Below are 137,736 nucleotides of genomic sequence, written 5' to 3' on the forward strand. Positions count from 1 at the left end.
TATACTAACTAAAGTAGCCTACTAGCCTAAGGTCAATCTAGCAAGGTAACCAAAATCAAACCTAGGTTCTTGATCAAGCCAAGTCATCCTGAAGAACATTATCTTATACTAAAGCAAAAATTCGAGGACCAAAAGTAGAAATTGGAAATTTAATCTTATTCACATATTTTACTTGAAAAAGTTTTGGGATAAATGAGAAAAGACTCATTTCCACAAGAAAAGAAGATCAAGTCAAAAAATAAATTTAAAGATAATAATGGAAAATTAGATGCATTTGTACAAAAATGGAGATACAAGAGGGAGCAATTATAGGCACACCTTTAGCACGTACAACTATAGAGCCAAATATGCAACTAACAATATCACCAAACAATACAAAATCATCTCCATAGCCCTATTGCTTCCCATGCACATTTTGATAAAATAATGTTGTCTATTTCAATCTATTGTTGACAAAGCAATTGTCTCTTGCTCCTTGCTTGGCAATACTATGAGCAAGAATTTAAAACCAATTATCGGCTTTGCCTCTTCATGTCCATCTAAGTACATGTTTGATTTTGCTACTACTTGATTGGAGATGCCAAGGGTTTGTCTTCGACTTTTGGCAAATGACTTAGTAGATTCTTAGAAGAAGATGTGGTAGGTTCATAACAAGGTTACCTTTGTCTTCTTAAGATTCCAAGGATGTAAGTTTAATTTTTTTTACTCACTTAGTTCAAGGACCATGGGATGGCAACTTTGAAACTATGGCGATAGAGTGAGGATTGACAATGCTCTAGCTTGAGTGAGACTTTTTAAAAAAAAATTCTTATAGGCTCGTGCCCACTTATGATTAATAATATAAACATATATGATTTGTAAAGTCCCCCCCTTTCGAGATAAAACAAATCCGCCCTTAACTTAGTGACTAGGGAGCAAGCAACTCCTCTTAAAAGCCAGGCAAAGGGGGTGTGAAAGAACTCCCAGAAGTGCCTAAGGAAGGCAATGTGCTCATACTTGTGGAGACCATTGCCAAGTATGGGCCATGTTCATACTCGGGGAGACCATTGCCAAGATATGGGCCCATACGGCCTCATGTGCTGCAAGAACCTCAAACAACTATGGATAGAAGCTCGTAGTCATCTCTAGGATCTCCTCTTGGGTTTGAATGCATTTGATTCTATCCCGTAGTCATCTCTAGCATTTGAGTGCTTACATATGAGAGTCGCTCAAAAGACCCCCAAAAAAAATTACGTGGTAGCATGGGAGAGCTAATTTTGGACACGTGTCAAAGCTGGATGCTAAAAGCGAATCAACGTAAATCAAGACTGAAGAGACGCTAAATTGAATGAAATGCCGAATGAAAAAGCATAGAAGACTCGATGCTGATGATTCATGAAGGGAGCGAAGGCTGCAGCTACAGTGAGTACTCTTGATCTGTTTGCTGATGGCTCTGGGTGCATTCAGCAACCTCGAAGGAAGAATTAACGTTGCCTTTGTTGCTCATCATTATTGATCATTCTTCACGTTCTCAGGAGGACCAATCTGTGTCGCATACCGAATTGTTCCTTTCATGATCTTGCAAGGTTGCAGGTTCCTTTTGAGGGAGCGTCTTTCTAATTCAAACAAGGAATTAACTTTGCTGATGCCTGTGCGTGCATCGAGCAACCTCGAAGGAAGAATTAACGTTTCCTTCTCTTCCCAAGCTGTCGTTCATTATCGATCATTCGTCACGTTCTTAGGACCGGAGGACCAATCTGTGTTGCCTTCTTTCACGATCTTGCAAGCTTGCAGGTTTCTTTTGAGGGAGCGTCTTTCTGATTCAAACCAGGAATCAACTTTGAGATAGCGTGAAAATCGATGTTCAAGGCACACGACGCTCTGCCTGCGACATTCGATCAATCGTTGTTGCATTGCAACGACAATGGAGGCCTGTCTCCTCGAGGTCTTGATCTGCACGCTGCAATTATTTGGTTTCTCGAGCCTCTCACCCGGGTCCTGATCATGACACCACTTTAAAGTGCACTTGCCTGGTTGATAATCGCTCTGTCTCACATTCATCGGCCTACAGACATTCCTCGTGGGGTAAAGAGTGCATGGAGTCGCGTGTCCAACTACTCTCAGTACAGAAATCAACAGTGCTCCTTGGCGACATCTAATCACAGAAAACAAAGGAACCACAAGTTTCATTCGTATGTCTTCTTACGAAGGGATTTTCTAGCAGCCGGAAGGTTGTTGCCCTGGGATCTCGCTGAAAACTTTTATGAAGAAAACCGGACAATGCAGCATCCAATCTGGAAGATTAGAGTTGCGAAACGAAGGGGCTTGAATAGCATTGTAAGGTCCGGATGAGCTGTAATAATCTGCCAAATTTTTTATAAAAAATACGGTTGCGTCGACTTGCAAAAGTTGCACCAGTCGCGTCGCCTGAGAGATTCGAACTCTCGCGGGGAAACCCCATGTACTTAGCAGGCACACGCCTTAACCACTCGGCCAAAGCGACTGAAGATGTCTTGCGCTAACGTCTTTAAATATATATAGCAACAGTATCGTTTCCCTTTTCATAGGCTTCTTCTAATTTTAATTAAGCTTATTGTGTATTTGACCTTTCTAAGATTAAGGCAATGTCTTAATTCAGATTTCACGTCTGTTTCTCAAGACTTAATACAAACACTCACATCCAACCAACTAATGCGCTTTGAATTAAGACAACTATGTACCACATTATGGCATTTTTACTTTCAAATCATTTTGCACTCAAACTTTATTTGTAAGCTACATACAATACAAACTTGTCACAAACAAAATCACCCTTTGAAATCACTTTGTACACCTACTAAGTTTGCTAAAAATATTCATAATTTACACATGCAACAAACTTTATACAAATTAAATTCATCATTTATATTATCAAGTGTATGCATCAAAAATTATTTTGTTCATGTTTAATTTCTTATTATTTCTATTGCACTATATTAAATGTATGGCTCCTCTTCCTAGGCAAAGCATAAAACAATAGTTGGTAATGCGAAGAGTTTGTGCTTGTTTTTACTGAAGTATAGGCCAAATTACTAAAGAAGAAGCTACTAGAGATGGAAGGGCTTCTAAATGGTCAATGAATCTTTAAATAAATGGGAGTCTCTAACATCTCCAAAATCTTTGTAGTGGTGAGCTCCATTTCTATATAGTCACCACATCGAATATTTTGACTGGTTCAATTCATATTTATCTTTCATATATTTCTATATAGTCACCAAATCGAATATTTTGACTAGTTCAATACATATTTATCTTTCATACTTGGTTCTTTAAAAATATCATATGAGGCTATTGATGAATATCATTAACACATCATAGCTTATAAATGTGAAGTAGACTTATAGCTCAATCCATGAGTTTGCATGGCCATGGGCCCCTCAAAGACTTCCTGAAAATGATGCCTCAACTTCAATGTTTCAACTTACTTTCTGAAAAATCCTAACCTATATTAATGCTTATGATTCTTCTTCATAGATTGAGGCACATGACTTATTTCAAATCCTTCTTGGTTGAAAGGTTTAATAATATAGACATCATAGTGAAATGAAAAATTTCATGATCTGTTCAAGCCCACTGTTAATAACACACAATGAGGAGCTCCAAATATCCACTTTTCCCTCGTATGCGAAACTATTCATTACTTTCATAGGAAGTCATGCCGTATGCCCATACCAATTACCAAATTCATGTACCTTAATGCTTTACCATCTCTATTTTCTTCTTATGATCCCATTTCCCCTAGATCTTAAAATTTGGAATTCTCCATGTGGAAGAATTTGGCCAAATCAAATTGTGAAGATGAGCATGGTAGCTTTGTATGTAGCTTTGTATCATACTCTGAGAAAACCGACCTTGATTTGACAAGTTAGAGGCTTCTTTGGGTGGATTCATGATCAACACATGGCAATCCTTTCAATATTACATTTAAAGTAAGAGAAGCTAGCGTAACCTAACAACTCATTGATGGGATGTGGAGATTGGATACATTCCTTATTGGCTTAAATTAAGTTTGTAAGATGTGATCAAGTGTTGTTATCCATGTGAGTTAGGGTTGTTTACATTTGTATGTGGACAATGTTCATTCTTGGTTGTTCATATCCTATCTAGCGTATGTGGATGAGAAAGTAGCACAATTGTTAGTCATCTACATAAGCATAAGGATGAGTAGATCTAAAGCATTTGTACTTAGAAATTATCATCATGAGATTCAATGTGATTTCCTTGATAAGGGTGAACATACTAAGAATATGCCAAGAAATTGAGTATGGTCATATCCTTATCTAGGGTATGTGTATGAGAAAGCACCACAATAATTGAGCACAAGGTTGAGTATAGATCTAAAGCATTGTTCTTACAAATTATAATCATGAGCTTCAATGCAATTTCTTTGATGAGGGTGTAACATACTTAGAATAGGCCAACAAATTTGATATATTTTGAGGATGAGTATATCAATATTGACTACTAGTTATATTGTGTTCCATATGAGTTTTTGAGGGTTCAAGGATATTATGGGGAATAGATCCGCAAACTAGAATAAAAATAGTGATGAGAATCAAAAGGTGTGTCAATGTTTTAATTGAAGGAAAACTCAAATACTAAGATTTTCCTAGGGACCAATCCCATTGGCTTTGAGAAAAATAGTTATTGAGAGGGTAAAGTCTCGAACAAGAGGCGAATTCAAAGTTAGCAACAACAAGTAGCCCATAAGATTCTCTCGTAACTTTTATGAACCATGTGCATGTAAGAAAAGGGTAAATTTGTAAAAGTATGTATGTACCATATACAAGAAGGGGACTTTGGGGGGTGACACTCGATCAAATTCATACATAAATAATATAATAAAACTATATTTTTCTTTTAGGATCACCCCATATAAAAGCTCTTTTTGTCCAAAATTTGCAAGGGACATGTGACGAGTTTCCTATAGCTTAAGTGAATCCTGTCAACAAGGACAAGAGAAAAGAGAATGAGGGAGGTAAAGGTCCAAGGTTGACCAATAATGAAAAATGAAATCTTCCTTTAAAAAAGTATATCTTAGCATAAGTGCCAAACTTGACAATTAATGAAAGAAATGTGCTAATAGAAATGGCATTAGTAATGAAGGAACGAGGGGAAAAAGCATGTGTGCGCATATGTGAAATCTTGTTCTAGCCAAGATTTCTTAGCATCGATGTTTTTAGTGCCATCTCTTGTAGAATCTAAAATGATTTGGCTCAGACATAGGGCATCCTAAACTTTGTTTCCTACCTTGTAAGGTAATGCAAAACACTCCAATAAATGTCTTGATGAACCTCTAATAGAAGCTCATGAACCCACAAATGAATAAACTTCTTGACATTCTTTTGAATGACATCAATCTTGGTTTTCTTAGCTAGAATCTCTTTGTTTGACATGGTGCGCGCTTCAACAATAATCCTAAAAGGACATAGAACAAGAATTTGTATGGAATGAGGTAAAGTTGAGTCTCCTTGCAAATCCCTAGAGGGAGATTTGCTTTTACTGGTGCAACTCTAGGGATTGCATTATTTAGCTCAAGAGGCCAACTTTTTGTGGAATGGGCTAGATGGCATACCAGACACTACAACCAGGGTGGCTTGGGAGGACTTGATCCTTCCCACATAGGAAGGGGTTGTCAATATCATAGACCTAGACTTGTAGTGCTAGGCCTTTGCAAGTTTGTGGTTAGGGGACTTATGCCTAGGCAATAGCCTTATAAGACTTCCTTATTTGATGCATACAGCCTTGTAGCCCTTGTTTAGATGGAGAGTGGGTAGATAGTACTAGATGAATTTTCATTTTATCCCATCTCAGATCTCTTTCCTCTCCTCTTATGGCTCCTTCAAGTTTTTATAGTGGGATCTCGGAGAGTGGGAATGGATTGATGAAGGGCACCAAGAAGTCTCCCCTTCTTTTGTTATAGTATAAGTAATGCTAGGAAGTTTCAAATTAGTTCTAGTGTGGCTGGAGGCCCTCCACAGCCAACCATTGGGACAATTTTCATATTTTTGGAGGAGGCCCTAGAAATCCCTCAAGAATAGAAAAATCACTCTATTCTTTTGGTTGTCTATTTTGAAGGGAATGTGGTGATGCTATGGAGGTCCAAGCTTGGGGCAGGAGACTCTACTTGTCCTCATTGTAGGTTTGCTAAGGAGTTAATTCATCATTGCTTATAGGACTATAGATAGGCAAGGGCGATTTGGAAGGGGAATGCTAGCATCTTTAGTACATTTACTCCTTCCCATTTCTATATGACTTGGGTTTAGTGCTTGGATTTCTCTTTCAGGGCCTCGCCTCGCACCTTCTTTGAGAGGCACAACCCTTCTTGGGCTATCTTAGTTTGACAACTTTTAGTTGAGTATCACTTTCTAAATGACGTTTCCTTCTCCCCCTTCAGTTATGTGCATGCTTCTGTGGATACCTCTTGGGAGATACTAGTGAGTATTGTAGCATGGTATATCTAGAGAGTCGGATTCATAGAGGAAATGGATGGATCTCAAGTCCATCCCTTTCACACCATGTCCACTATTTGGATTGATACCATGCATACTTTGATGGCCAATTGGGTGACCATGCAAGGTTCCTCGTGGGTAGCCTCAGCCCCAGGAGGGAAATTTTTCTTAGGGAATGGAGAGGATCTTCCTTCTTCTCAAAGTCTATAGCAAGAATAAGGTTGATCTTTCTTCCTCTTCCATGGATTCTTTTCACTTTGTACTAAGGTTTGTTGTTTATCCCTTCCAAGTGGCTTTTTTGTCCATGCCATGCATGATGTATTTCCACTCTGAGCTAGCTCTTGTGGCTTTTTTCATACTTGATAGGAGTATTTTTTTGGTTTAAAAAAATGTGATATTTTCTTTGTCTTCTTCCACAATCTTGATGTTGTTGTACCTACTATATCCATCCATGAATAATACATCTGCTGCACCACTTTATCTAGAATGTTGTTGATGAAGGGCATTGGAGAAGAGTCTTTGATGGTTTGTTCATTCAACTTCCTATGACCCACACAAACCCTTATCTTCTTTCCATTCTTTGTAGGCACTTAGACAATCATTTAGTTTGGTTCACCACATAGATGAATCCTGCCCTTTGCATCATGTGACCAATTTTAGCCTTGACCATCATTCAGGTTCATTCTATTTAATCAACTTTGCATCTAGGATCAGATGTTGGTCAATCAAGGTGTGAGGTACACCCTTTGTGTACACACACTTCTAGCATTTCCTCATTTATGTGTATTAGCTTCAGCTCGCCTTCTTGAACCACATTAAATTTTGAGGATCTCCTCTTAGTGATTCAAGAAATTTTGTTGATTCTATTGATGTGATGCATAGGCTCCACTTCCACTTAAACTTTCCTCTTACCTTCTTTATCTTATTGAAACCTTTGGAAATACTAATTTTGGCTCCTCTTAATGCAATAGCATTTGTGTTGCCACTATCATGGCATCAATCGTAGCTATTGGCATAATATTCTTTGTGATCTATATCCATGGCATATGCTTCCTCCATTTCTAAGCATTCTAGCTTGCACTTATTTGTGATTCAAGTTTCACCATCACTATCTACACCTCCTTACCTTCATTGTCAATTGTGAATATATCATTTTTCTAGTCATGCTCCTTTAAACCATGGCCTAGACAACAACCTTGTTCATTGTTTATCTTGACCATGCTAAAGTCACTGTGAAGTAATCCCCATTTACCTTGATGCACAAATCTTTCATCATACCCTTTAGCATCACCAAACTCTAATATACTATAGTGAAATAATGGTCCATATACTAGTCAAACCATTCAATAGCATTATTATCTACAAACATCATGTAAGATATAGCAAGAACTCCCTATCTATATTGCATTGCAACATTTCCATCATTCATAGGAAGATCTGCAAGTGGAATTGGTATTTTCATCATCTTATCTCATGTATGTTATCTTCACTTTCTATCCTGTATTCTTGGTATATTTGCTCATGGAGTTGCTAGCACACTCTGTTGAAATTTGATCCTCATAGAGCATGTTGTTGAACTTGGATCACTCCCTTTCCTTTGTGAATTACGTGGGGTATATCTTCCCAAACCTTCATTCCATGATATACCCATTCCCCCTTACTGGCTTGCTCAAACTTGTTTGATTGCTTTGCAAACATCAAATCTCTCACTCCACTACCACTTGAGAACAACCGGGAATTGATATAAGGCACACTTGTTCTACATTTTTGGGCTAAGGAGGACTTGTAGGAGGCCCTTGATAACTTTTGTGGAATTCCCTATTCCAAATCTGTATTGGCTATAAGGGAGAAGGCAATAGAGGTTTGAACTAATCTCAGAGTGGAGTGGATGTAGGGAGATCAAAATCTTGGACATCAAGATATGTTGATGATGAATCAACGGTTAGGTAGTTGTCAATGTTGATTATGATATCCTCCCCTTTCCTCTTATGGTGTCATAGATGACATTTGGGTATCTCTCTCTCTCTCTCTCTCTCAAACACTTGCTGTTCCAATGGTATTTTGATCTATTCTTTGGCTGATTGCTGATTGTCTACTATTTTGAATGTTCATCCTCTTGAGTGTTAGCCATTTGACTCCATGAATTTACTAGTACAAAGCACTCTAAAATCTCCAAGGCACAAACTATCATTGATTATGGGCAGGTGTTAGAAGATGAAAACCATTTATGAACACATTGAAATCAACTTGGCCTTCCCTGCCCCAATGGCCTACAACTTGGAGTAGCATCTTGCTATGATGGTGGTATGGACTTTGATGGGCCATTGCACAACCTCAACCTAGTACACTACTTGGATTGCTTAATTGATGTATGTGAGGCTTTTTTTTCTTGACCCTGTATGGTGATGAAGCCTATCGGGTCACAATGGAATACATCCTACACTTGCTTTCATTCAAATTCCAATTACAAGTTCAACCATCCTACCTAGGCTATGGGATCCATGTATTTTGTGAGAAAGTAGTCGGGAATTCTATGAGCTGAACTACCAAGGAAGTTCATAGTCGCCCCATTATACATGCAAACAAATTGTCAATGAGGGGATAGAAGGAGCCCCTTTGATGTATTTCCTTCAAAACATCCTGGGTAGCAACTCTCAAATCTATGTGAAGTCGACCTCTAGGTAATGAAAACTTAGTAGTGTGTCAAGATTTGACCCCCTTAGCCGCACCCATTGACTTTCTCCACAAGATAAAGAAATGAATTGGGCAGGAGCTCTCTTGAGGGAAGCCTCACTATGGCAAAAGGAAGTGTGTGGCTTGAGAGTTAATCAAATGAATGTATTTATGCGAGGATATCTCAGTAGAATTTTGGTACAACAACATTGAATCAAAAGAGATGTTCTTCCCTTTGGATTCTTCTTATGGAGAGTTATCAATATCAAGGTGTTGAATCTTCATCACACTGCAAGATGGCACCATCCATGCAAGATCTCCCTACCTTGAGTCTAGGGAACTTTAACTACCTTTCATCTCATTGCAAGAGCAAATGATAAATTTCATAATTAACCATTTGAACCACATGAGGGGCAATTAGAAAAATTTTCAAACCTTGTTCATCCACACCATGCGTCTGTCCACTGTAGATTACACTAGTTGAATTGTTGCATATAATAAGTGAATTTCTTATTCGCCGAGCACCTTCAGTGTTGTAGGCTTAGCCTTCATTGAACATTTATGTTGCAAATGTGTTCTAACTTTCTTGAATTAAAATTCAAAATATCCATGTCAAGTAGCAATAGCCATGGTTGTAGCCCAAGCGGGGCAAGTCTTAGCTCCAGAGGGAACTTTTTCAACAACAACCAAGTCACAAGTAGGAATAGCCATGGTTGTAGTTCAACCAAGGCATCTTAGAAGCTGCCTTTGGAATATTAGGCATAGCAGGGATCGTTGAGTCTCATCTAGGTAGACAATGTGCACACAAGGCTAAGCATGGCCAAGATGTAAAGCATGCAAAGGTTGGTTGAGAAACTCGTGGGAAGAGGACTACCCTATTGGAAAATTTAATGAAATGTGGAGTTGGTTCACTAAATTGCCTTTGGGGTTTTTGTTTTTTTGGGGCAAAATATTTAGTGATTTGAGATTTGTACAATGTCATTTCAGAGACGAAAAATTCTCTCGCATGAGGATATTTGTAAACAACAAAATAGACTCCAACTAGGAGTATCTAATAGGTTCTGAGAGGGCAAAAGTAAGTATCTTTAAATCTTTAAAAAAAGGATGAGCTGAGATGCTTTCAAAGCACTTCTTTTTTTATAGGGAAAGAGCAAGGAATGAAATGATTATGTAGGTATTTGATAATGTCTTTACACCTAGTAGAAGTGTTGTTATGTTCATCCACTTCCATTTGCAGTTGAGCAATTGCATCATTATAATTGAAGATATCCTCATCAAGGTGCCACTTGGCCTGAGAAAGCATTGTAGGAGAATGTTAGTAGAAAATAGACTGTAATCATTAGCTTTGGAAGATTCCTTGCCTAGTAATATCTAAAATATGAAGAAGCATTAGCCTAACAGAGGAAAGCATTGTGAACAGAAGTCTGAATCCGGCCAACCAAATATTCCATATCGCATGTGCTCTAATAATATCCAATTAGAAAATGGCATCCTTAGATCATCTCCTAGTATGATAGGTTTCCAATTAGATGTTCCCCTAAGTGAATCTGAATAAATTCCACACGTTTCTAGCTCTTGGGTAAGTTATGCAAGTGAAAAAAACATCGTGTTTATATTTAAGGCATCATTTGCATTTGCCGTCTCCTTTGCCTATCTGTTTACTCTTGCAATTAGTCCACACAACCTTATGGAGAATAAGACATAAAAGAGTAGCCATTTTTTCAAGAATATTTTTGTTCTATATCAATCAAAATCTTTTTTCCATTGGAATCTATTGTAAAAAATCTTCCATCTGCCATTTAGGATTCTGACTATCTCCTCTATATCACTACTAGGAGTTGGGATTGGGAGGAGATGAGGGAAGCCCACCCAGCTGAACTCTTTGAAATAATTTTGGAAGTGTCCCCCTTTCCATTGAGCTCTTGATTCCACAAAGAAATTTTGTCCATAATTAGGGCCTAGTCCTTAGTTTAAATTCCCTCCTTATTTCAGGCCATGATTTCCACTAGAATTGATCTCTATGCCAAATCTATCCCCAACTTTGTAGACCTTTTTTGAATAAAAGACTAGCCCTCAAGAAATCTGTATCATTAAGGGAGCTACTCACTGAGATCCAAACCTATCTATGAAGGACACTAGTAGGAAAGATAGAAAATAGAGATGGGATAAATGCGATGGTTTGAAACCACCCTTCTCCATGCTAGGTTGGCTTGGAAACCTCTTTATCTATTAAGCTTGCCTTTGAATCTATCAAGAAACCATTCCCATCTTTCTTTCATGCTTACCTGGGAATATTTGGTAGTATGAAGATTACCTTTAGGGATTCTTTTGCATCCTAATTGTATTAAAAAGTGTCTTGATCATCACTTGCTAGAGTTGCATACCCTATCTTAGCATGATTTATAACTGATCTAGAGGCTAGGTAGAAGATATCAAGGCATTCTAAAACCTCTTTTATATCCTGATATTTGTGTCATCAAAAATTTGTTGAATTATCAAATTGCTTACTTGAAGAGAGTTCAATTCTATTAATCTTACCTTTGGACATGGTCTTGAAGGAGCCATCCAAGAACATCAACAACAACAATTGCAAAAAGCAAAGGAGCTAAAGGGCATCCCTACCCGATAAATCTCTTCAAAAATAATGTTTGAGTCAACTCACCATTTACACAAATTTTAGCTGAGGAATTTGTGAGAAGCAACATGAAAAAAGAGAATTTTTTTGGCCGACCCAAATTAAGTAAAGATTGTAGAAGAAACTCCCAATCTAATCTTCTATCATAAGCTTTGTCAAAATCAATTTTGAGGAAGCATATATCATACTGTAGTCTCCTTACCATATTCACACACAACCTTCTCAAATATTAATAACTGCCTCTGAAAGCTGTCTACCCTTTGTAAATACTTTCTTCTCTTTAGGATCTATCTTGTTTTGCATTCTCAAGGCTAAGACCTTAGAAAAAAAGTTATAACTGCAATTTAACATTGGGAAGAATGTCTACTTTTTTGGTTCTTCCCTTTTTTTGGGTATTAACTATTTCCCCAACGATTTAAGTGTTTAGGGAGTTGGTTTAAAGTCAAGATTTCCTACCAAGCTTCAATAATTAGGGCTCAACTGTATCCCCAAAAACTTTGTAGAACTCAACTGGGAGATGATCCTCCCCTAGGGTTTTGCATCAACCATTAAGAAGATTGCTTCCTTGAGTTCTTTAAGAGACAAATCATTGTCTAAATGCATCTTGTCAAAAGTTGATAGCTGTTAGCTTTTGGCTTGTTGGAATTTGCTCCTTGCCCTCATAATCTCTTCATCTTTGTCAGCTGTGGTGCTAAATAATTTTTGGAAATGCTAAAAGATGATGGAGAGGTGTTCCTTAGCAGAAAAAACTAATTTTGAGTCCTCTTTTTTTAAACTTCTTGCATTCTTTTCCTTCTTATGTTCCTTATTATGGGCTTAAATTTTATTTAGTAGATTTGTCTATCTTTCTTGGCAACCATCCTTTAAACTAAACTATGGCATCCCTTAACTTGATTTGTTCTTGAATTTTGATTTCTTTTTTTCCCCTTGGAGTTGAAATTGTGCTTGTAGATCTTTTTGTCTTGCCCTCAGCTCAATCTCTTCCCTCTTTGAGCTTGTCCATTCTTCTTGCTCTAATTTTAGCCTTGTTTCTCCTGGCATTTTTCTAGATTTTTTGAAAGTTCCAAATGGCCTCAAGCCAAGCTTCTGAAACAGATTTAGTAAAAGAAAAAGCTAAGTCACACACTAGTTAATATTTTGTTGAATATCCTGTACTTGAAAAAGCTGAGGATTTGTCTTAAAGTAAGAAGGAATCTTTCTTCCAGATCCAAAATCAAGGAGTGTGAAGAGATTTTTATGGTCTGACAGAGAGAGTGAAGACATCAAGCAACTCCTGTGAGCTAAAGTGTAATCTATTAGGCACCGAGAAACATAAATTCTATCCAATCCTTCTTCCCTCCTCAGCTCTAAGCATTTACATATGCATGGAATGAAGGCTAATCCATTCAAGGAGTTTGTGCAAACGCGCGACTTGTGTGGAAGGTCCTGTCTATTACACCAAGTACAACAGCCTATTGTAATTGTGTCAATCAATTGCAAATCTTCTTTTAATTCATCCCAAATCTATAGTTTTGAGCCTCTAATGGTGGATCCTTTTCCTAGCCATCTATCATCCAAATTTTCAACCATTTTAAAATCTCCTAGTAGAATATTGCTATTCCCCTCAGGCTCCTAGATAGCCCACTGAGCGGATTGCTCCTACTCCATTTGGTTGGGTAGCGGTACAGAGATAGTACGTGAAGATGAAGGGGTGGTAGAGTGGGGGATGGGGGATGATACTTTTTCGATGATGTAAAGAGCATTCAGGAAGCTTGCAGAAGTGGTGTTGCACGTTCGTTGGTTCCTTCTTCAATTGATTGTAGCATTTCCTGAAGCTCAGCATAAACTTGTAGAATCCATCGAGATCTAGAAGTTGTTGTGAGGGAATTGGTGTTTTCATCTTGTGGTTGTAGCGCAGGAACAACAGTAGGTTCTTATGTGTCTATCACCTTTTTAGGGATAGGTTCTTGTGGGTCTACCATGTTTGGTGTTGTTGTTGAAGTAGAAGGAAAGGGTGAAACTGAGGGGGCGCACTTCCGAACCTAGCAGGTTTTGCCTCTCCCTTTGAGCATGGTAGATTCTTGTATTACTACCCTCTTTCTAGCGATTGGTTCTTGTGTAATTGCCATAACTGCTCGTGTTTCACTGATTTTTGTAGCATGATCATGTGAGGGTACTAGGCAGAGTACCATGGTTGTATGTTTGGTGTCTTCGCCTGTGAGCTTTCGTCAGTAGGTTCTTGTGTACCTACCTCTTTTTTTTAGGTAAGTTCTTGTGGCACAAGTGTGGTCCTTGCCATGGATGATGTAGGACATACACACTAGAGACTTGTGCGTTCAGGGTACCAATATGAAGGTGTTGCCTTGGGGTAGAGTCCTTGAGCTTCCAGCAACTTTTTGTATATCCACCGGGAATATTGCAGTCGTTGGCCCTTGATGGCAAGGTCAAAGTTGAGCCATTTGTGGCTCAAAACCCATATGGCCGAATCCGTCACTATGCTCCATGGCTGTGGCTGTTGATAGTGGTCTTTCACTGCTACAAGATGTAACTTGTGTCTTTGCATTTTAATAGGTCTCCAAGCATCCGAATACATTGCAAGTCCAATTTGTGGAGACAATTTGTGCAGTTGGCACTCAAAAGAACTAAACAAGGTAGTACATGAGAAGCACTGGCTGTTTCTTCCTATGGACCATCCGTATCATGTGGATCGATCTTTTGGGGAGCCAGAATTAGCTTTGAGAACTGGTCTTTCTCCGTGGTTTAGCTTGACCCTTTGTAGTTGGAGAATGGGATTGGAGAGGTGGAAATGCATTCTTACTTGGTTTTGGCATGACCTAAGAGGTAGAAGAGGAGACTGTATCCTTCGGGAGCTAGTAAAAGCTCTTGTCTTTGTGTGCTTGCTACAGCTTCGGTAGGTCCATTCTTTTTCGTTGGTATGGCTACAGTTAGATTCAAAGTAGAGGTTGCAATAGATAAGTTGCTGTTGGGACCGTTGGGACCATAGGCTATTTGCTGGACTTCTTTTTTAAAGGGGATGTTGGAATCAAAGTCACTTCATTGATTGTGATGGCGAGGTGTGGCCGTCATCGGTTAGAGGACCCATACATTTTGGCAATTCACCCAGCACCATGTGCCCCCAAGAATGACCTATTCATCCATGGCACCTATTGGCATAACATAAAACCTACTTGCCACGCAATGGTTATTAACAGATAAAAAAATGCAACTTATAATCGACGAGATTTTGCCATTTACTACACGTTCCATAACATGTGTGGGTTCCAGGGTTACTTTAAATGTTAGCAGCTTGGTACACGTTTTGTAGGAGATCAAATTGTGGTTGCAATGAAGGCGTCAACTGAGCATATTTTTTTTCTACACAACTGAAAATTGGCTTGTACCCTTGTAGGGGCAACAATCGGGTCCTCTGTGGTGATTAATCCTTCCATGACGCTTTAAAAATTGATATAAGTCCTAAATTTTTAGCTTTGGCCCAGCATGATTTAACCTCTTGTAATGCTTGTCGTTTCATTCAAGCAACTTCCTTTTTAAGTTCTTGTTCCCGATGGATGGTCTATAACGTCCGCAGTGTTAAGGGGTCGTAGTAGTGCTTAAGCTTACTACCATTAATATAGCCATCCATCTCGGTACCATCAAGGGTTGCAATTTTGCAAGACCCTTGAGGCGTGATCTCTACAATTCGATATGGACTCATACCATAGTATTTCAATTTTTGCTTAGTGTTCCTTATGCTACATAGAAATGCGAGATCACCTTCCTTTAGGTCCTTGTTTCATAGGTTGCAGTCAAGCCTCAAGCTTTTCAAGCTCTATTAATCTCTCAGGGATTGCCTCGTTGGATATTCGCCGCAACTCTGAGGTTTGGCATAATAAATTCCATTGGCATAACTGCCTCTACCCCAAACACTAGGCTAAAGGGTGTACAACTCATAGCAACCTTGTAGGCCATCCAGTATGGCCATAGTGTTGCGGCAGATGCTAAAATTGAAGATCAAATCTTTGACAATGACCTAGCCATTCTTCATGCCCTAATGGCAGTCGAGCTCCCAAAAATTGAACCTCCAAAGTTGAATAACAACAGAAGATCTCGCAAGAAAGCTGCAGGAGGATATCATAGAAAAGCCAAGGCCGAACACTTCAATGAATTTGAACGAGCCCAAGCAAGGATCGTCGAATTGTATCTTGCAAAGACAGCTCCCTAAAAATCAGAACCACCACCTCTTGAATGGTCCGCTGAGGGACTAGAAGGAGTATGTGTAGCAAATGAACCCTTACTTGGGAACACCTTACCAGTGGAAAAGTTACTCCATAGTTCCCAACATAAGAAGTTTCAAAAGTATAAGCCACATGTGCATATGAAGATTTTATTCAAGCTTTTGGCTTAGCCATTTGCTCGAGGGTAATATGGGGTGGATTTCCAATGCACAATGAGGAAGGAACTCATCAATATTCTAATCGTGTCATTTACAAAGTTGTTCCTTAGTCGCTCATAATTTTGAGTGGGAGGCCAAATCGAGATATTACATTTTTGTATAGGAACTTAGCGGTTTCCCTTGCATCTCTTTCCTTGTGGCCCTAGCCTCTGCCCACTTGGTAAAATAGGCCATGGCCACTATAATGTAACGGGCCTAGGTCCCCTTACCAGCTGGACTAATTGGACCTACAAAATCTATCCCCCATTTTTCAAAAGGTTGTATAGTGAGAACTCCGATCAAAGGCATATAGTCCTGGCTAGGAGGTATGGACAATCATTGGCAGGGATCACAACGTTTGACAAACTCGGCTACATCTGCAAAGAGCGTTGGCCACCACAATTCAGCTTGTAATACTTTTCAAGCCTTGAGCTCTTATGCAAAGTGGTCTCCGACAATCTCAGAATGAGCTTCCTCTAGAACTTGTACAAATTCATCATCCCAGATGCATTGATGCATAATGCCATCTTTTCTCATCTGATAGAGTTGTCCAGCTATTAATTGATATGGAGTTGCACCCTTAATCAATTTTCTAGCCCTATATTTGTTGAGCATCTTGTCTTGAGGAAATCCATTGGCCAAGAAGTGTCTGATTTCTTGTGCCCACTCTGGAATCAAGCCAGTCAAGAATAATGGGGCATCTAGAAGATCATCTTTCGCTCTTGTTGCAGGTTCTCTATTGGGAATTCGGGACATATTATCAGCCATGAAGTCTATGTGTCCCTTCCTAACCGCCATTGTGAAATCAAATTCTAGGTGGATGAGCATCCACCCCATGATGCAACCACTCATGCATGGTTTGTTGACTAAGTAAAGGAGAGCTTGATGTTCCACAAAGAAGACAAACTTGTTTGCTAACAAGTAATGCCTAAACTTTTTAACGGCATACACCCAGTCCCTCACGTTCTATTGTGGTATAGTTCATGTTGGCATCATTCAGCTAGCGACTAGCAGAGTATATTGGATAGTCCAAGTTAAACTCACCTTCTATGCCAATACACACCCTATCACGAATTTGGAAGCATCAATGTGGACATGAAAGACAGTCCCAATTGGGTGCTCGCAAAATCGAGGTTGATGCCAAGAATAACTTAAGGGTCTCATCAAATAATTGACACTCTTCTGTTCGATGGAATACGATCAGCAATTTGTACAAGGGGCGGGCAATTTTGGCATAATTGTAAATAAATCAGTGGTAGTAACCCGTATGTCTAGTGAATTGTTGGTGGGGGTAATTCCAGAATAAGTTTGATCTTATTAAAGTCCGCGAAAATTCCATTTTTGGACACTACATGCCCATAGAATAACCCCATGTTTCACCCAAAACTGGCACTTCAAAGAATGGAGAGAGATTCGATAGAGACAACATTTCTCGAATACGAGTCTCAAATACTTGAGATGATCCTCCCATTTGGAATGGACACACAAGTCATCCAAAAAAACCTCTAGAAAATCTCCGAGGTATTCTTTGACCGTTGGTTGAGAGAACTCAACATCTGGTAGCGAAGCATACTAGTGTTCATCTTGATCTTTTTCCATGTCCTTCTCATTACAAGCTTGTAACACATTGATGGGTGCTGATCATTGGGTCGTGTCTGACTTAGCCGTCACAAATAGATTGTCGGTCATGGGGTGGACTTTCCAGGTTTGGAGATCAACCCTTACAATTTGCTCATCCTTGTGCAAATATATCCTATTCAAGGGGCTAGACCTGCGGCATGCATAAAGGGTCTTCTGAGGATAAAATCATAGCAATCTGACCTCCCGTGGAAGTCCATTACCACAAACTAGACTCGATAGGTTTGACCAAATGTCTTGATCTTTATGTCCTTCAAGACTCCCACTAGATGAGCCACAGCGCCATCGGGTAGTTTTATAATTAAGTTGGTGCTCTCCATTTCAGGATTCCCCCATCTTGCCTAGCACTATTTTGTAACAATGCTTACACTCGCTCTGCCATCCATTATTGTCGTGGCCTTCTTATTTTGGCAAAAAATCAAAATAACATCATTCGTGTCATCACTCTTGAAGTATTGACCCTGCTTGTAAAGTAGTATCTTTAGCAAATTTGACTCTTCAAGCGGGGCCGCGGCTTCCTCAAGGGCCACCTCTTTTGGGGCAACCATCTGGCCATTCATCCAATCAAAGAGATCTCTCCAGAGGATGGGATTTCCTCTTAACAGGGCGACTATGGGCATTTTTATCTTTGTGGACAAGAAGGCAACAAGCCCAATGGCCAACCGGTTCTTGGCATTCATAATGTGGTTCTTCAAACCAGTAAAAGGATGCGGGATCCTCGCCTACAGCTTGTTGCCAAGTAGGATCATCATCGAACATTTGACATGTTTTTGACATTCTTGTATGGATCGGTGCCATATATCTCATAATGTATGTGGACTCATCTCATTCATCCATGATTGATGTATGTGAGTCTTAAGAATATCTAATGCCATTTTCCATGGCATAATATCATGGATGTTCTAACCGAGGACATAATGTCTATCTACCACTCTTTTTTGTCTTTAATTGATCCTAACCTAAAATTACCCCAAGGGAATCACCATGAATTGAAATATTTTGAATTGTCTCTTCTAGATGAGATTTGTACTAGCAACGAGTAGAGATGGAGGTAGGCTCTCACCCCCCCCCCCCAAACTTAAGCCTGTGCCTCCAAATCTATTCAAGATCATAAGATTTATGTGACTACTAAAGTGAGACTTGTTAATATGACTCCTGGTCCTCTCATGCAAATTCTTGTTGGATTGCATGACGGCAACGGCTTTGCAAAGGTTCATTTTCGTATCACTGATTGGTTCAAGGAGCTGCATACTCCTGGTGTCTTCCCACCTCTCCCTTCTTAGAAAGATCTAAGCAAGCATGGAGATAAATGAGGAGCTGGGCATAGAACCAAACCTTTCAATGGAGTATAATCAAGGATTCATGAGCCTCTTACTCAGGGACTCTTAAAGAGACTAAGAAAGGACTCTTTTCAAGGTGTCATCTTTGCCCTGCTAGTTCAGTAAACAAGAACATTGGAGAGAATATCTTGGTGCTATAGGAGGTTGCCACCAACAATTAGGTGCTATAGGAGATGAGCAATTAAGCCCAAAACATTTTGGAGAATAGCCTAGCAGACATGGAGAAGTATAACATCCCAGATCCCCCAAGTCTGCAGATGAACTTACAACCCAAAGAATCCAGCAGAGGGGAGACAAAAGATTTTAGCGTGGAGAACTTTCCTATTCAATGCCAGAGGAGGCCAAGAAATATAATCAAAGCAAGGTAAAAGTGAATGGCGCAAAGGCCCCTATTAGATATGCTCAAAGCCCCACCCTCCTGGTAACCACCAGTGGTCCAAGGTGCTCAAGTTGTAAGGCCCCCATATGAGGAGAAGCCATGTGTGAGTCCAAGACACTGGATGCATCCTGACTTGCATGTCAGATGAGGTCTATCAATGAGACCGTTGATGGTAGAAAGATGATTGTGTGGGAGCCCCTTATTCTTGTTGGGGCCTAGGGACTAGCTAGCCCCCCTGGTGGGGGTTTGGGTGTGAATGCTATGCGCATGTACCAGACAAAGAGAGAAACAAGCTACAACCAAGAAGCACCAAATGTATCTTCTTAGGCTATTGTGATGAGAAGAAAGCCTATAAGTTGTATGACCAAGAGGCAAAGAAGATCATAGCAAGGCATGATGTGGTGTTCAGGGAGCAGCCACATGCAGTGGAGGCAGAGAAGAGCTCTTCCACTTTATCATCAAGCGAAGAGGTAATTCACTATGGATCGGTCCTAGGAGCTATAAAGGAGGAGGAAATATTAGATGAAGGTATAAGTCACCAACTTGTTGTTACACCACTGGAAAAGCCATCGCCGCGATGGGTAAGACAGCTCTACGACATGATAACCAGATGCCTATGTCTGTTGAGCAGCATGCAGATGGACCAAGGCGGTCTTAGAGAATCAAGGAGCAAAGGAGGGTTTCTGCTTACATAGTCAATACGGTCTTGATGGCTGAGATTATTGTAGGAGTAAAGGAGCCTGTGAGTTTGGAGGAAGCACTTGCAGATTGAGATTGGAAAAACGCTATGCAAGTAGAATATGATAGCATCATGAAGAATGAAACTTGGGAGCTAGTAGACCGACCACCTAGCAGAAAGGTTATTGGCACCAAGTGGGTTTGGAAGGTAAAGTACAAGGCTGATGGGACTTCAGAAAAGTACAAAGCCAGATTGGTTACACAAGAATTTTCACAAGTTGAAGGGTTTGATTTTCAGGAATCTTTTGCTCCGACTGCATTTGGTATGTCCAAGTGCAAGGAGATAGCTATACCTATGGTGGTAAATGCGAGGTTGTCTAACCACCAGCAGACATCAGGAGGTACAGGAAGTTGGTTGGCAGTCTCATCTATCTGTGCAACATCAGACCAGACATCAGTTTTGCTGTTGGCGTTTTAAGCAAGTTCTCCAATAAGCCTCGAAAGAATCATTGAAATGTAGGGATGTGGGTGCTCATGTATGTGAAGGGCACTCTTGATTATGGGATTACTTATGGTACGAACACTTCCTTGGCTGGTCATTGTGACTCAGATTGGTGGGCTGAAGATGTTGATTCCAAGAAATCAAATTTTAGATATTGTTTCTCTTTAGGTTCAAGTATCTTCTCTTGGATCAGTAAGAAACAACCAATAATGACATTGTCTTCTATCGAGGCTCAGTACAAGGCAACATGTTTTGCTGCTTGTGAAGCAGTGTGGATGAGGAGGATCTTATGGCACATGGGAGTGCAAGAGAATGAGGCAACTGTGCTGAGGTGCGACAATCAAAGTTGCATGATCATTGCTAAAAATCTAGTCTTTCATGCATGCACAAAACATATAGGGATTCAGTATCACTATGTGTGTGATTTGATCGAGGATGAGATAGTGGAATTGGTCTATTGTCCAACAGAGTAAAATGGAGCAGATATCTTTACCAAGGCACTCGGGAAGGATCAGCTTCAAGGTCATCTTCATAGACTCGACATTGAGTTAAGAAGGTAGTTCACCTACTGGTGGACATTGAGAGGGGGTGTTAGATATGCTCAATACCCCACCCTCCTGGTAACCACCAGTGGTCCAAGGTGCTCAAGTTGTAAGGCCCCCATATGAAAAGAAGCCATGTGTGAGCTCGAGACACTGGATGGATCTTGACTTGCATGTCAGATGAGGTCTATCAATAAGACTGTTGAAGGTAGAAAGGTGATTGTGTGGGAGCCCCTTATTCTTGCTGAAAAATATTCCTTGAATATTCCATGGACAACTAGTCGGTTCTAGTGACTAGGTTGACTGGTCGGTTCCACCAACTACATTGATCAGACTACCATCCTCATAGCTATAAAGAGGTGACCTCCCCAATCCATTGTATCAGATCATATCTTCTAGCAGGGATCTTCAGCTAGTAGCTCTTTACCTAGTATCTGTCTAGACTGCCATCTAAGCTCCACTGTGGGAGTGCACGGGTGGACGGAGCCATCATCTGTACTACATCAATATTGAAGGAAAATTTTGTTCATCTCTAGTTTACTTTGTACTCTCTATTCTTTGTTCAGTTTCTATTCCGCTGCGCTGTGTAATTTAATAGCTCCTACTAACCATCTAGGAACACGCCCTTTTCAACCCAGAGAGCCACACCAGTAGACCCAACCAAGAAATTGGAGTTAAATCATAGGAGTTTTCACAAAAACTTTCTCAAGAGAGTCCAAAATCTCAAACTGAGGTAGACTCATATTCTAGAAGTAAAGTTGCTGCTCTTTAGATGTAGATTTGCATGATTAATCTATCCTCTCATGCTCTTATTGGCTTCCTTCCTAGTCATTGACCATCCTTGCTACTTTTCTAAAAAATTGGTTGTGATCCAAATGGGTTAGAAAAGGACTTGTTGCGACTAGTGTTCATTCTCGGAGGAAGGGCTATTATTGTTTCCTTTTTGAAAAGGAGCAAATGGATTTCAAGGCTTTGCATCAAGGTATATCAAATATGAAAAACTAACCTCTTTACTTGGGAGTATTGGTCACATGACTTTAACCTTGACAGAGGCCTAGGTCCACTAGTATTCTTGTTTGGGTTAAGCTTCCTGATTTTCCCATTTCTCTTGTAAATCAAGCTGCAAATCTGTGTAGGAGTCTTGGGGAGGTGGTAGGGGTAGAAAATGAGCAATTTATAAACCCAAGGTAACCCTCAGGTTTGTGTCAAGCTAGATGTTGAAGAGCTACTAGATACACGGATGATTGTCAATAGGAATAGTGGAATTTACAAGGAACAACCTTTAATTTACAAGAACTTATAAAACTCATGTCTCCTATGTGATTTGTTTTCTCACATAGTTAAAGCATGTCCTTTAAAGACAAGCAATCGAAAGCCCCCCAAGGAGCTATCCAAGCTCCTTAAAATACTAGGACTAAGTGGCTTGTGAAATCTAACAAGCCTCAGCTCAAACTGTGAGAGATTTAAAGACGCTTGAAGCAAAGAAATCTATCGACAGTCAAACTGTCAAAGAACATGTACTCAAATCCATTGAATCAAAGAATGCCTTTGAAGCATTGTGTGATCAAGAAACTGAGTATCAGATTCAACATAAAGAGATGGAATATATTGATGTCAAACTTGGCTGGTTGAAAGCCTTTGAGGATGAAATAGACTAGAAGGAGCCAATAGTGAAGTTGATAAATATGAAGAAGAACTCCCTCCCCCTTGGAATGTTGAGAGATTTCTCTACCAAAGGAAAAGCCCAAGACACTATGCAAAATAAAAGAAGATTTTCTCAACTAAAAAACTAGAAATAAAAATGGTAAGCCAGCCAATTTCTTTTTCCTTGCACTCAATGTGTGTGGACTAACTGACCGTAGTAGAGGTGGCTTAGAGCCAGTTCATTTTTCCCTACTTTTTTAGCTTTATAGGAAGTTAAGGCAATAGAATCTATTCTAGAATAGAGATTTAAGATAGTAGACAAAAGAAGAGTGTGGTATAAAACTAGATATGAGAAAGTAAGGGGTCACATCCTGGACACTACCGACATTTAAAAAATTTTCGAGCATACTGTCCAAGTTACTAATTTTTACCTCTCAGGCAAGACTAGCTTGAACGGCTACAAGGATTGGTGATCCACTCGCAATTCAAATGCAATGCCAAAGATTACCGTCTCTACTATCACAATGCCGCAGCTTACCAAGTGCTCCAGGACCCGGAAGTGGTACCCCACATCTGTTCAGTGGGACTGCAGACGGTTGCCGACCGATTCCCCTGCCACCTCAATCTCCACCAAGCAGTAGAATTCGTTGATTGATATAATTAGGCAACACGCACACCACTTGGATCCATGGTGATGGTGATTATCATTCCTATCAGATCAAGGTAGAGACGGTTCAACGCTCCTTCAAATCTGCACGCACGACGAAAAGATTCGCAATCCAATGTTCCTTATGCCAATCATACATCACCTATCTGACGATCCGATCCTGGAAGGTTATGGTGATGCAGACAGAGACATGGGTCTACTTGCGGCTCCCTCGACCAGGTGCACGCTGACAAAACCATCACCAAAGAGAAGAAGGGAAGAACAAATCCAGAAGGCACATGAAGAAGCGGTGCACCACATGAAGAAGCGGTTGCACAAAGGCAACAGACAAAGAGGCCGCCCACACAAACTCAAGGAGGAAGAGGATGCTAAAAAACCCAGGGAGGCAGCCAAAAAACGCCAAGAATTTCTCCATCAGACACCAAGAAGACATCGAATGGCTCTGGGTAGAGGAAGAACAGAAGAAAGCTACAGATATATCTGAGTATCTGCGCCAAGAGCATAGATTAAAAAACAGATCTCACACAGCAGTCACAAGAGCCCAATTCCCCCTCAACTTCCTACATCTACTCTGGGCCAGCCGCCTCTCCAACCCTCGTTCCTTCCCAATGTCTATCAGTAGTAGGCAATGGAGTTCTACACGGGCCAGCGATACGCTTCACAAGAGGGATATAGAAGGCTGTTAAAAGAAGACAACCAAGATGCGAGCAAGGAGATGGCTTTCATGAACTCCATCACGGCCCTAACAGTAGCAACCAAAAACATTCTTCAACGACAGCGGCAAGAGATCTTCCTATGACATAATTTTATTGCACTAAAGACCTACACAAGGCTCCAGCAGATGGAAGTGGCTCTCCAAATGGTAGAGGCTAGTGGACTCCAAGCAGTTGAGGTCGAAAAGAAGTTGGAACTAGAACTGCAGATTACGCAACAAGCCCTGGCAATAGAGCGATCCTGTACAGATACCCTCCAAGCTAATTTTGATTCCTTGCAGATACAGGCCACGCTGGACCAACAACAGCATGCCCGGGTCAGGGAGGAAAAAAGAGCACTGGAACTTCAAGTGCAGCAAGAAGCAAAACTAATTGCCTAGCTAAACGCAGCCACCCAGAAACGAGAGCAACAAATTCTTACATGCGAGGCGGACCTGCATGCAGCTTGAGCATCGACCCCTCCACAACAAGAACCCGGTCTAATCGATTAGAGGTTGTTGGAAGCGTCATCCTGTGCCTCCACACTTATTTTTTGCACATAATAGCCGCCGCTGTTCTTCCACATGATATACTTTTTGACAACACCCTTACATCGCACTACCTCAAAGAGGTTTTTTACCACCCAAGCCCATCCAATCATCGCTATGGCACACTTCCATGAGGACATGGTCTTAGATGTTGACATGGATGTCCTCACACTCTTTTACCACCCCGTTGTATATAACTTCATGGCGTGGACTCGGGTGTTGCAAGACTCTGCGGACTTCACCATGGCTATGCTTCTCCTCGAGCTTGTTAAGCCCTCAGCTTTAGAAGACCAACCCTGCAATCTAGAGATCCTCCGAAGAAGTCTTGAATGGATGCAAGGGTATGGTTGACATGATGCCGAATTTATATTTCATCACCTGTTCAGGGCAACAAGTGAAAGATATCCCCCTACCGGCATCATTGTCATATAATCCAAGCCCTTTAGAACATGATTCAAACTGGCATAAGTCAGTTTGATGATTCAGATGTACCATACCCTATTGAGGTGCAACCCGATGATATGGATGTGGCTTGGAGCCTTTTCTCTTCTGCCACACACCACCACCGCCCTCACATCCCAACATAGCACGTGGCACAGGTCCTAGCTCTACCGTCATGGGGACCAACACAGGCACATGCCCCACATCACAGCACAACACAACGGACACGCAATAGCAGCCTCTCGGACAAGAGGGACCGGAAGACATGGGGACCAAACACTGGTACAACATTCTGAAACCCATTCTCTTCTCCAACGTGGAGGGGCCTTATAAAGAAGAGGCTCAAGAAGTAGTCCCTGACAAGGAAGACCAACAGCTGCCGCAGGCCACCACTCTTGACCACGATACCTGGTAAGATGCCATCACTTCATTCAGAACGATTGAGGATGTGGTAGACACAATAGATAGAAAGGCAAGCTACAAAGTTTCCACCTCACCCAAAAAGACATCATGGACGTGCGAGCTCTCACTGAGCTTATCTAACACAGCTTCGAAAGTGGCGGCGAGAGAACGATTGACATACACGGGGTGGATACAACAGGTCGAACTACAAACAAGTACCCCCCACTGATGCTGATGCTGGTTTATAACCTAAGTGGCTGATCCCATTTTTGAAGCACGCCGCATTTTGGTAGACCTATTGCTGCCTAGGGCTTGAACGGAGAATTGACCCAACCTACATGCCACTACGCCGACGATGGAGCTGGCCCGATTTTGAAAAGATCCTCGAAAGTTGGCTCTTCATTAGCACTGACTGCGCAGATAGAGGAATTTAACAATACATTCGCCTCAGGCCTAGATCATGGAGTGGTGGCAATGATGCATTTTTTTCAAAGGGACCTCCCTACACTCTCTTTGCTAGCCGAAGAGCATCATCAGTGGCAGCTACGTGTCGAAATTGTATTCAACTTGAATGAGGGTCCCTTATTCCTTCAAGTAATGTGACTCTATGTTCGTGTTCACAATCTTCATGGTCATCACATCCAGACCTTCAAAGATATGTTTGAGATACACTTTTGGAAGCCGCTCCATCCATTTTGCCGCATCTCCAATAGGACATGGTACATGATCATGAACAATGCCCTCAAAACCGACATCATGCACAGAACACAATTCCAGGATGGATTGTAAACGGGAAGGGGGGCATGTTAACCACTGCCATGGTTAATAGTTCAGGTACCATGTAAAGTAAGCAGAGATGTAGGAGAGAGCGTGAGGCTTAGAATATGATATCTGAATTGGAGCCGAATGGGCCCAAGTGATTGCAAAATGAGAATGAGAGAGGTACACTGAGAATACAAGGGTTATCCCTCCCTTCAAAAGGTGAAAATGTATATAAGGCCAAAAGTTTGACTTTGGTCTTCATTGTGTACTTACAAGTTTTGGAATAGAAGCTCTCTCTTTCTCTTCATTCTCTTGTATTGAGTCTTCTTGGTTCTACTTGCAAGTTGTCTTGTGATGCCACTCTCCCCATTCCCCATTTCCCCCCTTGCTCTCATCCTCTTCTCCCTTCCCTTCTCCCCTTCCTCATCTCTCTTTCCCCCTCGTGGAATCACTTGCACACGATCCGGTAGACGCTTGGGTGACACAAGCGTGCGGCTTGCGTATACGGAGCTCCCACAAGGAATTGTTCGAGAGTAGTGGCTTCAATGGCATTCCTCCAAGATCCCCATGACAAGTGAGTCACCGCCAGAGACCACATAATTGCAACAACCATAGTCAAAAGATATGTATTTCATGAGTTTGGAGCTAATCCAACCAACATCTATACCCTTTGCAAGGCCTTCTTTTGCTACTCTTAGTACTTTTGCTGTTGTTAGTACTTTCTTTAAGAAGGAGGCAACTTGTTTTGATGCCTACTTCAAGAAGTGGTGCAACTGTTGGGGTGTTAAGGTGTGTCCATCTTTGATGAGGGTATGCATTTGTGTGAAACTCATCCTAGATTCCAATATTTAGCATAATGCACCAATCATTTCATTTCTTGGGCATTCCTCTTATATCCTTTTCGACTCAAGATCACTTTTTAAGGCTATCAAAATAGAAAGTATGATGTACAAACACTACTCAAAGCTCCTTATCACAATTGGAACACTCAACTTTCTCTCTTAATTACCACACAAAATGAAATGCATGCAACAGATGATCGACACTAGAAATGAACCAAAAGACAATTTGTATTAGACAAGATTGGATGGCACACATCTATGGAGTTTACAAGACTCTAAACATGACAACCTAAGGACCCTATTAAAGAGAAGCCCATCGCTCTATATACACATCTATATACACACAGGAGTCGACTCCCATAACAATCTGCCAACTGATCAAACCATCCCATATGGCAAAAAAGGACCGACTCACTACCTTCCCTCCATAAAAGTCGATGCAAACCAATTGGTGAGCCTCCTTCAACCCTTTGTGCCACATTGTCGCTATGCAAGCTCACGTGGTTGTTCATGCAATTGATGAGCCACCTTGTCCATTAGCTCAATCGGGCATTAGAAGAAAGCTCACAGAGAAACAGCCCATGAACAGAAACCAAACAAATCAAAAGTAACACAATCACAACGTGCCAAAACACTTGCTACAAAACCTTATGATGTTCCACTTGCAAAGAACCAGGATGACACAAGGTGAACATGCAAGTCTAGACAGCAAGTACCGGCCACCTCCACAAAGGGCCAGGCCAAGCTAAAAATGTCGATGTAGAACTCTCAAATTGCCCAACTTCAGAATGTCCATATTCATCTACAACTCAACCATGCAAGCCTTTCCTTTCGAAACTTTAAACTGCAAGATTCTTTTCCACAATACTGCCCATCTTTTCCACAATAATCAAACTGAGGCCTTTTTGTCTCCTCTTTGCCCTTCATTTTTCCTTCTTTTTTCTTCGTTGTGTATGCAATCTGACCACCTCTGGTAAGGCCGATTCTATCCTCCTCTTCTCCATGACTCAACAACGAAGTCATCACAATCTAAATTGTCAAAGATATTGTCACTATTCAAAATACATGGGAGGCAAACTAGAGAGTAGGATTCCTTTCACATCATTGTCGTCCACTTTCAACCCCAAGGCACTCAATTGGTTCATTACTGCTTGCGGGTGATTCATTATTGCTTGCTTGTTACTAGCTTTGAATTCTTCATTTCGACCCAAACAAGGCTTCAACCAATCGTCCAATTCCCATCTTAGAAACATCCACGTGATGGAAGTACTTGATTCCCAAGGCACATCCAAGTATTCAAAGGGCTTTTTCATTCTTCCCATGCTTGTATCTTTTGAGATCCTTGATTGTTGCTAGGCATTTTCTCAAAACCAGATACAACTCCCTAGAGGCGCCCTTCTCTATGAAGAAAAATTTGACAAATAGCTACCAGGAAGAATTTCAGCCAATTAACTTCGACACTGGGGGCTCAACAACTATTGGCTTTTCTTCCTTCGACCAACTATCCATGTCTCATAGCAACTCCACAAGCCTCTCAGAAATCCCTACGAGCAAGCTCAAACTTTCAACCTCCAAAACTTAAGTTCATCGACTGCTTTAGAATCGGATGGTTCTAATACCAATGTTAGGTTATTAGAATTTAAAGTGTCATGTGCAAAACACTACTCAGAGCTCTTTATCATAATCAAATCGAACACATAGCTCTCTCTCAACTACCACAAAAAATGAAATGTATACAAGAGATGGTCAACACTGGAAATGAATCAAAACACAACTTGTATTAGACTACACTGGGTGGCACACCTTTACTGAGTTTCTAACCACTCTAAACATGATTCAATCTAATGACCCTACTGACCAGAAGACCGGTCTCAACTACCACACAAAATGAAATGCATGCAAGAGATGGTTGACGCTAGAAATGAATCAAAAGACAGTTTGTATTAGACTAAACTAGGTGGCACACCTCTACTGAGTTTGTGGCCACCTTACAAAACTCTAAACATGACTCAATCTAAGACCGTACTGACCAATTTGTATGTAAGAGATGTTCAACATTGGAAATGAGTCAAAAGATAGTTTGTGTTAAATGAACTCGCTGGAACACCTCTACTGAGTTTGTAGCCACCTTACAAGACTCTAGACATGACTCAATCCAAGGACATACTAACCAGAAGACAAATCACTACTTTACAAGACTTTAAACATGCCTCAACCCAAGGACCCTATCGACCAAAAGACTGGTCAGTCTACATACTACGATACACACAAGTGTTGACTCTCAACAATCAACCAACTAATCAAAACATCACGCAAGTCCAAAAAGGATCGACCTCACAGCCTTCCCTTCATAAAAGCTGCAACCCAATTGTTGAGCCTCATTCAACCCTTTGTGCCACATTGTTGCCATGCAAGCTCATGTGGTTATGCATGCACGCGATGAGCCACCTCGTCCATTAGTTCAATGACCCTTCCAAACCTTAGGACAAGGCCACTCCTCCATTTTACGTAGGACCAAAGCCACCTCATGGGAATTTACCCAACACATTTTCTTATGTGAGGCCTTACTTTGGTGATGGATCAAATGTGAGTGATAAGCTAGTTATGAATAGTGATATTAGGACAAACAAGGTTGCCTCCTTTGCCCAACTCTCTTGTTTGTACATTGGAGATGTAAAGGATTGGAGGAGACAACACAACAATGTAGGGGTCTAATTAATTGGTTATGCTCTTCTTTATTTACCAATTGCACGTGATGGATGCTGTGCTTGGACAACCAAGTGGTTATGGTTATATTAAGTCAATTTTGTGAATCTCAAAACATGCTAGTGAATACTGCTAAAAGATATGTTAGAGAGAGAGAGAGAGAGAGAGAGAGAGAGAGAGAGAGAGAGAGAAGAAGCAACAACAACTTCAACAACAACACAACACAACTACTACTACTTTATAAATCCCAACATAAACAAGGCACCACAAGAACAAAAGACGTGCATATTCTTAGTGAGGCAAGAAACGAATTGGGAATGGAAATTGGAGCTCCCCATCCATGCAGCGAATCAAACCGATATCGGCTGTCCATACTAAATTACACAATGCTCAAAAGGCAACCGTGTGATCCAGCGTCAATATGGGCTCTACTCCACACTAACAAAATTGATTGTGTTAACATATGGAAAGAGGATAAATTTTCAACTCAGAAAATATCCAAGGCTGACATTGTGGAATTAGTCATTGGAGCTTGGAAACTAAATCCACCATCTGCTGGTAGTGCATTGACATGAACAAGGATCTGAGTTACTCTTCTCAGAATGTACATATGTTGGTAGAATTGTTTGGGATTAATCATATGAGAATGAGCTGTAGCACAAAAGACTCACATTCACCTTGAAGCATTTATGATCGTCTTGCTGGAATTATGCATTCATAGATTCGCTCCATACGAGCACTAATGGCAAGTTTGTTGAATACTTGAACTTTTGGCTTTGCCAGGTCAAGGATGTCTCCACGCAAGCTGCCATGGACATGCCAGTTAAAAACCATGGCATTTGGTGAAACGTGTTGCATTCTTCACAATGATTTCACTATTTTTAGGGCCTTTCTGTCTGTCTTTTTTCAGGCACAAGATCAAAATTTACAAAACAATGGAAGAGGAGAGTAATGGCAACAAGCTGCTGCATTGACTTTCTCATAGTGTTATCATTCCTACAATACTAACACTGAATTGACTTGTAAATGCTGGAAATACTAGCATCGAACGACTTGTAAAATTAAACATCTTCTCTCAAGATAAGGATCTGTAAGCTATACTTCACATTATACCTTGACCATTCACCAGAGGCTACCGCATGACGTTCTACTGCTTTATAGAACTGGTCCAGGAGGTAGATCATCATGCCATAGTGCCATAGCACCTCCCCTTCCTTCATAAAAAAGCAACCATGGTCAGAATCACCCTCTTAAGAAAAGGAAATACTGAATTTAGACAGAAACCAGTCCTGATGCCTTACTTTTCCCTCATCAATCAAGATTTGGTATGCCATGATGGTCTTTTCAACCTCTGCCAGCAGCATTCGCCTATGCAAATGAGAAGCTCTACCTCTGCCCTCAGCCCCTTTACTCTGTGTCATTCAGAAAGAAAACAAAGCAAAAGTTCCACAACGATCCAATGAACAGGCACCAAGATTCCAGGAAACAAAACTCTGCTCACAATCAATTATCAGGGCACAAATATTTTATGAAAAAAGACAAGATCCTCACCTGCAACAAAGAGACCCTAAGAAGCCACCCAAGAATCACAGCAAAAAGAAAAGCTGGCAATGCAGCTAGGACTGCAAAGTTGATCTCATTTGCACGAAGGATTTGGTTTAGCTCCAGCATAGCCCTGTGACATATATAGAAAAGATTCACAGCCATTGCTCTGGTAAAATTTCACTATTTTGTTAAAAAGCTAACTACTGCCATGGATACTGTTCCACTCTTCAACGGTTTTGAATGGTACATTTCCTCTTCTTAATCTAGATAGTACAATAGAAAACCCAAGAAACTCAGTGTGTTTGGCTGTGTAGCCGATGCATACACACCTAATCGATTGAGAAGCAAGCTAGATGAAAAAGGCACTAAAATACATTTTGTTGGCTACAACAATGAGAGCAAGGCCTAGCGGCTCTACAATCCTTAGACAAGAAGGATTTTCATCTGTGCAAATGCGATATTTGCAGAAAACTCAGATCGGTCATGGACAGCTGTATACAGGCACTTCGGATGTGTTTGAAGGGTTGATACTACTGGCAGTTGAAGGCGCTTCAGAGCAGTACCAGGTCAGGAACATAACGTATGCAGACTTTAAAAGGCACTCTATGGCCTGAAACAAGCCCCACGGGCTTGGTATGAGACAATTTATACAAATTTTGACTAATCAGGTTCTTTAAATAGTCCAACTGAGAGTACCTTTATGTCAAGAAAGATAAAACAGACTTGCTGATTATCATCATCCTGTATGTGGATGATATGCTTCTCATTGGCACAAATGAAGAGAAAACTGCAAAATACATTCAGGGACTGTTGCAAAGGTTCAATTTTCAGGACTGCAAGCCTATTTCAACTCCTATGGAGCCAGGGTTGAGGCTGTCCATGCATGATGCTGGTGAACCTTTTGATGCTGTTGTGTACCGTCAGGCTGTTGGATGCCTTATTTATCTCTGCAATTTCCATCCAGATATTCAGCTCAATGTATCCCAGTTGAGCAAGTATATGCACAGCCCAAAGAAACAGCATTGGTGTGCTGTAAAGCGTGTTTTCAGATATTTGCAGGGTACTCAAGTCTCTTGGAATGTTCTATGCCAGGGGGGTGACTCTAAACTTGCATGCTTTCAGTGATCCAGATTGGGCTGGTGATTATGACACTAGACATTCCACCAGTGGAAATCGTTTCTTTTTTGGCAATTCATGCATTTCATGGGAAGGCTCAGTAACTCCTTAGAGAGGCCTAGGAAGTGAAGAATGGGTGGATTCCATATCATCTAGTATGAAACCGTGGTAACATGGAATGAAGAAAACCAAGAGTGAACCAAGATAAATTGGGTTGTGTTTTGACAAATGTCTATGTAGTATTCGGAAAAATAAGCTGGAAGAGGAACACCCCTCTAACGAATAGTAGACTCCGGAATGTGACCATCCTCCAAATTGAGACTCGGTTGGATCCTGTGGGGGTGAGAATGACAATACATCTCACCACTTCTATATGCTGCAAATCTTGGACAGCTCTCAACCCTTATTGTTTGTCTCAGGGGAACAGGAAATCCAAATGGCTGAGGGAGTCAAGGCCACTACCATGTGAGCACCTCTAGCTTAACCACATGGTCACCTTCAGAACTATTTGTCCCCTTGTCAGACAATAAGAAACGGCAACCCACTTGCTCGGGAAGAAGAAAAGAAGGAAACAATTTTAAAGAGAAAGCAAGGATCAAGCCTAGCTGAACAGTCCAATCACTGCTAAAAAGCTTGATTCAGAGAAGCCTCGAGGGTCCAAAAGTAATTAGAAGAGGTTCAAAACGGCCCCCCAGGGGGTTTATGGGAGCGGGGAGGGGGGGCGGCGGGGGCAGGGGGATTTCCGAAGCATATTAGAAAGAAAGACCAATGGGTCTCTGAGACTGTGAAAAACCTGGGGAGCTACTAAACGAGCATCCACACCAATGCAGAAATGCAAAAAATGCAAAATAGTAGCACTAAGTACAACATAGTCATGTCAGTGGTCGACTACATATCAATCTCACCATCATCATCATCATCATCATAAGGACATCAAGGTGGGCGAGGCGGCATGAACGCGGCAATAGGGTGCTGTTGGCCGCTCACAAGTGTGGCCCTGTGACGTCTCCTGGTCATAACTCTGCATCTAGCAAGGGCTACAGTAAACCCTGTCAGCTGGGCTCCAACTCTGAACAGGGACGAGATATCCCCAAGTGTAATCTGTGCGTCAACCCTCTGTCTGAGCTGTCGAGTCGCTGGCTCTGGGTCACGATCATGTCGAGGTCTCGCCCTGTGGTGGGGGTCCCTGTGGTCTGGCAGGAAGAACTCCGTGATGGAGCTCTATGAGGGGTCTATCAAGGGAGAGGTCTGCTCATGTCACCGTGATCGAAGTAGCCTCTCGCGGTGCCTGACTGCCTCATCAATGAAAGCCGCCACCCATCTCTAGTCTGAATAGGAGAGAGAACGAGACAAAACCCCAGTGCTATCCCTGAAGAGGTAGTAGAAGCGCCCTCGAACCTCATAGTAAACAGGGCACCTGAAGATGAAATGCTCCTCTGTCTCAACCTTTTGTGTGTCACACAATGTGCATATGCGCCTCGCCCTGGGTAGGCCCTCTGCTCTGCCGCTCTCGATACAAAGTCTATGTGAAGAGACCCGAAACTGCCCAATAGAGATCCTTAGTGAGTGGGGTAAGTGGATCTACCTGTATCCTGGTGGGTCAATGAACCCCTTCTCTGTAATATGCAAGCAGTGATCCCTGTAGAAGTTGAGCTTCATTGGAAGCTTGCTCGGTCCCACCCAGGTACAGAATGTGTGTAGCTATAAGAGATCCTCACGAATGACCTGGTTGACCTCATGTGGCCGGAGGGGAGAAAACGGAGCGTCCATACTGTACTGGAAGGGAGGGAGTCTATCCATGTGGAGCCCTAGTCACACAAACTCTCTCTCTGTGCGTGCATATCAGCACCTCTGGTCCCCTCCTACTGAGAGAGTCATAGAAGAGGACAATGCTAACCATGGCAGTCTCCTGCATCCAGAAGTACAGCTCGAGATGTGTTGAAGATCATAACCTTGGTTTTACCCAGGTTGACCTTCAAGTCATGGGACTCACAAAAGCACTGTAGTGCATCAAGGTGTCTCTGGAGCCCCTCTGTGGAGGACCACAAACATCATCTACGTACAGCAAAATCCGAATCAACGTGCCAGCAAGAGAACATCCACCCCCCCTGTGTCTGCATCACTGTCTCGAGCTCGTCTATGTAGAGGCCAAACAGGGTAGGTGATAAAGGATACCCTTGTTTGACCCCAATAGTACTCATGATCTCGTCTGTCCACCCAGATCCTGCCCGGACTTTGCCTGTCACTCTCTCGTAAAGTGCCATGACAGCCCAAATGATCTCCTAGTCATAACCCAAATCCTGTAGGCGCCGGACGAGGTGGGCTCTCGAAACCATATCAAATGCCTTGCGAAAGTCCACAAACCGTCTGCTTTCGTGCCCTCATCTCCTTGATGATGCATCTGAGTGTGAGAATGTGATCCATGGTTCCATGATCATGCCGGAACCCAACCTGTCCCACTGCTCGTCCTCTACACTCCGCAAATCGGCTGACCTCGGAATCAAGCACTGATGCATAAATCTTGGACATGACATGTACAATCATAATGAGCATGTAATTCTCCGGGCTCATGGGATCCCCTGCCTTGTGTATGGGCGAAATAGTGTTAATGGTCCGAGTGCATGGAAAACCCAAACAGACAGCCTCATTAGAAAGCTTTGCTAAGATCGGGGCTACGAGGTTAATCCATATGCAATGAACTCAATGCATAGTCCCTCGTGATTCTTCGCTCGGCCATTATGAAGTTTCATCACAGCATCCTTCACCCCCTCCTTAGTGAAGACGATAGAGGAAGTGGGGCGTGGTAAATGTGAGAGGTCAGGGACTGGCTGATCAGGGATCTCATATAGTGTGCCTGCGTAATTATACCAGACCTAAGTATTAGTGAGTGGTGAGGGCGACCGTCCCTCAAGAACTCTACGCCAAAAGTCCTTAGAGTTGTTACTAATCAAAATGTTTAGTAGTTCCTCCTCGTTCCGACAAGTAAAATCTAGTTTCTTCCTACGTACCAGTCAACGATACTCGCGTAGCGTCTCTGGTTCGTTCGAAAGACTGTTTTTGGTTGTGAGTCTGAGATGATGGTGTAAAGCCTTACACTCATCATCGTACCAACTATTGTAGGGTACGGTCCCAGGTTGTGGTGGGCGGGTGGAGCGAGTGGTGTGAGGGGGCAGCTTCATGTAGTGAGCGGGTGATCAAGGCAGCTCGGTCCTCTAAAAGGAGTATGAAGTCAATATAAGTAATGAGTATGTACAAAACACCTAAGTAAATAGGTGAGTGATCGCGGTCGAAGCGTATATCATGATAAATAGAGTAAGAACTCGGTGGGGTGGAGGCAACGGTGCGACGGGGGGTGGAAATGCTAAAGAATAGGTAGGTATGATCAGCCCCTGAAGGAAGAGGTGCTATAGTGAAATCAGTGATGTGAGATGTGAAGGCAGGGCATCCCATGATGTAATCAACGCCGCTAGAACCTCCCCCATGTGGAAAGCATGTGAGAAGACGAGCCATCTGCTAAGATCATTATAAATAATGAGATCATGCATCCTGCCGAGGTCCAATAAGGCCTGCCCATAAGATGTGACCAAACCTCATCTGTCAGTCGAAAAACGTAGTATACCTGCATCCTTAAGGTCAATATCTAGCAATAGAATGGAATCATCTCTGAAGTCGAGGAGTGGTACCTGGTGGGCCCCTGTCCTTGCGTTGAAGTCCCCAACTAGGAGGACTTCTCTGCGGCTCAAGAAGTCAACAATCCACTGATAAAGGCCTGCAAATGGGGATGTGTCGGATGTGTCGGATTGGACTCAAAATTTGCACACGTCCTAAACCCTATGGTCTCCATGCTCTTGCAAAGTTTGAGTCCCATCTCACATCGAATGTGGGCACGGGGAGGTCAAAGAGTCCATTTTCACCCCATGCACCTCGTTACATACATGAATGTCTCAACCTCATCTCGAATATCTCTAGCAAAGTGGGATGTCTCGGGAGGGAAGTAGCATACTGCGACAAACAAATCTCGGCTGTCCCCGTGTCGGATCCGGATCCAAAGGAACCTGGAGTGTGTATCCCTCTACTCTACTGAAATGGTCCCCAAAAGGGTGGATCTGTAAAGAACTGCTTCTCCTCCTAATCCTCGTACCCCCCCCCCCCCCTGTGTCTCTAGTCTCATCTCTGTAATCAGACTCCCAAGTGTACCCGTTGCCAACCGGTAGTGGACGCTCTGGACTCTGATGTGTCTTTGTGTAAAAGACTATGTCTCAACCTGTGTAGGATTCCAAGAAGTTCCCTGGTTCTGTCCATAAGGTACCATTACAGTTCCAAATGGTGTAGGATAAGGTTTTGGAGATCTGAGTCTCATAGACCCCGCCTCCCTATGTGGGAGGAGAGGTGGGTACCCAAGGGGGACCTGTAAGGAGTCGTCCATTTCGTACTACTGCCCACTTTCCCTCCTTGTGGGCCTGATCCCGCTACTGCAACAGGAAGCGCCTCTCCTCAACTTGTAGTGGAGTGAGGTCCTCATCCATGGAGATCGTTGGCTGGTCTCGCAGGGTTGACCTGCGCTGTGAAACCGAAAGTCGTGTATGAGCGTCATGGAACAATATGATCAGGGGCTGCTCTCGGTTGGGGTCTCTCCCCACCCGCCATGCTCTCTCAATTCTGTGCTCAGTCACCTCCAGAGTAGTGGCCACGAAGGCCGTCGCATCTGTCATCGATGTAGCCTCAGTGCAAGGGATCCCACATACTATGATGTTGAGAGCCTTACTGCCTCTCTGCTGCTGCTCCAAGAGGGTAGCCGAAACGGTTACCCTTGCAGGTTCCCGTTTGGCTACGTCGACCCATCTGAACGTCTCCTCAATTGCAGATTGCATGCTCGTAATCTGTGCCCCCATAACTGGAGTGCTCCCTGGGACTGCGTATAGCAGTGACCTGTCAAAGCTGCGAGATGTCCTGTCTGAGTCCCTAAATGAGATTAGCCTAGTCTCGAATAGCATGAGCCTGCTCTTGTATGAGACGCGCCTGCTCTTGGGTGAAGCGGGCATGCTCCTGTGCGAAGCGTCACAGCTCCATCTCGCGTTCTCGGATACTGTGTACCTCCATCAGCAAGTTCTCCAAGCCTTTGATGGATCAGCTCGTCCGTGTCCTAGCGGAAATTGAAAGGACTATGGCATGAAAGTGTGAGGGTGAGGCTGGAGGCTGGGTGATGACTAGGTGAGCTGGGTACGATATGGAGATGATAGTGTCTTGGATGAGGCGATCCCAGCAAGGTGTGGGAACGTAGGCTCACTGAGAGGCAGAGGAGAGAGAAAGTTCGAGGCGTAATGCGGAGCAATGTATGACCCCTCCGAAGTACGTGTCATAATCGGTGAGAAAGTTGTAGCAGGAGAGGAAGGGAGAGATGGAAGAGATGAAGTTAGCCTTGGAGAGGGGCTTTCAGTGTTGCACTGGAATGAATGGAGGAGTGGGCCTTTTATAGGCACTGCCCAGGCCCCTTGAGTTGACCGACCAGCAGGGTCGGTACCCTGTCTGGTGGCCGACCACATGGGCCCTAGAAAACCGACCAGGGTTGGCCCTGGTCGGTGCCCTGTGCAGTCTGCGCTGCTGCAGGAGCCTCCATGTGAGGCCTAAAGCCCTGTTTTACCTGCTGTTGCAGGCTGCAACCAGCCCGTGTGCTGGAGGCCTATGATGCCGACGTGAGTCTCTCTCTCTCCAGCCCTCCTACCTCTCACTGCCCCTTGTCCCCTCAAATCGGGGGCTCACAGGTGGGCACAGTGAGTTTCTAACACATCAGCCCGTGCTGGTAGAGGGAGCCCAAGGGCCATACAGTGAAAGGAGTACTGGAGTAAACATCATCTCTGAGGAAGACCAAAGGAGGATCAGCTGAAAAACTTCAAATCTTCTCCATTTGAAATTTGTATGGTGGATCAAAGGTTGGTAATGTTGACGGGTATGCTCAGGGATGTATGCATCAAAATCAGCGGAGTGTCCTTCACAATCACGTTCATCGTGGTCAAGATGGAGAATGAGAAGGGATACCACATGCTATTGAGATGACTCTAGTTGAAAGGTACCAAGGTTCTACATGATTGAGGAGGTGACACGCTCATTATTGCACATGAAAGGCAAGATGTGCGAATATCGATGGACAAAAGCATGGTCCAAAGGTATGCAAGCCTGAATGTTTGGAAGTGGCACATGCTATTGAGATGACTCTAGTTGAAAGGTACCAAGGTTCTACATGATTGAGGAGGTGACACGCTCATTATTGCACATGAAAGGCAAGATGTGCGAATATCGATGGACAAAAGCATGGTCCAAAGGTATGCAAGCCTGAATGTTTGCAAGTGGAAGGGGCATACACCTTGGACATCGAGGATAGGCTACTCGCCCTCAACATTGTGCCCCTTGCAACAATTGATGCAGTGCGAGAGCACCTCTATCCCAGGGGAGAGTGAAGTAACCGATGCCATGGGTATGGGCATGTCGCTAGCAGTAGCTGTAGATGAGGATGTAGAGGCTGTGGCTGAAACTGAAGCTGAAGATGAGGATGTAGCAGGGGCTGAGACTGAAACTGAAACTGAAACTGAAGCGGGGACTGAGGCTGAAACTGAAGCTGAAGCTGAGGCTGAGGCGGACCCCGCCTTTGCTTTGTTGTCAACTCCGAGTCCACTTCGGTTGTAGCACGTGTTCACATCCTCAAGTTTCAGTTGTGTTTGTTTCTTGTTTTTGTTGTCGTCTTTCTTGGCTTTATCCGTATCTTTTCCACCTTTCCCCATTTCTTTGGACCGATCCCTGTATCCTTTGTGCAAGTCTTAGTGCAGGAACGGGAGCGGAAGCATGAGCCCCCTCCATGGCGGGAGGCACACCCAATCCTGGGGACGGAAATCAATGAGGAGGTAAGAGGCTAGGGGAGAGGCTTGGCGGGGAGGGGAAATTTTAGGCAAGAGGCTAGGAGGGGGGTGGGGGGTAGGTTAGAGGTTGGCCGGGGGGGGGCAGCCGACGAGGAGGAGCAGCCAGCGGAGGAAAGGGTGGGGTAGGCGGATAGGGGGCAGGGCTGCAAGGTGGAGCTGCAGCAGGAGGGGAGCAGGAGCGGAGGTGGAGCAGAGCAGGAGAGGAGCGGAGCAGGAGAGAGAGAGAGAGAGAGAGACTATTAACGTCCATGGGAGACCACGAGGTCAAACACAACTGAATTCAGAACTGATAACTTTTGGGAAATGTACCTTACTATTGACTCCTAGACAATACCCAAGCATCTATAAGACCTATGAAGCAAATAATTAAAATGATTAGGAAGAACTGCATATCCCTTTTGAATGGCATACAAGTTGGCATAAAGGTATCCATGCATAGCAATTGTTCATGATGCCCATTTCTAAGCTTGCAGAACTGAACAACGGTGATATTACCCTCAAACTTGATTGAGGTTGACTAATTTACCAACATGCAAGTGATGCTGGTGATCAATGAAATCTACATAATCATATTCTTTAGCATGCCCATTCGTATGTTTTCCACATGTGATATTTTTCTCGAATGAAGTCAATGTCTAACAATCTTCAAATATTTAATTGACCATTGAAATTGGTGAGGATATACTTACGTCTCAATGTCCAACTTCAGTTTTTGAACCTGCAATACAAAACTCCACATTTTTACTAATATTAATCTCCAAAATATCGACACCTAATCTCATTACATTAGAAAAACCAAGTAATATTAAACCCATTTTGCATGTGTGTGTGTACGTAAATGCATACAAGTGTCGCTACCCATACAAGCTTCAAGGAACGCATTTCAAGCATTTCATTTCATGTCATTTCATGATTATCCATATGTGCATAGGTACACATGCGTCGCACGTGTGCATAAACATAAATTTCATATGCATATTATATGCATTGTGTGTGTGCATGTGTGTATGTGTGTGAGTGCTTGCACGCATATGCACATGCACGTGTGCACACACACCCCACAGAGGAATATCATCGCATGTTTATGCAACCAAAAGAGTAGTGTGCATTTTCTAAAAGTATGTATTTGTGCTTTTGCCAACAATAAACTTGAAATGTCAACAATAAACTTGAAATTTAAGACGTGGGACAAATCCGTGCATTGGATTCTAGTATATTACAATGTTGTGAGAATCATTCCACGGTATGCAAGAAATAAAGGAGATCCATTCCACATCTTTACTATGTAGGGGAAGCATAGGAGACAAATGGTATATAGAAAGTCAAGTTCCTCTTATAACTCTTGTAATCATCATTTTATGACCTTGCCTTTGCCCTATATTGGCATATCTTTAAGAGACGGTTTTTTAACAGCATAGTACCATGCTAGCTTCCCCATTCATACTTTCCTTGTCAAAAAAGGACTCACTAACCAAAAAAATGTTGGACCTCGCCCTAACTTTCTTTGAAACATCGTCCATGAATAGGCTACCTTCACCACTTGCCCTTCTCACTGTTTTGTGAGCCCCAAGGTCTTCAGTGCATCTTTGTAACACATATGAATCCTAACAAATCTGTGTCCCTAGTTTCCTTCCTCTTCAGCCAAACAGCATAGAATCCCTCAGCTTTTAGATTACGTACTTCTACAAATATATTTTTACACCATCCAAAATTGATCAGTCATAATAAGACCCCTCATTTGTGAAAATAGCAGTTCTTGTTTAGAAATTTACTTCCTTGGAGAAATGCATTGCTTGTTCTATCAGGCATTCTATCGGATTTGCCTCCCAATATGTCATGTGCACGGATTGGTATCTGACGTGTACTGGGTACACAAGACTAGCTCAGGTAGCCTGGGGAGGCTTAGAGCTAGGCAGGCTTGATTCTCGGGTTGAGTGGCAAGGGTACGAACTAGTTAGAGGTCTTCGCTATTTTTGGCGCTTGGGGCCCGAGTCTATATAAGGGACCCGGAGGTTCAGTTCTCAGGGAGAGTCGATGGGAGCAAGTTTCGTTCCCAGGTGCTAGATCTGATCTTGGATTGGATCGCGGACGCGTGCCTGCATCATAGCGTAGCCCAAGGCCCAGCAGCAGATCCCAGGCTTCACAGCGTCACCTGGTGGTATGGGACACCAGGCTGGTTAGGATCTGGTTGGGAGTTCGTGCCAGTAGCTCAGCTCGTGGCTCGGAGGGGACATCTCATGATTCGGGATCACATCTCGTAGATGTCATGGTTGGGTGGTGAGCAACCTGCTCAGTTACCTCATGTTGGTGTGTTCTTATGTTTGCTTGCAGATCACAGGTTTTCAGGAGTGCTGGGGACGTGTCAGTTGGTATCAGAGCCAACTCCTGAGGTAGGAACTTCTATTCCAAGAATTTTGGACGATTTTTTTCTCCAGGTATGCCCTAATGTCGAAATTCATGTTTATTACCCTGCACGTGCCTTATGGTTCATGGTTAAGGGTGGCGGTTAGATGGGGAAAGAAGGCAGGAGAGACAGAGAGAAAGGGTGAATTCGCAAGAAGGAAGGTGGAGTGGAAGAGAGGCCATGAGAAAGGTCGTCTGTAAGGGGAAGAGCTTGGGAGCAGTTCATTAGTTGTAGGAGTTGGCGCAGGAAAGAAGTAGGAGCGAGTTTCAGAATAAAAGCAGAGAGCAAGGATGGGATGGAAGGCCGCGGGCAACCTTCAGGATGAGAGTTAGGGAGCGGGTATTGATGGCTGGAGTGAGGATGGAGGTGCGCAGCAAATGACAGTCTCGAGGGACTGGCTTGGATGCGAATCAGGCAGGGGAAAGCTGCGTCCAAATTAGGCTTGGAAAGCTTTAAAAAAAAGCAAAAGCCCTACCAAAAGTAGGGGTCTGTTTTTTTTGGCGTGCACGAGCTGTGTCCAAATTAGGCTTGGAAAGCTTTTAAAAAAAAAAGCAAAAGCCCTACCAAAGTAGGGGTCTGTTTTTTTTAGCGTGCAGGCTGCTATAAGCCTGGAGTATGGCGCTCTTTGCTCAGGCAGCCATCTCGCTTGCTCTAGTTCGCAATCCATGAGTGCGCATAGCCAACCATCCACCCGCCCTCACCTAGTACCACCCGTTAGCTCAGGCTGCTATATCGCACTTCTGAGTTAGGAACAGCCCTTCTCTCATAGCCTTCCAGTTCGCCACCTTGCTGCTCCTCTGCTGCGGAGGATGACCAAGGTCTCTACGATGATCTGATTACGAAGAAAGCCTTCCGTGAATTCACCACTGCTCTTGATGGAAAGTTTGAGCAAGTTAACACGAATCAAACACGGTTGACACAGCAACTCCAAGGGATTCAAACTACACTCACACTTTTGACTAGCACTGTTCAGGCGCTCACGCATGTGGATGCCATGGCTTCAGTGTTAGGACCGAACATCACTCCAGATCCTTTTCTCGGAGACCAGAAGTCTCGTACCAAGGAGGTTGTTGACACTTGGTTGCACAAGTGGCAAGTACACTTCCAATTCCACCCTTACCCAGATGACAAGAAAATACAGCTTGTAGCCGGGTTTATGTCAGGAAAGGCTTTATTGTGGTGGAAGGAACTCCAACCCAAGCCTGCAACATGGATAGAATTCGAAGGGGTCTTCAGGAAAGAGTTTCTAAAGGAGGAGGAAGATTATGATATCGTAGGCAAGCTCAAAGCCCTTGATATGTCCAAGCTGAATTTGACTTTTGAAGTTTATCTTCAGAGGTTTCGGGATTTGCAGACCAGCGCTACAAAGATGGATCCAATGACCTTATTAGGTTTCTTTGTGGATGGTTTGCCTGACTCGTACAAGTTACAGATCAAGAACAACAAGTGTACCACGTTGCAAGAGGCCATGAATTACGCGCGCATTTATGATGATACCATGGTTAGTGCAAAGGGAACCACAGTTGCCAACACGGGTGGGAAGAACAAGAGGAAGTTCTTCCAGTCTACCATTGGTACCAGGGAGTCGAAGTCTATAGACAATGCCTCCAAGAAACATTTGACTCAGGCGAAGAATGGTCGTGCCCGTTTCCTTCGTACCTTGAAGCTAAAGAAAGAGGGCCGTGCTTCATCTGCGAGGAGCGAGGCCACACTAAGAATGATTGTCCTAAGCGCAAGAACCAAAAGCAAGCGTCAGGACCAAAACTCCAGGCGGGTCCGAGTACCAAAGCTAAGCTAGCTAATCGAGTTTCGATGACAGGTATTTCTGTAAATGTCATTACTTGCCCACTTTCTTATAATTGTACTTTTAATACTTCGTTATTTGGTTCCCATGATCTTTTCCGAGTTTATGGAGAAGTTAGTGACCAAAGAGTTCACATTCTTTTTGACCTGGGCAGCTCTCACAACTTTGTTAATTACAAACTTGTGCAAAAGATGGGGCTGTCCACGATACCTAGCGATCACACCTATGAGGTGCAACTTCCAACTGCGAAGCAGTTTTGGGATCGCAAGATTGAAGCGCTATCTATCCGGATTCAAGAATACACAGCGGCTCTTACGTGCTGTCATGCACTTGGAGCATGTGGACTTGTTAATCGGAATAGAGTGGTTTAAAACCCACAATATTCGGATTGGATGGAAGGACCATACTCTTTCTTTTTTGGATAAGGACACCCAATTTTGTATTCAGTGTGATAATATTCCCTCTTCTCAGGGACCTATTGTATCTGCGATGCAGCTTCGGAATATATTAAACACTTCTCATTATGATGTCTATCAGTGTGTTTTGATTCCGCTTTCTTCATTTGTTGTCTCTGTAAATAACAAGAATGATTTAAGTGTGTTTGAACACCGTAAACTGAGAACGTTGTTAGATGATTTCATGGATGTATTTTCTGCTCAACTGCCGGAAGGTTTAACTCCAGAACGGGCAGTAGACCATCGCATAGATTTAGTACCTGGGGCTCAACCTATTAGTGTTCCACCTTATAGGATGAGCCAGCTTGAGGAGGATGAGTTGGCTTCACAGCTACAAGATTATTTGAATATGGGCTATATTCGCCCAAGTAAATCACCTTGGGGAGCACTTGTCCTCTTAAGAAAGAAGAAAGGAACTAGGTATGGCCACTACGAGTTTCTTGTATTACCTTTTGGTTTGACCAATGCTCCCGCCACCTTCCAGCAAATGATGAACGATTTGTTCCGAGATTTTCTAGGCAAATTCGTTGTAGTGTTCTTAGATGACATCTTGGTATATAGCCGAACGCTAGAGGATCACATAGGACACCTCCGGATTGTCTTAGTTATTCTAAGATAGCATAAGCTCTATGCCAAGATGAGTAAATGTGACTTCTTTATGAAGGAGATCATTTACTTAGGACACAAGATTTCTTCTGAAGGTATTAGCATTGATCTGGATCGTATCCAGAAGGTTTTAGAATGGCCTATCCCTCAGACTGTGAAACAACTTCGTTCTTTCCTAGGATTTACGGTATTTCTACAGAAGTCTGTGCGTGATTATTCACACATCACGGCAATCCTGACAAACATATTGTGTCATGGACGCAGGTCTACCCAGCCCATCTCTTGGAATGATGCATTGAACAAGGCTTTTGAAACCTTGAAGTTAGCTATCAAGGAAACACCCGTTCTTGCATTACCCGATCCTACCCGGCCTTATGTTTTAGAGGCCGATGCGAGTGATTTTGCGATTGGAGCAGCTTTATTCCAAGAGGGCAGACCTGTAGCTTTTGAGAGTAAGAAGCTAGACGATACCCAATATCGTTGGCCCACACTAGAAAAAGAACTCTATGCAGTCGTGTATGCCCTGAAGGTTTGGAGATACTACTTGTATGGTTCGAAGTTTCTTGTATTGACCGATCATCAGTCAATCAAGTATGTATGTGATGCGTCTAAATTGAGGGGACGGAAAGCTAGATGGGCAAAATTAATGCAAGATTTTGATTTTTAAATACGTTATTGCAAGGGTTCGTTGAATAGTGTGGCGGATGCCTTAAGTCAAGTCAGGGTTGTAAATGCTATGTCATTTACAGAAATATCCTCATACCTATTTCAATCCTTGAGAGGGCTTTGCGCAACTGATAGTCATTTCAGTTCTTATTGGCAGAAAGTCCAGGATGGGAGCTCCATGGTTGACCAAGACTCAGGGATTGTGCCCCCTACGGTATAGGCAGCGGGAGGTCAGTGGATGATTAGGAACGGCTTGCTGTTCCGAAATGGAAAGATTTGTGTGCCAGATGTTCTGGAACTTTGATCCAAGATTCTCTGGGAGTGTCATGATGCTCCTAGTGCTAGACGTCCGGGTATACATCGGACTCTGTCTCTTGTGAAGCATACCTTTTATTGGCCTAAGATGCGTGCATTTATTGAAAACTATGTGGTAGGTTGCCGGGTTTGTCAGGTTACTAAGGCAGAACGCCTTAGAAGCGCGGGTTTATTACAGCCATTGCAAATTCCAGGTAATAAATGGGAAAGTATTTCCATGGAATTTATTACTGGTTTGCCTCGAACACGCAAGGGTCATGACTCCATTTGGGTCATGGTCGACCGTCTGACAAAAATGGCTCGATTCTTACCTACTAGAACAACTATTTCAGCTGTTCAGCTGGCTCACGAGTTTGTGGACCACTTGTTTAAGCTGTATGGTTTGCCCTCTGACATAGTCAATGACAGGGACTCAAAGTTTACAAGTACCTTTTGGACACTTGTTTTTGAGAAGTTAGAAACTACTCTAAATATGAGTTCCTCAGATCACGCACAATCCGATGGCAGTACAGAGAAGGTCAACCAATTGGTTGGAGATATGATTTGGCAATATGTTTCTAAGAGACAGTCTTCATGGGAAGATTATCTACCTATGATAGAATTTGCTTATAACAGTGCAAAGCATTCGAGTACTGGTTACAGTTCTTTTAAGCTTATGTACGGGTTTCAACCTAAGTCACCAGTTATGGTTGGGTTAAAGGGAATCCAAAATGATGCTGCAAAGACCTTCTTGCTAGACATGCAGGAAATGTTGCAATTTGCCAAAGAGTCTATTAGAAGTGCCCAAGATCGGGACAGATTTTATGCTAATAGACATCGTTCACCTAGAGAGTTCTCTGAAGGAACGATGATATATTTGCGAATTCCCAAGGAATCCAAGAACCTGAGTATTGGTTTGGTTCCGAAATTATCCCCCAAATACTGTGGTCCGTTCAAGGTTATTACAAGAATTGGACCAGTTGCATATCGACTAGAATTGCCTCCTGATGTTAAAGTACATCCAGTATTTCATGTCAGTAGACTGAAAGAAGTATTGGGTGCGGATGATCAACTTGTTTCTCCTCAAGAAATAATAGAAGTTACAGATTTGACTTTTATTCCACACGAACCTGAGTGTATTCTTGAATTTCGTGACAGATAGATTCGTAATAGAACTATCACGGAATACAAGATCAAGTGGAAGGATCATGTTGAGGATGCAACACGGGAGACATTACAAAACCTCCACAGGACATTCTCGGGTTTTTTAGTGAACTCAGGAGTGAGTTCTTTGAGGAGGGGAAGTATGTCATGTGCACAGATTGGTATCCGACATGTATTGGGTACACAAGACTAGCTCAGGTAGCCTGGGGAGGCTAAGAGCTAGGCAGGCTTGATTCTCGAGTTGAGTGGCAAGGGTACGAACTAGTTAGAGATCTTCGCTATTTTTGGCGCTAGGGGCCCGAGTCTATATAAGGGGCCTAGAGGTTCAGTTCTCAGGGAGAGTCGATGGGAGCAAGTTTCGTTCCCAGGTGCTAGGTTTGATCCTGGATTGAGTCGCGGACGCACGCCTGCATCATAGCGTAGCCCAAGGCCCAACAACAGATCCCAGGCTTCATAGCGCCACCTGGTGGTATGGGACACCAGGCTAATTAGGATATGGTTAGGAGTTTGTGCCAGTAGCTCAGCTCGTGGCTCGGAGGGGACATCTCATGATTCGGGATCACATCTCGTAGATGCCATGGTTGGGTGGTGAGCAGCCTGCTCAGTTACCTCATGTTGGTGTGTTCTTGTGTTTGCTTGCAGATCAGAGGTTTTCAAGAGTGCTGGGGACGTGTCATAATATTAGATGTTACTCTCTGTGAGTTCATAAGTGTGTGAGTGAGCTCACGTAACAGAGTATCAGGCAGCTCACATAGGAGTTGAGGGAACACAGGATCTTAAGCCAAAACAAAATACAAGACAAAGATCAAGACAAATCGACCAATGACATTATTGCTACAACCTACGTCCATGGATGAGGCACTTATATTTAAAAGGCCTAGGCCCTGCTAAAAGGAAAGGGGGAAAGAGAGAGAGAGAGAGAGAGAGAGAGAGAGAGATGTACTAATGTTTGCAGGAGGCCTCTCAGGCCTATAGAAAAAAGTACAATGTACACCAAAAATGTACACCAAAAAGAGAAACTCATACAAGCCTCAGTGGGCTAGAGGAAAGGACGCATTAGGGCCCTTGCTTAGTGCTAATCTACAGAGCTCAATAGCTCGAGCAAAAATCACATATAAATCAGAGACTAGTTGAAGTAGGCTAAGAGCCAGGACTCAAAAACCGAAGCGCGGCACCATGGTGGCTAATCTGTGAGCAATGAAAATGTCTCGGATCTGTGTTTGTCGAGATGTCTCACGCTGTGGTGGTGGGGGGGGCGTGATCTTCTCGATCGCTGAGCCCATTGGGCTATGTTCACAGTGATTGACCCCTCGTCTCACGCGGTCTCCCTCAGGAAAGTTGTGATAGGCTAGACCTCAATAGAGTGTGCTCTAATCGCTCTCCATGCCGCGTGGTCTCTGCATCCCTCTCTCAACAATCCATGCTGCCTGCATTTCAGCTATCTCCTCCTCCATCTCGTTGTGTCTTGCAGCTGACTCAAATGCATAAAGTCTATGACATGTCGTCATGCTCTATCAACCTCAATACACTATGATCTGGTCACCTCCTACTGCTCTCTTATCTGTCGTAGTAGAGTCTCCCTCTGTTGGCGCATCTCAAGTAGATATAGGCCAATGTAGACTTGGTTATGGAAGTGGATCGGTTGTGAGAGTGGGCCGAAGCTGCTTCCCTCTAGATAGAGGCAATGGTATCGACCCCTAATCTCATAATAGGCTGGTAGGCACATAGAAAATGCTCCTCTGTCTCGACCACTCCCAATGTGCATAACATACAGAGCCGTCGCTCTCTCGGTATCCATGTTGCTCTCCCCCTCTCAATCCTCAACTAATGAGATGAAACACGCATCTGTCCAATGGTGATCCTTAGTGCGTGCCAGACTCCTTTATCCTTGAGATACAGGGGTCTCATGATGAATCCCTCTTCCGATACTATCAGGAAGTGGTCGTGATAGAACTGAGACTTGGTGGGGAGCCCCCCCCCCCCAAAGTCCAAGATGTATGGAGCTAGAGCAGATCTAACCGTATGATACAATTAATCTCGTCTCGCGGGATCGACCAAAGGGTGCATCCATGCTGTACTGAAAAGGGGGGAGCCTGTCCATCTGAAAACCGTGCATGGCAAACCATGTGGATATCCATGCATACCATGTGTCTGCTCCACTCTCTGCTAGTCGTCTAGATGACTCCAGGGTCAGTCTCTGTAGTCTCCATCGAGGTAAGTCCCAGACTCTGTGGATGAATATCACTATCTAAAAGATGGCATCAATCTGTAGAGGAGTCATGGAGAACTCTACCTATACTATCTCATGTGGAACTGAGGGCTTACTCTGAATCATCTTGGATACCTATAGCCGCTCAAATTTCCTCCACTCGATTGTCGATATATCACTCCCCCAGAAGGGTGTTGCATACATAGCAGTTGGTCGCAATAGTGTCACGTGTGTCGAAAAGCCATCCCTTCATTGGTGGGTCTTGGCAGTGTGCCTAGAAGCACTCTCTCTCTAGCCGAGCCATAGCACTCTGCCCTCGTTTGAGTCGTGCCTGGGCTGCAGGGGTCATCATGAAAATGGGTCCTGTGAAGATTGCTCCTAAATATGTGTAGGACTGCACTATCTGCACTAACTCGCCACGAGAAGTGAAGCTGAGTTGACGGAGCACTGCGCGTGAGGCGTTGAAGACTATAACCTTGGTCTTCCCGAGGTTGACTGTCGGGTCTCTCTCTCTCTATAAAACACCTCTAGGGCCTCTAGATGTCTCTGTAGCCCCTCCACTAAAGATGATATAAGGACTATGTCATCAACATGTAGCAATCTTGCCATCAATATAGCCCAATGAAATCCCATGGAGCGGGATGTCAGTGCCCAAAAGCAATGGTCATCATGGCAGCCCAAGGCTGATCACCTTGCAAAAATTACAGAATGATTTTTCTCTTATGACATATGAATATTTAATATGTTCAAGCCACCATGCATCATTGGGAAATAGAAATGCTCCATGGAGAGAAATCTGATACTCTTACGGCAATGCTTCGAACACCAAAAAGTCTCCATAAGAGTGGACATGAAAGAAGTAAAAAAAATTTTGTCAAACATCATCAATTTGAATATAGGCCACCAAAATGGATTGCACAATTCTGAGTCAAACATGAAGAGGCCAAGTAGCTAGCTTCCAATATTCAAGTTTCTTCCTGAGCTTTGCAAGTACCCAATTTGTTTGCTGACGGTGAGTGATGGTCCACCCAAAGGATAACCATGATGCCGAACAAGCTGGTTAGACAAGACAATTTTCCCCAGCCACAGTGAGCTATGCAAATCCTTAGCATGCAAAGGCAGAAGCTTTGGACTTTTGAGAGTTTACCTACAAGCCAACAGCTATTCCATATAAGGATAAAGCAGCCATGATTTGCGAAAGATCACATTTTGTGTTCATTGGAGTAAAAAATAAATCATCAGCATAAGCTTGCGTAATCATGGGCTTCCTTGTATCTCCAAACCATGTAAGACATCAAGGGTCCACAAGATGATCCATAGAGCAAAGCATCCGAACAGTGGCTATTGCATAAAGTAAAGCACTAAGAGGACATCACTCTCTCACCGAACGATATTAAGTCCATTGATCCAATATATCTTCAGATAAAATGCATGCTGCTTTACTATCATTGTAGAGCAAGGGTGTGTGTTTACAAGTGTCTTGAGCAGAAAATAGAATGCAATAATCAAGATCTCGGGGGAGAACCCACTTAGCAATTTCCTTGGCATATCACCAAAGATCAAGTTTGAACTATTGCCATACAAAAAGGAAACAACGTGAAGGGTGCCAACAAATAGAGCTTCTTCATTATACTCTCCAACGTACAATGGTAGAATTTTGAGAAGTAAAACATTAGAGTACAGCAAGTACCTGAATAAGCATTGCTCGAAAGAGCTCCCCACCCAATAAATTCTGCAAAGGATGTGTAATCTCCTTCTCATATCTAGAATAAACAAAAGGAAGACATGAGTTATCAAAATCCTTTCATTAATTGCAAGAAAATTGTATAGTTCAAAGAGATAAAACTGCACAATAAGATATAACCTTCACAAAGACAAAATCCCATTCTAACCATATATTTATGGAAAATATGAGAGGAGTTCTCCAATTGGTATCAAAGATAATTGGTATAAGGAGATTCATTTTAAAATGAAAGTTGGAATCATTGGAAATATGGTTCTTGATAGGTGGTCAAGATTCTATCACAAAAGTCACAGGTAGATAAGATTTGTCCGTGTGTGATGCAAGTGAAAGGGTTATTGTTTATCAATTTTGTAATATGAAACAAATTGCAATGCACATGATCAAGGATGGAAAGAAACTTATTGCAATAATTTCTAAGGTTTTGGTTGGTGGGTATTTCATTGCAACAAGCAAACTGTTGGAAAATGGGAGCCCAAAAATGAGTGATGGAAGAGCAAAAACGAGATGCTGTATTGAAAATGCTACTACAACAAGTGGAGGCTCAAGAGTGAGCCAATATGACAAAACCCTAGGGCTAAATTCCCTAACTGGACTAAGTGTCCTAACTAACCTAGGTAATACATATACTAACTAACTATAACTAGGCCTACATGGCACACACCAAGGAATAAGTGGCACCTATGGATAGCCCATAGAATGGCCTACAAACCCCCCTTCCTGGTATGGGCTGAAGTATCCTGGACATGGCTCAGGATACTTGAATATCTAATGTCATGGTTGCACATGTTCATCTTGTAGGGATATAGCAACCTATGACTGTACAGAGTACAACAGATCAAGTTACAAAAGGTACAGAGTTTAAAGCTTGCCGAAAAGCCTCAAACTTAGGTCGAGGTAGAGCCTTCGTAAATAGATCTGCCAAGTTGTCTTCAATGGGAACATAAGACAACTGAATATCACCTGTTGATAATTGCTCTCTGACATAGTGATAGTGAACCTCAATATGCTTTGTGCGAGCATGGAAAACAAGATTCCGTGCGATAGCCAAAGCACTCTTACTATCAGTGAAGATGACGAAAGGAGCAGTCTGATATGCATAAAGATCCGCAAGTACCTTCCGAAGCCAAACACACTCCACTGTAGCTGTAAAGGCTGCTCTGTACTCAGCTTCACAAGTAGAAGTAGAACCTCTACTCTGCTTCTTGCTGAACCAAGAAACGCATGAAGTACCAAGCATGAAACAATTGCCACTATGTGACATACGAGTGTCCGAACAACCAGCCCAATCACTATCAGTGAATTCATGCATGACAAGTGAAGTATCAGCTCCATAAAGAAGGCCTAAATGCTGAGTGCCTTTGATATATTTGAAGACACGCTTCACGGCATGCCAATGGTGCATAGATGGGCTGTGCATACATATGCTCAATTGTGAGACAGCATACTATAGATCAAGTATCGTATGATGGCATAGGTAAATCAAACAACCAACAGCCTGCTGATAGAGAGTGACATCACATATACCGCTGCCATCCTCAGAAGAGAAGTGAAAACCAGGCTCTAATGGTGTGGATACTGACTTGCAATCCTCAAACTGAAAACGCTGCAAAAGCTGTCCATGTACTTGGATTGTGACATCAAAATACCCCCCTCATTGCTAGCAAATTGGATGCCCAGATAGTAGTGCAAAAGACCAAGATCAGACATAGTAAATGTCTTCTCCAGAGCATGTGTCCAAGTCACAAGCATGTCATCCACATAAAGGACTAAAATCAGCAAATCTTCCCACGCTTGCAGATGTAAAGAGTAGCCTCTGTAGGCTTGTTCTAAAAGCCAATTGTGAGCAAATGAGTATGAATCCTGGAGTACCAAGCCCGAGGCACCTGCTTCAATTCATAAAGGGCTTTGTTCAAGCGGCATACCTTGCTTTCAGAACCTTCAACCTCAAAGCCAGGAGGTTGGGAAACATAGACCTCTTCCTGCAAATGCCCATGCAGGAAAGTTGTCTTGATATCAAGCTGATGTACCTCCCAATGAAATTGGGCAGCAAAGGCAATAACAATGCAAATAGTAGTGATCTTGGAAGTGGGAGCAAAAGTTTCCTCAAAGTCAATGCCTTGCTGCTGAGCATAGCCCTTAGGAACAAGACGGGCCTTGTAACGGTCCACTGAACCATCAGCTTTCCGTTTAATTTTATAAACCCACTTCGTTCCAATGGCATTCTTGCCAAGAAGCAAATTACACAACTCCCAAGTGTTATTCTGATGGATAGAATCCAATTCAGCTTGCATAGCCTTCAACCAACAATCATTCTAAAAGGCATCTTGATGACATAAGGGCTCTTCATTGCATGATGTAGCAACCAATGCATAAGCAACAAAACTAGCATGCTCTTTCCGGACAGCTGATGTAGTACGGGCTGGCAGAGGAGTATCTTGTTTGCTGTTTTTTAATGTGTCAAGCAGCCAACAGGGGACCTTTTTGGGCTCTTGGGTTTCAGCTCTTTCTTGGTGAAAAGCCTTGTGCAAATGGTCCTGATCAATGAGATGGCTGCAAATGACCAACAGATGGAGGAGGTACAACCTCAGATGAAACATCATCCCGAGCATTGGATGGAAACAAAGGCATCAAGCTGTCAAAAATATCTAGGGCATCAACAACGAGCTGTTTTTTACAGTCCAACAAAGGCATAGTGGTAGATTCATCAAACACAACATTCCGACTAACAAAACACTTGCCCGTGCGGGGCTGATAGAGCTTATAGCCCTTGCTCTCTGAGCTATACCCAATAAAAATGCACTTGACAGCTTTATCATCTAACTCGGTGCGTGTCTGGGAAGGCACATGAGCATAGCCCAAGCATCCAAAAGTTCTCATGTGAGAAATGCAAGGCTTATGACCCGTCCAAGCCTCATAAGGTGTGATAGTCTGCAATGCCTTTGTGGGACATCTGCTGAAAAAGTAATTAGCACATATGACGGCATCCAACCACAACTTGTTAAGCAAATGTTTGCCTTTCAACATGCACCTGGCCATCTCCATCACTGACCTATTCTTCTGCTCAGCCACGGGATTTTGTTGAGGAGTATCAGGCACCGTGCATCGATGATGTATGCCACGTGAAGTCAAAAAAACAGCAAACTCCTTTGACATGTATTCACCCCCCCTGCCAGTATTAAGGTGAGCAATGTGCAGCCCACTCTCATTCTCAGCCAAGGCAATAAAATGCTGGAAGCATGAAGAAATTTCAAATTTGGATTTCAAGGCGAAAATCCAAGTGTACCTGGTGAAGTCATCAATTAAAGTAACAAAATAATAGAATCCCCCAAGAGCTGCAACCCTCATGGGTCCACAAACATCACTATGAACCAGATAAAGCTTACGTGAGGCACCAACTCTCCCATCCTTGGGAAACGCGACACGTGCATCTTACCAAGCAAGCATGGTTCACAAACATGCTTTGAAGGCATATGCATTTTGGAAAGATTAACAACCGTACCATCCTTATATAACTTCACCAAAGCTCCAACTTTGAGGCTTCCAAACCTCTCATGCCACAAATGGCTATCTGCCATGGTAGAATCAAGAGCAAAGGCATGTGCATCTACAAGTGCAGCATCATCCAAACACCTGTCATATGCATCAAGTCTATAAAGACCTCTAGTCAATGTGCCAGTCAAGATCATGGTAAAGGCATGTGAAGCATCATAGTGGCACATCTAACACCATCAAAAAGAACCCGAAAGCCACATGTAGCTATGGCTGAAATAGAAATGAGGTTCTTGCAAATGCGTGGAATATAAAGCACTTTCTCTAGAGTGACAATACCACCAAAGACAGAAGTAAGAGCAACTTGCCCAATACCTTTCACGGTATATGATGCATTATTGGCACATGTGACACTGCCCCCCTTAGATGTATGCTCTAGTGAGCTGAATAACTTCCGGTAGGAAGTGATGTGCTTGCTAGCACCACTATCAAAGAACCAGGCATCATAAACATCTGAAACTGCCATGCAGGCATCATGAACATCAGGATTATACAGACATGTAACCAAAAAAGCTCAATGCTGGTCTTGTGCAAAATTAGTTAACTCATGTCGACCTGCATTAGAAGAACCAGATACTGCAAGACCAGAGTCTTTCTTCTGCAATGCGCTTTCTGCATTCAGAAATATCATGCCCATGTTTCCTGCAATAGTTACGTCTCTTCTTCTTTTTATTATTCCTTGAAGAAGAGGCACCATGCGAATGATCAGCATGGAAATGAGGGGGTTTACCAGCTGAAACCTTGCCTTTTCCTTTGTGTTTGTGCTGAGCAGCAAAGACTTGATCACTAGCCATAGAAGCATTGCGATTCGCACGACTTTTCTCCTACTGAAGAAGAAGAGCAACCAGCAGGTCAAATGAGAAATGATTGGCATTACCCCCCTGCAACCAACCTCAATGTAGTAGCAATGCCTTGATAAGAATCAGGCAACCCATCAAGGGTATTAGAAACAAGCTGAGAAACAGGCATAATCTCATCAATGTTGGCCAACTGCTCTTTCAATCCTTCACATTAGTGAGATAGGCATCCATGTTACCACCCTCATTAAGCTTCAAATCTTTCAACTGCGTGTGGAGATAGCCAACCCTCACCTCATTCCGCACCAGATACAAAGATGCAAGCTGATCCCATGCTTGCTTAGCTGTCTTGCAAGACTGGATGTGGGGGATAATAACCCATTTCATTGAAAGAGCAATCAAGGCATGAGCTTTGGCATCACGACCATCCCACTCAATCTGCTCCTGCGTAGGAGGCAAAGCACCTGTAACAGTAGCTGCAGGGTATTATGACTAACCATTCAAAGGCCTATCTTTCTCTTTACAATCACGGGCATAGACACATATTTTCCTCCCAGCCAATCCTTGATGGTAGCAAGCTCACAGAATCTCCATTTTTACGTAAAAGCTCCAGCTTGCAAAATCCCAACAAGCCCCAATTCCCTAGATAGATCTAGTATGCCACATGTCTATATTTTAGGGTACCTCCTAAATGCATCATTTACCCCTCTCTTGGGATATCATTGAAATCATTTGCTACTTGGTACATTTAATGCATTTAGACCCCTTAGCCTTAGATCCACCTAGTCTAGTGCCATATCATCCTCACCAAGGACCTTAACTTTGATTCCTTTTTTATCATTTACGTAAAGTCCAAACAAATATAATACAAACATTGATCCTTTAAAGGAAAATGTCGACTGACCCTTCCGAGGTCATGAACCACAAAGCTCGGGGCACTAGGCACTTTCTGAGGTACTCTAACTGTAGTTGGATTCACTAGTCTATAAGCATAATTCAGCTCAAACGGACTGAGCCCTGTAGAGGAATGTTTTCTATCATTGTAGGCAAATTTTAACAGTGGCAACCGCTTGTCCCATGTATGTTGCCTCAATGATACATATGCTCTAAGCATATCCTCTAAAATTTGGTTGATTCTTTCCGTCTGACCATTTGTTTCTGGATGATCCCCACTACTCATTCCCAACTCAGTCCTTAGTGTCTCAAACACTGCAGTCCAAAAATGACTGGTAAATTTGGCATCCCTGTCTGACACTATGGATTTGAGTAATCCATGCAAACGAAATATATGTTTAATAAACAAATCCGCCACTTGCGAGGCACTAACAGACTCTCTAGTTGGAATGAAGTGAGCCATCTTGGTAAGACGATCAACTATCACAAGGATAGAATCATATCCACCTTGTGTCGTAGGCAGACCTACAATAAAGTCCATGGAAATGCTCTCCCACCTACCTAGTGGTGTTTCCAAAGGTTGTAAAAGTCCGGGTGGCTTCACCCGTTCTGCCTTACTTACCTGACACAAAAAACGTCATGTCACATATTCATGAATATGCTTTTTCATCTTTGGCCAAAAGAAATCTCGCTTCACGAGATCATATGTCTTCTCGACTCCTGGATGTCCCACACATGAGCTATCATGGCATTGTTGAATGACTCTCTGCCTGAGATCATTCTGATTAGGTACTACTACCTTGCTATTTCTTTTCAGCATACCATCTCTTATGGTATATCTTGCATAAGTTTGGCCTTTTCTGGATGCCAAGTCACCCTTTTCCCCGAGTTTAAATACATGAGCCTTAGGCCAAAGGCTTTGGATAAACTCGTCATATTTTGAGTTTCTCTTATCGCGGTCATTAGAGCACTTTCTAATACCGTGCAACTCATATTATGCATAATGCGTGACAACGCATCAGCAACTTTATTATCCTTCCCTCTTCGGTACCGAATCGTCAAGTTAAACTCCTACATGAGTTCTGCCCACCTAGCTTGGCAGCTTCTCAAGTCAGGTTGTTTACAAAAATGTTTCAGAGTATCATGATCAACGTCAACATAAAACTCTGACCCATACAAATAATGTCTCCATGTTTTCAGAGCATGGACAACAACATACAACTCTAATTCATGAGTTGGCCAATTTCGTTGAGAGGGAGAAAGCTTCTTGCTTTCAAAGGCTACTGGCCTTTCCTCTTGAAGGAAAACTGCTCCTACCGCAATGCCACTTGCATCGGTTTCAAGGAAAAATGGTTTTTGGGGATCAACTATTTTTAACACCGGTCCTGAGACCACAGCTTATTTTATGGTGTTAAAACTCTCTTGTTGATTCTGTCCCCATATAAAAGGTACTTTATCTTAGGTCAGATCAGTCATTGGCGATACTATTTCAGAATATCTTTGATATGTCTTCGATAAAATTGGACAAATCCTAAGAATGATCGCAAAGCGGTCAAACTCTGAGGGATTGGCCAAGTCAGAATCGCAACCACTTTCTTTGGATCCATTTCTACCCCCTCAGGAGTAATTATGAATCCTAAATATTCAAGTCTTACCATACACAGTACAGTTTTCTTTTTATTTACATAAAGACTAGCTTTTCTCAAAGTATTGAACACTATTCTTAAGTGTTCGTAATGCTCAGCAATACTTTTGCTGAATACAAGAATATCGTCTATAAAATGTACTACAAACTTTCTGATATATAGGGGTAGTAAATCGTTCATAAGCATGACGAATGTAGCTGGAGCATTCGTAAGTCTAAATGGCATTACCAAAAACTCATAATGTCCAAACCTGCTTCTAAAAGCAGTCTTATGTACATCCTCGGCTCTAATACAGATCTGATGGTAGCCATTCTTAAGATCTATCTTACTGAAAATTATGGCCCCATGTAACGCATCTAGCAAATCATCGATCCGAACCATCAGATACCTGTGCTTAATAGTGATATTATTCAATGCTCTGTAATCTATACAAAGGCGAAAAGTATCATCTTTCTTTTTGTTTAATATCACTGGAGAAGAAAAAGGTAAGAAACTGGGTTGTAGTTGTCATTTATTATGACAACATGAGCAGTATAAACTTGGCAAATAACCCAGTCTATCATGCTAGAACTTTTGGATAGTAGAGTTATGGCCATGTTTTCGAATGATATCTGCTTCCTCACTTGGAGGATCTCTGTTGAAGTTCATATAACTAGTTGATGTGCTTCCACATCGATGAAGACTTATGGAGATCCAACAATCTCATTTGGACTTCCACGGAAACCCTCTTCATGGGAGAGGTTTGATTGTACAGGGATGCCAAGTGCTCCCAGATACTCTTGGCCACCATCATGTGCTTCACGTGATTAATCACTCGAGGAGCACAGTTAAGGAAGATAAACGAGCTTTCCCTTTGGATCTAGAAGGAGGATTGCTTGCTTGTTTGTGGAAGCGGTACCTGCCAGACAGGTGTAGTGATGGTGGAGTCTGTGATTGAGGCAGGTTTTCAGGCAAGACCTTGAGCCACGAGGAGTTGTTCCCGCGGACCCGGGTGGCTGTATGTTATCAGTTTGTATTTTGTTTGGACGTTATGACCTAGCAAATCCAGAGGGGGTCTCCTAGTGTTCTACTGCAGCTATTGTCTGATGAGTTGCTGGAAATCTGGATGGGTCAGCAGATTGCCAGTGTGGGAATCTAGACACAGTCAATTGATCCTTGTGAGTTGTTCTATGCCCATTGTCATTGGAGCACTGAAGTTCATCAATTTGGTGATAGTGTATCAATTTGGACTTAAGAGGGGGCTTCAAAGCTCTAAGCTACAGGTGCCCATGCAAGGAAGTTGACCTTGCACCAGGGGCAGTATCAGTTGGATTAGTGTTTCAGTATCTTTTATTGGAGTAATGTCCAATACCAGCAGTTGGACTGTTGTACCAGTACCAGACCAGAGGAGTGTATGTAGCACATGTGGCTTGGGAGCAACAGTATCTGGTTTCCAATGAAGGTATTGAGGTGGTTCATGCCAAGAGGGGGCTTCTTCGATAGTACCTGGTCGCAGTCTTTAGCGGTGGAGTATTGTGACATGAAGTTGGGGGTAATAAACTTCACGCACCTCTTCACTTCCTGCTGCTTTCGAACTGACTGACAAAGATATTTATCATTGAGAATGGGACATTAGAAAGAAGCTTTTATGCCAAGATACCACACCATACTTTCCTCCCTCAGATGAGAATGAAAATGGTAACATCTCAAGTGATGTTGTAATCAAGCATAGGGAGAAGGAAAGGATCTCAGCAGAGGCCATAATCTCAGCGAGCCGGTCTGCGCCAAAGAGAAGAGCGATACGTTATTGAAAGAAGATCTTGCCGCTCAACATGACATGAACTGATATATATCGAGAAGTTTGAAGGGGCTGATTAGGTCGGATGGGTAGATTCCGAGGAAACATTGCATCTCCTTTATAGACACCTTTACACTTAGCTCAAAACACTCTACAAACTGTCATTAGACACAGAGGCCTATAACTTCCAGTAGAGACATGATATTAAAGATTCAAGCACACAAAGAGATACACCTTAATATGGGCTTCGCGCTGATATAAGTTTCATTGAAAACAGACAGACGGTTGAAGAGATATGGACAGTTTACTGGAAGGGGATAAAAACTGTCATGAAAACAGACTGTCAGACACAGAGACTCATAACATTTTGCAGCAGTATCTGATTCAAGATCTAAGCACCTAGAGACATGCGCCTTAAAGAGAGCTTCGCGCTGATATATGTTTCATAAGAAACAAAGAAGCGACCAAAAAGTTATGGATAGTTTACTAGACGGGGGTAAAAACTGTCATAAAAACAGCCCTCCACCCATGCTAATTTCGCCTGAGCAGGATGCTCCCTCAAGACTCCACCTTCATCAACGATCCACCCCTCATAGATTTCGCCTAGAAAAGGGGAAGAAGTTTGCATGGTGGCTCGGGAAACAGATGGACCATGTGTGCACAGTGAGCAGCCGAATAGAAAGAACTTTTAAGGCTTTGAAAGAAAGAAAATGGAAGAGATACTCAAGAGAGAGAGAACCTGAAGTGACCTTCATTACAAATAGAGTGAGAATCCACTCCAACACTACAAACACAAGGGAGAAGAAGAGGTTTCATACATACAAGAGGGAGCGGAAGCTCCAAGACTACTCATAGAGAGAGAATAAACTAGAGAGAGATGGACTCAAGAGTCTACATAAGAGAATATCTACAAGAGAGAGAGAAGGCTCATGGAAGAGGCTTGGGGAAACTAGAGCTACAGCAACATGAGGCCTAATGGTGGAAGAGATTGATGAACAAGGGAGAGGAGGGCTCCTTTTATAGAGATTTTGTTACCCTCCTTCACCCATTTACAATTGCTGCCTGTAGATTCCTTTCCCCATCAATCACATAAGCACGTATGTCACCATCCATGGCCTTTTTGGCTACTCTTGCCATGTGTCCCATCACAAGATGCTCAAGACTCTTAAAATATTGAGAAAGTCAAGAGTCTCCCCACATGGAGCCCATAGGGACCCTCTCTTTTTCACATGTCCACATCCTCCTTATTCCACATAGGAGTTCTAGAGGATTCCTCTTGACTTCACACTCGTCCACATGCCTTCCACACGCTTGGCATGTGGCCTCTCTTATATTATTGGAACACATGGACATGAGCCCACCTTTTTATATGACTCACTCTTCCTATTTTCTAAAAAACTCCATAATATCCCATATACAAATAACTCTCTCCCCATACCAAGGTATTTATAATTCATACCTATGGTATTTACAATGAGCCATTCCACTCATCCTCTCCATCCCATACAATATCATAGAAAATAGAAATAAGTGAGAGACGCGTAGGCTATCACTTGATACTCAAACTCTTATCAAACATAGAGAAAAACGATACCAATGCCAAATTAAAAATATCCATTTTTGGCGTCACATCTTTCCCCCCCCAGCAGATCCTCTCTAGTACAAAGAGGGTCTGCTGGTCCTCAAGGTGGTCGAGCATAGAAGAATTTAAGGCGATACTCATTAGTGCGTCCGGGTATCACCATGCCATCAACCTCCTCAAGCTGATAGGTTCCATTCGTGAACTTCTTTTTGACTCGATATGGTCCCTCCCATCGACCGATAAACTTTTTGTCTAGCCGCTTGTCGAGACGGATATCAAATCTCATTACCAAATCTCCTTCTGCAATATCTTTCTTCTTGCGTAATTTGGTGTCAAAACGGGCCTTGTGCCTTTTTTGAGAAAATTTCAAGTTTTGTAAGGCCTGTAATCTGCATTCATCCAAGGCTTCTAGCTTTACCAAGCGTTGAGCATAGGCATCCTCCTGTCCTCCTATTCTTGCAACAACTGTGCGAAGACTATGTATCTCCAATTCAATGGGTAAAATGGCTTCTATTCCATACACTAGTTGAAATGGTGTAAACCCAATGGTGTAAACCCAATAGCTAGCTTATGTGTGGTTCTATAAGCCCATAAAACTTCTGTCAAGTGCCTATCCCAATGCCTTTTCTTGGTGTCAACAAGCTTTCCCATTGTTGCACAACAATCCATTTGTTTTCTCAACCAAGCCATTACATTGGGGATAGTATGGCGTGGACATGCTATGATTTATCTTTAGCTTATGCACCACATCTTTAATTAGTTCATTTCTAAAAGAGGTTCCTCCATCAGTGAGAATTTCCAAAGGACAACCAAAGCGTGAACAAATTTGATCAAAGAGAAATTTTGCAACTGTGCTTGCCTCGCTATTGACTGTGGCCTTGGCCTCTGCCCATCGAGTCGCATAATTTGTGGCCACCAATAAATAATGCTTGCCTTGAGGTGAGCGAGGGAGTGGTCCCACAAAGTCCAACCCCGACCTCTCAAATGATCCATATGCTAAAAGAGGCTTCAAGGACCCACGATCAACTGTCGCCTTCCAAAGTTTTGGCATACTTTACAACTTCGACACCATTCATATACATCCTTATGGAGGCGTGGCCAAAAGTATCATGCATTAAGAATTCTCCTAGCTGTGCTTGCTGAAGCAAAATGACCAGAGCATTCATGACACATTTCTAGGATTCTCCTAGTCTCCATGGGATGGACCACCCGATGGAGCACCTTATCTTTTCCCAATTTATAAAGAATGTTATCAACAATAGTATAGGGACAAGCCCTCCTTACCAATCTTTGCTTCTGTTGTCGAGGAAACATGCCTTCTTCCACATATTGCTGAACATCTTGCAGTTCTGGCCATCCAGTGTCTACCAAAGAAACCACCCCCCGGTCTTGTACTACAATAGCTTGAGTAGCTAACTCATCTGCCCTTGGATTTTCTTTTCTGTTTATATGAACAAACTTGCAAAAATCAAACTGACTACATAGTGCCATAGCCTTTTGATTAAGCTCCTTCAAATGAGGACTTCTTGTCTTGTAATGCCCTTGCATTTGCTTTATAATAAGCTGAGAATCTCCTCTTACTTCCAATTCTTTAACTTGACTTTGAAGACAACCCTCCAAACCAAGAATCAAAGCATTATACTCAGCTGCATTGTTAGTTGTGATACCTGGAAGCTCTTGTTCTCTTGCCCATACCTCTTGACCTTCAAGATTCATCAAGACTATCCCCCCGGCTCCTTGTTGACATGAAGGACTAAAAGTCCCATCAAAATACAAAACAAAAGCTGTTGGTGGTGTATCCCTTTCATCTTTAATGTTCTCCTTACATTTCTTTTCTTCTCCTAGATCCTTCCGTCCTGCGAGCAAATCTGCCATAGTGGACCTAGTGGTATTTTCAGTGACAAAAGAGAAAGAGAACTCTTGAAGCTCTGACAACCATTTTGCAAATCTCTCCCCAGGATTAGGCTTGCGAACTAGATATGCTAATACAGACTGAGAGGTAAGGAAGAAAATTGGTCGAGGTAATAAATAGGAGCGAAACTTTCTGACGAAAAACACCAAAGAGAGAGCTTCCTGCTCCATTTCTTCATACCTTGTTTCCACATCTGTAAGCTGTCGGCTGGCATAATAGATGGGTTGCATTCTACCTGCCTCTCCTTTTTGTAGCAATACAACACCAACTGAATGCAAAGATACACTTGGATTTACATAAAAGTCTTGAGACCAATCAGGGGGCTTCAATATTGGGCCCTTACTCATGGCCTCCTTAAGTTGCTGGAAAGACTCTCGTTGCTCCACACCCCATTGGAAAGAAACTCCTTTTCTTATCAACAAGTTCATGGGATGCACTATCTCTGTGAAATCATCACAAAAGCGTTGATAATACTTGCTCTTTCCTATAATTCTGCGAACACCAGTAACACTCTCAGCACTTGGCAATGCCATGATTGCTTGAACCTTGTTAGGATCCATTTGCAGGCCTTCTTGAGACACAATATGCCCCAACAAGACTACTTTTATTTGAGCCAAATGACACTTGCTAGGATTTAGACACCCTTTTGCTTCATCAATCCTAGCTAAGGCCATCTTTAACTTCTCCATGTGATCTATGCGCCGAGAATAAATGCAAAAATCATCCAAAAACACCCGTATGAACTTTCCCAAGTAAGGCTCCAAGACTTGACTCATGAACCTTTGAAATGTAGCTGGTGCATTGGTCAACCCAAAAGGCATCACTCTGTGAGCAAAAACTCCCCAAGGTGTGACAAATAATGTTTTCTTTTAATCTTCCTCCTGAATACGAATTTGAAAGTATCCAGAATACCCATCACATACAGAACATATCTCATGCCCTGCTACTTGGTCTTGTATTTCATCTTGGAATGGCAAAGGAAAATGATCCCTCTTAGTGCATGCATTCAAAGGACGAAAGTCCACACAAACTCGCCACTTATTTCCTTTCTTTGATGTGACAACTACAGGAGATATCCATTCTGAATCATCAACAGGAAAGATGAATCCCGCCTCAAGTAGTTGTGTTACCTCTTTCTTTAGTGCCTCAGCTTGGATCACCCCCAATCGCCTTAAGCGTTGCACAACTGGCTTGCTTTCTGGCTTCAACTCAATCTTGTACTCCACAAGAGAGACTAGTCGAACCTGTGAATAGCTTGTTGCAAAGAGACCTGGAAAATCATCTAGCATATCCAAGTACTGGAGCTTCTCACTACCTGATAGAGAATCACCAAGAAGCTCTTCATTGCGTTGGCGTTGTTTAGTGTGCTCCACATCCTCCACATGAAGTGTCTCTACAGAATCTTCTTGCACCACCACCTTGTTGCTTCCTGACTCATCCCGATCAGCACCAAGACAAAGACCAAAGGCCACTCCTTCCACCTCACCCTCTGAGTTGGACTCCTCGGAGCTACACCCTGTCTCTTCTTCTTCATCGGTTAAGTCAGAGCTTGAACTCTCTGATGTTGAAGACTCCTCCTTGACAACTTCCTTTTTGCGGCTTCTGATGTTGTAGTGCACCTTCTTATCATTTCCCTGCAAAATCAATTCTCCAGTATCCCACTTTTAAACAGCCTTCACCATGCATAGCCAAGGCCTTCCCAAAATCAATGGACAAGCACGTGCATCTGGCTTGGTAGGGATCACATAAAAGGTAGTCAGCACAGAAATTCCACATACATCCACTTCTAGATTCTTCACAACTCCCAAGGTCTTAACCCTAGTGTTGTCAGCCACTTTGATGCGATAAGAAGAGGTGGTACTAGAGTATTTTAAATCAGCATCTATCATGGTCTTCTCACTCATGACATTAATCGATGCACCTCCATCAATGTACACATTAGAAATCACTTGACCATCAATGATCACATCAACCACAGGTACATCATCACCAACATCTATATCTAGCTTTTGAACAACAAGAATGGCACTTTTCTTCTTTTTCTTCTTTGACACTCTTGTGCTTGCTAGTTTTTCCCATTCCTTCCGTAGTTTTGGAGACAAAGCAAGTAATTGACCAAAGGTGATATGAGCTTCCTTTTCTTTAAGGTCGGACAACAAGTCATAGCTTCCAATTCCTTGTCCTAAAGGAAAGTCTGACTGGCTAATTCTCCTTCTAGATGCCTTCTTTTTCTTACTACGGTGTTCCTCTTCCTGATGTTCCTCATCTACTTCTTCCTTGCTTTCTTCTTCTTCTTTTGCTTTTCCACGCCTCTGTTTAGCCATAATTACCTCTCTTTCCTCATCCCCTGAAGAAGCTTCTAACAAGGATACTTGTTTTTCTTCTTTCTTTCTCAATCTAGGACACTCGGGGCGATAATGACCTTTTTCATTACATTCATAGCAAGTGACCCCACTCTTATCTCGAGGCCTATCGTCACTCTTTGGTACTCTAGGTTGTCGTGCATTAACCAAATGCAATTTCAAATCAGCAAACTCTGCCATCAATTGGGAGATATTATGATCTAACTCAGAGGACTTTGGTACCTAAGGAGTACCCATTACCTCCATCTTAGAAGTTGAAGCTGTTGAAGACACAAAAGAGGATTCGATCTTTAAAGAAGCTTCTTTCTTAGTCGCAATGCGAAGTGTCTCCACGTATGTTGTTGGATCTTTACTCATTACTTTTGAGCAAAGACGAGGCTCCAAAGCCATAACAAATTTATTCATCTTTAAGTGCTCCATCCCTGAGAGACTTTGAGGGGCCGATGATGCAGATGCCACAGCTCGCAAAGCTGCCCTTTCATACTCTGTCCATAAAGTTTCATATCGGATTGCCAACGCAGAGACCAACTCACTCTCTCCTTGATAGAACCGGTCCAACTGCAACATCAAAGCATTTGGCGACTCCATTGCCCCAAATCTCTGCTTCATTGCTGTCACCACTTGGTTCCAGTCCTCCTTGGTAGAGTCCGGCAAGGTCTCATGCCAACTCAAGGCTACACCTTCAAGAAAATCAGGCAAAATCTCCGCCCGATCCTTCATGGACCATCCAGAAAGCCGGCATCCTCGAACAAAATCCCGAAGATAAGACTCCGGGTCTTCCCCTTAGGTCCCTCGAAACACTGGAATCTTCACCATGATGAAACACAAAAAGAAAACACCAAGATCCAAATAATATCCCAAACAAGATCCGAACAAGATCCCACAGAGCCTTAGTATACCAAGACCAACTTATTATGCATAACCACTTGTTGAAAACCCTCCACAATGTGATCCTCAACAAAACCTTCAAAAATAAGTGACCAACCAACACCATGAAAACATTGTGTATACATGCATTCTAGAATCACCCTTCTCACAATAGGAAGTGCACATAAAAGCTTCAAGATATTGTACTCTTCATCATTTGCATAGCAAAAGAAGTTGAAAGCATTAAGAATCACCACTCCACTGTTATAGTCAAAAACTACCCAAAGACTCAACTCTTCTTCACACCAAGTTGCCAGTGCATGGACAATCTCCAATCTATCATTGTGCCTGCTGTCGGCGTTGTCGATTCACCTACATATTCAACAGTGCAAACATAAAGGATATGATCATGGTGACTGTGCGAATAGCTTGAGCATCACCTTCACAATCTTCAAGTTCTCTTAAACGGGTTGCAATCTCTTCTAACGGAGTTCTTCCAGGCATCTTCTTTATCTCATCAAAACACATGCCTCTTCTAGGCATAACATGCAATCAAGTACACCCGAGACCGTTTAGTAAGGTGGGATGAATCCAATACCAAACGTACCCGGTGTCTCCACCAAAAGATGTGACATGAAGTTGGGGGTTAATAAACTTCACGCCCCTCTTTACTTCCTACTGCTTTCGAACTGACTGACAAAGATATTTATCATTAAGAATGGGACATTAGAAAGAAGCTTTTATGCCAAGATACCACACCATACTTTCCTTCCTCGGATGAGAATGAAGATGGTAACATCCCAAGTGATGTTGTAATCAAGCATAGGGAGAAGGAAAGGATCAACAGAGGCCATAATCTCAGCGAGCCGGTCTGCGCTAAAGAGAAGAGCAATACGTTGTTAAAAGAAGATCTTGCGGCTCAACATGACATGAACTCATATATATCGAGGAGTTTGAAGGGGCTGATTAGGTCGGATGGGTAGATTGCGAGGAAACATTGCACCTCCTTCATAGACACCTTTACACTTAGCTCAAAACACTCTACAAATTGTCATTAGACACAGAGGCCTATAACTTTCAGTAGAGACATGATATCAGAGATTCAAGCACACAAAGAGATACACCTTAATATGGGCTTCGCGTTGATATAAGTTTCATTGAAAACAAACAGACGGTTGAAGAGATATGGACAGTTTACTGGAAGGGGGTAAAAACTGTCATGAAAACAGATTGTCAAACACAAAGACTCATAATATTTTGCAGCAGTATCTAATTCAAGATCTAAGCAGCTAGAGACATGCGCCTTAAAGAGAGCTTCGCGCTGATATATGTTTCATAAGAAACAGAGAAGCGGCCAAAAAGTTATGGACAGTTTACTAGACGGGGGTAAAAACTGTCATGAAAACAGACCTCCACCCATGCTAATTTCGCCTGAGCAGGATGCTCCCTCAAGACTCCACCTTCATCAACGATCCACCCCTCATAGATTTCGCCTAGAAGAGGGGAAGAAGTTTGCATGGTAGCTCGAGAAACAGATGGACCATGTGTGCACAGTAAGCAACCGAATAGAAAGAACTTTTAAGGCTTTGAAAGAAAGAAAAGGGAAGAGACACTCAAGAGAGAGAGAACCTGAAGTGACCTTCATTACAAATAGAGTGAGAATCCACTCCAACACTACAAACACAAGGGAGAAGAAGAGGTTTCATACATACAAGAGGGAGCGGAAGCTCCAAGAAGACTACTCATAGAGAGAGAATAAACTAGAGAGAGATGGACTCAAGAGTCTACATAAGAGAATATCTACAAGAGGGAGAGAAGGCTCATGGAAGAGGCTTGGGGAGACTAGAGCTACAGCAACATGAGGCCTAATGGTGGAAGAGATTGATGAACAAGGGAGAGAAGGGCTCCTTTTATAGAGATTTTGTTACCCTCCTTCACCCATTTACAATTGCTGCCTGTGGATTCCTTTCCCCATCAATCACATAAGCACGTATGTCACCATCCATGGCCTTTTTGGCTACTCTTGCCATGTGTCCCATCACAAGATGCTCAAGACTCTTAAAATATTGAGAAAGTCAAGAGTCTCCCCACATGGAGGCCATAGGAACCCTCTCTTTTCCACATGTCCACATCCTCCTTATTCCACATAGGAGTTCTAAAAGGATTTCTCTTGACTTCACACTCCTCCACATGCCTTCCACACGCTTGGCATGTGGCCTCTCTTATATTATTGGAACACATGGACATGAGCCCACCTCTTTATATGACTCACTCTTCCTATTTTCTAAAAAACTCCATAATATCCCATACACAAATAACTCTCACCCCATACCAAGGTATTTATAATTCATACCTATGGTATTTACAATGAGCCATTCCACTCATCCTCTCCATCCCATACAATATCATAGAAAATAGAAATAAGTGAGAGACGCGTAGGCTATCACTTGATACTCAAACTCTTATCAAACATAGAGAAAAACAATACCAATGCCAAATTAAAAATATCCATTTTTGGCGTCACAGTATCACACGATGGATTCCTCCAGTTGTTCCAAGGGCACACCAAGCTCCCTGGCGCCTGTGTTCCATCCAAGAGCTGAGAGGGGGTGTTGGACATCAACATCTCCTGATGTTACCATAGAGAGGGAGGGCCTTTTGTTATGGGTGTGCCCGCCTAGAGAGAGGATAGGTTAGGGTACAGAGAGAGGGCCTTGTTGTGGGTGTGCCCACCCCCCGTGAGGATAGAGTAGGGTATGCAGAGGTTTCCCCAGGGGAGCCACCCCTTTTATGGCTGTGTGCAGCCCATATGGTAGGGCCTTAGGTCAGCCCCCTAAAGCCTACTGGTAAGGGATGTCTGCAGGAGGGCTGCTCCTCATATGGGCCCCTTGCAGCCCATCTTATAGAGAAGGGAGGGGGGGGCAGTCCAGTCGGACCTGGAGGCAAAGGACCAGTCCCTCTTAGGGCTGTGTGCCAGCCAGCCCTTATCAAGGGCTGAGGTGGTCTGCCACATAGGGCTGCTGCTGGCCCAGCAGTCAGCCTGTTTGGAGCAGGGGACCAGCCCCTTAGGTAGAGCAGGAGGGGTCGCCCCTAGGGCTGTGGGTTGGCCCACATAACAGGCTGGTCAGCCCTCCTTGTATGCTGACCGACTAGGGGGCCTAGGGCTATATATAGGCCTCCCCTCATTTATGTTTTGGCATCTCAGTGTGGTGTCCATTGAGCAGGGTTGGGCAGCCCTCTTATAGCAGAGGTTCCCCCACCTCTTGGGGTTTTTTCCTGAGATCACTTGCAGTTTCTCTCCTCTCTCTCGCTCCTTTCTTGTTTGGTGTGTGTGAAGTTTGCTCTCTCTCTCCACTCCCGTTCACTTCCGCTGCACTTCTCAGAGGTACCCCCCCAAACCCTGATGTGAAAGAGGGGAAGTAGCATCCTGCATGTATACATCCATGGCTGAGGGCCTGCTAAATGGAACTGACATAATCCTCTTTTTCTTTCTCTGCACACACGCACACTTTTTTTGTTGAAATCCATTTGTCACTATATTACATAAAACAGTCCCATGAAAAGGGACAGCCAGTCACAAATCATCAAAAGATATCATTATATGACAAGAAAGCTGGATAATCTAAATCCCATGCACATAGACAATCATAAAATGATTGCCTCAAGGATGCCCAGAAGAACTGATACTTAGCCACACTTAGCCACAGAGGAATCAATAGTGCTCAATAACGAAGCCAGTCAAAGGAAAGATCATAGCCATGCCTTACTAGATGAAAACCAAACAGCCAGAAATGTTTGTCAAAACAAGCACTCGAAAACAGACGAGCCTCAAGCCTTTGCCTTAGCAACAACAAGAAATTATAAGATTCAGGGCAATTGCCAAAAGATATGGGGCACAGACTCCCGCGAAGACCGACATTGTCGACAAGTGGCAGGAGCAATATGACAACGAGCCAAAACAAGAGTAAGGAAAAAAAAGCACACAAACGCATCCTAGAGGAACATCATCTTCTCGCTGCTTCGAACATTACTCATATAGCCTCTTGAAGGGCAAGCTATGGTTGCCTGGATCTTTTACTCAATATTTTGTTCAGTCTTCTCTATTGCCTGAGCTTCATCTCATGAGACCTTGCACCATAATCTCATTGTTCTAACTGGTTCAAAAATGCCACAAATATCAATACCTATTCATTACAATCTCCATCATTTCTTGCTCCGTTGTACCATTGGAAACTTCGTGTCCTTTCGACTGTTCAGCGAATGCCCGTAGCATCCTGTGCCAAGTGAAGGAACTCAGTAAGAAATGAAACACAATTCATTTAAATAGTGCGCATGAAAGATGGAAGAGAGCTATACTAACTTCCCACACAGTAATATATAAGCTCTAAGAGTAACCAAAGCCCAACTTTTGACGACAAGCAACCACCTTTATGAATGTTTTCTACAAATGACACCCAAACCACACCTCTAATTCTTATTTTTTATAGTTCACCAAATGGTCATGATATAATGTAATGTCACAGCAGAGATGCACTCAATGTAATCATGCATTGTCAAACAGAGGATTGATAGATTCAAGTTCAGGACTGTAATACACTGCAGTCTACGCAAGATGTGCGCAGTGAGAGTAATCCCTGTGATACCAAAAGTATTACAGTACAGAATAAATAGTTTCCTGATGCTACAGTTTATTTTCATTAGAAATCTGTACAAACAATTATGCTCTGAATAATACCGTCGCAAGGAATCGGCTGTCAATTGCACATCTTCAAGTTCTGCAGCTCCATGATGCCTTCTCCTAAACGTCTCGAACAGGTCCTCTTTTATGGATAACAACTGACCTTCAAAAAATCATGGAAGAATCAAAGAATGCACAGATTAATTTTACCACTACTTTTTTTTAAATCATATTTTAAACAGCCTGGATAGTATAAGAGAACAAACAAATAAATCTGTGAGATAATCTTCAAAACTTTTACTTCTACTTTTACTCATTGTCTAAAAGGGCAGGTTTAGGTATGGGTATTGGGCTTATGTCCCCATCGATTGCATAATGTCCTCATGGGTTGGACTATTGAATCTACACATGGCTAAGACATGTGTAACTAGTGTGTAGGTTTCTAGAGCAATTGTAGACTTCAGATCTAGAAGCTGAACGGTCTAGGGTTCTCCATACATTGGTGCTATAATAGAGCCTCCCTCCCAAGGCAAAAGTCTTGCACAGGCATGCACACCTATGAACATTTGGAGGCAACAGGAGTTGGAGAACACACACAAAGAATCAGCAAGAGGTTGCATTTCAAGGTTTCATGCAGTCCATAAGTAGCTTCACGAAGTAAGCATTCAGTCCCCATTCAGTCCTCGTCATGCATAAGTGATTGCCCCTACAACTCTAGAAGCTGCACTGACATTTGCCCCAGCAGCCACAATAATTAAATGAAGAGTTAAACAAAGCAATCATGTGTGATAAGGTCTCTGCACAGTAACATGATTGAGCATGATATACCTGTGGATGGGCGGGCATCCTTTGTGATGAGAAACCAAGCAATGAAGAATATGCACCTCAGGATGATGATATTTATTTGCACCCACAAGGTGTGGCGAAGGCATGCACACGAGTGTCTATTATATTGTTGGAGGTGCAACCATGTAATACTATCTTTTGATGTAGTTATGCCATCTAGACCTTTTGAATGTGTAAACAATCTACTCACAAACAACCACAAATTTGCTTGTGTGTGATTATCATCCTAATGATATCCTGAATTTTTTAAAATGAAGCTCAGCTTATTTCTTAGGAGCAGGCTATTCATGAACACCTTGAGATAGCAGATGAGAGTTGCTTACTCTCAACCACCGCTACTTCAAATCTTTGGCTGTTAAATTTAAGTTGAAGGGATTGGTTTCAATCATTGAATCCATCAACAAGTGGTGTGGTAGAAGTTGCAAATGCTTATAAGGTGGATACCAACACAATCTCAGAGTTGGAATCACATGGAAAATGTGTGAACGATTTAGGTGGCAGAGTGGAAGAGTAGGCATCACAGTTAGGAAACCTGGTCTGAGCTTAAAAAGTCCTCTTGCCGAGGAGTTTTTAAGAAGCAAATGTGCTCATCACGAACAGATTCGTATATACCTTTGTATGACTAGAATAAATCCAATCGTACAAATTCAGGTTTTTGTTGCCCAAAAGTCCAAATTTCTAAAATGAAAATAAAAGAGAATACAAAAGACAAGAAAAATGTCTTGGGTCGAAAAACAAAAGGTAGACATACCTTGCAAGCAAAGTAATGCTTATGTCGTAATCAGTGCCCAAGCATAAGCAGCTGTTCTGGGTTTCAAAAGACCCAGGGTGTCTCTTGGGTAAACCCAGTGCTTACTAAAATACGTCAATTAAACAAAAGGGAAAGATAACAAGAAATAAAGAAGAAAGGAAGAAGGCGACTAAGCATTAATAAACAAACAAATCAAGAAACAACAAATCTGCTCAAATGCACATCGAAGTGAAATGCCCAATGCATTGGGACCAATGCACAACAAGAGTGCCAAGAGCCCCAAATTTGACCCAAAAATTGGGAAGAGTGGGCAAAATCTGTCCAGGCAATAATTCAAACGAAATGTGCAGGAAATTAGGCAAAAGCCCTAATTTCATAGAAAAACCCCTTTTTTTTTTGGTGAATACCTGACTAAAAAGAGGGCAAATGCTCCCATAAATTTCACCGTAATGCAAACGTACCAAAAGCCCCAAAAATTTGGAGGGAAATTGCAACCAAAAGACGGCAACTGAAAAAAATCCCCAAATTCTCAGCTGCACCAGACAATGCTACTGTAGATCTGCAATCTGAGCCAAAAGGAAGCAAATCCCAACCAAATGCTACTTCAGCTGGTTGGAAAAGATGAAGAAGGGCTCAAATAACTGAAATATGTCCAAATCTGAGCAGAAAATGTCAAATCACAGCAAAAACAGCACAAAAACGCTCTGACAGTTTTCCACCAGCCATCCGTACATGTTTGTAAGGACTAGCTACTATGACATCCCCATTGACATCATCGGTGCCCAATAGTAGGTGTAGACCATAGTATAAACACATGCTCTCACACATATAAATCCATACACCCACACATACTTGAGCATCCATTTATACAAAGTCTTCTATATGCAGGTGACATGGTCCTACTCTCCTTAACAGAGAGGCTCCAATGACACTTGGATGCACTCCATATTTTCTGCAAGACACGTGAATTGAAGATCAACCTCGGTCATGATCTTCAATACATCCCGGGCAGCCATGCATAGAGAGCACTTCACACTAGATGGGTTACGTGGAGGTGGTTGCATCCTATGCATACTTGGGGGTTCTTTTCTCTAGCCCGATCTTCACGATTCGCCCAGCATTGCAGGCCCGATTGAGCAGGGAGTACGCCGCACTTGCTAGACTCCAACAGCACTACTTTCACTCTCATTTCCAAGACCCCCAGACCAAGATGCTTCTGTTTGACTCTGGTTGGCCCAGCAGGTATGTATGGTAGCCCTTGTTGGGGGCCATGCCCTTCAGCGACAGATTGGTGGTGGGCTCGAGTCGAGAGGCTTCCGGTTCTCATCGTGTAAGCCTTGAGCTGGGAAGATGCCCATATCAGCTAGCTAAAGTGTTAAATGCTCTTACGTGTGCTGTCATAAGTGTTCAACATTTAAAAGAATTTCACACTTTCATGTCGATGCCTTAGTATTATACTGCACATCCTAATTGTTTGAATCTGCAAACTGACTGAAGAGCATGGAGAAAAAATGATTCTTAACAGACACGCCACTTTCCTACAAGCTGAAGAATAGGAGGCTGCCCCAAAAATGACAAGTGGCAGCAGCAGGTAAGTAGATGTTTTGGTTTTTTTTTTTTTGGGGGTGGGAGGGGGGGGGGGGGGGGGGAGCTGAAGAATAGGAAGAGACCCAAAAATGACTAAGCAGTGGCTGCCGGGGGGGCCGGGGGCGGGGGTATATGTGGATGGGGATGATGAAGCAACACTCCTGGCCAGAAGCTCCCCCAAAATTGACAAGTAACAGAGTGGCTAGGGTGGTAAGGAAGGCAGAAAATGGAGATCGCAAAGAGGCACTCTCTTTTGTGATCTGGAAGCAACCCAATTTCATAACATCTCCACACCCCATACGTGTAGAGACCAAATACGCAACATGAAAAGCAATTAGATCGACAACTTTAGCTCTCCAAAGCCCTACAGCCTCGATGCTTTGGCAAGAAAAAACTAGTTCACATTGCACATAGACTAAAGAATATTAATGTCTATGACAAGTAGTAACACGACTGTAGGTCAAGAAACCTACCGGTTGCTCCACATGCTCCTTTGTGAATGCTATGACTGCTTCACCACCTTGCTTTAACCAGTTCTCTAAGTCATTGCTACCCATTAATTGGCTGTGTTGGATGAGCCAACTTGATACCAAAGCAACACCCACTGCTCCTCCCGTGTATCGTAACCAGAGTCGTGTTGCTCTTCTTGGCTTCCGATACTTTTGCATCTGAATCAAAGACAAAGCAACTAAGGGAAAACTCTACCAAAAGGTACAAGATCGCTACCAACCATGTTTCTACAACATCCACTAAAGGATCTACAACGTTAAGCTTTTACAAGCAGACATAGAGATCTGCAAACGTCCAGCACTTTATTAAAACACGGCTTTTGATTCACAACTGTACTTAGATAAGCTAGTTAACACAATTGGTGCGACATAGTACCCAAACAGAATCGACCTTGTGAAACAAAAGGAAAATATTGGAAGACCTCATACAAGAATAGACAGACATTCTTCCAACTTCTTCATGTTTTCTAGTATCAGATTTGCACAATCAGTAATCTCTTCATCTGTCCACTCATCCTTTTGTATAAGGTCCTCTGGTAAATCTCGAAAGTGCAATCTCACATCAAGGACTGCATTGTCCACATCCCTAGCTTCTCTGCTACTGTAATCACTCTGCAATGAGAAACAACCAAAGGTATGAGAAAATTAGGCTTTAAAAATAAAGCATTCTAACAAACAAAAAGATGGGATTTCAAATATGGACAACCAAGGCTCAACATAATCATACATATACTAACGTTTCTATCCTTGTCTTGCACTAGGCATATCCTAATTCTAGGGCATACCCTACACGCCAGAACTTTTCAAAACAAAAGAATAGACAAACACCCACAATCCTCTTTTAAAAAGCAAGAATTTTTCCTTGATGTTATGATCAGTGTTTGTTTTGTTGAAAGACTCAGTAGGCAAGGCAACAAAATCGACTACATGAACAAAAATATACAGATAATGGGACTGGACTAGTCTTGCATGTACGAGCAGCACATAGAGCACAGAAGTTGATGGAGGATATCCTTCCCACATCTTCATTCCATGTATGCACTCATATCATAAAATTGTGTTAGACACGTTGTGACAATTGCACAAGGACTTCTTGCGTCCAACATGCTCCCCATCATACATGAGGTTTTTAAAACTCAGGATTGAATAAGGCATCATCAAATATGCCTATTCCACGTAATCTTATTGCACAAATATGTTGACTTGGACCATATTTTCTATGACCCAAGTAATGGAGGTAGAACATGCCAAAATGCTTCAACTATTAACTCTCCATGCGGTCTTCCTCAAGTTTCTCCAACACATCAAGTCAAAATTCCATTGAATCTTGCGGAAGGAGCCGGCCCTCTACCACAATCCAGAAACTAGGCACTACATATTCCAATGGAGTGATTGCTTCCATTCCAAATGTGAGTTTGAATGGTGTTAACCCCGTAGCTACCTTGAAAGACGTGTGATAAGCCCATGGTGCAGACGGCAACTTCTCATCCTAATCTATGCAGTGATTGTTCATTATCTACTTGAATTGCAGTCATGAAGGGACCAAGAGGAAGCTGGGCTCAAGATCTGCCAGCTCAAAAACCCATACAAATATCAGCTATCTGCAAGTGCTGAAGATAACAGGAGACCAGCTGTGGATAGATGGCCTTAGGTAACCTGGAGTGAGCAATAACAGCTGATGGCGTGGGCTATGCAACCAATAGATTCCTCAATCAAGGAAGATTTAGAAAGCCCACAGGCTAGACCTGATTAAAATGCACACATCACTCCTGTCCTTGCTTCCAGATTGAGCACATTGTATAGACAACATCTGGCCAGACATTGACAAGGGTGGCTGCAGGTTGCATTTGTTGCATGTGCCCATCAATAGTCCACATCTCCGAACCCAAACATGCGAGGCCGTGATGTTGGCCACTATCCCCTAGATGTCATCCTCTAGTAGGCAGGAAGTGGCATACGTACTCCTGTCACACCACCGAGTCCCCACTCATGGAATTGGTTATGGCACCTGCCTCAAAACTCGAAGATATGCAATCCCTCTATTAGTCAGGCAACCACCCCCCATATGAACATTTGAGATGTGTGTCATAGCTATGAAATAATCTTGAGTTCATACCTCCAAATATCCTGGACTCCCAAGCAATCCTAGACCAACTTGTAGACTCCTACCATGCAGCAATGACAAGTACCATCTCTCCTCCTTTGTGGGCCAATAATAAAGCCTCCATGTTCCACTAGTGAGCCGAAGAGACTTCCTCTGGTGGTGGTTGGATCAAATTCATGACCGAAATCTCCAGGGAAGGTTATTGGGACATGTGCTAAAGCTAGTGTCAGCCGCAAGACGGCCCCGAAGGTAGGAAGCCAGCTAGAGTTGTCTGCCAACGCAGTGTTGTAGGAAAAAAAGGGCACCGGCTCAAAAGTCAAGTATGCATAGGCCAAAATAACTCTCCAGATTATCTCAACCCGACAGTGTGGCACTCCATGGAAGTGGAGGCTTGTGTTGTATTATAACATGTCTAGTTAGAATGGAATCGTGTCTCTTGAATGAATGAGACAGATCTGGGTGGAATCCTATCTGAGATCTGATAGGTCGTGGAGTACTTCCCAGAGATAGATGAAAACAATCTCTATGTTAGTTTATAAAGATATAAATACTAAAATATCTATGCTTTTTCATTTGCTGCTGCAAGGGAGGATTCCTGGCCAATGGCGCCCCACACCGATACGCACCTCCTACAGCGAGCGTCCCTCCCATAGCCAAAGATGCTAATGCAGATGGCACCATAGGTTAGCCAGGTATGAGTCAATGAAACAACAATTCCCCTAGAGTCCAACCACTGACTTGTTGCCAAGGTATCAGCTCAAGAGCGTCCTGGTCAAGTTCCTCTCTAGTATGCTGCCCACATGCCAACCTAACCTATGTGCCCTCACTAATCCCCCTAAATATCTACATGTGTCACTCCCTCGTGCTCTCCTCATATGGTGGCATCCATGTGGGAAATCAACCCTTATCCTCCAGCAATCTCTTCCTTGAAACTTGTCCCAATTGAATTGTGAGTGAAGCTGGTAAAAACATCTACTTTACAAATACAGCAGCGCACATTATTGATTGAAACACATCAGCCAACTGAAAACATTTCAAAGGTTGTGTCAAGACTTGCTGAAGCAAAGTTTGTGGCGCAACAAAGAAGGAAACAAGGTTAGAAAGAATATTTTGCTAAATTTAGCAAAATGGGCACTAGAACAATCCCAAGACCAGCTTGCCTTCCAAAAATCTCAAGCTGAATGATTGCCACCTGCCTGAGGAAGATCATAATGCCCTTCAAGATTTACTATGGCCTGATATATTGATACCAATGCTGAAACAGCTGCTGTCCTGGTTTGGCCCTTTAATACATTCTCACCAAAGTTGTCAGCTTCTTTGTACACCTGCAAGTGAGAAAATAGCTATTTTTATATGACTGCTTTAGTTCAGAGAATGTTTAGATGCACAAATTTTAAATAAGCCAAACATACATAGCAAAAAAAATACTAAAAGCAGATACACGACACAAATCAGACACCGGATACAATGACCAATGCAAGCACATCCTAGTAGTAACAAACCACCAACACGCTTCACAATTACCAAGATACTCAATGGGATTCTTGCAATGTTGGAAGGTGTTGTGAAGCAAACAGATGCAAATAAGAAGGAAACAATTGGCTTTCATTGATGTAGCGCTCAATCAAAGAGGCACATCATGTATCAGAGAGAGGGAAAGATATGCATAAGAACCACAAAGCCAAGACCGATATAGATGTTGAGAGTTCACGCTCAACATCATGTGATCACGTGTGCATAGCACCATCATGTGATCATATGTGCATAGCACTAACCTTATAGAGTACTATAAAGGAAAGGGTTAGATCCCCTAACCCTAACCCTGAATGGGTTTGTATATATTCTATTTTTTCAACTAAATCTAGTGTACAGTTAGTCATTTGTGGTGTGCTCTCTAGCTGTGCCCTCTCTCCTCATCTCCACTCTTCTCCTCTCCCCTCTTCATATTTTGTCATGGTATCAGAGCTCCCTTGCCTTCTGCTGAGGCATTGCGATCCTTGAGAGAGTGAGAGTGACTGAGAGATCAAGAGTGTTCTTGAGGATTCTCTTCCGTTGAGAGAATTTCCAATTTGCTCAATAGAATTTCTGTCCATTTCCATTCATCGAGAGTGAGAGTTGTTCATTCCGTTCTCTTCCAGCGAGAGAAGTATTTCCGTACATCTTCATCCTACGAGAGATAGCTTCACTTGAGAGAGAGAGATATAGGAATCCAATTTTCGAGAGGAGGAATTCTACTCCAGGTGCAAGAGGCTCCTTCGACTTCAGCAAACGACTCAGCCCGCTCCATCGTGACTTCTCCCTTTCAACCATAACGGGCTTCCAATAGTCGAGCTTCCATAACGGGCTTCCAATAGCTGCCATAACCAGCAACACTCCACCAACCGTGGAGGATCTTCATCAAAGACCTCATGCTACAGTAGCTTCATCAACGACCTCTACAACCAAGCACTCCCGACCGGCCTTCCTCAAGACAAGGAACCAGCGACAAAACATTACAGCCTCGGACTCCCGACGGACGCCCACGATAGCAACGACCAAACGACAGCGGCGACTCGAGTGCCAAACGACAAGCTGGCTATGGTGATAGAGAAGAAGACGAGTCTTCAGAACCCTGCAGCAACAACAGTCCTTTAGCACAACTTCTAGCCGATAGTAGCAGTAAGGCTCCATAGCGTGCGATGCTCCTAGCACGTCTCTCCACGCCCAACGCCTCCAAGCTCTTGCTCCGCCTATCTCCAACGCCCTCCGCGGCCTGCAAAGCCTAAGCTACACAGCGCTCCCCAGCCAGCCAACTCTATCAACGGGCTGTAGCTTCTACCACTGTCTAAATATGAATGCCATCATAGCTCCCTCGACGGACTTCTAAGCCCAAAAAAAAAAAACTCCATACGAGGCACAACCACTAGCGCCGGACCTCCAAGGCATACGACGTCTCCAACGCCCAAAGCCCAAAGCTTCTCCATCAACCTGGCTCCTCCACAGCTCCATTCAAGCTAAAACTATGCTCCAACTACCCTACGCTAATCGACATCCCAAGCCTCACGGGCTCCTTACCTCAATACGACCTCAACGAGCTTCTGCAAGTCAACGAGAGAGACGACAGAATCGGCATCACCAACGGAATCTTCAAGATTCCAACACTCTTATCTATACAAGACACGTGGCACCCATAGAAACCAAACACGTGGCACCTTATCTCTAGTGACACGTCAGCACATTGTCCCTCGTGCCATGTCACCACATTATCTTGACACGTGTACATGCCACATCATCAACCTCATCTGCCAACTGTCATCGACTGCCACATCATCAGTCCAAGTCAAATGCGACGTCATCCCTATCTGCCATGGTGGCAGCCACGTTAGCAATCCACGTCAACACTGCCACGTCACTTGTGCCATGTCATCTGTCATGTCACCTATGCCACGTCATCATTGCCACGTCAACATTGCCACGTCACCTTTGCTAACATCATCAGTGCCACGTGGCACACTGAACCTCTACAGGCGCACACAGTGCTCCACAGTCACTGCATGTGACCACTCCTGCCACCTTAGCACAGGGCTTCACACGCACACCTCTTGCTAGGCACAGTGCCACATCATCATTGCATGTGATCCACAGTGACACATCATCATTCAGCACCATTTGCACTCCTTTTGCCACTCCACCTAGATCAAGCCGTATCTCTTGATCCAAGAAGAATTTGAGGGCGCTCCAAAAAGGAAAGTCGCTCGATTTTTCGTGCTCTACGCGCTCGTCACATCACGCGCACATTTCGACGCAAGTTACACTCACATTTAAGCCTCGCCGACAAAACCACTTCCTTCACGCACATTCGTCTCTACATCGACGCATCTGACCCAGCACTTAAAAAGAACAAAAGAAAAGGAATTATTTGCTGTTCTTTCATCGATCGACGGTTGGTATAGATCTAGATCAGAGTAGACTAGATCACCATAGAGGGGACGCTTTGAATTTTCCCAAGTTGCCAATCTAATCCATGCCCGAAATTCTCGACTAGTACCTACTCGGAGTCAGTCCATACGCTCACATACGGTTTCACATCATTACATTACCTGAAACCTTACGTTCATCAGTTTAGTGAGCAGACTTCAGAGAGTACAGAGGCATTGCAGATTGTTTCAGTGGGCAGATAGCACTTGATTTCACACACACATGCCACCATTGTAAAGCCTATTCGGCTATGTCACGGCATTGTGCACATCATTTCAGCCTTGTAAAGCCTCTTGGCTATTCCCGGTATCATTTGCCACAAGCCTTGTAATACAAATTAGATTTTATATATTGCAGTTCTATCTTCATCGATAGTTCAGAGATTTCACTTGGCACGGTCAGTGTATTTGCAGTTGATTCATATAGAGATTTTCACGACACTTTTGAGTACATTTCTTACACCATGTCTACGACTAGCAACCTCAATCTAGAGGCATCCTGCTAAGTTAGACAACTCTAATTATGGTATATGGAAATACCGAATGGAGACCTTTCTTGTACTTCAGGACAAATGGGAGTATGTCGATGGGTCTACACCTAGACCATTGGACGATCCAGCCACCAGTAGCTCTACTCCACCTGTTGTCACAGCACCAGCAACGAGATCTACAGCTACACAAACAGTTTCCGCACCTGTAGCAGATCCTACCATTGCCCGAGCTCAGGCAGAATGGGATAAGAAAGACAAGTACGCCTATCATCTGATCAAGCAAAGCAGAATGTGCAAGATGTCATGCTAGGACAGCTCAACACAATCAAGACATCGAAAGAAGCATGGGATATGTTCGCAGCTCTCTACGAGTCCAAGAGCACATCCAGGATTCTCACACTGAGAAACCAGATCAACCAAAGTTTCCGCAACAGCAGTGAAACCGGTCATGCTTATGTACTCCGGATAAAAGACTACAACAATCAACTCGCAGCAGCAGGAGAGACTATGAACCCCGCAGAAATGGTTCAAGTCATCCTGAATGGACTAGGAGAGGGATACGAGAATCTAGTCCAGAGTATTGCCATCCAACGGCGAATTCCGACACTGGAAGAACTTCAATCAGCCCTACTTGGTGAAGAGCTTAGGACTCAGGCAATTCAAGCACGCAAAGGTCATTCTAATGATCAAGCATTCATAGCTTCAGACAGAAGCAGAGGTAGATCATATCAAAGAAGTGGTAATCATCATCAACAACAAGGTCATCATCAGCAAAATCAGAATCAACATCAGCATCATTATTATCAGCAAAGAGGAAATCATTCCAATCGAGGAAGATTTCAAGGACGAGGGAATGCATCCACAACGTGTTAAACATTCAGTGCAACTACTATCACAAGTTTGGACACTATGAAAGAGATTGCCGCAAGAAGCAGTACGACTAAGGCGATCAATCCAGCAGTAATTGAGGGAATTTCCGCAGCAGAGGAAATCATCGTGGTGGACATTCTAGTCATAGTCATTTTGCAAATGAACATGGAAATATGTTTCTTGCAAGCAAGGAAATGCATCAAACTGATACAGTGTACCTAGACACTGATTTCAATCCCAAAGAGGATTTCAGCTATCAAGTCGACCAAGTGGAACAGGATCCTTGGTATATCGACAGCGGTGCATCATCTCACATGACAAATCATCAAGAATGGTTCACACAAATGAAGCCATTAGAAGGACACAAGAATATCATCTACACAGCAGACAATACACCAAATCCAGTTCAAGGGACAGGTGTTATCCCTATGAACAATTTCACTGGTACGAAAGGATTGGTGAAAGATGTGCTCTATGTTCCGAAGCTCAGCAAGAACCTCTTGTCAATAGGTCAAATGACGGGACAAAATTATCGAGTGATCTTCGACGGTAATGAATGCACTATCAGAGATAAATCCAAAAGATGTCAGCTAGTAGCAAAAGGTATCAAGGAAGGACGCTTATACAGAATGCTAGCTATAGTACCAGATAAGCATGCCATGTCAGCTCAACCGCAACAGATGCCACTATATGCAAAATGGCACAAGAGATATGGTCATGTCAACTTCAAGTACTTGTTAGATCTCAGGAATCAGAATATGGCAATTGGGATTCCAAAGCTAAAATTTCTTGAAAAAGTTTGCGAAGCATGCTGCTTCAGCAAACAAAAGCGAACCAACTTTGTCAGAAGTACCTCTCGTGCACGAGGTATTCTTGATTTGATACATACAGATGTATGGGATTATGCCCAAACCCGTAGCATCAACGGTTCACTTTACTACTTGACTTTCATCTACGACTACAGCAAATATACTTTCATCGACGACTACAGCAAATATTATTGGGTCTACTTTCTGAAAGAGAAATCTGAAGTGTTTTTCAGATTACAAGAATTCAAAGCCATGGTAGAAAACCAGACAGGCAGAAAGATCCAGATAAGCATGCCATGTCAGCTCAACCGCAACAGATGCCCCTATCTGCAAAATGGCACAAGAGATATGGTCATGTCAACTTCAAGTACTTGTTAGATCTCAGGAATCAGAATATGGCAATTGGGCTTCTGAAGCTACAGTTTCTTGGAAAAGTTTGCGAAGCATGCTGCTTCGGCAAACAAAGCGAACCAACTTTGTTAGAAGTTTTACTACTTGACTTGCATCGACGACTACAGCAGATATTGTTGGGTCTACTTTCTGAAAGAGAAATCTTAAGTGTTTTTCAGATTTCAAGAATTCAAAGCCATGGTAGAAAACCAGACAGGCAGAAAGATCCAGATAAGCATGTCATGTCAGCTCAACCGCAACAGATGCCACTATCTGCAAAATGGCACAAGAGATATGGTCATGTCAACTTCAAGTACTTGTTAGATCTCAAGAATCAGAATATGGCAATTGGGATTCCGAAGCTACAGTTTCTTGGAAAAGTTTGCGAAGCATGCTGCTTCAACAAACAAAAGCGAACCAACTTTGTCAGAAGTACCTCTCGTGCACGAGGTATTCTTAATTTGATACACACAAATGTATGGGATTATGCCCAGACCCACAACATCAATGGTTCACTTTACTACTTGACTTTCATCGACAACTACAACAGATATTGTTGGGTCTCTTAGAAAATGGGAGGGAATGAATCACTCAATCCTCCACCCAAGATCTCTCCAACTCTCACACACTCAACTCAGATAGATGATCACAGATCCAACAAACACACACACTCAAAAATATAGACGGAATAGATGGAGAGAGAGAGTATATTCATCCACCGGATGGTGGCCAAAAAATGGCTCCAAGGGAGCAGTACAAATCACAGCAGGGTGCTGGAGCAAAATGATGAACTCTCTCTCACAAACTCTTCCAGATCTGAGTGCTGAACGCTGCCTTGGAGAAGGCTTTCTGTAGTGCACTGGATGCAGGGATCAATGGAGAAGTGGGCCTTTTATAGGCACTGCCCAGGCCCCTTCAGATGACCGACCAGCAGGGTCGGTACCCTGTCTGGTGGCCGACTTCATGGGCCCCATAAAACTGACCAGGGTTGGCCCTGGTCAGTGGCCCTGGTTGGGCCGACTTGGCCTGCCACAGGCCCCTATATAAGGGTGCCCTGTGCAGCCAGTCTGCGCTGCTGCAGGAGCCTCCATGTGAGGCCTAAAGCTTTTACCTGCTGTTGCAGGCTGCGACCAGCCCACAGGTTGGTCGCCTATATCTGCCATGCTCTCGTCCCTCTGGTTCCGGCCTGAGTCTCTCTCCCAGCCCTCCTATCTCTCACTGGCCCTTGTCCCCTCAAATCGGGGGCTCACAGGTGGGCACAGTGAGAATCTAACACCCCCCCTTAATGTCACAACTGTGGGCCAATCCCCATACGTCTGATGAGGTGCTCCATCTGTTCTCAAGTGAGTGCCTTCGTGAAGAGGTCGAACAAGTTGTCGGCGGTCGGGCAGTACATGAGCTCGATCACGTCGTCAATGATGAGTTCTCGAACAAAGTGGTAATGAACTTCAATGTGCTTGGTCTGCGCATGGTACACTGGATTCTTGGCAATGGCTATGCAACTCTGATTGTCGCACATCAGCATTGTTGCGCTCTCCTGACACATGTCCATGTCCTCCAAAATCCACCTCAACCACAGTGTCTCACAAGCTGCTGTACACACGGCTCTGTACTCTGCCTCTGTAGATGAAAGGGCCACTATGGGTTGCTTCTTACTCAGCCAAGAGATGGCACCAGATGCAAGTAAGAAGCAATAGCCTGTTGTTGATCTTCTGGTGTCAACATCACCCGCCTAATCACTGTCACAGAACCCACCTAGTTCGATGCCTTTGGTATAGGTGATCCCATAGGTGCAAGTACCCTTTAGATACCTCAGCACCCGTAAACCTGCATCCCAATGACTCTTCCTGGGAGAAGCAGAGAACTGGCATAATAGCCCAACTGCATAACAAATATCAGATCGAGTATTGGTAAGGTAAAGCAAACTTCCTACCAATCGTCGGTACAAAGTAGTATCGACCGGCTGGGATATGTCGTGAACACTTAGCTTGAGCCCAACCTCCATGGGAGTTACTGCTGTCCTGCAATCCTCCATCTGGAATCTCTTCAAAAGTTCTCTGCAATACTTCTCCTGTGAAATGAAGATCCTGTCTTTGGCCTGCTTTACTTCTATCCCAAGGAAGTAGTGTAATAACCCAAGGTCAATCATCTCAAACTCAGACATGAGTAGCTCCTTGACCTGAGAAATCTTCTTGACATGGTTACCTGTCAAGATAAGATCATCAACATAGAGGATGAGTACCAATCGCAACCCCTTCTCAATGAACAAGTAGAGGTTTGCCCCAGAAGGGCTCCGACTTAGCCCTATCTTCTGAAAGAATACATCAATCCTTTGGTACCAAGCTCTGGGGGCTTGTTTCAATCCGTATAACGCCTTCTTCAACCTGCAGACCTTTAATGGGGACCCTCGATCTTGAAAGCCCGGTGGCTGCTCTATGTATACCTCCTCCTCCAGGGTTCCATTAAGGAATGCGTACTTCACGTCCATTTGAAAAATAGGCCACTCGAATTGGGCAGCAAGGGCAATCACTGTCCGGATAGTAACCATGCAAGCTGTGGGGGCAAAAGTTTCATCAAAATCCATGCCTTCAATTTGAGCAAAACCTTTGACCACTAACCTTGCTTTTTACTTATCCAAGCTACCGTCTGATTTGTATTTAAGTTTGTATATCCACTTAGTGCCGATGACTTTCCATCGCGGGGGCCTGGCCACTAAGTCCCAGGTATTGTTCTTCAGGATAGCATCCATCTCTGCCTGCATGGCAGCCTGCCATTTTGGATTGTCCTTCGCCTCCTTGAAGGTCCTTGGCTCTTCAAGCTGAGCCACCAACGCAAAATTCACGGATGGGGTCTTCTGAAGACGTTGGGACCGACGCAATCTGAAACTCCTACTCTTAGGTATTTCGGTGACCCGAGAGTCTTCCAATGTTCTTAGGTACCATTGGGGCAACCTCTTCTGCTTCTTAGTGGGAGGAGGAATTGGAACTGCTTCTGGAACAGCCTGCTCTTCCTCAGTACCTGGTGGAACATCAACTTCCGACTTTGCCACCTCTTGGATGGTCAACCTGGGGCGGGGTGGGTTCAGGAGTTAAACAATCTCTTCCTCCTCAATCTGAGACTCCTCCTAGGGTTCAGGTCTCTTTTCCTCGAAGACGACATCCCGACTGATAAGGATCTGCTTCTTTACTGGGTCGAAGAGTCGATAGGCCTTGGATTCTTCGCTATACCCAACAAAGATACATTTTCTGCTCCGGGAATCAAGCTTGGTCCTATCTTCCTTGTGCACATGCACCCATGCGTTAGAACCAAAAATGCGAAGACGAGTGATAGAGGGCTTCTTACCATAAAATGCCTCATATGGAGTCTTGCCCTTGACGGCCTTCGTCTTGGTCCTGTTGAGAATGTGTAAGGCTGTATTGATAGCTTCACTCCACTAGGCTTTAGAAAGGTTCCTCCCTCGGAGCATAGCAAGTTCTATCTCCGTGGTGGTTCTATGCTTCCTCTCGGCTACCCCGTTTTGCTGAGAAGTATGTGTTGTGGTGAGTTGTCGCTTGATCCCATGCTTGTGACAAAATGTGTTGAACTCATTTGAGGTGAATTCTCCCCCCCTGTCTGTACGGAACGTCTTGACATCCTCCCCTATCTCCTTTTCAACTCTGGCCTTCTAGTCCTTGAACTAGCCAAACAATACACCCAGGTCATTCTACTGAAATCATCCACAAAGAGAAGTGAGTACCTGGATCCTGCCCACGATGCTGTAGACATTGGGCCACAAATGTCGGCATGAACCAACTCAAGTGGTTTGCTGGCCCGAAACGAGGCCTCTTGTGGGAACTTGTCCCTATGCTGCTTGCCTTCTAGACAAGCCCTACAGACACCATCATTGCCTGTAATAGGTGGAAGTCCATCCACCATCTTCGATTTTGACATTTCAGCCAAGGTTCCATAGCTGACGTGACCGAAGCGCTCATGCCAAAGTTTGGACTTTCCGTTGTCTTCATGAACCAACATTGCACTGAGGCGGTACAATCCATTTTCTTCAACTCCTTGGGCCACCATCTGTCCATTTGCTTTGGATGTCACAGTGACCTTGCCGTCTTCAAAGAGAACTGACATGTTGTTCTTGTCCATCTGACTTATAGACAGTAAGTTCTTACAAAGGTTGGGTACATAAAGTACTCCAAAGATATCCTTCTCCTCACCCACGGTCGTAATGAAAGGAATGCTACCAATGCCCTTCATAGGACATGTCCGGCTATCCCCGACAGAAACTTTGAAATCCGGGTGTGTACTTTCCATGGTTTTGAACCAAGTCTTTCTGTTAGACATGTGCTTTGAGCACCGCTGTCAACATACCATTTCCTTCACTGACTGCATACGCTGAACAATGTTCACTGATTAAAAACAACTGTCCAGTTGTCACATTGGCAGAATCATTCTTAGACTCTTCTTTGTTCCTGGCTTCTCTCTTCTGCTTCTGATCCTGCCTTCTTCTTTCGGCATTCTTTGGCGGAGTGGCCAAGCTTTTCACAGTAAAAGCACTTCATTTTCTTCTTTCGGTCAGCGTCCTCTGACTTCTTGAACTCCTTTGTCTTGCCTTTTCCAGGCTTGTCTTTGGCCACTAATGCCTTCTCGTCAGTTTGCATAAAGAGTTTCTCTCAAGCCTCCTCCTGAAGCAGGAGTGGACCAAGCTCCTCAAAGGTGATTGGCTTAGTCCGTTGACCCGCAGTGACCGTAGTCACAAAACTTTTGAACCTCCGTGGCAACTTGTGGAGTGTGAGCAACGCCAATTGACTCGAATCCACCTTCTGACCAACCACTGCGAGCTGGTCCCGCACAACTTTCACCTTTGTCAGATGGTCATGCACACTATCACCCTCATTCATATCAAGATTGTAAAGTTGATGCTGAAGAGTAATGATACGGGCTGTATTATCGGTTTCATACAGCTCCTTCAGTATGGCCCACGCCTCTCAAAACGTCTCTGCCAATTGGATATGAGGAATCACAGCATCTACTAATGTGCCAATTAGCATTGCTAAGGCTTGAGCATCCCTCTCCTGCCATGCACTGAGTTCATCCGCATCTGCTTCAAATAGAACATCACCTCTTTTGTCCACAATGTCCTCCGGCTGCATCTCGGTCCCAATCACTATCTTCCATAGCTTTCGTGCCACCAGATGACTTCGGATCTTGACTTTCCAAATTGGATAGTTCGTCCCATCGAGCTTTCCAGCTTCACCAAAATTGGGAATGAATGAAGAAGGAAGATGACTGGAGGAGGAGGAAGGACGAGCAGTGGGTGTAGAGGCTTCTGAACGCTGATCCATCTCGGTGAATAGCAAACTGAAAAAAACTGAAGCAAAAAAAAGATGTACTGACCTCCCATGCTAGCTTGAGCTGAAAACAGAATCGCCTTTCTGCCAAGGGACTACTTCCTTCAGAGAGTGCTTTGATGAAGAAGAGTTGAGAGCCTATGGCTCTGATACCATGTTAGAAAATAGGAGGGAATGAATCACTCAATCCTCCACCCAAGATCTCTCCAACTCTCACACACTCAACTCAGATAGATGATCATAGATGCAACAAACACACACATTCAAAAATATAGACGGAATAGATGGAGAGAGAGAGTATATTCATCCACCGGATGGTGGCCAAAAAATGGCTCCAAGGGAGCAGTACAAATCACAGCAGGGTGCTGGAGCAAACTGATGAACTCTCTCTCACAAAGTGGAGCAAACTGATGAACTCTCTCTCACAAACTCTCCCAGATCTGAGTGCTGAACGCTGCCTTGGAGAAGGCTTTCTGTAGTGCACTGGATGCAGGGATCAATGGAGAAGTGGGCCTTTTATAGGCACTGCCCAGGCCCCTTCAGATGACCGACCAGCAGGGTCGGTACCCTGTCTGGTGGCCGACTTCATGGGCCCCATAAAACTGACCAGGGTTGGCCCTGGTCGGTGGCCCTGGTTGGGCCGACTTGGCCTGCCACAGGCCCCTATATAAGGGTGCCCTGTGCAGCCAGTCTGCGCTGCTGCAGGAGCCTCCATGTGAGGCATAAAGCCCCCTTTTACCTGCTGTTGCAGGCTGCGACCAGCCCATGTGCTGGTCGCCTATATCTGCCATGCTCTCCTCCCTCTGGTTCCAGCCTGAGTCTCTCTCCCAGCCCTCCTATCTCTCACTGCCCCTTGTCCCCTCAAATCGGGGGCTCACAGGTGGGCACAGTGAGAATCTAACAGGGTCTACTTTCTGAAAGAGAAATCTGAAGTGTTTTCCAGATTTCAAGAATTCAAAGCCATGGTAGAAAACCAGATAGGCAGAAAGATCAAAGTCATGAGATCAGATCGAGGAGGTGAATACATGTCTTCAGCATTCATGAACTTTTACAGAAATCACAGCATTCGAAGACAATTCACATGTGCAGATACTCCTCAGTAGAATGCAAGAGCTGAAAGGAAGAATGGGACTTTAGCACACAATGCTCGAACGGATACAGGATATGACTCCTTATGAAGCATTCACTGGACACAAGCCACACATTGGGCATCTCCGCATATTTGGTTGCATAGCATATGCCCACATACATGATGATCATCGCAGGAAATTGGATGCGAAGTCACGTAAATGCATCATGGTTGGCTACAGTGAAGAAAGCAAAGCATACAAATTGTATGATCCCATCAACTGCAAGGTCATTATCTCCAGAGATGTAATCTTTGATGAGGAATCAGAATGGAAAACCTCACCTACACAGGAGATAGAAGCATCGACTTCACATTCATCTACAGAACAGGTTGATGAAGAAGAGCAAGAATTGCCAGCAACACCCTAAGCAGAGCCACAGTAGCTCAGATGGTCTACTAGGGAAAGCAGACCTCCAGCCAAATTAACATATGCTCATAAAGGCAAAGCAATTCAGGTGGAAACCACCAACTATACTCTTATGACTACCATCATGGCTACAGAAGAGCCAATGTACTTCGAAGACGCAGTAGACAAGCCAGAATGGCAAACTGCTATGAATAAAGAAATGGATGCTTTGTATAAGAATAATACTTGGGAATTATGCGACCTTCCACCAGGAAAGAAGGCCATAGCAAACAAATGGGTATACAAAGTGAAGTATAATCCAGATGGAAGTATTCAGAGATACAAAACCAGACTAGTTGCAAAAGGATTTGCACAGCAATATGGTCAAGACTATGATGAGACTTATGCTCCAATAGCAAAGATGGATTCCATACGGTTCTTGATATCACTAGCAACACTCAGCAGATAGAATGTGTATCAGCTCGATGTCAAGAATGCATTTCTCAATGGTTATCTAGACGAGGAAGTCTACATGCAACAACAGGCAGGTTATGTTGAACCAGGAAAGGAGAATAAGGTTTGCCATCTCAAGAAAAGCCTCTACAACTTAAAGCAAGCACCCAAAAGTTGATACAGTAGAATTGACAAGTATTTTGCTAATCTGGGATACATGAAATCCAATCCAAATCATACTCTCTACTACAAAGTTCAAGGGGAAGACCTTACTATTGCACTTTTATACGTAGATGATCTGATTGTGACAGGAAGCAAGGATAGCTTCATCAGAAAACTAAAACAAGACTTATCTACAGAGTTCGACATGAAAGATCTTGGACTTATGCACTATTGTCTTGGAATTGAGTTCTGGAGAGATTCAGATAGCACATTCATGAGTCAACTCAAGTATGTTGACAGTCTCTTGAAGAAGTTTCATATGGCAGATTGCAAGATTGCAGCCACTCCCATGGAACAAAGTTTGAAACTTACTAAAGATTCAGAAAAGCCTACAGTCAATGACAGGTACTATAGGCAGCTCACTGGATCTCTTATATATTTGACTATCACTCGGCCAGATATTTGTAATGCAGTAAGCTCACTAGCACAGTTTATGGCAATCCAAAACAGTCTCACTGGAATGCAGCCAAAAGAGTCTTGAGCCCTAACCCTAACCCTAAATGGGTTTGTATATATTCTATTTTTTCAACTAAATCTAGTGTACAATTAGTCATTTGTGGTGTGCTCTCTAGCTGTCCCCTCTCTCCTCATCTCCACTCTTCTCCTCTCCCCTCTTCATATTTTGTCAATAGACCAAGGTGAGCACATCATGCCAGAAGCAGATCGCTAACATTCTTCACAACCACCAAGATACTGCTATAGAAGGGCAGTGTCCTAAACTCATTGCTCTCCCAAGCCCCAAAATGTGGATGCATGTCTTGTGATTTACTCGATTTGGATTACACGATGCAGAAAAAAAAAAACAATACAGCAAAAAAACCTTGTTCTCAAAGCAGAAATTCAGTTTGAGACTGGACTTTGGTGGGCATGTGCGGCTCGAGAAACACTATCTAACGACATCACGTTGTGCAAACAGAGCAGAGAAAGGCCCTATTATATAGGCTGTTTTGAATCATCTTTCCTTAGTCTGTTCAGCCTCGAAATCTAAACTTTTATGGGGCGATTGAAGTGAGCTTTGGCTCAAGAAACACTCTCTAACAACATAACATTGTGCAAACAGAGCAGAGAAAGGCCCTATTTTGTAGGCTGTTTTGAATCATCTTTCCTTAGTCTGTTCAGCCTCAAAATCAAAGAAAAGAGAGCACAGTTGTTGCATACAGCACGATAGCAACGTGAGGACAATCCTGCAAAGGAATGGCAAGGTTTTGTACATCTTATCAAAACTAAGTTCCTCCCTTATGTTATTAAGAGCACCTCACATTTAAATGGTACTTCGGCAATTCGAGAAGGAGAGTGGTTGATTATAGGACTCACTTTTGAAAAGCTTCACTTAAATTCAAGGGTAAACCTGAAAGTAATAAGTTGACCAAATACCTCACCTCATTCAAACCTGACAAAAGGTATGAGTGAAAGTCCATGGGCATACTACTTTGCACGGATCCAGTAAGATGGCAAAGATGATTGAGAGAAAGATTGATTATTCAAGTGAAGCATCTACTTCCAGCAGAAGCAAAAGGATTTAGAAGACCGCTCTTCAAGCCTAGAAAGTGCTTTCAAGGGCAAATAAAGAGTTGTAAAAGCCAGGAACTCAAAAGATCCATCCTGAGAAACCCTTCCAAATCCTATAACATATGCGGTGGGATGTCTATAAAGGAGAAAGGGAGACACGAGTAAGAGAAAGGGGATGGTTTGGCTGTACCCAGTTGGACATCCCGATCTCCTTTTATGAGTATCTTCAATCTTGTACTCTTAGATTGCTTGAGAAAGACTAAATTTATAGAGAGCAAGAATCCCAAGCAGGAGGGTGAGAGTTCTTCTGCAAAAAGAGAGGGCACAAATAAACCTACTGCAAATGTAAATGATCTCCTTTGATGATTATTTAAAAATCTATGCTAGATTTGCTCTAGGGGCAAGAGTTTTTAGAAGTGGTATTCTTCTTTAAGAATAAAGATGATCATAAGAAGCATCTACACAAAGTGATGGATCTTCTTAGAAAAAATCAACTCTTTTTCCGTCAGAAGAAAAGTGAATTTGTTTAGAAGGTATCGAATATTTAGGTCACATTGTGACAGCTGAGGTAGTAGAATCCCAAAAGTCAAGATGATTAAGGAGTGGCCTATACCTTTGAATGTGCGAGAATTGCCATTATTTATTGGAATATGTAGCTATTATCAACAATTTGGTCATAATTTTTCCAAGAAAGCATGTCCAATCACAACCCATTACTAACACTATAGTTCCTGGCTTTGAGAAGAGCTTCGTTGCACTGTAGATTGACGCCAGTGGGTACCTCTATGGGAGCAGTATCAATGCAAGAAGGCTTCGGAATCCGGATACCTTACGGGAGCAGAATAGATAAGAAAAGAAGAGATGAAATCTCAAAAAAATGGTCCATTTCAAGTCCAACACGTGTAGTATCTAGGAGAGACAAATTACTTCCTAGGTAAAGCTACCTACTACATGGAGAATGAAGAACAAATTCTATGTCGATAATTTGAAAGAGTTCAAAGGAGTGCCACCAATACAAGTTATCAAAGAGCAAAACCTGAATTTGAGAATGGCATACAGATTCTCAATCCGAAGCAATATCCAAAGTCTGATGCTATTTGGATGGAAGAGAGTTCTCCCAATCTACTGTTGGAGGTGGTGCCTTTTGGGCGTTGGAGTATGGTTAATTGGAGGGCTCACGGCTGATTGACACGTGTACAATGGGGACTTTAGTCCCATAATCAAATGTATAGTTGTGGAGGCCTTGTACATATGGCCTCATTTCCCCCTCTCTCTCTAATCCCTCCTGGGACTTTTTGGGGGGAGAGAGAGAGCTTTGCATGGCTAGGGGGCGGGGCTTGGGACCCCCCGTACCTAGTGCGCTCCTAGTGCCACGTGGCATGGCTGAGTCCCAACAGTGGTATCAGAGCAGGACTGCGCATCGCAGCTGGCGCGTGCATGGCACATGGCGGAGGCGCAGATCCCATGGACTGTGTGGCGGCGGATTGTCGCGATCCATGACGGTGGCTATTTGAAGTGCGACATTTACTGCGGTGGCGGCTCTTCCAGACTGCTCCACGTGTGTCGTTTCCTCTTGTGGGCTTTGGCGGCGGCTACTCGATGGCAGTTTGGTGGCGGCTGGCCTTTGTTGTTGACTGGTCTGGTCTTGTCTTTGGCCATGACCAGGTTTTGGCCTCGGGGTTCATCCAAAGGGAGGTGTTGGAGGTGGTCTTCACCCCTCATTCGGGCATTGGAGTATGGTTAATTGGAGGGCTCACGGCTGATTGACACATGTACAATGGGGACTTCAGTCCCATAATCAAATGTGTAATTGTGGAGGCCTTGTATATGTGGCCTCATGTCCCCCTCTCTCTCTCATCCCTCCTGGGACTTTTTGGGGGGAGAGAGAGAGCTTTGCATGGCTAGGGGGCGGGGCTTGGGGACCCCTCGTACCCGGTGCGGGCTCAAATGGAGCAAATGGCAATTGGTAGGCTACCACCATTAATTGTGATTATTTGTATTAATAGATTGACATTTTCAAAATGGCCTATTTTATGGGTATATCTTGACTGCAGTTTCTGGTGGAGACCTTACAGTTTTGATCGGCTCAGTGACAACCTATTGGCTAGTTTATAAATAATAAAGAATGCATGCATATGCATTGGGCACCTACGGGGTATCAATTGTGCTATAGGAGGGTGCATATGGGTCCAAGAGACCATAGTCTAGCCTTAGATAGCTAAAAACAGATTAGTAAATGGGTATTAACACCTCTTCCCCAAAAGGTGCCACTGAATGGACAAATCCACAACGGTTGGATAGTGCATAAGACTTGTAAGCCATGTGAACATTCCCACTGGGAAGGAGCAACCTTCCTACAGAGCTTTGAAGTGGTTGGGCTTCATTTTGAAGACATTTTCATTTAGCTTTGTATTTGCAGCCATTTGGCACTTTTCAACAGGATAACCCCTCCCTTCATCAAGCAGGGGAAGGGAGAGAGAAGGACATGCTAAGCTGAATGCTAAGTCCTGTACATTGTTTTATAGAGGTAGACAAGCCTTCTACAACAGATAAGTGCTTGATACATGATATGCTAACAGACACATTCGTATAGTGATGCAAGGAAAACCTTACTACAATAGGTAAGTGCTTGGTACATGATATGCTAACACTATACGATGCGAGGAAAACTTTACTAGGCCTCGCTTCCATTCAGCGACTCCAGCAAGCAGCCCCGGGCTCGGAGGAGCTTCGGATCCAGGCCCTTCGAGCCAGAGCCCTTCTTGAGGAGACTCTCCAGCGCCATTCAGAGTTTTCCTATCATGCCTCCCTCTCATTCTGGGCTCGGAAGGGCGACCAGATGTGCAGGGAGTTCTTTAGGACGCATGGCCAGAGAGCAGCAGGTGATCAGCTACGGAGTCTTAGGACAGCGGAGGGGCACACCGTTACTGATCCGGGTGAGGTCTTGGGGTTGGCTACCGACTTCTACAGGACTCTTTTCCAACAGGAGCAGCTTGCCACTCGCACTCGACGTTCCTGCAAGGAGGTGTGGAGGCATATTCCAGCCATGGTTCAGCCCAGCATGCAGGCGACGTTGTTGGCACCGTTCACTACTGACGAGATGTTGGAGGCCTTGATGGCCATCGATGGGCAAAAATGCCCTGGCGAGGATGGGCTATCTCATGCTTTCTTCACCTCCTTCTGGGATCAGATCCATCAGCCCCTCCTAGCAGCCCTCCAGAGGATTTTCAGCAGCGAATATATGCCAAAGAGCCTCTCCTCGGGACTGATTTGCCTCATCCCAAAGGGAGGAGATCAACAGGAGATCCGTCAGTGGCGCCCGATCACTCTCCTCACCACTGCCTACAAAATCCTTGCCAAGATGATCAGCGCCAGAGTTCGGCCTCTACTTCATGACCTCATTCATGACACTCAGACAGGCTTTGTCCAGGATCGCAGTATCCTGGATAATGTCTTCACCTTCTCAGAGGCAGCGGAGTGGGCTCAGCACATTGGGTCACATTTAGCCATCCTACTTCTCGACTTTGAGAAGGCCTACGATCGAGTGGACTGGTCCTTCCTGGAGGGTACTCTGGAGCGACTAGGATTCCCAGCAGGATGGATTCAGGGTATTTCAGCGTTATACAGGACAGCTTCCAGCAGGGTCATCATCGGCGGCAAGATGGGAGAGCGATTTCGTTTGGAGAGATCAGTGCGTCAAGGTTGCCCCCTTGCTCCTTACCTGTTTCTCTCCTTCGCCGAGGCCATGACATACTACCTTCGCGCGAGGTCGACCGGGATCCGGGGTGTTCGCCTTCCCATCAGGGAGGACACGGAGCTCCTGGATCGGAGTATGCAGATGACAGCACTGTATGTTCAGGATGATGAGATGATGCTGGAGAGGGTGAGGCTGGCCCTAGAGGTCTTCTGTTCGGCAGCCGGTGCGAAAATCAACTGGAACAAATCAGTTGGTTTTCTCACAAACCCCGGGGCGTGCTCACAGTGGGGGAGGTTTTTGGGTTTCAGGTGGATTCCACGCGGACAGACAGCTAGATATCCTGGCTTTCAGGTCGGCCTGGATATCACGCTAGCTCAGCAGTTTCTCCCGGTGATAGATTCCATTCGACGGAAGCTGGCTTTCTGTAGCACTCCTAAGCTCTCTCTTGCAGGTCGTGCTCTTGTAGTCAACCAGGTTCTCCTAGCCACGGCATGGTATGTGGCTTCTTGTTGGTGTTTCTCGAGATCCAGCGTGGCACAGCTTAGGAGGTTGGTCCGGAATTTCCTGTGGTCTGGGGGGGATAGTCTCAGAGATACCAGAGCCAGGGTTGCCTAGCAGACAGTCATTCTTCCACAGGCTGAGGGTGGCTTGGGGGTCATCGATCCTGAGCTTCAGAGTCAGGCCCTGCTGGGCAAGTTAGTTATCCGCGGTTTGACCCCGGAGAGGCAAACGTGGAAGATGTTACTTCAGCAGGGGATCGGTTCTTGTGCCCCATGCCGAGGTGGAGAGTGGCTACCGTCCCTCAGATGGATCTTCACTTCTGCCCCGCTCCCCACTCGTTCGTAGCCTTCTCATGGTTTGGAGGTGGCTCTGCCTCAGTCTCATTCAGTCCCCTCCTAGCTGTCAGGAGGAGATCGATCGCCAGCCGCTCATCTGGAACAATCAGGTTAGAGATGTCGAGGGCCTTCAGCTGGGGGAGAGATCACACATCAGGTGGGACGGCTGGATGCGGGGGCCAACCCGATCCCTTCGAGTTTGGAGGAACACATACAGACACTTGGATACCGCTGCTCTAGCAGTCGCAGCTGGAGGTGCCCGTGGAGCTCAGGCGACACGCACGGAGATAGACGAAGCTATTCCAGCCGGTTGATTGGTTCCACCCGAGATTCAGATCCTCATGCCTGGTGATGACCGTTGGCTGGGACAGTTCACCCCCCGTGGCATCCCACTGGTGGTTGCAGGTCGGATGGACGACACCTCTGTTTCCTTCTTTGCGGTTATGGGGGACGGCCGACTCAGGAGAGAGGATGTGCTCATCGACCCCCTACTCCCATGGCAGAGGGTTCGGGTTGTAGGCCTAGTGGGGAAGGTTTGGCAGACCGATCCCAGTATAGAGCAGGATCAGCTGCAATTATGGCGACTCTGGCTTTGGGAGGGGCGGGCCTTGTCAGAGCTTGATTCAGACCTAGGAGAGTGGAGATGGCCAGAGATTGTGACAGGTCAGGGGCCGACCTCTTTCTTCGCCTACAGCACGACATTGGGCAAGAGAGTTCTCGGGAGGATGCAGAGCCGCCCGCCCACCCAGCGGCCCAGTTGGTATGCTCAGGGTATCTCCAGGCTTTTTTTGCACGCCTTCTGGAAGGCCTTGTGGGAGAGCTGGCGGCCGCGAAAGATCTCCTACTTCCTTTGGCTTCTCACCCACAAAGGTCTTCCAGTGGGGAGCTGGTTGCGGCAGGTTGGTCAGGATGGACGTTGTCAGATTTGTCATGAGGACGAGGAGTCACCAAAACACTGCCTGTGGAGCTGCACTCGTGCCCAGGAAGTGTGGAGGTGGACCTTCGGGATCCTTACTCGCGCAACACCGACACCGGAGTTAGGTTTGATCACTTGGGACGCGTTCTGCTGGTGCAGCACCGCACCTGGCTTTCATCACTTGTTCGAGGCATGTCCGCAGGACCCCACGTTCCTTATCACACAGGGGACGTGGGGGCCGCTCGAGAGCATTCCGCCGCACCTGGCAGAGGCTGACACAGGACCTCAGGAGAGACAGCCAGTCTGGGAGATTATTAGCAGCATCGCAGGATGGCACATTTGGACCTCGCGCTGCGCGCAGATTCTCGGTGGCACCTCCCTTTCGACTGCCCAGGTCATGACTGACATCTGGAGTGAGATTATACACACCCTCAGAGGCCAGTGGGACCAGATACAGGGAGACTCCCGGGCTGGCCAGGAGAAGCGGAGACGTTTCCTCCGTGATTGGGACACACACGGCCTCTTCTTCGAGCATACTTCGCAAGGCCTTCAGTGGCGCTATTCACCACCTCTCTGGCTGTTCATTCACACTCGTCTGATCCCTCCGTGAGAGAGAGCTTTACTTTTTTTTTTCCTTTTTGGGCAGCGTCCGATTTGTGAACGCAGCCCGTCAGTTGCAAAGCTGACCTCATGTATCTTGTTTTCAAAGTAATATAATCAGCACTGTTTTTTCGGCCAAAAAAAAAAAAAAAGGAAAACTTTACTATTATATGCCTTTTGGACATCTAGTGTCATGTGAATTGTCATCAAGTGCTTCAAAGTGGCGGAGTGAACTTGTTGCATGTAAGAACATTGAAACAGCATCTTGAAACATCTCCAGAACTAGCATGGCCTACCTACAAACAGGCTCAACGTTAAAGAACCAAAAAGACTGTCAACTGACCTCCCCAAGAACTCTAGCAAGGCGACACTGCAAAGTAGACAAAAGGGCCACTCGTTCATAAATCTGAGAAATAGCAGCAACCACAAGTCCACGGGTTGGAGAAAACTCCCAGATACAGTCACGTAAAAGTTTAGCAGCTCCCTGTAAAAATGCGCACGGACCTCTTTCCAACACCATGAACCTGACTTTTGGACCATCTGCTCCCTGCCCATTCTCAAACATATTGTTAGTTTCTTGTGCTCCTAGTATGAAAACCGGAAACCGTTTATAATATAATAGAACAATTGTCATAACAATCTCAGAGTCAGCTGTGATGGAGATTCCTAATCAGCCTGACCACCCAAAAACAAAGCATCAGGGAAGCCACACAAAGGAGCTTTGTAGGCATGCCCATACATGCGGTAAATGCTTCAAAAGAAAAATTATTGTCTTATTACATTCCTTAAGATGTTCATAGTGCATCCATAAAATGTGTTCACAGGAAATAGAATGCAGAGATCTGCTCTATTTTCATATTGACAGCCAGAGAACCTGTTCGGGTCTCCAACACAAAATGACACCTACCTCAGCACGAGCCTTCCAGAACTTAAGATTTTTATGAACATCGTGGAGCCTGCACGTCAGTCTATCAGAGACCTCTTCAAAGACTTCTACGACCTTTTCTAAAGCACCCAAGCCTTTCCTGCAGCTTGAAACAAAAATAATGACGTGAGACTCAAATTGTTAGCTCGAATACTCGATGTTGAAATATGATTTCATATTCAAACCATGAGTTAGTGGCACCAGAAAGACTTGAAAGACCGGATCCTATATACAGTTTCAATATAACATTTAACTAAACGAAATAATTATTACACTGCAGTAAAAGTTATATTTGGCATGATAGGCACTACTAGCATGATAGGCCTACTAACCCCCGCAGGAGCAGAAGACTCCCCAGGATTACCAACACTTAGAAATTCACTGTTGAAGAAATGTGGACACCAGGAAACTCAAGAGAACATAAAAAACTGGAAATTGTTTTCAGCAAGTTAGACAGCAAAGACACCATGTAAAACCTGATGCAAAAGATCTCTTTGTAAACCTCACATCTGCAGCTCTCCCCTGCTCAGCCTAGTACACAAAGATAGGATTGTGCCTGCTGCCCTGTGTTCTCCAAAGCTTCATTGGCTTGCTGTTTTAGTTGAGGGACTAAGGGCCATAGGACCCTATATATTCTGTTACTCCGTGAAATGGCATGGATTGGTACAATATGAGCCAAGGTCGGATTGATTTTGCACATAAGAATTGTTAGAACTATCCACATGGCCCCTTTCAATGGCCTAGTTGTGGGCCGACATCTATTCATTTGATAAGGTGCTTTTGGGAAGAGCCTTCATAAAAACGTCGTATGCATTCTTTACAATAAGACAATGTACTAGCTCAACTCTTTGGCAAAACAGTACTTCACCTCGATGTGCTTTGTTATGATGAGGGAGCTCCTTAGGGAGGGAGATGTGGATATCCCACGGCAACGCGGCCACCTTCCAGCTGGCCTTCTCACGTGAGAGATGAGGCATGGGCCTTGCAAAGAGTAATGATCCGCTTGGGGCTAGAGGTTCAGCTCAAGCAGGTTACACACTGGACGCTTAACTAGTGCACCAGCCACCTAGGATCGGAGGTCTCCTTCCTAATACAATGGGCCCTAAAGGTAGGCATTTAGCCTATCATGCCTTTGGCAGGCTGCCGCCACTCCTTCCAAATGCGCTTGGAAGTCACAAAAGTCCAAGATCATCACTCAGGCTTCCACTCATAGGAGGGCCTTGTTCCCCCTCCTCCCCATGAGTTGGACTATGGTGAGTTGGAACGTGTATGGTCTTCATGATCGGTCATGTTAGTAGCAGCAGCAGCTCATTCTTCAATAGGAGCTACAGCGAGCTTTGGCAGGCAGTTCTGTGGACTTCCTCTTGATTCAAGAGCACATGTTCTTCACCTCGAGCATTAAACGGCAACGCCGCCTCCTTCCAGGATGTAAGCCGGAGATGCATCTCAATTTCCCTGTCACTATGGATGTTTTATACCAAGGGGAGTACATTGGAGGAGGATGGGGGAGTCTAGGATAGGAATCCATTATATTTACTGGCACAGCCCATTGACAATAGAGAAAAGCCTTTTAGACACAGTTCACCAATGTCTCCCTGATGTTGACTCGTGGATTGTTGGAGGAGACTTCAACAATTTAGAGTTCGAGAAGGACAAGCAAAAAGTAGGTCCTTCTCCACGATGCCCCCTTCAGAGCGTAGTACTTGGGAGCAATTCATCTTCGCCGCAAGCGGCCGAGATTCATGGTAGGAGGCAAAGTTCTCTAGACTCCCTAGCAACCTCTGCTACTTGTTCAGGGACGACATGATGGCCTGCTCGAGCGCCTCAACAAATTCTATGTTAGGGACTAGGGGATGCACAGGGGATGATTCACAAGTATCTCAGCCAGGATGACTATGTCAGATCATTCCCCATTGTGCCTCACCTAGAGCAGCCCCGTCATGGGCCCTCCCAAAAGGGGATGCAGATAACATAGCCCTTTTGCAGGAGGAGGAGGTGTAGTAGCCCATAGTAGAGATTTGGCAACAGCCACAGCGATCTAGAGGAGTAGCAAGGAGCTTCGGTAACAGGTGTTGCAGAGAGGCGTCACTTGGCTTCCATAGAGAAACTCGGAGAGCAAGACTTGGCCTCCCAATGGTACAAGAGCACGAGCCTTGACCTCCACACCACAAAGATCCGCAGAGCAGAGTTCTCTTACCAATCCTCCAAGGCACAATGGGTCCAACAAAGGGATAGGATGACGACAGTTTTTCCAGACTACTAGCTCTTGGTTTGCTCCGACCCGGCTTCATCAGCTACGAGATGAGGCAGGTCAAATTTATTCAGACCCACAAGGGATCCTCTTAATGACTACGGCCTTCTATATCGAATTGTTCCAGTCTGAGGAGGAGACCCTCAGGCCCTCACAGCCCAGGAGTCCGTGTGGGCACACACTCCTCCTGTGGTGTCTTAGGGCATGAGCAGGCAGTCTGATTCAACGTCCACAGATGATGAGCTCGCAGGGGCCCTCAAGGCTCTTCAATTGCAGAAGTGCCCAAGAGCGTATGGCTTGGCCCCTTGCCTTGTTTGTTTGATGGCTATTTTTTCGTTGTACCAACAGAGGATAAGGAGTGCATTCTAGTTTCCATGCACCTCCGAGAAGCAGCAATCACATGATGGAGCAAGTGGCGCACCCTTATATTGTGGCACATCCTAGATATGGTTGAGAGAATTTCATCAATTCGGCTCATAATAGACATCGAGGAAGTTTCGAGATGTAGAAATGAGGCATATAAAATTGCTGTTCGTGCACCTTTGTGTACTGGAGTTATTACTAAGCAGGTGAAGCAGCTGCCAAAATCGAATGCTCGTTGTATCATACTACATTTGTCTTCCTGTCCATATGTGCACGTATGCATATATGAACATGGACAGCCCAAAACAAAAGTCGCATGAAATCGTGCAGATAGACCAACTAAAAGACCTGCGATCGTGTAAAATCGTATACATTGTCCATACATTGTCAGGAGAGGCCAGCAAGGAGGCAACGGCAAGGGGAGAGCTCGACTTCTCTTCGGACGCCTTCTCAGTGATCCCAGGACGATTTTTCGGACTCTATCAGCGAGGGAGTGGATACTACGGAGCAGGGTGTTGGCACAATCGCAATCTGAGAAGTTACGGCCGTATTGCAGAGCGCTTCCGCCGAACTTGAGGGCACGCTCGCTGCATTCTGTAACTGCATGTTGAGCGATACTTTTGAGAGACGCGAGGGCAGAATCCATGACAAGCAAAGGTACTAACAGGCGAGCATGATACTGAATACTTCACTATATTGCCTCCCTGGATCAAACACACTCATCAAACAATACACTCTCTTGCTTGTGCTCTCTCTTACTAAGACTTCGTTTCTTGGTTACTTAATTAGTGACTCTTGTTGTTGGGTGTATTGAGGGCTCTCTCTCTCACCCCTCTCTCTCTCTCTAGTCTCATCTCGGCCAACATTTATGCAGCTGTTGGTGAGGAGACTTGTTCGTTACGAGAGTGACTCTTGTTGTCACGAGTTCGATCAACACCTGATGATCTAGTGAGAGCCCTGCCTTGTCGCCTCACATTAAAAAAATTCCTCTTCTTCTTCTTCTTCTCCTCTCTCTCTCTCTCTCTCTCTCTCTCTCACTCACACACACACACACGCGTGCCAATGAGGAGCTCTCTGAGGCCCTCAAGGACCTCCCTCCGTAGAGGTGTCCTACAGAGGATGGATTGACACCATCCTTCTTTACTAGGTGCTTCTAGGAGTACATTCATACTCCCCCTATGTCTAGCTATTTAGGAGTTTCTTGACTATGGTTGGCTTCCTAGTCATTGAGTCAAGGGTGGATTTGTTTGATCTCAAAGGGAGGGATAGGTTAAACATTCGATAATGGAGACCAATCACATTGCTGGGATACCACTACAATGTCTTAGCCAAGATGAGGCTAAGATCTTGAGCCTACGGTTGCGACCCCACTTTGCAAACATCATTGAGGTTTTGTTCAAGAACGTAGTATCCTAGACAACATCTTCACCTTTTGGGAGGTAGTCTTCGACGGTGACTCACATGTCATGGGGATCTTGAAGGAATGCCAAGGGAACCTCTCCTCCTACTACTAATGCAAGCACAAACCATCCTTGATTTTCATTCTTGAGACTCCCAGTTTGTTGCAATGTGTTCCCATGAATGAGAAAAGGGGAAGGGGACATGGATGACGAGAGGGGAAGAGGGAAGAGAAGAGGGGAATGAAGGGGGATGGAGTGGCAAACAAAAGGGCAGTATGGACATGGAAGATGAGAGGGGAGGAAGGAAGAGAAGAGGGGAATGAAGGGGGATGGAGTGGCAAACAAAATGGCACTACAATGGAAGCACTAGAAGACTCAAATACCTTGAAGAGAAAGAGAGAGCTCTTATTCCAAACTTGTGCATACAACAATGAAGACTAAAGTCAACCATTTGGCCTTTTATACATTCCACCCTATTCTTTCTCACAACTTTGTCTCTCTTTTTTTACAAGCACTTGGGCACTTATGGCTCCAAGTCCAGATCTCTTATTTTCCACCTCTCATCCTCTCATTCTTCTCCGATCTATCTTACAAAACATCTAGCCACTTTCATTTGCATCGACTATTAACCGTGGCAGTTAGCATGCCCCCCTTCCTGCTCTTGATCCATCCGTGAATCGGACTCGATGCATGATGTTGGACTTTAGGACATTCTTCGTGATGTGATGGCAGTCAAAGAGCCTATAGGAGATGTGGCAAAATGGATGGAGAGGCTTCCAAAAATATGTCTCAAACATATCTTCAAAGGTCTGGATATGGTGACCGTGAAGATTTTGGACACATAAATATAGGTGCATAACTTGTGGAAATTAGGTGCTGGTGTGGAGGTTGAAGACTATTTCAAACTACAGTCATTGAATATTATCCTCCATAGTGGGCTCTTTAGTAGTAATGCAGCAAAATGATAAGCAAACGGGAAAAGTGCATAGTAGCTACTATTGCTAGATCTTGGACAATTGCAAAAGTGTTATTAAATGGCTCCACTTGTGCTGCAAGCGAGGTGCCCACCGTTGGAAAGCTAGGTCTTGGAAAATTATATATAATGTTGGGGTCGAAGGCCTTCATCCCTTAAATATTTCTATGACCACCATCTTTGAAGAGGCATTTATGTGGAATCAACTCGTCAGTCTATGCCCTTTGAATAGTACGTGCACCAAAATGCCTCATGCCTCAAAAATGGAAGCTGGCATTGGGGCTGTAGCCCTACTTTTGTGTCTATCTTCGACACTTTATTGGGATTCGAGTGTGTGTATCCTCCACGGGTGTGCCTAGGATTGCCCCTTTGCCATTTTTGATAACTTTTGTAGTAGCTCTGTGAGTGCTCGAACGTGTCTTTATGTCTTAAGTGAAAGCTTTGGAGTTTACCGCCACCTGTTGATGTCTAAGAGATCTTCAGTCATTGGGAAGGATGTGATCGTCTAGTACCAGCTGTTGTGGTTGGGAGGGGGCTCTTGTGGCAGACTTTCTTCTTATTCATGTAGATATTCACTTACTTCGAGTGTGTGTATCCTCCACAGGTGTGCCTAGGATTGCCCCTTTGCCATTTTTGAAAACTTTTGTAGTAGCTCCGTGAGTGCTCGAACATGTCTTTATGTCTTAAGTGAAAGCTTTGGAGTTTACCGCCACCTGTTGATGTCTAAGAGATCTTCAGTCATTGGGAAGGATGTGATCGTCTAGTACCAGCTGTTGTTCTTCTTATTCATGTAGATATTCACTTACTTCCTCGTTGTCATCCTCCTCATAAGGTCCTTCGATGTTCGAGAAGAGTATGGCCTTTAGGATATTGTGCCACGTGGTATTACCCATGTCTTCTGGACCCTTTGTACCAATAGTTGCATCATGGCATGTGTGTGTGTGTGTGGTGGTGTCGTGCGGTGAGGCGGTGTGTTGTGAAGTGGATGGGTGTGAAGGACCGGAAGTAGAAGTGGTAGTTGGAGGGGAGTTAGCAAGGGGTGCAATACCTTGAGTAGTGTGGGGAGGAATGGGATGAGTTGAATTAAATATTCCCCATGCTGTGTTGGCATCTACTTCTTGTAGACCTGTGGGGTGTGATACATGAGAATCATCGAACTCACTAAAGCCAGTTTGAATCATTTTCTGAAAGCTTCAAAAATATTAGTATAGAGGGTAATAATACCCGCTGGTGGTTATTGATAGAGCTGACTATTATTCATGGAGTTATGCTGGAAAATATACTCGATGCCATACGTTGGATGGACAAAAGTAGTAGAGCCTAATCCACCTTCACACCCACCCTCATCCACATTTAAAACAATTGAATAGCACAATCACAAGATAAAGGGCATTCATACAACATCCTTGTCTCTACACACACCACTACATTCAGCACATTGACTCTGGCCACATTTCCTCTAGAAGCCAACCAACTTTAATTAAACCCCAAAGTCTACACAGCTCAAGACAAGTGGACTTCTCCCCTCAGCAACTCAGAAAGCATTCAGATTCATAATGCATCCAATCTCACAATTCACAAGACCTTAGATGCTCACATGCCTTACAAACTAGAATCCACTCATGGCAAGATATAATACACAACATAGGACAACAATGAAAGACATATGCCATCCCACAACAAAAACACCGCCACACTGGATACCATGCTCTGGAGTGCTTGGTACATGTTAAATTACATGGCGCAGTGGAACAAAAACTGAATAGAGAGTACACAACAAACTGGAGAGGAACAAACTTTTCCTTCAATACTGATGTAGTATAGATGATGGCTCCGTCCACCCGTGCGCTCCCACAGTGGAGCTTAGATGGCGATCTAGACATATACTAGGTGAAGAGCTACTAGCTAGAAGATCTGATCTGATATGAATTGATCTGATACAATGGACTGGGGAGGTCGCCTCTTTATAGCTATGAGGGCGGTAGTCGAATCAACGTAGTCGGTGGAGTCGACCAGTCGACCTAGTCGGTGGAGCCCACCAGTCAACCTAGTCAGTGGAACCGATTAGTCGTCCATGGAATATTCAGGAAATATTCCCTATACCATCGCCTCGGGGGCTTCCGCCTCCGAACCCCCACCAAGGGGGCCAACTGGCCCCTAGGCCCCAATAAGAATAAGGGGCTCCCACACAATCACCTTTCTACCATCAACAATCTCATTGATAGACCTCATCTGACATGCAAGTCACGATCCATCCAATGTCCCGGGCTCACACATGGCTTCTCCTCATATGGGGGCCTTACAACTTGAGCACCTTGGACCACTGGTGGTTACCAAGAGGGTGGGGCATTGAGCATATCTAACAGTACACCCAGACCGTGGGCTCATCATTTTCCACTGAAACCTTAATCAAGCAGGTTGCCCCTTCACCATCCCAAGCGATTGCTTTCGCTAGCCCTTGCAGTTGTTGAGCTTCAGCACAATCGAGTCTAGAAATCAAATCATCTCTAGAAGCACCACTTGCCAAGGCCAAGAAGGGTATCATTTGTGCTCGTATCTCCATCCACATTCTATGGTGACAAGCTTCACTTAGCCGCCCTACTTCCTCTTCATACACATGGTTGGACTCTCTTCTTCATGGCGCTGCCCACGGTCCATATCTCCTACTCTTGCCTGTGCTTTATACTGTCTCTCTTCCTGGAACCAACCTTCTGCTCATATGCAGCTCTCTCTGTCGCCCAAGATCCTCCGAGAGCTCCCCTGCTCTCTTTGTCTCCCTCGTATCTGTCCTCCACCCACAATCGCGATCCACACACCAGCTGAAGTTCCCCGTCCCTGAGCTCACGTATCACCCCTGCGATCTCCTCGTTCCCTCGGAGCTCACCTCCTGTGTAGTTGCGACGCCTTTATGATCAAGACCTCCTTCCTTCACGTAGTACCCTTGCTCTCTTTATCGATCCTTTTAGCAAGCCCCCCCAACTCCTCAAGCTCATGCCATCTCTCTCCACACAGCCGCTTGCCACCATCAGCCCATGACGGCCCCTTCAATCAAAAGGCCTCCATCTCTGCAGTAGTGTCATCATCTCCCGAAGCTCGCTGTCCCTCCATTCGCAATCTTTTTGGTCCTCCCCCAACTCCATGATCGAGACTCCTCCTTTCTTCACGTAGTTCTTAGTTCGCGCGCTCAGCCTCTATTCATTTGTCTCCTGGTCTAAGCAGTCACGACCCCCAGCTCGCAGAACAAACGACCCCTTCTCCAGCTCACAGAGCTTACAAAGGTCCCCCTGTCCAGTAAGCGCCCCTTCATCACACACAACGAACCCACAGCCAAAATTCATAGAACCCGTCACCCCAGTCTACAGTCGCGATCCCGTCTGCTCCTTATTGCCCACAACCCTTACTACGTCTCGTAGCCCTTCCGCTCTCTGAAGCTCACCACCCCAGTTACCTCCAGCCCATGTAGAAACATCGCCTCTCAAGAGCTCTCTCCCCCCCTCCGGTCCTCCTGCTCATTGAGCTCCTCTTTCTACCAACCTACAGCCCCCGTGATCAGCTTCCTACCTCCTCCTCCAAGCCCACGTCCCCTCCCTGTGGAATTCGAGCAGGCCCCCATCTTGGCGATGACGTGTCTCCTTCCAGAGATTTCCCGCCTACTCCTTTTTCATGTTCATCTTCTGTGTGCCCTCTAAGATACTCCTGCAAGCTACCATCTCCACATACCACGCTTGCTCATCGATCCAGAAGCATCCCCTTCTCCATCACGTAGCCACCTTGCATGCACATGTACCTCTTATGTAAGCCACGTCATCATTTGCCTTTTACCACTCTCCACCCTTCTCTTCAAACTTTATACCATGGCTATTAATGCCCAAACCATAGACTTAGTGCACTGGCGTGACATTTAGTGCTTAGTTGCCCAGACTACCATACATGATGAATCCAATCTTGACACACTGGAAGCAAGGCATTCTCAACGAAAAAACTCATGCTTTCATGAACATATGGCATAGGACAACCATGAAGAGCATATGTCATCACGTCACCACATAGACAATCTTGGAAACCCTGCTCTGGATTGTCTGGTACAACCACATTGCATTTCATCATTTCCCAAAAGTCCCAATAGAAGTATTTACCATCTCAAGGAAATATATCATCAGTGTGGAGTCCTTTATGAGGGTGTCCATAGCTTAAAGCCACCACCAACTAGCTATGTACATAGCTAGGCACCTACCCATTAGCATCTAACATGCGGAAAACATATTTACATTTTTATCCACACAACGTTCACATCCACCAAAGGCCTACGGCCAAGGACTATGGAGGGCAAGGTAGGTCTTGCAAGGCGTTGGGCTTTAGTAGCTCAAGCATAGGGGTATAAGTTTGAAAAATGGAAGAGTTTTTTAGGACTCAAATCCATGCCATAAATTTATATACAATTGGGTGGTGGTCCAATGTTAAGATATCAGAATCGTATTGCAAGATGACGTCCTCCTAAAAATATGACATGGCAATTATTGGATAGGCTTGTATACTTTTATGATGGAGTAGAAGGTCTAAGGAAACAAAAGAGAGGGGGGTGTACAAAATTGAGATGGTGTTGTGTGGCAGCGGTGGCGGAGATTCTATTGAAATAGTAATTGAAGGTGTCCTCAACTATGCATGGGGTGAAGGCAAGTGAGGTGACACATGTGGATGCATACAAGAGCCATTGGTGGAGCTCATGGGGTTTTTGTTGAGGAGGTGGAGGCATTTGTCTTGTCTGCAATTATTCTTGGAGCTGGATGTTGCTCATGCCATTGGCAAAGGAGGACATGCATGTGCTTTGTCTAGGTGGCCTGTTGTGCCTGTTGTTTTTCCAACTCCAGATTTCAAGCTTGTACTGCTTTGTGCTACTGATGATCAAGGGCTATCTGGCATTGGAGTGCTTCATATTCTGTGGCCATGTGTCCTCAACTATGCGTGGGGTGAAGGCGAGCGAGGTGGCACGTGTGGATGCATACAACAGCCATTGGTGGAGCTCATGGGGTTCTTGTTGAGGAGGTGGAGGCATCTGTCTTGCCTACAATTGTTCTTGGAGCTGGATGTTGCTCATGCCATTGGTGGAGAAGGACATGCAGGTGCTCTATCTGGGTGGCCTATTGTGTTAGAGCTGATTTTCCAACTCCAGATTTCAAGCTTCTACTGCTTCGTGCTACTGATGATCGAGGGCTACCTGGCGTTGGAGTGCTTCATATTATGCGGCCATAGACTTGACCCTTGATCATTCTATGTCTAGAGCCACCTCAATTTCATGTAGCTTATCTCGGAGCTCCTTGGCCGTTTCAATGGCTTTTAGGCCTATAGCTTTGACTACTTTTCCTATTGGCTTTCCCCTTCTCTAGTAGAGCATGAGCTTTTATGAGCTATTGTTGGCGGTGTTCTCACTACATACAGGCTGCATTGGCGTTGAAAGCTTGTTGTGCAACAAACTCGGGCCAGGATATTTTGTGATGTCTATGCCATTACTGCGAGCACCTCTATGAATATAATTTCTTTTTGTGGAGCTCCCTGATCGTTCTTCATGAGTTGAGTGTATTGCTCTTGAGAAGAGTAGTCTGCCGAGGTACATTGTGTGAGAGCCTCCATTGATAATTTCCACTTGCAATGGCTACAATTGCACTTTCCCTCATTGCTCCACTCTAAGTCTGGCTGCTGTAGCATGGAGCTACTCAGTGTTGAGAGTCTGTGCTCGGACCTCAGTTGATCGTGGAGGTCATGGTCATGTCAGAGATCAATTAAAGGGCTTTCCTCCAGGACGGGGTTCTTCAATGCCTATTCTTTCACTTTGAGCTTCTCAACTTCCTTTGCCTCTTTCTTTTCAGCCTCTTCCTCTTGCTTCTTTTTTAGCTCAACCTGGTGTCTTTGTAGTGCCTCTTGTTCCTCTTTTCTCTTTGCCTCCTCCTCCACCTGTGAGTCCTAGATTCGACGGTTGGTCTAGTCGTCCTTCTTCTTATTTGGAGAGGGAGTGGGTTTTGTAGGAGTGACCCGTGTGAGCATTGGAGGTGACAATAGTGAGCTGCCCTTTGAGGCATCCCCAAAGTCGTTGGGCATGAGATCTTGTGAGAGATGGTGTATGATCATCGTAAAAAACATAGGATTGATGATCATGTGTTGGGATGGCCACATACATTGCCCCAATCGGTCTCTTGAGGCTAATACAAGCGTGCAAGTAGATTAAGGAGGATCATGTTGTGGTGCTTCGAGTACGAGATGTATGCAAGTAGTGTGACTACCCTGGCAGCCTTGGTGATTGTCAAGTTCTTGATTAGATGCATTAAAATGCCCGCCCCTATGGACTTTGCATCATAATGATGAGGACTTGGAGCCTTTAATCCATCTTGTGCAATGTTTAGTACGGCTTGGACATGATGGGAAGTCCAAAAGCCTTTTGTATAGTGCTCAATGTGAAATGATAGTACTTAATGCTACCATCGATGTGGAACCAACCTGTCATCTTGGTGGCATCATTGAATTTGTTGACAAAGTCGATGACCTATCGGAGATTGAGATGGTAGGAAAATTAGTCTGCTACGGATTAAAGGCCCACGGCCTGGATGAGTGGGGCCACTTCTTGATCTTGAAGCACTTGGTAGTTGGCCACATTGTGATAATACAGCTTAAAGTCTTTTGCGATACATATGTACTGTGAGTGCACTACCGCCCCTTGGATACCTGAAGCCATTTTGCATCGAGCAGTGAGAACCTTATAATCTGCATATTGTGCTCTATGTAATTATTGATATTATTAGCATTGGTGATGAGATGGCGCTTCTTTTGGGAGCATGATGTTAACCGTTGCGTGGATTGCTCAGGCTAAATAGCAGGCCAGATGTCAGCTTGCTCCATTCGAGAAGGGAGGGAGAGAGACATAGTATGAGAGCTAGAGGAGTAGTGGAGGGTGGGAAGAATGAAGAGACTTTAGGGGATCTCCTGTGTGAATCAACATACAATTTCTTGTGCAAGAAAATGGTCGTTGACACCCTTGGGCGTGTGGAGTCATTTGACATAGAGTGGCAGAGGCCAAGATGTGATTTTGAAGGTAGATGCAGGCTTTGGAAAAAATTGTGGCAGCACCTGGTTACAATGGCTAAGGTAGCAACTATAGAATGGACTGCCTTCTTATATAGAGATCCTGGTAACACAACGGGTCAGTGCTGCCCATAACGTAGCGGTTGGTGTTATAACATAGTGCGATGGTGTTATAACGTAGTGCGATGGTGTTATTACTACATTGGGTGGTGTTATTAGTACTACGAGTGGTGATATTAGGGTTGTGAGTGGCGATATTAATGCTACAAATGGTGATATTATCCCTACAGGTGGCGATATTAGCATTCCAGGTGGTAGTCATTGCATTGTCTTTAAAGCTATGTCATCGCATTATCAAGTCATTGCATTATGCATAAAGCAGTGGTCAGTGTTATATCCCAATGGGACAGGAGTCACTGCATTGTTGGTCACTACATTGTCCGTAAAGTAGCAAGTTCGGTGTTAGTAGTCGAGGCATTAGTAGTCATTGTGCTAGCAATCGTCGCTATGGTAGCCTTAAAGCACCAAGTTGACTTTTTCTAATTTGTTTCAAGATGTGACTGATTTGTTGGCCTTCCTAGACTTCACCTATGGACTTGTGCACATACGGGAAGATGTCATGACACATTGAGTTACTTTCGTGGAGATATTTGCAAACATGACATGGAGTGTGACCTAAGTTGACTTGTGAGGGGATTACTCCCTAAGTATGGGATTGTAGTGCTCGCATTGGCCTATAACCATGGTGCTATTTTCACCTAAGGACCAAGACTATGTTGTGCCGAGACTCCCTATTTTCACCTAGCACGTGGACAGGAAGTGCAGGTGCTTGGGATACCTAGCCTCTTTCCAAGCCACGTTGGAGGATGGAGAGTTGTTCCTTGGAGTTGTGAATGAATGTTGCCATCAGCTTGTCAATGCTGACTCGCCTAGTCCCAACATGAGCATCTTCTAGAAGTAGTATGGCCTTGAGGTCTTGATAGACTTGCGGCTCAACTCGATCCTTTGTGGCACTTGTGTGGATGGCCACCTTCGAAGTCGATACCTATAGAGTGGTATATTCTTGAGCTACTGCTCCATTTTTGGGAGAAGGTTCTTGTGGGACTATCGTGCTGATTATTGATATTGAAGTGAAAATAGAGGTGGCATTTAGTGGATTACTCTTGAGAACCCATTAGTGCTCACTGGTTGCCCTGGCTTTTGACTTTCCTTTGGATGTAGCAGGTTCCTATGTCTCTGCCCCCTTTCTTGTGTTACTACTGCGGTCATTGATGACATTTCCCATTGCAACATAAATTTCAAGGTTAAAGGGGGTCGCATGCGACTTTGCTGGAGCAGTTTTTTCTTGTTGCGATAGGTGAACAATAGGTTCTTGTGGGACTACCTCTGTTTTAGAGGTAAGTTCTTATGGAGCTATTGTTGCTACCTTGCTGCTCGATGAAGTTGAAGATTGCCACCATTTACCGCTCGTACAATGATAGGGGTGGGTTCAAGGGTTACCTCGGGTGATAGGAGTTGATCACATACCCCTTAAGAGATCAGGTTATGACTCACCTTAGGGTCCACAAAGGATTCAACAGAGCATATTATCTCCCTACATCATTGAAAATCTACTTGAACTCTAGCAAATGCAATAGTTAGATCCTTAGAAGGGTCTAGCCCTTCTACTAGTACTTTGCAAATTGATATGAGCCCCAATTGTTTCCTTTTAGCTTGGCAGGCTCGGGCCTTTTTTATGGCTTGCCTTTTCATGCGGGCAATTTCATTTTTTAGTTCCTTTTCTCGATGGAAGGCTTGTAGTGTTTGGAGGGTTAGGGGGCCATAGTAACATTTAAGTTACTCCCATTGATGAAGGAATTATTTTTGACTCCATAAAGGGTCGCGATGTGCATGATGGTTGCGGCTTGATCTCCACAACTCGATATGGACCCATTCCATGACTTTAAAGCTTACACATAGTATCACTCACATTGTACAATAGTGCAAGATCTCCTTCCTTAAGATCCTTTTTTTAAAGGTTGTAATCAAAGCACCTTTTTCGGCAAATTTTTTTGACTTTGATACCATATGTTGCTCTTAACCTCATTCTGTCAAGCTTCTCGAGCTCTGTTAGTCTCTCGCAAATGGCCTCTTCTAATAGTCAATCTTTGGCAACCATCCTTAGGCTCAAAACTGTAAACTCCATGGGCATTACTGCTTCTACCCCAAATGCAAGGCTAAGGGGTGTGCTCTTGGCTGTGACTTTGTATGTCGTGCAATACGCTCATGTGCAATGATGAGTTTTTGTTCCCAGTCATTCTAACTCTTGTGCAAGTCATTGTTTGGCATAAAGTTTTGTTAGAGCTCTTGGCTTGGTTGTACGCTCTAGGAGGGAGTGGATTTTCTATGAACTATCAAGACTCTCTCATTAAAATACAAATTGTTTCGTTGATATAAACCGGGTTCCACGATCGCTTACAATTTTGAGTGGGAGGCCAAAGCATGATATAACTTTCTCATACAAGAATTTGGCCATTTCTCATCGTTAGCCTTTCTAGTAGCCTTGGCTTCTGACCACTTTTGAGTGAGAGGACAAAGCATGATATAACATTCTCATACAGGAATTTGGCCGTTGCTTCATGCGTTAGCCTTTCTAATAGCCTTGGCTTCAACCCACTTCGATAGCCATGATAATATATCGGGCTTGTGTCCCTTTTAGTGCTAGGTTGGTCGGTCCTATAAAATCAATGCCTCATTTCTCAAAGGGTTGATCAATGAGAACTCCTATCAGAGGCATATAATCTTGCTTATGAGGTATGGAAGTTTGTCGGTAGGGGTTGCAATGCTTAATGAATTTGACTACATCCATAAAGAGAGTGGACCACCATAGGCTTGCTTGTAGCACCTTGTGGTGGGCAGTGAGATCTCTTGCAAAATGCCCTCTTGTAATGATTCTTCCAACACCTCTATGAACTCATCCTCGTGGACACAGTGGTGCATTATGCCATCCTTACCCATTTGGTAGAGTTGGCCAGCTATTAATTGGTATGGTGCTGCATCTTTGATGACTTTTGGGCCCTGTCTTTGTTAAGGGCCTTGTCCTATGGGGATTTGTTGGCCAAGAAATGACCAACCTCTTGAGCTCATTCCAAAAAATATTGGGGCGTCTAGAAAATTATCATCCACCCTAGTCGTGAGCTAGGATTTGGAGCTAGGATTTGAGACATATGATTAGCCATGAAATGGGTGCATCCTTTTGTATCGCTACAGACCATCAATCATTGGAATGTAGTGGGAGCATCGGTGAGCCCAAAGAACATCACCTTGGGAGCTTGTACTCCCAATTTCATGGCAAATGATGTCTTATGTTAATCCACTAGTGCTATGGATACTTGATTGTACCTAGAGAATCCATGCAGGAAGTTGTAAGCTTTCTTTCTTGCAACTCTCTCTAGCACATGCTCTGTAAAAGGTAGTGTGGATAATGGTCTTTACATGTCGTAGCATTGACTTTTTCAGATCGACACGTACTCGGATTTTGTCATTCTATTTTAAAACAATGACAATGGGGGAATCCTAGACTAGATGTTTAATCTCATAAGTGAATCCCACATCTATGGGTTTTTTATTTCCTCCCTCACAATCATCACGCAGTTGGGATTCATAGGGTAGGGACTTTGCCTCATTGGTTTGATGTTATCTATCATTAGGATGGTATGTTGCATGACCTTTGGGGGCACGCCCTTCATGTCGATATACTTCCAAGTGAAGTAGTCTTTTTATTCTCGTAGGAGGGCAATCAGAGCCTCTTCTTGCTCGAATGTGACATCATTAGCTATTTAGGTTGAGCTAGGGTCTTCCTCTTCTAATGCAACCTTGACCTTAGTCATATCGTCACTCATAACCATACTAGTTTCCCTCCTTAGCAGTCCTCTTGGCTTGCACAAGAAGTATCTTATGGTCTTGGACCATGTAGGCTTTAAAGTGCTCGGGGACCTGGCATAGGTCAGCCTCATCTTCTTCATCATTCTCCAAGCCTTTTTGTTGGAGTTTCTTCTCCTTAGGAGAAATCTTCTTGTTTTTTGCACTTGGGGCCTTACCCTCATGTAGGGCTTTAGCATTTTGAAGGGATTTAGTTGCTAGTAGAGGAGCCTCCTTTGCTTTTAGCAATCCTAAGGGGGCTTTAATTTTGTCTAACTTGGCTTCCCAATTGGAAGAGAATTCATGGTGGGCCATGATAGCACTGACGTACCCCAGTCAATGGAGGTTAGTCTTGAACTCCATACCCCTTTTTTGTCTTCAAGTGCCCCTTAAAACATTAATCATATTTAGTGGGACTATAGTCCTGAGCACCTTAGGATCATCACCATTTGTGTTCTTTTTTTGGGAGGGGAGGAAAAGGAATGTGATTATATTTATCTCAAAATGATATTTTACAACTTTAGATTTCATATCCTTGTAGTTCTAGGTGTCCATACTAGAACATACATCCTGACAAAAAGGATGACATCAAACTCCTAATTTTTAGGACATACTAGTCCCTTGCTGTCCATTCAAATAAAGAAAAAATAGCAGACCCTGCTTGCCAAGAAAAGCACTTAAAAAACTCTTCCAAACCTTCCTAGCATGTGGAGAAGCAACAAACAAATGAATGATATCCTCCAGCACTTTTGGGAATCTTCTACACTTTCCATCCCCCTTGCCTATTCAAATTTCTGTGGCATTCATCTAAACTGCATTGTGAAGTATAAGCCATGTAAGGCAAGACATTTTCTTAGGAACCTGTTTAATCCAAAGCTTACCAAATCTCTCATACCATCTTTTCCCACTGTCCTGAAATGACCATCTAGCATTTAGGGTCCTGAATAGCCCGTGTCCTCAACTGATGTGGGAATAGGGAAGATAGATGAACTGCCTATCCAACTAAACTCTTTGTGAAACAATAACACTATACCACCCTTCCAATTGACATCTCCTTGCCAAAGCTCCAATCTACTCATGATAAGTGCTTGACTTTGGTTGTTTAAAGCAAATTCCCTCCTAATCTCTTGCCAAGTCTTCCACCTAAAATTATCTTTGCACCATAATTTCCCCCAAGTTTGTAGTGATTTTTTAAATAGAGTGCTGGCTAGTATAAGTTATTCTTTGCCAAAAAAACATAAGAAGGCCTTGATCTCCTCAAAGGCCTTTGAGATAGCTAGAGGGAACTATCCTTAGTTTTACAAGTCTCAAGCTTACAAATAGTAGAGGGTAGAGGGTATTTTTGCATTTGGAAGTTGTAGCAAAAAGCTTTCTAGCTATAATAGCTATATGAATAACTCCTAGACCTCCTTCTTTCTTAGGTTTGGTGCAATAAGACCATCTAAGCTTAGAAATTTTGGAGTGACCTCCCCACAAAAAGGATCTGCATACTCTAATGAATCTATCTAGGCAAGATTTGGAAGGAGCCTAACAAGAGAAATAAATGCTGGATACAGGGTAAACGCAATGGTTGAGCACCAACCTTCTCCCTACCAGGTTTGCCTGTAATCCTCTCTACTTATCAATCTTTCTGTGAAATATTTCCATAAACCATTCCCACCTCTACTTCAAGGTTATTTCAAACCCCATAGGTATCCCCATTAATTTGAAAATAGTACCCTTTTTTATTCTATAACATCCAAGGTTCTTTAGTACAAACTGTTTCTTTCCACTAAGGGTGTGATCTCATTTTAGCTTTGTTCTTTCTAGTTGATTTTAAAAGCTTTTGGGTATTTTCTACTGCCATAGCCCAAGCCTCTATAACAATTCTACCCTCACCAAAAGCAGCCTCCCAAACCGCTCTCACCATGCATTGTACACTCTTCATTGCAAACAAATTTGGGTCTACTTTAAACCATGAAGATCCTCTATGGCCATTGCCAAAATAACAGGTAAGAAAGGTAGGTTTCTGGTCTGACAAGGTAAGAGAGGAAAAGGCTTGTCTTCATAGAGCTAATGTTACCCAATAGCCCTTGAGAAAGATAGATTCTGTCTAATCTGGCTTCTCTTTTGAATTCTCCCATTTTACTGTTGCACCAAGTAAAGTCACCATCTAGATAGGCATCCACCCACTGCCAATGTTCTTTGAGATCTTCCCAAGCTGTTAACTCAGTCCCTCTGACAACATTGCCCTTTTCCAGCCATCTATCACATTTCATTTCTACCATGTTGAAGTCCCCCATGGCAAAACAATTGCCTTCTGCACAGGTTAGTGAATCCCACAATGACTTTCTTTCAACTCCTATGTTTGGGGCATATAGAGAGCACACTAAAAACTCATTACCTTTGATGAGATATTTGAGCACCACCCATCTATTCAGGCCATGCATTACCACTTGAGTGACTCCTCCATGATAATGGGAAAGTATTCCAAAAACCCCTCCCTTCCCTTCTGCATGGTAAGTAAAGTACAAAGTTCTCCTTCTATCAATAGTTTTTAATCTACTCTATAAGTTGACTCCACCAACCTTGACTTCTTACAATGCTAGAAAGGTAGCAAAGAGACAATTAGCCCTCAACCAATGAGCTATCCCTCTCGTCTACCACAGTCCATCAACTGGCTAACATTGAGAGTCAAGAAGGAGATATTTTGACCTGGTATTCTTTTTCTGCCCCTTCTTAACCCTGGGGTTAGGGCTGTTCAATTGAGTAGAAGCTGCCTTGGATTGTCTTCTCTTGTTCTAAACCATAGTAAAGGATTTACCTTGGCTTGCATCTTCTTTGTTCTCTGGGGTACCCTTACCTTGTTCCTCTTCAGAGTCTTCTCCATTGATATTTTCCCCTTCCATTGCAACATCTTTGTTAACTTCCTCTTCAAACTCCTTGGACCAACCAACCTCTATCATCATTTGGTCATTAGGATCTTGGTTGTTAACTGACCTCCTTGTCCTCCCCTCATTCTGTAAGAGATTCAAATGAGTTCTTAGTTATAGGAGAGGAGGTAACAATTTCCTCCACTTTCTCCGATGTGTTCTTGGAAGTCTCAACGTCTTGCTTAGAAGTTTCGAGGAGAATAGGAGTCTTAGGGACCCACATTTTTTATGAAGCAACCTGATTTTGGGCTACAAGAGTAGGCTTTCCCCTTTTCAAAGGGTAGTTTTTAACCACATGTGTGAACAACCCACACAGGAAACAAGAGTTGGGCAAGTTTTAGAACACCAAGGCTTGCTCCCTAAAGATGCTGCCATTCCTATTCAAAATCACCAAGGTCTTAGGGAGTTCTTCAGAAATGTCTAGCTTAATGCACACTTGAGGATTACCTCTAGGGTTGAAAATTTTGTCTTCTTTAACACCCATGACTTTTCCTAGCACATAGCATAGGAAAGGCAATTGATTACAAAAATATAAAGGAAGGTCAGGAAGCTCCACCCACATAAGAAAGCTAGTGGATCTAGGGGCATCAGTAGAGAACTCCTTAGTCCACCTTTCCAAGTATAAGGGCTTATTCCTAATGGTCCAAAGACCATACTATAAAGCTCTAGCTACCATTTCAAGTTTCTCAAAAAGAAAGACAAAGAAGACTTTTTTGGGAAATCTTACATTCAAAACATTCATTTCTTTCCTCACCTAGTTTTTCCTAATCCAAGTTTCAAGCAAGGCCATTGGAGGTCTAACTCTAGGAAGGAAGCCAACTATTGCATGTGTGCTAAGCCACCTCCTAGAATAAGTGAGAAGATTGTCATCCAGAAAGCCATGATGGACTTACCATTGCTAGGTGGTTCACCCTATCCAGTAGACTGGTGTATTCTTTTATCAGTTGGCAGCATTTCAACTCTTGCTCCTTGATTAGATTGAGATGTTATAGATTCTCTTTTGTCTCACTGGGGAGGAAAGCCTCTAGTCGCTCCAAGTCTTCTTAGCATCTATAATGTCTTCTCCTAGGCTTCTCTAGTCGGTGCCTCCTCTGCTTGTTGGGGAGCTATTTGTTATTGTCCCACCATTTCTAGATTGTTTTCTAGCTCCACCGGTTCCTGTTTCACCAGGGAGTCTCCCACCATCTGGTCCATGGCTATGTCTAAAGTCTTCTACGAGGCCATTTTCTTTATTTCTTCCTTCACCCGGAGTAGCAGTGACTCCACTCTCAGCAATGTTGGTGGCGGATCTTGTTTCACCTGGATTGTTTGCACCTCTTCTAGGTTGGGGAGAGCTAAAGCACGAGGCTTTTTATATGAAATTGGAAGCCAGGGACCCATCTGAATAGGTAAAGCTAGGAGCAAGGTGTGATCTTGGGGGGAGGGTAAAGAAGCACCCCTTGTGGCTTTTGAGCAGCATGTGCATATGAGGGGCGAGCAAGATTCCATGTTGAGGTAGGAGGGGAAAGTGTTCTTTATTCTTAATAGGGGTGTTTTGGCTTTTGGCTAGTGCTAGGAAGGCAAGCTCATCAGCAAACTCGTAGTCCTCATAAGCTGACAAAAGGAGAAAATCCTTGGCTACATCACTTTGTCCTGCTTGTACATCGATGTGACTACCACTTGGCTTCTCAGCTTCTAAGGACCTCCTCTCAAAGCCTCGGGATCTCGAACAGGATCATGTAGTCCATACTGTAGATTGGGAGCTAGTTGGGGAAATGGAACATAGTGACGGTGACTAGCAAGCCCATCACCATCAATCACAGTACTGTCTCGACTCTCAATCTCCATCCTCTATCTCCTCCCAAAATCCTAGTTTCTCCTCATCTGTGTTCTTATATTCTTGACCGTGTTTATTGTCACAAGGACATGCATCCAATTTTGGGAGAGCTCGGGCTCTAACAGCGGAGCATACCAGTGTTTGTCTCGGTCCTCTCCTAAATGCTTCTCATTGTAGGCTTGGAACATGTTTATAGATGTGGACAAGTGCCACTTGGGTTTTCATCATATATATCTATTTTTCTAAGTAATAATAGGACTATACAAAACCTTAGTAGGGGTAGCTAGAAGGCAACTGCTTCTAGAGCATGTATGCTAGAAGTTACAACTGATATATGGATGAAGGAGTAGCTTTGTTGATGTATCTTGATTCAGATTTTCAGATGTTTTGAATGAGGAAACCTTCTCTATGTTGCAGATCATCATTCTGTTTAGTTTTGATCATGTTTCCTATTTGATGTACTGGATTCGCAATAGTAATGAAATGGAAATCAAGCAACATCACTCATTTTGATCTTTACTTGTTCTGAATTTTGAATTGAATTTATTGTTGTCATAAGTTCTTACTATGTAGTTTTGATCATGTTTCCTAACTGATGTACTGGATTCACAATAGTTATGAAATGGAAATCAAGCAATATTACTCATTTTGATCTTTACTTGTTTCGAATTTTGAATTGAATTGTCTATTGTCAAAAGTTCTTACTGTGTTTTCAATGGCCCTTTGTTTATACTAATAGGTAATTTTTTTGAATAAGTCGCTACCTATTACATTGGTGATCATGGAATTCAATTGGGCACATGGATTGTGAGAAATGCATGAAAATGCATATGGCTTCTCTATGCTAGCATTGCAGCGACAATGCACATTGTGTAACACATAGCAAGGCATCGCAGATTTCAAAAAGGGAGAGAGCCCAATGTCTATAGCAGCAAATCCAAGTATTATGCGGCGATGTTCAAGTGCTCAAGCCCGTGCAACACATGTCTGATGCCAAGAGTGCCTATGGTAGAATTCTACTCACTATTGCAAATTTGCACCTGTGGATTCATAATTTGCAACAAATTACCTGCACAATTGTTGAAGGTGGCAACAGAGATTGAGTTGCACCCAATGCATGGCAGAATACACATTATGGGAGCAATGAATTCTTATAGCATGTCCATGGAGGCATTGGTAGCGGATGTCTAATGTAGAAGAACCTGAGACATCTCCTCAACAAATTGGCCATCCATACTTCACCAAAGCTGAGGCTAGAGGTCAAATCAATGCCTTTGAAGTGGTTCCGGGGGAGTAGGCACAAGGTTGAGAAGAGGTGGGAGAAGATTCCGAACACCAACAAGGTAGAAATGACATCATGATAGTTCAAAGGATGAAGGATGGGTCCTTGGCTACAGGACCTTCCACTAGTTTAGGTGGCAGTTCTGAGTACCACAATGTAGATAATCCCAGAGTTCTTCGGAATTCCTAGTCTCCTTCAAAAGCTTTCATTTGTGTAACTTATGGATATCATGCAGCATTTCGACTGTATGTAGGAGCCTGAAGGGGGTTGTATGATCCACTCCCAACCCCGACGCCATCCAATGATAACACCACCAACTGTTCTAAACTTCCATGTAGTCAACATGCATAACCCCAAAGCCCGCTTTGCTAAATTCAGTGGCAAATCAAAACAAGACCCTAATAGTCACATTGGGCAATTTGAGACGTGATTGGTAGCGAGTGGTTTTGAAGGACAACTTGATGACACTATGAAGAAGGAATAGTTGGCAGCCCTCTTTGGTGGGTAAGGCAATGAGTTGGTTCATTCAGTATGGCATGGGACATTTTGCAGACTATGAGACTTTAAAGCAGGCATTTCTTACACAGTTTTGACAAGAGAAAACACCAGCAATTCTCAAAAAGCTCTAGTAGTTGAAACAGAAGGATTTGTTGGTAGAAGACTATGCCCAAAAGTTCCACAATCTGAACCAGAGGCTAGCCGCTCCTCAAAGACCGACTCAAAAGCAATTGGGAGATTTATTTTGTAAGGGATTGAATACCGAATTAAAAAGTGCTACAGCTAGGAGGGACACCCTGGCAAGAGCTAATGATTTTGATAATATGGTAGAAGCCACACAGCGAGCTAAATGAAGAGCGGGAATGACCAAAAGAAAACCCAAGAATAGGAGGAAGGAAATAGAGAATTCCGATCTAGATGCAGATTCAGATGGAGACTCTCACACAGACAATGAGAATGAAGATACGGATTTTGAGTCCAATGATGATGATTTGGATGATTCCGATAATGAAGACAAGAAGACCAAATGTAACAAAAGAAGCAATCAAAGAAAGGGAAATCTAAGGAGAGCCCGAAGTCCAAGAAGAAAGTCAAATCCTCTTCCGAAGATGAGAAGTTGAAGAAAAAGACCAAATAGCATTTGAAAAGCATGGTATAGTAAGAAGTCGCTTCCTCTGAGAAGCCTAAATGTGAGTTCTATGGTAAAAGGAATCATGAGAGAACCAATTTTTGGTATAATCCAAATTATAGGGGGAGATTGCCTCCTCATCTTCAAAACGTTGGGGCAATGTCACAACCATCTACAGTCAATCAAGTGGGGGTGAATGATCATGCTAATCAAGGAAGAAGAGAAGCATATCAAAATTGGGGAAATAATCCTCGAAATAAAATCAAAATAATGATTCTCAGAATTGCATGTATTGTGGTCAAGCCAGACATCGACAAGGCCCAGATTGTGAGTTATGGTGCAAACACCGCAACGCAAGGGGTATCCCCATTGTGCAATACCAAACTCGATCATAAACACAATATCCACCTCATCAACCACCAGCTCAAGCCAATGATGTGCTTATTTAGTTGGAGTAGAGTTGTTCGAGTGATCCACCCAAGGAGATGAAACAACCAGTTGGGTATGGAGAGAAAGACTTGGAGTCAATGTTGGCATAGACATGAAGGGGGTTGATCCTTTTTTTTGTCAACATCGGATCAACTTACCAAAGGATGTTGTCCCCGTGATACAACAAATATACAGAATGAATCCGAATTATGCTCAAAAGGTGAAGGAAGAAATTGACAAATTTCTGAAGGTGGGGTTTATTTACCTAGCGGATAATGTAACATGGCTTTCACCCATAGTTATAGTACCTAAAAAGGATGGTAAACTTAGGGTGTGTGTTGATTATTGAAAGCTTAATGTAGCAACCATAACATCCTCATTATGCAACCATAACATCCTTTTCCATTACCTTTATGTGACACAATGCTTGATGATGTGGTTGGTCATGAGATGTATAGCTTTCTTGATGGTTTCACTGGGGTATAATCAAATAAGAATGGCTTTGAAAGATAGAGACAATGCCGCTTTCATCATAGAGTGAGGAGCTTTTGTTAGCAATGTCATGACTTTTGGTCTCAAGAATGCACCTTCCACATTTCAAAAGTGGATTCAGGAAGTCTTTTCTCCATATGTACAACTTTAATTAGAGTTTTTCTTGATGATTTCTGTATGTTTGGAAAGAAGGAGAGCATTTGCAACATCTTAGATTATGTCTTGAGAGATGAAGAATTGCACAGCTTAGTCTTAATCTAGAAAAATAAACCTTTGTGTTTAAGAGGGGAGTTCTATTGGGTCATATAATCTCGAAAAAGGGCGTGGCTATAGATCCAAGAAAGGTGGAAGTTATTTAGAATGCTCCTACACCAAGAACTCTTAAGAAGTTATCATGCTTTGTTGGGAAAATCAAATGGCATAGTAGGTCTTTGCACTATCTTTCTCATGTTTGTGAACCATTGACAAAGCTTACCAGGAAAGGAGAAGCTTATAGATGGGAGGAGCAACAATAGAAGGCTTTTGTTTTATTGAAGAAGATGTTAGTTGTGGCACCAATTCTCAAAGCACCTAACTGGAAATTACCATTTCATATTTTTGTTGATGCTTAGGATATGGCCATAGGTGTAGTATTAATGCAAAAATTTGTACAAGGATGGTTTCAGCCAATATATTATGCCAGTCGAAGATTGGCAAAGGTAGAACATAATTATAGTGTTACTCATAGGGAGGCATCGGGAATGGTTTATGCTCTCAAAAAAATTTGGCACTATTTGCTTGGGAATAGAGTGATCTTACATGTGGATCATCAAGCTCTCATCTGTTTGGTGAACAAACCACAATTGTCTAGAAGGTTAGCTAGATGGATATTACTCCTCCAAGAATATTCATACACCTGGTAATTAGCATGTGGCTGCTGATTATTTAAGCCAATTGATGAATGGTGAGGCACCTTTGGGTGTTCAGGATGATTTACCTTATGCACATTTGTTTTTGTCAACTTGGATGGTGTGGAAGACTAGTATGATAGAATGCTTCTTTTTTTGGCAAAAGGGATGGTACCTCATTCATTGTCAAGAGATTAGAGGAAGAGATTTGTGTTACAGAGTAAACCATTTCTCGTGATAGCTAGAGTTTTGTACAAAAGGGATATTGATTAGATTATCCAAATATGTGTGCCAAATCATGAAAGGAAAGCAATCCTCATGGAAGCACATGTTGGAAATTCAAGAGGTCACTTTTCTAGTGAGATTACTGGAAAAAAGATACTGTAGGCAAGTTTGTGGTGGCCTATAGTTTTGAGAGATGCTCATCTATTTTGATAAAACTTGTTTACCATTTTAAAGAGATGGCAGACCAACAGATGCAGATTGGATGCCACATCATCCTATCTTACTTGTGGGTCTATTCTAGAAATGGGGACTCAATTTTATGGGTCTAATTAAACCTTAGGCTAGATATACTAGCAATAAGTATATTGTGGTGGCTACTAACTATTACACAAAGTGGGTGGAGGCAATTGCCTTGAGAGATAATACAATAGCTAACACATCTAAGTTTATTTATCTCAATATCATAACCAGGTTTGGTTGTCCAATAAAGATAGTTTCTGATCAAGGGGTTCATTTCATGAATAAAGTTATGAAGAAACTAACTCAAACACATATGATTGTGCATAAGAAGTCAACTACCTACTATCCACCACAGGTTAATGGTGGTCAAGCTAAGAATTCAAATAAAACATTCAAGAACATTATGAGAAGAGCAATCTCAAAAAATTGGACTGATTGGGATCAGAAATTACATTCAGCATTATGGGCACTTCATATAGCCTATAAGGTAACTAGCTTGTTTATGGATGTGAAAGAGTAGTACCAATGGAGTTTATTGTACCGAGTCTCCAAATAACAACTGGGCATAGATTGTCTCCAGAGGAATCAATTAATCATAGGATTCAACAATTGTTAAAGTTGGAAGAAGATAGGGTGGTGAGTTCCTATATATCAAATGTAATTCAAAAGATAGGACAAGCTTGGATAAACAGAAACATTAAGTTTAAAGTATTTTGGAAAGGAGATCTAGTGTTGATGTTTAATTCTGAGTTAGGTCCTCATCCAGGAAAACTTAAGTTGAGATATGATGGTCCTTATAAAATTATGAACGTGTTGGGAGAGGGATTATTTAGATTGGAGGATATGTATGGCAAAGCAGTTTTGAAACCGATGAATGGTTATATATCATGTGCCCATATTATCCATAAATACTATGGGAGAGGGGTCACTACTTCACACTGGAGTGATAATGGTAGATGCAGTGGCTACTTACCAAATTGGAAGGGATATTTTAGATTTTTTGACATTCTGAATATCCGCAAAGTCCAAGTGCAGAATACTAGAGAATGTTCTAATGATTCCAAAATTCCGAGGTTCAAAGCTTACAAGTCCGTACTCTGAGGTATATCTCACACATGTGAGAGGTACGACACTTTGTCAAAATCAATACTCTTGTATGCATCGATAATCCTAGTTTGTGTGGTAATAATTTTTGTGTGGCAAATACAATTGTTTATGCCGAGGTCAGGAGTGTTCTGTTCCAATCGGTTCCATCATTTTCCCCGATGTACTCACTACCTCCAATGATGTGCACATAATGGATTAGTTTAGTGGTAGTGTGCATGCTTGGCATCACCATTTTCTAGCTGTTTCCACTTCTAGCTCATTGAAGTATTTTTGCATGCTTTTATTTCCCCTTTTCAATGGTAGAGAATGTCCTTGGCACATAGCAATCTCGCCCAAGGTGTAGAGCTTTCCTCATCGTGCCCTAAGCTTGAATTATTGTTAGCCATGGCAAGTAGAGAAATGGGGCAAAAAGTCGCAGGAGCACTGGCTCATCAAAGCAAACATAATCAAAGGGAAGTGAAGTCAACTATGGAGGAAGTTGAAGATATTTCAGATGGTTTGGCTTACTGATTCGGATCCGCTAGTAAAAAAGCAACAGATCCATCGGTATTTTAGGAGTCAAAGGTATCTATTGATCTAGGTTTGCATAATAAATCATTAAAAAAGATTCATTTCTGTATGATTTTGCATGTTTGTTGTGGGTGGTATGGAAGTATAATCCCAATGTTCTCTATCAATTTCAAGTCTTACAACGGATGAGAGGAGAAATTGCAATGGGAGTGAAGATTACACCTGAACTGGTTGCAAGTGTATTCTGTTTACCTTATCATTCAGAAGAGGGTCAGTTTGATTGGTGTTCAAATGAGGTGATGATGGCTGAGTTTGGCAATCTGGTGTCAAATTGCTATATGATTAGCAAATTGTGCAATCCAATTCACAAACAACAGCTTGGTTGGTTTGTTAAAAGAGTGTTCTATTGGTTCGAAATGAATATATGGCTAAAGAGAATTATGCTTATCTACTAGAGCTGCAGAGGAAGGTGAAAAGGTTTCATGGGTGATGCTCTTGTACACAAAATTGATGCAAGAGATTTCTAGAAAATAGTCCCAAACTCCAAATCAATTTCCTAGGATTGTGCATGGACTACATGGCTTGGAAGTACACAAACATGAAAGGTGTGCCTGTTGAAGTCATGCAACACATGATACCCATGCTAGACAATGTTAGGCTAGTGTGTCAGCATCCCTGTCCTATGAATCCCAAACATGCGCTCATAGTGAGGGAGGATATCCAAAAGCTCATAGATGTGGATTCATCTATGAGATAGAGCATACATACTGGGTGTCACCCATCATGATAGTCCTAAAGAAGAATGGAAAGATTCGAGTATGCGTGGATCTAAAAAAAGTCAATGTTGCCACCAGGCACAACCACTATCCCTTGCCTTTCATAGAACATGTTCTAGAAAGAGTATCCAGAAAGGAAGCTTATAGCTTCCTAGATGGATTCTTGGGATACAATCAGGTATTTATCGCCCTGCAAGATCACAACATAAAATTGGATTCGCACCAAGTGAGGTGTGTATGCAGACAAAGTAATGATATTTGGGCTTACGAATGTACCTGCCACATTCTAGCGTGGTTGATGATCACCATCTTCAAGGAGTACCTAAGGGAATTTGTAGAATTTTTCTTGGATGTGTACATGCACTCAACATGAAATAATCACCTAAGATACCTGAAACTAGTCCTGGAGAGTGCAAGTTGTACCATATATCCCTGAATCCCCTCAAGTGTCAATTTTGGGTCAAACATGGCATGATTTTTGGTCACATCGTGTCCAAGAATGGCATCTCCATGGATTACAACAAGATCAAGCTCATCCTAGAGTTACCACCCTCCATAAATGCCAAGGGCATGCAGTGATTTACGAGCCATAGGCTACTATCAAAGGTTCATCTTATTTTACGTAAAAATAGCTCGGCCATTATACAAGGCATTAGTAGTCTTTTAGTAGACCAAGGAATGTCAGAAATCCTTTGAAACCCTCAAGCTATCTCTAACCATGGCATTGGTATTACCGACCTTGGACTGGAATCTAATACTCCATGTTTACATAGATGCCTCAAACTTTGCTATCGGGTGTGTGTTACCCCAACCAGGGGAGTACAACTTGGACTACTCGGTGTACTTTGATAGCCAAAAATTAAACGATGCCGAGGTTAATTACACAACAACAGAGAGGAAAGGCCTGGCCATGGTCTATGCGGTAAATAAGTTCAAGCATTACTTGTTAGCCAACAAGTTCTTCTTTTTTGTAGATAATCAAGCCCTACTAAATTTGGCTAACATGATGGGACTCATCAGAAGGTGGATGCTAATCCTCTTGGAGTTTGACTTCACAGTTGTAGTGTGTTAGGAAAGACCCACGTCCTAGCTGACCACCTCTCAAGGATTCCAAAATCTCTAACAGGAGTCGAGGATGACCATTAGATGCTCCCCTATTCCTCATTGACATAATTCTGGAATGGGTAGCTGAAATAGGCCACTACTTGGCAAACGGGTTGAAGCCCTCAAGCGGGACAAACCCCACAAACTCATCAAGGTCGCAGCACCATATAAACTAATTGTAAGCCAGCTATAATGCATCAGCAAGGATGGCATCATGCACAAATGTATGTGCGAGCATGAATACATCAACGTGCTTGAAGAAGCACATTCTGGGATAGCAAGTGGTCACTTCGCCCCACCGCTGACATTATGGCATGTAAAGTGTTGTAGCCAAGCCTAAGGTGGCCAACTCTCTTTGGAGATGCAGCTGAGTTTATCAAGCGATGCGACCCCTGCCAAAGAGTGCAAATCCCACATAAAGCAGACATGATTCCCCTAATGGGAATATTAACTGATCAACCCTTTGAGAAATAGGGCATAGACTTTATTGGCTTGATAAGCCCAGCAGCTAAAGGAACATGGGCTAGATACATTATCTTGGCCACATAGATTATTTCACCAAATGGGTGGAGGAGAAAAGCCGATGCACGATCCACAACTAAGTTTTTATATGAGCAAGTCATCACACAATTTGGGTGTCCCTTAGAATTGGTCAGTGGATTGAGGAACTCATTTCCTCAATGAAGCCATACTACCCAAGGGCAAATGGCCTGGTTGAGAGCTCGAACAAAACATGGTGCAACATTATAAGTTGCACCATCGAAGCCACTCGCATCGACTAGGAGCACAAGCTCATCATAGCCTTGTGTACCTACCGAACATCTTACAAAGTGGCCATGAATTGCACCCCCTTCAGCCTAGCCTTTGGGGTGGAAGTAGTTATGCCAATGGAATATGTAGTGCCCAGTCTCCGCATTACAATCAAGGAAAGGCTCACCGAAACTGCCTTGGTGGAGCGCTTAATCGATCTCAAATGGCTAGATGAGACAAGATTGCATGTAGCCTATTGCCTTTGGTTGGAGAAGGCACGAAACAAAAAGTGGTTCTACTGCAACCTCAAAAACAAGGACCTTGAGGAAGGAGACCTCGCACTCCTCTATAGCATCCACAACACCAAACATAAACTTAAATACAGGGGCATGGGTGCCTACTGCGTAGTGGAGATTATGTTGCAAGGAGCATGCCAAATAGCTACTCTAGATAGAGTGGAAATGGATGCTTACCTTAATGGGAGAAAATTGAAAAGATACTACAGCCCCTCACCTTGCAGACCCTCCAAGCCGTCCAAGGAGAAAAGTAGCTTAATGCCAAGGTAGCTCGGATAAAACGCCAAGCCATCCAAGAAGCCGAGGCATGTAATGCCAAAATCAAACAACGTAAGCAAATGGCCTTACTTAAGGCAACACTTGAACATCCAGGACTGACTGATGAACTAATGGTAGATCCAGCTAGGTTGAATGTCCAATTGTAGGGCCTGAGCTTATGCATTTAGGCACTCGTGGATTCGAGAGTGAGCCATAACTTCATCTCTTGCGAAGTATGGAAAGCATTATAGGTACCCCTAAACCTTACTATGGCTTTAGTCTGTGCCATTGTCGGTCAACTCTTAAGCACATTAGGGTATGTGGACTTGAAACTAATGGTTGTTCACCAAAAAGTAGAGATTTTTTTAAATGTTCTCCCCAAAGTGGCGACAGACGAACAGATGATATTGGGAAGGACATGGTGCTACTTCATGAACTACTAAATCGACTAGAAGGCTAGAACAACGTCTCTCATGAACGGGGGGAGAACTATAGTAATTCTACTTTGTGAACTTCATCCCACCTCCCCCACTATACCACCACCTGCTAGAGGCAAATACATTTTAAACGAAGGCAATTCCAAGGCCCTAGCAACATCCAGCGCTCCTGGCATCGACCCTCGAAAGGAAGCCCAGGCTCGAAAAACACAAAGGTCTAGTTGCAGCAGTAATAGTAGGGCCGTGCCACAAGCTGCTCTGCCACCCCTACCGTCCATCTAGAACTGCCATGAATAACAAGTGCAAAAACCCATTCTCTATGCACAACGCCACTTGAACAGAAGTGAACAACTTGGAAGGACCAAAGTAGGGGAAGGGTCTCCGATTCCTTCTTGGCCTACACTAACAAATGCAACTCCATCTAAGAGAAGAGCTTGATGCCGCTAATTGCCTCGACTGCTAGGGCCAAATTCACCACTCCTAGCACAACAGCCTCACAAGCATTGGGTCGCCACAAAGCTCTTGGAAGCCCAAGACTACTACCAAGGCGAGCGACCCGCTTGGGTCTAGAAACTCCCAATGCCACCAAATATGTGATCCCAACTCACTGGGGTTTAGAAGGTAGTAACACAAGAACTTGTGTCAACTTTGGATACAATTCCACAAGAACCTACCCTCGAGCTCGTTGTGATGAACAGGCCCCCGGAGTGCCATGATTCCATGAATAGTGCAGCTCAATGAGAAGGTCACTTAGGTCATTGAGGAAGCAACACAAGAACCAACCCCAAGAAAGGGGGTAGTTACACAAGAACCTTCCTCCAGGCGCATGCGCACACCATCAAAGGACACCTTACTCAATAGAGCACCCACAGTGCTAACCTGCCTTCTACATCAAGGGTTGCGATACCACAAGAACCTGTTTCCACACCGATTACAGCCAATACGAACCCGCGTGCCTTACTGCAAAAGAGTTCCATTAGAGTGAATGCCACAGCGCTAATACACCCATGACAACTAGGATGAGGCACAAACTCAACACGTGCTCTACTTGGATGATGACATGGTATACTGCCACTCAGCATTCATCTCCATTGCATTCCACTTAATTCATCAAGTCCAACTCTAGTGAGTCTATACGGTAGGCATATCACCCACATGCACCAGTAGCTCACAAGTCCTCAATATTCCAATGCACCCACTCACATTCACGATCAACATTAGGGGAATACGATCAATACATCTCTTGTGCATTATCTTCATGTTTGGCATCCTTGCACGCTGACCTCACGCATCTATGTGACACCCAATCCATTCACCCCGTTTTTTACTTCGCGCGACACCCTTGGCATCCACAGCCTGCTCCTTTCCTTTTTTTATTCTTCCCTCCTTTCTTTTTTCATTCTTTCTGCTATCCCCACGGCCATCACCTTTTTTCTATCCCCACAATCGTTGCCTTTCTTCTATCCCCATGGCCGTTGCCTTTCTGCTATCCCCATGACCCGCTACCATAGGTTCTAACCCGCCAATCGTCACCTTCCTGCTAACACGCCCATCGCCATTGCCATAGCTCCTATCCCCATGACCTGTTGCCTTACACTATCCCCCCATCCATAGGGATACTAAAAACTATAAAAGGCCCCCTATCTCCCCACGTCGTCGCCTAAGCAAAAAAAACAAATATCTATCAAATTTCTACCAGACCTTCCCCAACTCTCTGCCCTCTTCCAACCTACATTCTAGCCCCCATTGAATGTCCTCAGCCTCCTCCTCCTCCTCCATCGACTCTCTTCTCATGCAACTACCCTCCTTTTTTTCCCATGGATCCCGAGAACAAATTCTTTGAAATGAGACAGAGCTCGGCCTCCAACCCCCCAAATCCCCAGCCCACCAGCCCCTCCGAATCCTAGAGTACACCCTCAGGGACAATCCAAATGCCCTCTGACATTCCAGCACAAGACCTGCAAATGGAGGAGGAAATCTCAATGCATCAGGCCACTCAAGATCCATCAACAACAACTGTAACTACTCCCTCCAAGACATATAGGAAGCGTACTCTAGCTCTAATGCAAGGGGAGTACAAGATTGTGCGGTCCCAGACACAATCACCACTTAGAGAAGCTTGGCTGTAGCAACTCAACGGATGCGCGATCCACTCCCGATACGCCTATGAGGGGCACGATTACACCCTCCTCCACCACAATGTGGCTGTGTATCAAGCCCTTGAGGAGCTAGAGGTTCAAGCCTCCCTAGCACTGATGGGTCTTGGATCCGTGGTGGCGGGCTGCTGCCTCCCTTGTCACCTGGACATGGAGCTGCTTGGGGAATTCCTCTAAGCCTACAACTCAAACACCAACGTCGGCATCTTGCACGACACAACAGGCACCCCCCACTTCTATCACCTCAATGTGGATGTGATGCTGCTACCTTCGGCCTCCTCATCATTGCAGGTAAGTACTCTCAGAAGAAAAAGCTGCATGAAGCCCCTGGCCAGCTCTGCAACTCTGACCAGAAGAAGAGCAAGGGTCGCATCCACTTCTCCGAAATCGCCAAGCCGGAGTGGGAGAAATCAGCACGCGCACCCCAGTGGTGGCTGACCTAGGTCAAGCATACAGACCACCACCAATCCATTATCTTCAACATCCTCGCACAATTGGAAGCACCACAGGTGACCAACTGGGTGGACTACTTCTGCACCTAGATGCAGGAAGACCTCAAGATGCATGGCAAAGTCCTTGGCAAAACCATGCTATGTATACCGATGCTCTACCATATGCTGCAGCAGCAATCGTTGATTGGGTATGGGCTGGTTGACAAAGCTACCACATGACCTGTGCTAGCCAAAGAAGAAGAGACAGTGGCCATACCTAAACGACCAAGGGAAGATCCAAGTGCCACCCCGTCCAGTCGTCCTGCTCAGCCACCCCTTGATAGCCAGTTGTGTGCCCAATACGTAGACCGACAGGTGTAGGAATTCCTACACTGGCAACATCAAATAGAGCATGTCGATCCACTCTCTAAGGGCAAGGCTGCCACCCAGGACCCCATCAACATTGACGTTTTCCCTGGGGGCGACAGTGTCCACATTGGCCTCCATCGTGGAGCCGAAGGCACTCAAAAGACCCCTTCTGCTCCCCAAGTCTTGGCCTCACCTTTTGCCCACCCCTAGGAAACCACCTCCAGATCCTCTTCGTCCACATGGGTCGGGGGCTCACAGAAGCCCTACAATTTTATAGAGTATCAGACCCTGGGCGGCTATAGCACCATGTGAGCCGAGTAGCTCTGATGCACCGATCAAATGGAGCTCTAGCTGTGTTGGATGAGATGGCCCAATAGCTCTTGCAGGTGGATCAAACAATTTTGCAAAGGAGGCAAGAGCATGCCTCCCAGCGATCATCCACTCTCCTCCAGGCACAAGTGGATGCACGTGACAGCAACCACATGCTTATGGTCACCACACAAGCTACAGAGCAAACCACCCTTGATAGAGCATAGGAATATCGAGCCAAGGCCAAAGAGCTGGAAGTATCCCTCACCAAGCTCAAGAATGAGCTTTTTGCTAGTGAATCACTGGACAAAACCCTCATGGGCCAATTGTTGGACAAGGCAAAATCTAGCCTTCGTACTTTGGAAGAATGCAGGAAGCAAAAGCCAAGGAGTAGAAAGCTAGAATTAAGGAGGGATCTGACAGGCAAATCCAAATCCTCCAAGATATCTTAGCACACGAGCGCGCCCTCATAGGAACCATGCAAGCAAAAAATGAGAGCCTACATACCTTTGCCCGCCCAAAGGAATCAGCATTGGAAGATAGGGAGCAGTAAGAGTTCTAGATGTACTAGGAGGTCTTCGCACAGCTCATCATGTACACTCTAGCCCCATGCACCATCCCCCAAACACTCCAAATGCACTTCGACACACTCTGCACACAAAACCTCATTTTCCACATAGACCTCACCACTCCCCTTCCAATGCACTCCAAACCATCCTTCGGTGCAATCTCGACCATTGCTGCCCCATCCTCACCATGTCATATTTCTCCCTTGATCTTCAACCCGCCAGTCTCTTCCTCCTTTGACCCTTTGATCTTTAGACCCTTGCTGCCCACCCCATCCTGCTCAACTTCCAAGCGTGGTGTCAGGTCATCACCGAGTCCACAAACTATCCATCGGACGATGAAGTGATACAATTAGCAAAGCTCGATGAACTCAACCCAAGGGTCTGTACTCGTAACAGCCTCCAAGCCAATATCAACTAGATGCAGACCTACGGCCGGCCCTCCACTGTCCAAATGCAAGGGAACCTAGTTGCATACCACTCCATCGCCTACCATCCCCTTAGCATAATCATTTTGTATAACCGGGTGCTACAAGCTCCCCAGGGCTCTCTCTAGCCTTGGTCAGCAATTTTGAAACTATTCATGTTTCATACCCCAAAGATGTCACCAAGGAGGAAGGGCAAGAAGCCATAGCAGTCTTCAACTCCACCGCCCTCCCCGCCAAAATCCCACAGCCACCTCCTGTTGATCCCACCCAACCCCCCAAGCAACTCCCCAATCCCGTCCCACCCCCACTATCCCGCACAAACCTCCCCGAGTACCCCTCCAATGCCTCCAACACAAGCTTTGCATAGCACGGGACCTCCCAATCCATCTCCTCTAATGCTCTTGTCAACCTTCCCGATGAGGCTTTCAACAAACTCCTCAAGCTGGCGAATTTTGAACCTACACCCATCGATCCGTCGCCCGCAAGGATTGCTGAAGAGCAACCTATGCCTATGGACAACGATGATGTCTCTCTAGCACCCCCCTTCTCCCCACTCGAAGATGTCCAATGGCGATGCGATCTGCAGTTCTTCCAATGTTTGACCGACAACACCCTAATATATCATTGGAAGACAGCTCAAAGGTTCTCGCCTCCACCTCTACGAAATTATGAAAGTTCTCCCCCTCACCCAGTTCATTACCCAGTCCTTCAACAATTGGCAGCGGACCCATCTATAGTGCACACGCGATAGGTACCACCTCGCTCTCGATGCGCTCATTCTCCTCACCGACTCTGATGCCGACCTTCAACCTCGTTGGCGCATTCCTTTTTTGAAGAAGGAGCAATTTTGGTGCTACTATCACAGCGCACACCTCAATCAGGGGATCCACCCGCTTTACATGCCCATGGAACGCTGATGGACCTGGGCCCAATTCCAGAAGCTCCAATAAAAGGACCCCAATATTGTTTACAACTTCCTGAAGTACAATTTTCCCAAGGAAATGACTCAGGAGGGATTTTGCTTTCACCTCCAGTCTTTCTCTCGTGGAAACACATTGCAACAATCCAGTTGCCGCTTGAGTGACACATGCAGACGGCTTGTGCTTTGCATTATTCTCACAAGGAGTAGCTTGGAGTGGAGGCTCCAATGACATTCCTTTAAGATCCCAATGACACGTGAGTCACCATTGAGACTGCACACATCCCATCGTAATTGTGGTGGCTCTAGTGCTTGGGTGGGCTTGGTCAAGTATAGTTCCACCACTCGAGCTTGCATCCTTTCAAACTCATTGAAGCGCTCCACCTTAGCCTTCTAGTGTTGCACACCCTTTTTCTTCTTCCTTGACCGTCTACTATTTTTTTCCGCCAGAGGGTCCAGCCTCGGATACTCCGCTGCCATTAATGCATGAAGAATGGCCAAGTCATTATCAAATAATTGACCTTCTAATGTTACATTATCTACTTCTATTTCCAGATCCCAGTCAAAAATTGCACCATAGCCTTCAATGATGGCCTCTTCAGGAGAACTATCCCATTATATACATACCATGAAGAAAGGTGCATCCATCACTTCTGATTCTTCATCCCAAATTGGTGATCATAGCTGTATCATTTATGCATCCACATCTAGAAACATTGTGTGTGTTGTGTTGTAGTTATGAATTGTGGCCAATGCTTGTATTTAATTGTTGATGCCACTTTGGCTATCACCCTCTGTGGGTTTGCGTTATTCTGATGCTGAAAGTGATGCATGACTAGTGGCTATGGTGGAAGATGTGTCATTAGTATTGTGACCCTATCAGTGCTCTAATCATGGAGTGTTGAAGCCTCTCTAAGCGTGGTTCTCCTCCTCTCACATTTTTCTTTGTGCTTTTCTTGATCTATTTGCCTCACATCCTTGATGGTGTGTAATTGCAAGCTTTGCTCCCAATGGAAAAGCCAATGTTCCTTGCCTTCCTTTATGACACCATTATTTTAAACTGTATGCATTGCTTTCCACTTTGGTTGTGTCTCATCTGCCATAAATCCAAAGAAATTGGTTGCATCATTCCTTGCAAGAGTCATAACTTCGTTCAACATGTTCCAAAACAACATTTGTGATTCCTTGTCCTCCTCCTTGATTTCATATGTCACAATGGTAAGTAGCTCTTGCAAGCTAGATGTGTGCAAACTGACGATAAGCTTGCATTCCATGACAAGAAGCCATGAAGGTCATGGAGTGTTGAAAATGGATCTTACTTACTTTGGATCATACACATGAAAACCCATTGTAACCCATTCTCTTGATCGCCTCCTGTGGTCAAATTTCATCGCAAATCCCCATTTCCATTTTGTCGCATCCTATTCACAAGGTCAACCTTGAAGGTAGGCTCCACTGTAGACATCTTCATGACAAAACACTTGTCCTCAAGGGACCCTTGGCCTTGAAACTTGCTACCATATAAAAACTTGTGCATGGTTTCTTGCTTGAGCTTCAAAATATTGTCATATCGTTGTGTGCTTTCACCTACTTCCATTCAGCCTTGCTGACCATTCTCCAAAACCTGTGTTCTAAGAAATAGTTAAGAGAAAAACTCCATATTCAATCCTTCAATCAACTATGCTTTAAAACATAGATCTCACTTTCTCCTCTTCACCAAGGGAGTGAGCTCCTCTAAGGTGTGGAAAAGTTCTTGCTCTCCTACATTCTCTCACATGTCTTGGACTAGCTTTACAAGGCTTGACATCAATATATCCTTTGTGATTGTCATTTGGACTTTTTGTGCACTGACAATCTTATCATGGTTAACCATTGACTAGAATAGGCTTCATGTCCTCTCCACTACCAACTTGGAGGTGCCGGGCTGCACATAGTGACTGTGGTCACCAACATGAATCATAGCGTGTGATATCCTTTTCATGTGGCATGATATAATACACCCTAAACCCACATGTCGCTATGCATATCCCTGGTCTTTACAATAATGGCAAGCAATTGTTCCTTGTATGTTAGGTGGTAGTCCAGTGGTCATTTTTTCTTCATGGTCCCCTTGAAGCATGTCCAATTATGCCTCCCTAATGCCTTGTAACATGGGCATGTTAACCTTGGGCACTCAAGAACACCCACACAATAGCTTATGCGCACAACTCCCACAAATTTTACATTGCTTGTGTGTGCTTTTGTCCATCATACTTGTGCTCCATGGCATCCATTGGGGCCATCTTTCCGAAGGTTGGTGGAAACTCAAAGATGATGTTTCCATTGTACATACTTGGAAGTTCCACCATTCTTTCTATTCAATGTGGTTGTTGCAAGAGCCTTGTCAAAAAGTTTGATTGCTTGGTGGCCAACAAAGTACTTATTTGGCTCCTCTACAAACTCTCCATTGGACCATGTTCAGGGATCTCAAGATTGATTGGCTCCATGGGAGTGACCAATGAATATGGATCTTTGCTCTTAGGGCTGTGAATTGAATAACTCTTGGCCTTACATGATTGGAAACCTTTGTCTATTGCTATGGAATCCTACAGTTAGCTTTCAGCTTTAAAAAGTCATTGAATACAGATCCTTAGCAAATGGACAACTTATTGGAAGTTTGATCTGATATTCAGTTTGGTGTTCTCAATCAGTCTATGTTGAATTCCAAAAAGGCTTA

General features: G+C 43.8%; 1 protein-coding gene and 1 non-coding gene across 3 annotated transcripts; both read right to left on the minus strand.

Annotated features, from left to right (window-relative positions):
- Window positions 1-2,400: 2,400 nt before the first annotated feature.
- TRNAS-GCU (transfer RNA serine (anticodon GCU)) lies at window positions 2,401-2,482 on the minus strand. The gene has a single exon. It is a non-coding gene; the product is annotated as a tRNA-Ser (tRNA).
- A 27,791-nt stretch (window positions 2,483-30,273) lies between these two features.
- Window positions 30,274-102,675, minus strand: DGS1 (dgd1 suppressor 1). Of its 2 annotated transcripts, none has more exons than XM_087380377.1 (14): window positions 102,235-102,675; window positions 99,220-99,343; window positions 98,656-98,859; window positions 77,949-78,077; window positions 75,078-75,260; window positions 74,613-74,807; window positions 71,013-71,113; window positions 70,462-70,551; window positions 50,837-50,909; window positions 40,234-40,262; window positions 31,524-31,647; window positions 31,274-31,384; window positions 31,086-31,186; window positions 30,274-30,777 (listed from the first exon to the last, which is right to left on the minus strand). In XM_087380377.1, the coding sequence occupies exons 1-14, from the start codon at window positions 102,495-102,497 to the stop codon at window positions 30,660-30,662; spliced, it is 1,845 nt and encodes a 614-aa protein (XP_087236503.1). In that variant the 5' UTR covers window positions 102,498-102,675; the 3' UTR covers window positions 30,274-30,659. The 2 variants fall into 2 exon arrangements, with proteins under 2 accessions (XP_087236503.1, XP_087236504.1); XM_087380378.1 differs by having other exon boundaries at window positions 99,220-99,337; window positions 102,235-102,674.
- Window positions 102,676-137,736: the final 35,061 nt, after the last annotated feature.

Source organism: Dipteris shenzhenensis, chromosome 10 (assembly GCF_047967505.1).
Source record: "Dipteris shenzhenensis isolate YYH24624 ecotype China chromosome 10, Dip_SZ_1.0, whole genome shotgun sequence".
NCBI classification, from domain to species: domain Eukaryota; kingdom Viridiplantae; phylum Streptophyta; class Polypodiopsida; order Gleicheniales; family Dipteridaceae; genus Dipteris; species Dipteris shenzhenensis.

What these genes read in the sequence shown, in the direction of transcription:
- DGS1 (XM_087380377.1), bottom strand. Translation starts at nt 102,497, where the DNA reads ATGGATTCTGCCCTCGCGTCTCTCAAAAGTATCGCTCAACATGCAGTT. An exon ending in TTGCTAGAGTTCTTGGGGAG is followed by an intron (nt 78,078 to 98,655) that starts GTCAGTTGACAG and finishes TCTCACTTGCAG; the next exon opens with GTGTACAAAGAAGCTGACAA. An exon ending in GCCTCTGGTGAATGGTCAAG is followed by an intron (nt 30,778 to 31,085) that starts GTATAATGTGAA and finishes TGTCCATGGCAG; the next exon opens with CTTGCGTGGAGACATCCTTG.